Source organism: Trachurus japonicus, chromosome 23 (assembly GCF_045865225.1).
Source record: "Trachurus japonicus isolate A0001 chromosome 23, Traja_1.0".
In the NCBI taxonomy this organism is placed as follows: domain Eukaryota; kingdom Metazoa; phylum Chordata; class Actinopteri; order Carangiformes; family Carangidae; genus Trachurus; species Trachurus japonicus.
The window spans coordinates 5,163,472-5,307,347 of record NC_140929.1 but is presented as its reverse complement, the minus strand read 5'-3'; the positions used below and the strand labels follow the sequence as shown (position 1 = coordinate 5,307,347).

The 143,876-nt window shown below is 40.7% G+C and overlaps 7 protein-coding genes across 14 annotated transcripts in view; 3 read left to right on the top strand and 4 right to left on the bottom strand.

Moving 5' to 3' along the window:
• The window catches only part of sfmbt2 (Scm like with four mbt domains 2), a 64,359-nt gene extending 57,825 nt beyond the window's left edge, over positions 1-6,534 (top strand). For all 4 annotated transcript variants that reach the window (XM_085768886.1, XM_085768889.1, XM_085768887.1 and 1 more), the window contains 4 exons: positions 79-248; positions 3,379-3,675; positions 4,576-4,698; positions 6,003-6,534. In XM_085768886.1, the coding sequence (XP_085625012.1) occupies positions 79-248; positions 3,379-3,675; positions 4,576-4,698; positions 6,003-6,143 (731 nt within the window). In that variant the 3' untranslated portion in view covers positions 6,144-6,534. The remainder of the gene's footprint in view (positions 1-78; positions 249-3,378; positions 3,676-4,575; positions 4,699-6,002) is intronic.
• A 28,290-nt stretch (positions 6,535-34,824) lies between these two features.
• Positions 34,825-57,494, top strand: prkcq (protein kinase C, theta). Its single transcript, XM_085768868.1, has 18 exons — positions 34,825-34,886; positions 40,722-41,121; positions 45,446-45,645; positions 47,626-47,686; positions 49,669-49,849; positions 49,962-49,993; positions 50,080-50,165; positions 50,563-50,692; positions 51,744-51,853; positions 52,178-52,307; positions 52,389-52,558; positions 53,146-53,319; positions 53,414-53,505; positions 53,732-53,794; positions 53,900-54,038; positions 54,339-54,527; positions 54,643-54,771; positions 56,433-57,494. Exons 2-18 carry the CDS (start codon positions 41,004-41,006, stop codon positions 56,589-56,591), a joined length of 2,163 nt encoding a protein of 720 aa, XP_085624994.1. The 5' UTR covers positions 34,825-34,886; positions 40,722-41,003; the 3' UTR covers positions 56,592-57,494.
• A 3,651-nt stretch (positions 57,495-61,145) lies between these two features.
• On the bottom strand, positions 61,146-84,742 carry tbc1d30 (TBC1 domain family, member 30). Of its 4 annotated transcripts, XM_085769331.1 has the most exons (16): positions 83,988-84,742; positions 80,823-80,987; positions 74,100-74,161; positions 73,853-73,918; positions 73,021-73,146; positions 71,783-71,968; positions 70,901-70,970; positions 69,908-70,006; positions 69,639-69,807; positions 68,919-69,024; positions 68,715-68,821; positions 67,548-67,687; positions 66,482-66,547; positions 66,293-66,451; positions 65,306-65,395; positions 61,146-62,413 (listed from the first exon to the last, which is right to left on the bottom strand). In XM_085769331.1, the coding sequence occupies exons 1-16, from the start codon at positions 84,604-84,606 to the stop codon at positions 61,179-61,181; spliced, it is 3,465 nt and encodes a 1,154-aa protein (XP_085625457.1). In that variant the 5' UTR covers positions 84,607-84,742; the 3' UTR covers positions 61,146-61,178. The 4 variants fall into 4 exon arrangements, with proteins under 4 accessions (XP_085625457.1, XP_085625456.1, XP_085625458.1 ...); XM_085769330.1 differs by having other exon boundaries at positions 66,293-66,547; positions 83,988-84,741; XM_085769332.1 differs by lacking the exon at positions 65,306-65,395 and having other exon boundaries at positions 66,293-66,547; positions 83,988-84,739.
• Positions 84,743-87,570: 2,828 nt separating this feature from the next.
• On the top strand, positions 87,571-100,913 carry c23h12orf56 (chromosome 23 C12orf56 homolog). The gene is made up of 14 exons (XM_085769510.1): positions 87,571-87,846; positions 90,303-90,498; positions 90,723-90,738; positions 94,253-94,451; positions 95,099-95,254; positions 96,109-96,197; positions 96,762-96,906; positions 97,251-97,345; positions 98,038-98,127; positions 98,693-98,780; positions 98,893-98,967; positions 99,619-99,696; positions 99,798-99,979; positions 100,710-100,913. The coding sequence occupies exons 1-14, from the start codon at positions 87,595-87,597 to the stop codon at positions 100,819-100,821; spliced, it is 1,773 nt and encodes a 590-aa protein (XP_085625636.1). The 5' UTR covers positions 87,571-87,594; the 3' UTR covers positions 100,822-100,913.
• Positions 100,914-101,190: 277 nt separating this feature from the next.
• Positions 101,191-109,557, bottom strand: LOC146962392 (peroxisomal succinyl-coenzyme A thioesterase-like). The gene is made up of 11 exons (XM_085769152.1): positions 109,402-109,557; positions 105,190-105,398; positions 104,937-105,036; positions 104,658-104,842; positions 103,939-104,096; positions 103,530-103,652; positions 103,370-103,452; positions 103,191-103,284; positions 102,976-103,056; positions 102,000-102,141; positions 101,191-101,757 (listed from the first exon to the last, which is right to left on the bottom strand). Exons 2-11 carry the CDS (start codon positions 105,371-105,373, stop codon positions 101,633-101,635), a joined length of 1,275 nt encoding a protein of 424 aa, XP_085625278.1. The 5' UTR covers positions 105,374-105,398; positions 109,402-109,557; the 3' UTR covers positions 101,191-101,632.
• A 191-nt stretch (positions 109,558-109,748) lies between these two features.
• On the bottom strand, positions 109,749-115,503 carry LOC146962391 (peroxisomal succinyl-coenzyme A thioesterase-like). Of its 2 annotated transcripts, XM_085769150.1 has the most exons (12): positions 115,310-115,502; positions 114,276-114,447; positions 113,387-113,595; positions 113,137-113,236; positions 112,858-113,042; positions 112,267-112,430; positions 111,870-111,989; positions 111,707-111,789; positions 111,528-111,621; positions 111,332-111,412; positions 110,566-110,707; positions 109,749-110,319 (listed from the first exon to the last, which is right to left on the bottom strand). In XM_085769150.1, exons 2-12 carry the CDS (start codon positions 114,431-114,433, stop codon positions 110,195-110,197), a joined length of 1,461 nt encoding a protein of 486 aa, XP_085625276.1. In that variant the 5' UTR covers positions 114,434-114,447; positions 115,310-115,502; the 3' UTR covers positions 109,749-110,194. The 2 variants fall into 2 exon arrangements, with proteins under 2 accessions (XP_085625276.1, XP_085625277.1); XM_085769151.1 differs by lacking the exon at positions 114,276-114,447 and having other exon boundaries at positions 115,310-115,503.
• Positions 115,504-129,345: 13,842 nt separating this feature from the next.
• On the bottom strand, positions 129,346-139,244 carry LOC146962390 (arg8-vasotocin receptor-like). The gene is made up of 3 exons (XM_085769340.1): positions 138,883-139,244; positions 137,017-137,668; positions 129,346-129,746 (listed from the first exon to the last, which is right to left on the bottom strand). Exons 1-3 carry the CDS (start codon positions 139,198-139,200, stop codon positions 129,457-129,459), a joined length of 1,260 nt encoding a protein of 419 aa, XP_085625466.1. The 5' UTR covers positions 139,201-139,244; the 3' UTR covers positions 129,346-129,456.
• Positions 139,245-143,876: the final 4,632 nt, after the last annotated feature.

Below are 143,876 nucleotides of genomic sequence, written 5' to 3'. Positions count from 1 at the left end.
CCTCCTCCTTTTACTGCAGCATAAATCAGAGCTGCTGTTTGTAACATCTGGCCTGTGTGTGTGTGTGTGTGCGTGCAGCGTACTACTATGGGAAGAAGAGGAAGCTGTCCAAGCCGATGGGCGGGGAGGAGGCGGCCGAGGGCGAGCTGGCCAAGCCGACGCGCCGCAGGAAGAAGAGGAAAGCCATCTTTGTGCAGAAGAAGAGACGCTCGTCGGCCGTGGACTTCACTCCGGCCGGTTCACCGCAGGTCAGAGAGAGAGTCAGAGCCACTCTCATTCAGTTTCAGTTTCATCTCGTAGTTTAAACACTTGTTGTGAGATGTTGTTGTTGTGCAAAGAAAAAGTTGAATTCATGTTCATTTTGGATCGATCTGTTGATGTTTGTCTTGATAAATCGTCTTTTTAAAATGTCAGTAAAGGTAAACGGTTCCACAGTTTTCCACAACCTGAAGTGACGACTTCCTTCTTTCCTTCCTTGCTTCCTTCCCGTCGTCCTTACTCCTTCTTCCTTCCTCATTTGATCCAATTGACCTGATCTGTTCCCTCCCTCCATCTTTCTTTCCTTCCTTCTTTCCACAATCCTTTTCCCCTCCCTTCGTTCCTTCCTTTCCTTCCTTCCTTCCTTCCTTCCTTCCTTCCTTCCTTCCTTCCTTCCTTCCTTCCTTCCTTCCTTCCTTCCTTCGTCCTTACTTCTTCCTTCCTTTTTGACCCAATCTGTTCCCTTCCTCCATCCTTCCTTCCTTTTTCCCTTCCTTCCTTCCTTCCTTCTTCTTCCTTCCTTGAATGAATCTGTTCCCTCCCTCCATCTTTCTTTCCTTCCTTCTTTCCACAATCCTTTTCCCCTCCCTTCGTTCCTTCCTTTCCTTCCTTCCTTCCTTCCTTCCTTCCTTCCTTCTTCTTCCTTCCTTGAATGAATCTGTTCCCTCCCTCCATCTTTCTTTCCTTCCTTCTTTCCACAATCCTTTTCCCCTCCCTTCGTTCCTTCCTTTCCTTCCTTCCTTCCTTCCTTCCTTCCTTCCTTCCTTCCTTCCTTCCTTCCTTCCTTCCTTCCTTCCTTCCTTCCTTCTTCTTCCTTTCTTGAATGAATCTGTTCCCTCCCTCCACCTTTCCTTCCTTCCTTCTTTCCACAATCCTTTTCCCCTCCCTCCCTTCCTTCCTTCCTTCCTTTCCTTCGTCCTTACTTCTTCCTTACTTTTTGACCCAATTGACCCAATCTGTTCCCTTCCTCCATCCTTCCTTCCTTTTTCCCTTCCTTCCTTCCTTCTTCTTCCTTCCTTGAATGAATCTGTTCCCTCCCTCCATCTTTCTTTCCTTCCTTCTTTCCACAATCCTTTTCCCCTCCCTTCGTTCCTTCCTTCCTTCCTTCCTTCCTTCTTCTTCCTTCCTTGAATGAATCTGTTACCGTCCTCCATCTTTCTTTCCATCCTTCTTTCCACAATCCTTTTCCCCTCCCTCCCTTCCTTCCTTCCTTCCTTTCCTTCGTCCTTACTTCTTCCTTCCTTTTTGACCCAATCTGTTCCCTTCCTCCATCCTTCCTTCCTTTTTCCCTTCCTTCCTTCCTTCCTTCTTCTTCCTTCCTTGAATGAATCTGTTCCCTCCCTCCATCTTTCTTTCCTTCCTTCTTTCCACAATCCTTTTTCCCTCCCTCCCTCCCTTCCTTCCTTCCTTCCTTCCTTTCCTTCGTCCTTACTTCTTCCTTCCTTTTTGACCCAATTGACCCAATCTGTTCCCTCCCTCCATCTATCATTCCTTCCTTTTCCCCTTCCTTCTTTCCTCCCATCTTTCCCTTTGTCCTTCCTTCCTTCCTTCCTTTCGTCCTTCCTTCTTTGACTCAGGAGGAAAACAGGAGGGTTAATTAAAACCCAAAGATTCAGTTTATTATGACGAAACAGAAATTTCTGGCAAACATCTCATCAATAAAACGACTAATCGGTTTCACCTCCATAAAACACACAGCATTTTATAAACTTTGAATGATCCCAAAAATCAGTCTGACCAATGAAAACTCCACATTTAGGAGGCAAAACTAATCTATTCATCTTTTTAGCTCAGATTGAGGTTGATAAAAAATATTAATTTGTTAAACAAATGCGAAGCTTCTACAATTCGGTTTCTAATAACAAGAGTTACTAATCTCATAATGTTATACTTTTCTGTTTAAATGGCCTCAGTGTTTTGTTTATTAGCAGATGAGCTCCTTTATTTGACTTTCTGTAGAGAAACTCATCCGGTGTTTTAAACTTTAAAATCTGGAGATGAGAAATTTGAGACTTTATATCTTTGTCCAGCTCAGACGTCGCTGTTAAACATCTAATAGAAAAGACTCAGACAATACGTTGTTTATGCAGCTGATTACTTTATAAATAATAAATCGAACAGTTATTTGTTTGAAAAACTGACAAACTGTTTGTTTTGAAGAAGCTGCGTCTCACTTCCTGTTTGTGAATGAGCAGAGCAGCTGTGATGTGACTGAGGGGGATTAGTGACATGTTATTACCATAATCCTGAAATATGTGCCGCTCTTATTCTGAAAGTGTTGCATAACGGTGCAGCGACAGAAATGATGCCACATGACATCATCGTCGTGCAACACGGCAGCGATGTCGCGTCACATTTGGATTATCTGGGTCATAAAAGGGAAACAGACACAAAACACAAAGAGTTTGAACGTCACTAAATGTGCTGTTGAATAAATAGTTAAAGGGACAGTTCAACATTTTGGCAAATTGGCCCATTGCCATAATCGCTATAGTCATAGCAGTAGGTTTCTTACCTTTGATTGTCGGTGCAAGCTGTTTTTAGAACGGCGGAGCAGAGCCGTGAGCTGCTCAGAGCTACGCTACGGAGGCTCATGGGATTTCTTGGTTTCCCTCATCAAACTCATCAAATACACAATCCAACAACTCCAAAACGCTCTGGTGGACAAGTTGTGACGTGCACATTCACCACGCTATGAGATGATAACAGAACGTTGTTACCAGACAGAGTTGTTTTAGAGGCAAATTCAGAGACTGCTTGATGAAAAACTGTCCCTGAAGGCAACGTGCATCAGCGGTTTTGCATGAATTTCCCTCTAAAACAACTCTGTCTGGTCGCAACTTGTCCACCAGAGCGTTTTGGAGTTGTTGGATTGTGTATTTGATGAGTTTGATGAGGGAAACCAAGAAATCCCATGAGCCTCCGTAGCGTAGCTCTGAGCAGCTAGCGGCTCTGCTCCGCCGTTCTAAAAATAGCTTGCACCGACAATTAAAGGTAACAAACCTACTGCTATGACTATAGGGATTATGGCAATGGGCCAATTTGCCAAAATGTTGAACTATCCCTTTAAGAAGGAGTGAGTCGTGTCTCTAACCTGGACTCTGTCATGTCGTCCCTCAGGACAGCGACGACGACGAGGACGACGTTGCGCTGCAGTCGGGCAGTGAGTGCAACAGCTCGGAGCCTCGCGACGACCACACCGACGCCTCCTCGGTGGAGGTGACCAGCAGCAGCAGCCGCCACCACCGGCCGCGCCGCGCCGCCACGCTGCGCAGGGCCGTCAGCATGGGGGGCAACGCCACCACGGGGCCCGGCGGCCAGGAGGCCCCCGAGGGCCGGCGACGGTCGACACGCTCGCTGTCGGCCTACAACCAGAGCAACAGCAAGTACCAGCCGCCGAAAGGACAGGACGTACAGGTGAGACGGCGGGGATCGAACCTGTGACTGATCACTGTCCTAAATTAGCTTTTAAAGGGATAGTAGCATTTTTTTTAAAGTGGGGTTGTATGATCTACAAATAGCCCCTAAATACTTTAATTGCAGTAGAAGACTCTCTGCACTCCTCCCGTTAGCAACGCCAGCCCATAATAGCCCTGCCCAGAGATTTACAACATACATTGTTGTGAATGGACCCAAAGAAACGGCCTATTTTCGCAGCCTAAAAGAGGTTTTACATGAAAAAAAATACACAGGTCCATTATTCGCTATGATATAATTTTTTCCAGCCCTTCAAAGTGCAGGAAAAACACAGTTTTTATTTGGACCTAACCAACTCACGTATCCCTCCGCCCAGGGTTAGCGCCCGCCGATCAGCAGTTGGTTAGGTCTACATAAAAGCTGAGTTTTTCCTGCACTTATTTTTTTTCACGTAAAACCTCTTTTAGGCTGCGAAAATAGGCCGTTTCTTTGGGTCTGTTCACAACGCTGTATGTTGTAAATCTCTGGGCAGGGCTATTATGGGCTGGCGTTGCTAACGGGAGGAGTGCAGAGCGTCTTCTACTGCAATTAAAGTACTTAGGGGCTATTTGTAGATCATACAACCCCACTTTTAAAAAATGATACTGTCTCTTTAATATGTAATTTTGTGTGTTTTACGCTGTTTTATTGCTGTTTTTAATCGTATTTCACTCTGACTTCGCTCTATTTTATGATTTTTTTTAAGTGTAAAGTGTCTTTTAGCATTTGTAAGCGCTTACAAATAAAATGTATTATTATTATTAGTAGTAGTAGTAGTAGTAGTATCTGGGTCTGTGCAACATATTCAGTGTGTGTGTGTGTGTGTGTGTGTGTGTGTGTGTGTGTGTGTGTGTGTGTGAGGTGGAGGAGGAGGAGGGGCAGCTGGTTCTGGACAGAAACCCTCTGGAGTGGACGGTGGACGAAGTCGTTCAGTTCATCAACTCCACTGACTGCGCGTCGCTGGCCAACATCTTCCAGGAGCAGGTACACACATACACACACACACACACACACATTGACCTACTCCTACTGTACTGAATCAATATTTGTCTTGTGTTACAGCTCAGATGTGTTTGATCAGATATTTATTCACCTCGTGACCTGATAATGTTGCTGCAGCATGAGGATAAAACTCCTCTTTATTTGATTTATTAAATCATTATTTCCTGCTTTATTGCCTTTATTATTTAAAATGACACTAGGTAGTTAAACTGGTAAAAAAAAAAAAAAAAAACTTTCCTATTATAAGTTCACAACACTTTCATTTTGCATTTGTCCATTTTTCTAAATCAACGTCCATCCGTAGTTACAGTCTTGTTATATTTTCCACACAGTCCTTTGTTTACATTAGTCCAGGGAAAGGGGGGAGGGGCTTCAGCCAGTTCATTATAATCATATTATGGGCTATTAACTGAAGAGCCTTGATTATATATCCTGTTTTTTTTTTCCATAACCTCTTTAAAGGCACATTTCCTACTCCAACATATTTGTTTTCTTGTTGTTTAAACTTATTCAGAGGCTGATTTTTCTCGTCACTTTTTATCACCTAGTGTTGTTTTAACCGCAATAGAAGTTGTGTAGGTGCATTAAAAAGCACATTTTTCTCTTCTACATGTGTGAGTTTGGTTTTAAACCTTCAGTTTAGTTGTCGTTTTATCCATTTGATCCATTTTCTTGTTGAGTTGTATGTTTTTAAAGGGATAGTTCAACATTTTGGCAAACTCGCCTACTGATATAATCCCTATAGTCATAGCAGTAGGTTCGTTACCTTTAATTGTCGTTGCAAGCTATTTTTAGAATGGCGGAGCAGAGCCGCAAGCTCATCAAACTCATCAAATACACAATCCAACAACTCCAAAACGCTCTGGTGGACAAGTTGTGACCTGCACATTCACCACGCTATGAAATAATAACAGAACGTTATGAGACAGAGTTGTTTTAGATTTTTGATGAAAAACTGTCCCTGAAGGCAACGCGCATCAGCGGTTTTGCATGAATTTCCCTCTAAAACAACTCTTGTGTGGTAACATTGTGTTATTATCTCATAGCGTGGTGAATGTGCAGGTCACAACTTGTCCACCAGAGCGTTTTGGAGTTGTTGGATTGTGTATTTGATGAGTCGCCGTTCTAAAAATAGCTTGCACCGACAATTAAAGGTAACTAACCTACTGCAATGACTATAGGGATTATGGCAATGGGCCAATTTGCCAAAATATTGAACTATCGCTTTAAGTAAAACACATGATAGCCCAGTTTAAGTTGCGTTCACTGTCCCTCTCTCCCTGTAGGACATCGACGGCCAGGCGCTGCTGCTGCTCACTCTGCCCACGGTCCAGGAGTGCATGGACCTGAAGCTCGGCCCGGCCATCAAACTGTGTCACCAGATCGAACGGGTCAAAGTCGCCTTCTACAGACAGTACGCCAACTGAGAGAAAGATGCGTTCATGGACGACGTGGAAAAAACAAAACGTATTGATGGGATTGAGAGAAAAAAAACTGTTGTGGAGTTTCTACGTTTTTTTCCAACTTTGCAAAAAGAAGGAATATGGGTTTTTGTTTTTGTGGGGGAACATGAATTTATCTGGAGGATTTTCGCCCCCAAAAGGAGCTGAAGGATTATTTTTCTTGGGGGAGAAAACGCGACGATGAACTTCTTCGAGCCAAACACAAGGGAGCAGCTCTGTGTGATTGAATTTCCTGATCTGTGAAAGAAGACGTCGTTTTTAAGAAGCTGCAGAAGACTTTTTACATTTATTTCTTACTTTTCATTCCCATTTTATTTGTAATAGAGGAGCATTATAGCATTTAAGCTAAGAAAAATTATTATGAATTATTATTATGAAGACTTTCCCCCCTTTTTATGTGTGTGTGTGACACAATTGGTTCTAAGAAAAAAGAAAAATTATATTTGAAAAGTATTTAACAAACCCAAGAAGTAATATATTTGGAATATTTATTGTCCTTCTTATTTCTAAGGATTCGGATTCAGAGAAAAGAATCAACGTTCATGTTTTGTTTTTGTTTTTGTTTTTTTCACAAACACAAACCACAGTGTGTTTGTTTGGATTCACACTTCAGCTTCAGGTCGTTAGAGGAACGTTTTTTTTCTCACGTCGTGGAGTTCGAAGAAAAACAACGCCGTCCAAAATACTCCTGAACCCTGTCACCCTTCATCTTCTACTTCTCCTCACTGTTACAATCACATGAAAAACAACAATCATGGAAGCTATTTTGTGTCCATCTATGCAAAGGTGTCGCAGATATTTTTGATAAGTAAGAAAAATAAAATTTCTATTGATTTTTAACTTTTTTTTGCATCTTTTTTCTTCTCACTTAGGATGAACTCACAATATTGATGAACTGATGATGAGTTTGTGTTAATTACATCATTAGAAAAACATTTGTGCAAAAATAAAAAGCAAAAGATTGAAGATAATATCACAATTCAAGTTTATCTCAATGTTATCCAAGTGTAATTCACATTTTATCATATATATTATTAGTTTTGATTGATTTTTTTCAGGTTTTAACGGATAATTTAATAAATTTACATTATATTAACATACTGAACAACATTAATGAACAGAAATTAGAGATACTGCTTCATATATGTGCCTATAAAATACTACAAAGCCACAGTTAAGGGAGGGAGGGTGAAGGGTTAACAGTGCTGCATGGTGAGTTATAGGAAGTCGAGCCTGTCTGTGGTTAACAGAACAAATGCAGAGCGAAGCACAGTCACACACTCACACACACCAACACACACTTTTCCTGCTGCTCTGGTGAAACAATCAGACACCAGCTCCTTCGTTTCAGACCTCACACACACTGAATTATTAGCAGGTTCAGAACAGAGCGTTAATGTTGTAAAGTTTAAAAAAAGAAAGAAAAAAAAAACAAGTCACATACAGTAACTATGATTTAAAGTTACAGCACATGAATTAATAATGGAAATGGAAATGTAACGGGTAAATTGTGGATATTTGGTAGTTCAGCCTGTATGTGAAAGGAGTGTCAATATTAATAATGGTTGAAAACATTTTGTTTAATCCAACTGTAGAAAAATGTTCCCGACTCATGAAGAAATAATGAACAATATCTACTTTTATATAGGCTAGGCTAATTTAAGATTAATTAAAATAAAAACATACACTTGGCTGAGTCCAAAGTGCAGAATCTAAATCACAGGAGCTGCATTTTCTTTTGAAGAAGGTAAAATATGTCTCAGTGATTTGAAATAAAGAGACATAGGCTACTTATCATAATTAATCGCATGGGAACAAGCTGCTGTTACAGTAATATAAATTACCTTTTCTGAACTTGTGGTTTAAAAAAAGAAAAAACCTTGGCAAACACTAATATATTCCACAAAAGCCTGATACCAGCAATTATCTGGAATTAATCTAGTGTAGGCCTATTTACACAGAGCAGACGCCCTGTTAAATCAACACAATAATGGAACAAGACTGAGCACTAACCGGTAGAAATAATAGAAACAATAAAGGTAAAGCAGCTGCACAGGTGTGGAGAATAATAAGTCATAGTTTGAAAGTGGCATGCAGGTCAGTCTTTTACTAAACCAGTCAGCCAACGACATTAACTTGGATAAAGGTCGATTGTAAATCCTGTATTATCACATCATAATGTGGTCATTTAAAAGCTTTATTTTGTTTATTTAAGCTTTATTTAACCAGGAAAGTCCCACTGAGATTAGGAATTAATAAGGAAATACAACAGAAGGGGAGATTTAAAAGCAATAAAAGCCACAAATTATCTTTCAAAATGCCTCATAGTCAGAAGCTAAAGGTGACGACAGATCTGCTTTGTAATTAGAGTAATTCAAGAAGCTACAAAGAGATCATCATCCAGGTCAAGAGGCGTAAAGGTGAACCGGTGACGGAGACTACGGGTGCCTCAGTGGGTCATTTCTGCCCAATAAATAGGCTACTGTAGGTCACAGTAGTGGTGAGTCAGAGCATGGCAGCCAGTCATTATTGTGTGGAGCATCTGAGGACACTGAGCTTTACATAATTCACATTGTAGGTATATTTAACAACACATTAACAAGGGATGGAAAACCGAGGCGGCAACAAGTCTCAGTAAAGAGGAACACAACTTGTGTTAACAGTGTTAACAGTGTGAACACGCGGCTGAAAAAAGTCAGTGTGTGACTCATCAATGAAAATAGCCAGATATTTATAAAATGAGCCACCTCCGTTTCACTTCCCTCCAGCACTGCAGCAGGGATATTTCTTAGTCTGAGTCACCGACACAACTCTGGTTTATCTGCATTAAGAACGAGCAGCTAGGTTCAGCTGAAGTCAAGTAAAAGGCTTTTTAAAGGAGTTTAAAAGGTCAAAACAAGAGATTAATGTGAGATAAATATAGATGATTCACACAGAAATAGGAAGCAACTCACTGCTGAAGATATAAAAACAATTTAGCATTAAAGCTAACAGGTCCTGTCAGTTAGACACACAGCTAATGCTAATGCTAATGCTTAGGCTACGTGAAGTTTGCAGGGTGGATACTTTTTTTTTCTTTTTTTTTGCGGGGTGGATACTTCCATTAAACAAAACCACAAAAGTGATTCTTCATGTTGTGTGTCCACTTTGTTCTGCTGCCTCCTAGTGGATAAAAAGTTCAACTGAAGCTGCTAAAAGTTCGTAGCCTAAGCTAAAAACACATTTTATTAGCTTAATGAATTAAGAACAGAAAGAAATACCCCCTTTTTTAAATAAATAGCTTATGTTTAAAAAACAGAAAAGTTTTGAGTAAAAAATAGGCTAAATAAATGAAAATAAAAAACGCATTTTTTTCGTCTTTACCTTCCTGTCAAGTATCTGATTTATCTTGGAAACCTATGGTGTTGATGTCTATGTTGGGAAAACACTGTCTAATTATAGGGACAAAATAAAATGTGAATATTTAAAGGGCAACTTCGGTTTTTTTCAACCTGGGCCCTGTTTTCATATGTTTTTCTGTAGATGTGAGTGATGGATAATATTTTTTTTGAGGTGGCTCCAGTATTGAGCCGGGCAGGCAGCCTGCAGCCCAGCTGATGCTCTTGCATGGGGCAAGTGGCTCCCGTCAAAGTTCGCCGTAAACGAGCATTTTTTTTCAAACTGACAGGCTCAGATAGTTACAATGAATGTCCGACAACATACTAGAAGGAAGAAATTAACGTATTCAGGGTTTTTTCTGGCCAAAATTTGGGTTGAGGCGGCCGCAGGGATACGTATCTCTCCCTCCGGTCAAACGCCCCGTCCTGATCCACATCCACTGCAAGGTAAAGGTGCCGCCAGCTGTAATAGTGTAACATCCGCGTTTTTACAGCTGATTTTAGGATGAAACTCTGAACATAAATAATAAATTACCATGGAGATCTATCCGGGTTAAACAGCCACCTTTGTAGCTGCAGCTCTCCGTCTCCGTCTCCTTCTCTCTCTCTTCACGCTCTGTGCCGGTGGGGTGTGTTTACACTCAGCACCAGGTTTGAACGGAGCGGAGTCTATGAGCCCCAATGAGCCCCGCCCCCGCAGGTACACAAGCAAGCCGCGCATCAACGGCATCTTGCGGTCTGGCCCGGAGCTGAAATCAAACACACCCCTCCTGCTGCGGTCGAGTTGAACCAGTTGAAAACAGCGCCGCTGAGCTTCCATACCGTAGCCTACATTGAGTTTCAATCAAGATTCCAGCGCAGCGGCAGACAATTTCAGCGAGGCCGTGCCGACCACAGGGTCTGGTATGTTGTCGGACACTCATTGTAACTATCTGAGCCTGTCAATTTGAAAAAAATGCCTGTTTATACCGCGAACTTTGACGGGAGCCACTTGCCCCATGTAAGAGCGTTAGCTGGGCTGCAGGCTGCCTGCCGGGCTCAATACTGCAGCCACCTCAATAAAAGTGTTATCCATCACTCATATATACAGAAAAACATAGGAAAACAGGGCCCAGGTTGAAAAAAACCGAAGTTGCCCTTTAAGGAAATTATCTTTAAAAACATAGGCTACATTTCAATGTTAAGGTCTCTCACTGTGATGATATGAGCATTTATGTAGGCTACCGTATCGTATTGTATCGTTATCTGTTGTTTTAAAACCAAACTTGACTTTTGAAAAAAAGAAAAAAAGTTGGTGGCCTAACCACTGTACGATTTATAAGGTTTGATTATAAATGGTATTTTTAGTAACAAACTCAGGTCAAAAGTGACGTTAAAATCAAAATGTGCTGTGGTGGTGGTGGTGGAATAAAAGTGATGAAGATTTCATTCTGTTTCATGTAGCCTAGCAACATAACTGAAGGTAACAACGGTGTGTTGGTTGTGATTGTGAACGCACCATGATTCATTGATAACGTTTTGCTGTTTGACATCTAATCAGCCAATGGAAATTTAGAAAAGGAGCAACTCAACTCCCATTGTCGTGTGACAGCAGCTGGATTTGTTTAATATCACACACACAGAGTTTCCCCCAATTCTGACGCTTTGTAGTGAGTCACTCAGATGCTGCTACCTTAGTTACACTGTTGCCCGGCAACCTCATATCAATTGCCCGACTCTCCTTCTCCTGTTGTTGTAGGTTGAACACAAACTCAACTGATGAGGAGGGAAGTCCTGAACCAGAGCAGAGAGTCAGCGTTTCAAACTATCTATCTATCTATCTATCTATCTATCTATCTATCTATCTATCTATCTATCTATCTATCTATCTATCTATCTATCTATCTATCTATCTATCTATCTATCTATCTATCTATCTATCCATCTAGATTAGAAGTTGAAGTTGAAGTTGAACCAAGTTTTGATTACATGGATTGTTTGCTTTTTATCACCTCAAAGATAAAATTAAAAAAAAAAAAATCACTTTAAAATAAAGATGAAGACAAAGTTCAAAAGAAAAACCTATTAAAGGAGAATTCCGGTCATTTTCTAAGTAACGCTCTACAGCTCTAGGTCCCCGAGTACGACCATAGGAAAAAATCCCAAGAAAAATATGTGCAGCCCGGACCTAGCTCTCCTCCTGCTAGCTACACCGCTACACTGCAGTTAAACAGCAAAGTAATGGGGGCAGAACTTTAAAACCGTGACTTTGGCCTCTATATAGGCCTAATGCTCAAAATATCTCTACACATGCTTTGCAACATCCACCAGTTCCTCACACAACACTGTGTGAATAAACTCCGTTAATATGAGAGAGCAGTGCTACATGTGTGTTTTTATCACGCTTCCTGGGTAGACTTTACTAGTCGACTGTCGAGCTCAGGGCTGTTTCCATATCAACAAAGACAAAAACGCGAGGAAAAACATGGATTTAGGAGTAAAAAAAAAAGATTTTGGATGGGAAAAAACAGTTATATTGCTTTTTTTTTTACTATCCAAAATCTTTTTTTTCCCCTCCTAAAGCTGTGGAGCGTTACTTAGACTTTAACTCAATGTCCAACACTTTCAGCCACATCTCATGGTCTTCATCAGCTTCATTATATAATATTTCAATCATCAACAGTTCAAGTTGAAGAACATATACTGTACAGTAAAATGTGGATGTAAAAGTCTAGTTTAGCTGAAATTAAATGAAATCGATTGATCTTTCGAGTCCAAATCTTTAAATGTCGATCAAACGATTATCAATCAATCAGTCATCAGATCAGATGTTTTCCTGTCTATGTGGTATTCTGTTGATCTAACGTGATATTGTTGCAACCCCCCGCTGTGAAACCACAGCGCTGCACCAGAACCAGCTGCAATCGGAGGATGTGTTGACCTTTTTTCTTTAAATCTTGTGGTCGTCATGACGAAGTATTTATTTCTCTTCTCGGCTGGAAAACGATGAGTATCAGTGCTGCTGCCTCCTCCACACTGAGTGAGTGTTACAGGCCTGCGCCTCCTCTCTGTGGGCTGAACTCACACCACTGATTCCACTGGTGAAACTGCAGCTCACCACAGATAAAACTTTATTTATGGTGCCTTCATGTGCTATGGTAATTATGGTAAATACCAAAAGACGATGTGAAAAGTGCACATGAACACCCTCTCATGTGGTATTTTCCACTGGGCAACTCGTATTTGAATTTTTTTATGCCTGAGCTGCCGAGACGAGAATAACCTTTGACCTTTTCAACATGGCGGCGGCGAGCAACGCAAGATTCGTTAATGGTACTGTAAGCAAGGCAACCCTTTAGAAAACAGTTAGCAGCTATTCACTTTATGTATGCGTGCATGTAGCTACAGTAAAAAAAAAACACTTTTAAAAAGCTAGCCAAATAGCCAATGCTAAATCTCCATGAATATTAAAGGGACAACGAGGAGTTTCTATTTGGTTATAAAAAAGTCTCACGTTAATGTGGATGAATCTACGTTACCCACACTTGTTAATGGGCCCATTTTCGATCAATATATCGTTTTGTCTCTATCGTTATTTTGTTATTATTAGTGGTGGCGGAGATGCTGGGCGAGCCGACCAGCGTTTCTTTACTTTCGGTTTCGTGGCGAGTCATGAGAATAACGCCGCCGAATCGCCGTTTATGGTCGGAACTCCGACAGTATGTGATCGTCTTCGAACCTCTGACTTTAATTCTTGATGAATGAAAACAGTCTGTCTTGCGCCGGTCAAAGAAATGTACGGTGCGCGCGGAGGCTCATAAATGTAGTGTGAAAACACTTCGCTTTTCCAAAACTCCTCGTTGTCCCTTTAATATTTACCGTTTGAGTTTTGATAATTCATCTTCTTGCTGAAAGAGATGAACTAGGCAATCCAAGATTGTTTTACCCCATAGATACGTATATATACGTAGATGCCACACGTGTAGGGGAGAGTGGGGTAATTTGTGCCATGGGGCAAGTAGTTCCACCCCTGTTATCTAGAAAACTATAGAAGAAGTTGGTCATGTGACCACATATTTTTGAAGGGGCATCCATTTCACTCATCCTATCAAGAAGGGAGACACATGGCTTGAGAGGAAAGCACATTTATGTTCAAAAAACAAGTTTTTGCCCTCCAAAGTAAAATTTCTATGATCAAGGTTTTTTGATTGCCATGTTTGAACAATTATAGATAACTTTGAAAACAGTTCACACATGTTTTAGTGCTTTATTAAGCTACACCATGAGTCTATACAGTTAGCATGATGCCAGCTCAAAACAGCTGGGGAATCCTTTTTTTTCAAAATGCTGGGCTTGGGGTCATTTGTGCCAAAGGGCCTGGGTTAAGTTGTGCCAGCGGCAGTGCTGTCTGTGTATAGGAGAAACATGGCAGTGGGCACGGATTTGCTTGAAACTTAACATGTGTGATGAGGGACCGCCCCTGAACACACCTGCCCAGTCTGGTTGTGCTCGTAGCCTGGTGGATGAACAAAACATTGCGTTTCTTTGCGCCACAGCCCCCAGCGTGCCTCAGGCCTCCACGACTACATGGGGACAAGCGAAGGCCCGATCATCGCCGCTTCTGGCTTTAATTTTGTATTGAATGTCTTGCTTTTATATAGCATTAACATTTGTGAGATTAAAATTATCTGTTTTACTTCAATTATCAATGGCACAATTTACCCCAGTGAATTCTCTCCAATGGCACAACTTACCCCGCACCGGGGGCAAGTTGTGCCAGATTTTTTTTTTTTTTTCTAAAGCTATATTTCTGAAACAGTTGATTTAAGATTCAAAGTGATTGTTCCCAGGGATGCACAACATCCTAAACTATATGTACATATATTAGTTGGGGGCATCATTATAATCCCCTTGCTTTAAAGGCAATTTAAGTAAAAATTGGCACTACTTACCCCGCTCTCCCCTATACAGTATATCTATGGTTTTACCCAACTAACAAGTCTGAATCTGTGTGTCCACCATCTTTATTTTCTCTGTACAACAACAAAAGAGTCCCAGATGTCATAAAATGCCTCTTTGGTCCTGTGTCTATCATTTTTTGCAATTTAGTTTTGGGTCCCATCATTTAAGAGTGTTTTATTGATGAATGAATTGCATTTTAGTCAATTTTAGCGCAATTTGAGTTCCATGTGTCACATTTTACTCCTGTGTGACATTTAAAAGCGATTTAAGTCATGAACACAACGCACTGGTAAATACCAGGTCACAAGTGGAAAATCCCATCTGTACCATAGCACATGAAGGCACCATTAAACACCAAGACTTTACAGTACAGTGAGTTTTTTTCCCTCCTTCCCTCCGTCCGTCTGTGAGTCTCTGGTCTGACGGTATCTTCTCTGTTTCTGACCCTTCGCTCCATCAGCAGAGGGTCGTTGACCTGCAGCTGAAGAGCTGAAGAGCTTCAAGGCCTCGGCTGTGGGTGAGTCGGGTGAGAGAGGAGAGGAAGGAGGTGGGAGGAGGAGGAGGAGGAGGAGTGAGGGGGAGGTAGAGAGCGAGAGAGCGGAGGTCTGGTGGTTGGAAAAGAAGAAGAAGAAGGAGGACACAGTAAATGTTTTTCGAGTGGAGCATCGGCAGCTCTGTTGATGCTGAACGACTACTAACGTGTCCACACATGAGTAACTTCATTCATTAAAAATAAACCTTGAGTTCATGTGACTAATATACTTAAATATGTTTAAATAGTTCATCACTTCCTGTTTCATGTTTGTACATTTAAAGCTTTTGGTTTCTCATTGAATCCCATATAAACGGGCCAGTGGGTGTTAAGGGGTTTTAGCCTCATTTGACACCATTTTAACCTATTTTAAGACATTTTAACCTATTTTAAGACATTTTAGACCTACATGTCAATTAACGTCATTCTTATCCTGTATATTATTTGGCACCACTTAAGTCCCAGATGTAATTTAACACATTTTTTTAGTCCCATGTGTCATTTAACAAAGTTTTAGTTACCCTGGTGATTTTGTGTCATTTTAGTCCCATGTCTCATTTCTAGCACCATTTTAGTTTTGAGTATCATCTGACAATTTTATTTCTCATGTCATTTACTACAATTTTACTTCCACATCTCATTTACCGTCAAAACATCTACAATCATTTTCCTTTAGTGCCGATTTTAGTCCATATTTTGTCATTTAACAGTGTTTTATCAATAATAAAAATTATTCAATGATTGATGGTTTGATTTAACAGCGTTTTACTCTAATTTAACACAATTTTAGTTCCATGTTACATTATTCTGCATCATTTTTATCCCTTAAAGAATACCATTTTAAGAAGTTTTAGTCTTATTTATCACCTTTTTAGTCCCAGATGTCATAAAATGCCGCTTTGATCCTGTGTCTCTGTTAGCACAGTTTCAGTTGTGCGTGTGATTTTCTGGTCATTTTAGTCCCACCTATCGTTTTTAGCACTTTAGTTTTGGGTCCCATCATTTAACAGTATTTTATTGATGAATGAATTGCATTTTAGTCAATTTTAGCGCAATTCGAGTTCCACGTGTCACATTGTACTCCTGTGTGACATTTAAAAGGGATTTAAGTCTCCATGTTATTTAGCCATTTTCGTCCTGCATGTCTGTTACATTATTAGCTTAGTCACAGAAGTGACACGAACAGTAAAAACTGCTTCATCATAAGATGTGAAATGCAACGGAAACATGTTGTTGTGACAGCGAACTGACCGACGCTGCAGAGCTCAGGTCTTTACTGACGTGATGTGTTTAATTTCTGCTCCTCTTTATGTTGTTTTAACAGCAACCTTAACTCAACAACACCACCAGTCTGATGAAAAGGACCTGAGTGGCTAATATGTAAAAGTCGCCATGGCGATGGTAGGTACAAGGTCGGACGTCGTCAACGTTTCTGCAGCAACAGGAAGAGAATAAAGTGAGAGAATAAAGTCAGTTTCTTCTGCTTGTCTTCTTCAGGTTAGTGAGTTATGATGCATGTGATGTTCTTTCATGTTTCTTCAGTTCATATTCTCTCATGATGTCATCATCCTTTATCACCTGCTTTATGCAATAATCAATACACTGGAAGAGGCCAAGAGTGTGGAAAACACATGCAGCCCGCCAAAATAAAGCTCCGGGGCATATTGCATTTATTTAATTAGTGAGAGATGAAACGTTCAAACACATTAACAGCAATTAAGCGACGTGTTTTTATCAGCTCTTCTCTGACTCCGACTTTGTCCATTAAAGCTGCTGAAATGTGTTGAAAGCCTGTTTAAGGTTATTAAACTGTGGATCAGGAAACGTTTTAACCTCGGCTCTAAATCACGGCTCATTAACGAACATTATCACCTCAAGGTGTGTGTGTTAAACTGACCTCACACACTCTTTAAAAACAGGAGAGGATTTGTGATCTGTGGCCTTTGAGACGTCACTTTCTTTTCTCTTTTCTGGATTAATCAATAAGAGAAAATACTCATCAGTAGGAGCTTTAACCTTTAGAACAGTCTCTGTTTTGTCTTCAACAGTTCATTATTAAAAAGCTGCTAGGAACTCATCAGAGCAGCAGGTAAAACTCGTTTCCTCTTTATTTCAAACAGGTTTTTAGTTTCATGACAACGATGCAAAACAGGAATGTGTAAACACACAATGGACTCACAATAATCTGAACCCACAACACAACACAACACACCACAACACAACACAACAGGGCCCGGTTCTTATTGTTTGAGTCAAAACATGGAGGAAATAAAAGCACAAACTCTCACATCACATTTTATCATCATTTTATTTCTCTCCTTCTCTCTCTATGTATATATAATATTTTCTTTACAATTTTATTATGAACTAATCATTCAAATCCTCTGTTTGTCCCTCTTCTCTGTCTTTGTTCATATTTTGTCCTGTACTCCTCTCCAATATGGTTTTTTTTTTTACTCTGCATTCCTTATTGTGATTCTGGTTTTGATTGATGTGATTGATTTACTGCCATTTGTGCAAAGAACAAGAATGAAATATTTGGTAACACTTTATAATGAGTACACGCTATTAAGCATTAGTTAAGCATTAATAAATACTGAATTCTTCATTTATAACACATGAATACTCATTAGTATGTAGTTTAAACACAGTTAAAAATGTTTTACTCATCATTGATAAGCACTAACTTCATTTATAAACTACATAATAATGAGTATTCATGTGTTATAAATGAAGAATTCAGTATTTATTCATGCTTAACTAATGCTTAGTAATAGCGTGTACTCATTATAAAGTGTTACCAAAGATTTTCAAACAAGTACAAATGCAAAACTATAATAACAACTAAACATGAAATAAAGAAAAATGTAGTAAAAAATAATCTGTGCACACGTCATAAACAGAGCTGTGTAAGTGGAAACAGTGTTGTGTTCATGCTCAAGCATAAAGATCATTACATGAAACCTTATTACATCATATAATATAATAATATGAAGGATTGAAATGAAATAAATTAACAAACTTTGATGGATCTGGTTTCATTGCTCCATCAGTAGTGAAACAGTTCGACAGGTGTGTGTGTGTGTGTGTGTGTGTGTGTGTGTGTGTGTGTGTGTGAGCGGCTGCGGCTGCTGTGATTGTGTAACTGACAGAAACCCTCAGAAATTGTGTGTCCAGGATTTTGTGTCGTATCTTTTAATTGATCAAAACTCAAAGATTGAACCGTTTTCTACAACGACTTCCAGTGTCTTAATACCGTTATCAGACACACACACACACACACACACACACACACACATACACACACACACAGACCATCTGGATTACAGTCGGTGGAGAGACTCAGAGTCGCCGAAAAAATAAAACAACTTCCATTTTCCTCCTGAGCTTCCAAACTTTAAAGTGAGTTAGTGCAGAAGAAGCTGAGCAGCTGGACGGAGCCACTTCCTCCAGACAAATTATTTTTGAGAAAAACTTGCGAATAAAGAAAAAAAATCAGGGTCTGACAGACTTTGAGCCTGTCGAGATGAGGAAGTGCAGCGTCGACGGAGGTTTTATTTAGACGATGGATTCTGAGGAAAGCTTCAAACATCTCCTCTCTGCTCGTCGCGTCATTTAAAGAGTGGTTATCTGCAGCAGCTGTCCAGATGTTCAAACTGATCACAAACCTATAGATCATTATCACAGCTTTATTACTTTTTTCTCTGTTTCACATCATCAGAAACTTGTGTCTTTGAGTTTCAATCGAAACCAAGAAACATTTCAGATGTCACTTCAGATGTCATCTTTTATTTTCACTTGAGAATTCATCATTTTTATTGATACGAACTGATCAGGAGGTTAATCAATGAACAACACTTATTAGTTGCACGTTTTAACCAGAACTATGATTCAGATTCCTGCAGGAAGCTAAAAAAAAAAAGAAAAAGGAAAGAGCAAAACTGCAATACAACGATTTCCACTGTTTAAATTCAGTATTTTTTTTTTTTTAGAAAGGCAGAACTCGGCTGTGAAATAGAGTCTGCATATTATACAATGTGTTTACTGTGTGTTTATGTGATTACATTTATAAACTGTCTCTGTTTGCAGGAAGCTGCTGCAGCTTCTGAATGTTTTGATTTGCTGTGGGTCCCGTACTGTCAGTTGACTATGTTTTATTTGTTCCTAATGCACCTCAAAGTCGATAACAGAGACAAATAAGGGAGACCGGGGATGGATTGTAACACTTTTTGTCTCAGCTCCCATAACTTGCAGAGTGTTCATGGTAGCTATGGGCTCCAAACGTTGACACAGAGTCCCTTTGTTTGTCCTCTACAAATAGCAACGCCTTAAACTTTTCAAACTATATCACAGAATTCACTATTTGATGTCAAATGCAAGGAGTGCAGGAAGTCAGAAGCAGCTCATATAATAATAGTCCATGTACAATACCAGGAAAGACGGTTGACACTTAATGACACTTAATAAAACAACAAAGATGAAAGGTGTTACAACCTTCCCCACCCCTGTAAACCATTGTTTCACCTGTACCAGCATGGTGATTGATGAAATGACTCATATTTTACCTAAGAACCAGCTCTTTCATCTTCTACAAGTTACGTAATTCAAACTTCAACTGTGTCGATACTGGTCAAAATTTAGGCTTGGTCTATAATATTACTTTCTGACCTAAAAAAACAGTTTTTGGCTGTAAAACCAACACACTTATTCACACAGCCATGCAAATGCACATGCAATATGTCAGTGAGGGAGTGGATACTTGATATTGATCACATAACTCTAATGTTAAAGTGATGCTGTTACAACCATCGAAGGCCTAATGACGGCTCTGTTTCAAACTGTGGGTCAGGTCAAAGCTCAGTGTAACAGAACACGCTTGTTTTAAAAGTTGTATGTTTTAAAAGATACTGGTAATTAAAGAAATTTATGTTAAAGGGATAATTCAACATTTTGGCAAATTGGCCCATTGCCATAATCCCTATAGTCGTAGCAGTAGGTTCGTTACCTTTAATTGTCGGTGCAAGCTATTTTTAGAACGGCAGAGCAGAGCCGTGAGCTGCTCAGAGTTACGCTATATGGAGGATAATGGGATTTCTTGATTTCCCTCATCAAATTCATCAAATACACAATCCAACAACTCCACAACGCTCTGGTGGACAAGTTGTGACCTGCACATTCACCACGCTATGAGATAATAACAGAACGTCGAGACAGAGTTGTTTTAGAGGGACTGCTTGCTGAAAAACTGCCCTGACGGGAACGCGCATCAGCGGTTTTTGCATGAATTTACGAACCTACTCCTAAAACTATACTCTATACTCCTAAAACTATAGGGATTATGGCAATGGGCCAATTTGCCAAAATGTTGAACTATCCCTTTAATGTGTTTTTCAATAACATTAACTTTACTCCATCGGAATTTGACACAACTGTTTCTCTATATCAACACAAACCCAGACAACACAAAACACACCAGTATACAGGTGTCTAAAGTATCAGATGATCCATTAATCAGCATCTCATTAATTAATTAATCGATTGATCCAATCAGAGGAGGAGAGGAGGCTGTGATCAATCGTGGCTGCGTTCAATCAAAGAAGTGAGACAAACTATACAGTAAGTAAAACAAAAATATCGAGGACAAAACAAGAGGAAACACAAAAAGAGTGTGTGAAAGGACACAGGTGTGTGAAGGTAATTTCAGTGTGTGTGGATGTGGGGGGAGGAGAGGTGTATGGTTAACCATAGATAGACTGACTGTCTCTCTTTCTCTCTCTCTCTCTCACACACAAACCATCACTTGCATTGCACTGCAGACATGAAATCTAGGTCATGGTAACACACGCGCACACACACACACACACACACACACAGTGTTTAAAGGCTCGACGGAGAGAGAGAACAATCAGATGTGATGAAGACGAGGCTGGATGTCCTCACCACTGACTCTTCACTAAAAATCCTCCATCTCTACAAACACTGTTAGATTTTTATCACAGTTTCACTTCTTTTTCTTTTCTTCCGTTCTCTTTTCTTTTTTTCTTTTGATGAGGTGTTGCATTTTTCTCTCTCTGTGCCTCTGTTGTAGCCAGTTTTCTCTCTCGACCTGCCTCGTCTGCGCCGCTCCGACACCAGAAAAGAAAATGTGTGAACTAGTTGCACAAAGCTGCTGCTTCACAAATGTGAGAATAGATGATGGGGAGAGAAAGAGAAGAGAAGAGAAAGAAAGAGAGGGTTTGTTTTTGTCCCTGGCAGAGAAAAAGACAATTGTTTGGTCAAGTATGCTGTTATTATTATTACTGAGAACAAATCAGAACCAGTTTTTAATTTCCTATGTCGCCACCTTACCAGAGATAGTCACTAACAAACTCCCACAGCTAATCCAAATATGGGCAATGGGGGAGGGGCATTCAAAGTGACCACACCCTTAATTAAGCAGAACATTAAGTTTAATAAAGATATATACACAAGAGAGTCATGCAAATTAGCAGAAAAGACTGAAATTGTTTCTGTACCACGCTGTAAACATGTTAATTTCTGTTATTTTTTAACATGGGAGTCAATGGGGACTGACTCGATAATGCAGCCACCCTCTAGTGGTCGGTGGAGGAACTACAGTTTTCAGATGCTCAAATGGAAATTAGTTTAAATAAAATGTAAAATTTGATCATTTTTCCTTCCAGATCAGGAAGATTCCTCTTAATTTCTGCGGAAAATGTTTGAAAAATGTTCAATTTTCAATCACAAATCACAAATGTGTCCCTCAGAAATAGCTTTTTTAAGGAAAAAAACTGTACTAATTTTATTTTTTTTCTACATAAGCTACTTTACAGGGGAAAACTGTCGAATATAAAAAAAGGAAATCAGAAAAGAAATGTAATTAAAGGTGCTATAAGTTATATTTTAAAAAAGGTTGATGTTATGCTACCTTCACTGTCACAGGCAGAAATGATCTTATTAATCCATACTAACTCAAAATGGATGATGAATGCTTTATGAATGAAAAATGAAGTATTTAATGACTCTTAACTGGAGCCTAATAGTGTGTTGTTATTATATAATGTCACTGAAATATGATCATTCGTCAGATTGAATAAACATTTCTTAGTGAAAATGAAGTTAAATATGTTTAAATAAGATGAAGATAGGCGCCAGTGTGAATGATGTTGTGTTCAGTAACACTCTGGTATTTTAAGCTTTGTCCTGACTTTCCCGCCAGTGAAGGTCAATTGATGTTTGTTTTTTTCTTTCTCCAAACAAACAAACAGCACTGTAACAATCTATACGAGAGAGCGACAGAAAATCATCAGTTCCTGCACAAACTCTAAAAATCCAGCAGCTGCAGTTGGAAAAATAAAAACAACACTTAAAAAGAAAAATCAAAGCATCCTCATCCGGAGCAAACTTCTCCACATTCCTGCCCTCTGGGAATAATCTGTCTTTATTTCTAATGAATTGCACTGAGACATGGATGTACACCCCTCCTCCCCCCTTTCCCCCCCTCCCTCCTTCCCTCCTCCAACATCAACAGATCGCAATCTGAATCCATCCAGCAAGGCATGTCTCATAAATTATGCGGCTCCCTGAGCTTTTGATAAGCTAATAGACGTCTGAGTGGAGGCAAATTGATGCTGCGCTCGTGAGATTCAGACACCGGGACACGACTCGCTATTGATTAATGTTTAGAGCAGGGGTGGTGGTAGAATAGAGGGGGGCCAGGGGGGGCAACGGTGGCCCCCCCTGCCCCTGGCCCCCTGAACACAACACATCACACCTCTGCTTATACACGACAGAGCAGTTTCCTCTCTCCATTGTTCATTATTCATTAGTCATCTGGACTGGCCTGTGGGATTCGCTCCCATCTGCTACGGCTCCATTTCCATATGCCTCGCTCGACCAGCCGAGGCATACAGTACATCTGATATGTGGAGAGAAAGAGAGAAAGAGAGAGAAGGAGTATAAATCCATCTCCTTCTTTTTTTTTTTTTGCTCCCTTCATCTCTCTTTCAAAAGGTAATGCATTCATTGATGTTATCATTGGGGGAATGGATGAAATGATAAAAATGGAAATAAATGGCTGCTTTGAAAAGATCGAGGGAGAGTGTGTGTGTGTTTGAGTGCTGTGGGTGGGCGAGCGAGTGAGCAGCGAGGGAGGGAGGGAATATTTAAAAAAAAAGAAAAAGAAGAAGAAGAAAATAGAGAGAGAAAGAGAAATGTATAATTAGGAGTTGGCCGAGCAGACGGCCTACATGGGAATTCACAGTGAATAATTTCACACAGGAAATGGCAAAAAAAAAGAGAGATATTCACAGACTCTTTATCACTAACACCTCTATCTCAGTTATAACAATATAATAAATAAATAAATAAACAAACAAAAAAACCTAAATCTGAAAGCAATAAACTGACTTTTGCTTGAAAATACTGTATTAACCCTTTAACGCCCTTTAACTGCAGCCAGCCCAGCCCAGGACCCAGTGGGCGTTAAAGGGTTAATAATATGTTCAAGCAGAAAATAGAAATCCAGTTGAGTGAGTTTCAGTGTTTCCTGCAGCGTCGACTTGTGTTTGATCTGATCTGTGATAGAAAGTGAATTAAATTGTCTTTAATGTGTAAGAAGACAAAGAAGTAGAAGGTGAATCCCCCTCCCTTTGTCAAATGAAATGAAAGTAAAAAAAAGCCACATGACAACCTGACAGCTTCCTCAGCGTGGCGTTTTTTCTTTCTTTTAAAAAACATTTCAGATATAAAAAGAGAAGAAACGTTTCTTTTTATTATTATTAAATGTTGATTCAGACCAGTGAACTCCACAGGAACTCTGAGAGGTTTTTTAATAAATAAGGATTATAACTTTGTTTCCTGGGTTGTGGATCAACTCCGTAACATCTGCTCAAAACAGAAAAAAAAAAGATGATGCATTCACTTGCACCTTGAACGTTTCCATTTCTCCTAGTAAAGTGGCCATGCATAAATATAAAGGTGGACACTGTCAATTATGTACAATTTCAAACCTTAATAATGTATAAACACATTAAACATGGTTATTTCTGCTGTAAACTTTAACATTTTAACATTGCAGTCTATGACAGAGTGTTGCAGACTCACTCTAGTGGCCGGTGCAGGTACTGCAGCTTCCAGCACTTCAATGTTTCTGCTTGTTTGGAAGCTGGTGGTCTCCTAAATGTGGTGCTTTCATGTGCTTTTAAGTCTCAATGTGGAAACAAAAATTGAATATTTGTTGTATTTCATTGCACCAGCACATTAACAGACTGTTTTCTACGGCCCTTCAGCTTAAAGGGGTAGTTCAACATTTTGGCAAATTTGCCTATTGCCATATTTCCTGTAGTTATAGCGGTAGGTTCATTACCTTTAATTATCAGTGCATGTTGTTTTGAGATCAGCGGGGCAGAGACGTGAGCTGCTCAGTGAACACAATGGAGGTGACTGGTACAGGTCCCCTGTTCAAACTCATCAAATACACAATCCAACAACTCCAAAACGCTCTCGTGGACAAGTTGTGAGGGGCTAAATGTCTTTTCAATTGCCTCAAGATGCATTTGGCCTGGACAACTGAGAATCTGCACAGACAACCTACCCTTATGACTATAAGGGTAGGTTGGCAATAGGTGAATTTGCCAAAATGATGAACTATCCCTTTAAGAAAAGACACAAAACATGCTACAAATTCGGAAAACAGCTTCATTAAATCTGACGACACATGAGCTGCAAAAACTCACAACACAAAAAAAAACTTTATTAAAGCCCCTGTACAGACTTTTCATTTAGTGTTGATTTTGGCGGCCCCTGTGGACGAAAGCGGCGGAATGAAGACTGCATTTCCCACTGTCATGAAGATGTTTGTCTGGCCAGCGTGTGTAGATTTATTTTGGAAATGTCGGAAAGAAGACGGGACTTGAATTTTCTTTTCTTTTTTAGCAGCGTAATGTATCTATTTGCATCGTTTCATCAGTGGTCCGACCCGACCATGCCTTCCAGAGGTCTAGAATTAGACTACTTAGAAACAGCGTATCTTCACACTGATGGGCTCATTTGCTGTTGTAGGTAAAGACACATCAGCAGAAACCAAAGACTTTTGCATATCCAGTTAAAAGCTCCGTACAGGGGCTTTAAAAAACAGTGTAAAACTGAGACGTTATTAAAAATATTGAGGCCTCAACCTGAAAGAAAAGAAAGGGATCTGATATGATTGACATTTACAGCAGCTGAAGGTTTCTTATTCATCTTCCAGGGCGTGATTGATCAGTGCGACACAAACAGCATGTGATCAATCAAACCGCCTCGTATCCATCATCATATCAGACGTCGGCGGTGACACTGACCAGCAGACTGACTGACAGCAGCTTTTTAATCAGAGGCGGCCATATTGATCCAAGACACTGAAGGTGGAGAGTCGAGGAAAGGAAGAGAAAAATCTCTCATTATTTTGACATTTGCACCTGAATAAAACCAGAACGGTAACACTTTATTTGACACCTATCTCTATAATGCATTATAACCATACTTATAATGAGTTATAATGCAGTTATAGCACTGTATAAACACTCATAAATGATCATAATGCTTTATAACAATAATCATAACACACTATAAAGCATTTTATCATGACTTATAAGGTCAGGTATTATAATACCTTATAATTGTTAGTAACATCGATATAGTATAGTATAGTATAGTTATAATGTGCAACAATTGGCTTATAAACATGTATAACTATCATTATAAACACTCGTAAATTATCATATGTCTTTATAACAATAAGCATAACACATTATAGAGCATTATAAATCTATAATACTTAACCTTATAAGCCATTATAAAATGCTCTATAATGTGTTATGCTTATTGTTATAAAGCCTTATGATAATGATAATTTATGAGTGTTTATATTGATAGTTATACACATTTATAAGCTTTATTATAACACCTTATAACTACATTTATAATGCATTATCGATGTGGGCATCGTCAGCCAGTTACTAACAATTATAACGTATTATAATACCTGACCTTATAAGTCATGATAAAATGCTTTATAGTGCATTATGAGTATTGTTATAAAGCTCATAAAGATCATTTATGAGTTTTTATAACTACAGTTATACAGTGCAATAACTGCATTATAACTCATTATAAGTACGATTATAATGCGTTATAGAGATAGGCGTCAAATAAAGTGTTACCACCAGAACTACAGGTTGGTTAGTCTAGAATAGAATAGATTACCCATCAACCACTTCACTCCTCAATCTCATGTTGCTGTGTCACAGAAGACGACACCATAGAGGGGTTTAACGCTGCTTTAACGGGTGTGTTGTGTTAGTTGTCTGTCAGTAATGTGAGACCAGGCCTGTGTTGATGCTGAGTGGAGGAGTCTCTCTATTGAACGCAGCTCTTCTTCCTCCTCCTCCTCCTCCTCCTCCTCCTCTTCTTCTTCGTCTTTGCTGTGTCAGTGAAATGTAAAACCTGCTCAGGCCGAGTCACAGACGCCACATTAGCATGAATAACAAATAAGAGCGAAGCCTCGTATCGGGGCTGGCTGATCCTGGACTTTTTTTTTAAATCCAATATCAGATTTCTGAGCGCCGGCCGGTGTCATCAACAAAGTTTCTCATTCTGTAAAAAAAAACCTGCAGAGACGAACGAGTTGTTTTCCTCCTCTAGTTTCACACTGACGTCGTCCTGCAGTTTCAATAAAAAGGCTGAAACCGTAAGACAGAAGTTTACTGATCCCACACAGGGAAATAAAAGTGTCACAGCAGCAAAAAAGGGAATAGAAATACATAGTCATCTTTAAAAAAAAAAAATCAATTCACCATTTAGTCTTTAAAACGTTTAAAGAGCCTGTAAAAAGTTCTGTTAAATGACTTGTTCCTCTAATAACCAAAGAAAAGCAGCAAATATTCAGAAATGAGTCTTTCTCACTGTGCTCTGATAATAAAAGACAATAAAAACTGAGTGTCTGTATCTCTATGGTGCATTAGTTCAAATTTAGATTTAAGCAGAAAAACCATGAATGGATTTTTATGAAACTAGAAGTAGAAGTTTGTAGTGTATCGGCTGATAGTTCATGTTAATGATCCTTTAATAAAAAGTTTCTTATCCAGAGTTTTATTCTAGAACAATTCTCAACCTGTTTATTCACATTCATTATTGTCATAGTGTTTCTCAGAGAAGTAGAGCTGTAATCAATAAGCATTTTCTCTTTAATGCTACTACTTCATTTACTGTGTTTAGTTTTCTTCAGTGTCTTCTGTCTGTTTGTTCTGAAATGATTTGGACCAAACTCAGTTAACAGATGCTTCATGGACCTTTGTGTCCATTTTTTACTTAAGATGTGATTTATTTCGTAGAAGTCTGGTTTATGTAGTTTAGTTTGACACTGGTTTCACTGGGTGTTTGTGTTCTGGTTTGGCAGCTGCAGCAGCTCCACTGTTTAGGTGTTGATGCACCAATATTGCTAATAATCAATATGATAATATACGATTTTATATAAGAGATGTACTGTACATATACAAACATGCTATATACAAAGTCAGAAAACAACTTTATTAAATTTGACGACACATGAGCTGCAAAAACTCACAACATAACGGTAAGTAAGAAGTAGCTTACTGGGACCAAAAAAACCAATAACTTTATTTAAAAACTGTGGAAAACAGGGAAGTTGTTAAAATATTGAGGCCTCAACCTGTAAAAATACCAACAACCATACTTTATTCACACTTTGACATTCATATTGATAATAATCAATATGATAATATATAAGGTATATGTATGATGTATTCTGCACTTTGCATTTGATACTTCATGATAAGACTTGTGTATAATATTGAACACTTGTATGTTCCTTATAATGAATCATTTACGCCTCAAACACTTAATTCTGTGTCATATTTGTGAGTTTTCTTGTTCTTTGTGTTGCTCACTCCTCCTGCAGTGTATTGTAGTGTATTGTGTTGTATTGTACTATGTTGTATTGTATTGTATTGTGAGCGCTCTGCCCAGATGTTTAATGTAAGAAAAAGAAAGAAAAAAGGCAGTTCACTAATCGTGCTTGTCTTTTTTTTTTTGTGGTCGTAAAACGGGACCAATTTTGCGTCTCTCTCTCATCTTTGCACCTGCATTACATTTTTTTTCCCGCTTCGGCTGATTTTACTTTACCTACCTTTGAAAAAAAAAAAAAAAAGTAAAAAAAATGTTGTGGTTATTTCTCTCTCGCTCTCGAACAGCTGACTCATTTCCTTCCTCCATTCAGTCTCATCAACTGCTGCAGCCATGTCACACTTTAGTTATGCATCAGCTCGCTGCACTGCAAGTCTGCCTGCCTAGGTGTGTGTGTGCTTGCTTTTTTTGTGCATGTGTGTGTGTGTGTGTTGTATTCAGGTAGAAGGTGAGAGTGTGTGTGTTTTTTTTAGTTCCTTTCTAGTTTAATTTGTAGTTTTTTTTTCCATTGTAAAAACACTCGGCTTACTGTATAAAAAAAAAAGCTGTGTGCTGGCATGTAATGTGAATGTGTGAGTGTAAAAAAAATGGCTGGGAGGAGGAGGAGGAGGAGGAGGAGGAAGGAGAAGGTGGTGGAGGGAGGGAGGGAGGGAGGAAGGGGGGGTCTGGATTGTTGCAGCAGCTGGTTGGCTGCTGGGCTGGTTTCCATGGCAACGTGTGTGTAAAAAGAGTACAGGCTCCGTCCCTCAGTCCCGTATCGATGCTCGACGGTACAAAAGAATAACGTTTTACAATTACATGTCCTCCGCTCCGTCTGTGTGTGTGTGTGTCTGACTCAAACTGAACTGAAAAAAACAAACAAAACTAATTAAAAATATGAATTTTTCTGAAATAGACACATGTAGAAACACTCATAAACCACTATGTGAGAATAAGAAGGTTTTTTTGCACCTGATCTCTTCATGCAAATTCATATTCTTTACAGAGAGAGGAGCTGATCAGAGGAGGAGGAGGAGGAGGAGGAGGAGGAGGAGGAGGAGGGGAAAAAGCCTTTGCTGGATTTTCCTGCTGCTCACATTCAGCTTCATGCAGGAGGATTAATTTAGTGCAAAATGCACAAGGAAACCCACCGAAAGGAGTCGTGTGGTTCTGCACACACACACACAAACACACACACACACACAAAAAAAAGACCTAAACTATTTTTGTGAGCTCACACCTACAGCATCAACTCTCAGTGGAAATGACACAGAGTCACCGTCAAACCTGCAGCAGCTGGTGGTTATCACGTTATCAGAGCAGGTCGATGATGGAAATCACAGACTTGGTTCGTGGTAACTGAGCTGCTGCTTCATGCAAACTAAAAAAAATAAAAATAAAAATAAAAAAAATACAGAAGTTGTGTTGAAACTGTAGCTAAGAACTCGACTTTTACAAAAATACTACAGTAAATGTCAAGAAATAGGAAGAAAAATACATTTTAAGCTTCATTAAATCTGGGGTTTGATTGTTTTTATCCATAATGATACTCTTGAAAAGGTTTAAACATCCCATATTTTAAATTTATCAAGTGTTTCTTTCATAAAAAGAATAATCTTTGGTTTTAAAGCACCAAAAATCTCTAGTGTGAGCTCTTGTAACAACAGGTTGGTGTCAGCCAATCAGAAGAGAGGAGGAGGCTCTGAGCCTCTCTTCTGATTGGCTGACTGTTTTCTGAGTGATCCAATTAAAATAGAATAGATTTCAGAATAAAACACTCAGAGAAACCAAATCCTTCAAGTTGTTGGATGGATGTTTGTGTCCTAGGTGGTGGTGAGGAGGCGGGGCTTAGTGTGACTGCTGTGTTGTGACATCACAAAGTGACAGGAAGTCCTGACGGCTGGTTTTAAGGCTCAGTTTCTGAATACAGGCTGTGTGCATTTCTCTGTGGACTGAGGCTTTGATACTTTCACAGTATTAATATAGAACCTAGAGCTGCTTTATAATCACACTACACATGGACATCTACCTTTATACCGTATGGAGCTTTAACACAAACATCTACCTTTATACTGTATGGAGCTTTAACACAAACATCTACCTTTATACTGTATGGAGCTTTAACACAAACATCTACCTTTATACTGTATGGAGCTTTAATACAAACATCTACCTTTATACTGTATGGAGCTTTAATACAAACATCTGTCTTAGCAGCTGGTCTGTGTCGATCAAAATGACAAGTGTATGAGGCAAGAATGGGTTTGCAACAAGCGAGGACAAGAGGAAACCAACTGATTACTGAGAAATGAGGTCTGAATTTTTGAGAAAAACAACACCAGAGAGACACAGACGAGAGACGGCTTAAATTATTTTAGGGAAGTTGTTCACTTCATGTTCGGGAAAAAACCATCTTCCATTTAAATGTCAGCCATGTCCGTAACTATTTTACATCTGCAATAAATAGAGTTCGTAGGAAATCTGATGCAGCCGGTACAAAGACTGGTCTGTTTCTTTACACTGAGACCTCACTCTGTACACTACATTCACGTCAACGTTATTCAGATGTAACATCTACATATGGTTTAAACCACAAATAAAACAACATTATTTAATATTATTTTAAGTCTGAAAAGTTCCTCAGTTCAGAAATTCAAATCTGTTTCGGGCGACAACCCAAGAATAATATTCGGCTGTTGAAGGAACTTCTGTTCTGCACAGAGAAACATAGTTTAGTTCAGTTACAGAAGAGGAGAGAGGACTGAGTGACTGTAGGACAAGACATTATAATGGACATTAAAGGGGCAGAAAAATACAGTAGAAGGCAGTAAAGGACAGAACACAACAACTTTATTGTAAAGTAGATGACAGTAGAAGACAGTAGATGGCAGTAGATAATAGAAAATGACACCGGAGGACAGATAAAGACAGTAGATGACAGTAAACAATAGTAGAAGACAGTAGAGGACAGTAGAGGACAGTAGAGGACAGGAGATAAGAACAGTAGAGGACATAAAATGACAGTAGAGGACAGTAGATGACAGGAGATGAAAGCAGGGCCGTTGCTAGGAATTCTGGGCCCCCTTAAAGAATACTAAAGTGGGCCCCTCCCCCTAACTTTTCCTTTTTTTCCCCCTTAGACTACGTATGTATTATCATTTTTTATTTAGCCTTCTTTGTTTTGATGCTAATGCAGCATTACACTGCAAAAACTCAAGTATCTTAGCAAGAATATTGGTCTTACTTCTAGTCAAAACAAATCTCATTCTACTTAAAATAAGACACATCATATTAAAAGTAGCTTGTTTTTAGACACTTTTTACTTCTTTCAAGCAGATTTTCACTTGGAATAAGTAGAAAAAATCTGATAGTGGAGCAAGTTTTTCTTCCTTATTACAAGCACAAAAAAACTTACTTTCACTGGCAGATTTTTCTATTTATTGTGAATTTAAGTGAAAAATGATCTAAAAACAAGTTCATTTTTAGGTATTGAGTCTTATTTTAAGTGGAAAGAGATTAGTTTTGACTAGAAATGAGACATTTGGACAAGAAATAAGACAAATATTCTTGGAAAGATGTTTTTACAGTTTTTACAGTGTACTATGAGTATTAGTCAGGGTCTTACGCAGAATAAATCAGTCATACAAAGATTAGACTACTGGGGTTTTTTATGGGCCCCACTGGGCGCTGGGCCCCTAGAATTATCATCACCTTTCTCCCCTATACAACGGCCCTGGATAAAAGTAGAGGACAGTAGAGGTCTAGAGGACAATTACAGTTTCTCTGAATTGCTAAAACACTCCCGCCGTGTGAATCAGTTGCTCAGTTTTCTGAACTTATTCCCTGAATCAAACCTTCTGACAAAACCATCAACAACCTTCACCTATAAAACACTGTTTGCAGATCTCAGTCGTTCCTTTTGCAAAACTCTGAACACAACTGTCACACAATAAAAGCCAGTCGTCACTGTGATGCATAATGCATAAAATAGAACATCATCCGTACCTGTCAAACACAACGACTCAAAATTGATCAAACTTGTTTCTCATGATGTGAAAACCAATACTTACATACTGTACATACTAAAACTTGCTACAGAGTACTGTATCTTCAGACTGTCCTACACAAAACTTGTTTCACAGATTTTTGATTTATCAAAAATTGAGCCGACAGTTCATCAACATGTTTGAGTGTAAACGCTACTGTAAACAAATACCTGCAAATTCTTGCTGAATACATTTTCAACGTTCATGAAAAAAATGGACAATCAGTTATTCACTTATGGAGCAAATCAATCCTTTTTACAGTAAAAGAAATTACCAACATCTCCATGCTGTGTAGATTCAATATGTGTAACTATTTTCAGATTTTTGTCTTGATAACTGAATTTTTTTTTTTACAGTGGTTTTCAAATCTGCCTGCACAACATACTCAGTTTGCGAAGCTTCACATGAACTATACCATGAGCCAGTTAGCTAAGTGAGATAGAAGATGGACTTAAGCCTCAACTGGTGCAAAATGAACATTATAATGTCAACTGTCTTGTCTGCCTATTCTCCTGTTTGTTGCTCAGTCAGAATTGCCTAAATTGGCCAAAAATAACCACTTAGTTCAAGATCTGACAACATTGTTCGGTCTTGAGCACATGCAGGTAAAACTATTTTGAGGCGATGGTTTGGTTTTCCAAAAAGAATCAAAAGGTTTTATGAATGTAGTTTGAGAAAAGGACGGGGAAAGGGTTTGAAAAATGTGTTTTTAACAATTGTGGAAAACAGCAGAGGACAGTTGAGCTCTACTGTATTAGCAGGACTGACTCTCTGTTTCTCACTAATTCACACTGAGTTCGTCATCGTTCGTCTCTGTGTGAGCGCTAATTAGTAATTGTGTGTTTTCTTTTGTCTGTCATTGTGTGTTTGTGTGTGTGTGTGAGAGAGAGAGAGAGAGAGAGAGAGAGAGAGAGAGAGAGAGAGAGAGAGAGAGAGAGGTTTGCTGTGAGTTTACACAGTAAAATCAATGTCATTTAAAAAGGAGGAATGAATGTGTCTGCTGCTCTGCTGCTCTGTGATTGGCTGCTGAGGCGGGCAGCTCTTCCTGGATGTGGATGGATGGATGGATGGATGGATGGATGGATGGATGGATGGATGGATGGATGAGAAAACTATATGTTGTGTTTTTGTAAAGCCACTTATTTTCCTTCAGGTGTCATTAACTTGTCCTCATTGATTTTTCTACATCTTCATCCTCCTCCTCCTCCTCCTCCTCCTCTAAGTTCCTTGTCCTCCTTTCAACCCGAAGGCAACAACACATTACAGGAACACTGGCGCCTCCTGGTGGAGAAAACACAAACTGTCCTCTTCTCTGACTCCTCTGTGTTTTATCAAATCAAATTATCTCCTTAAAATTGTGCTCTTTCTTTTTTTTTTATATATATATATATAAAACCATCCCATCCTGTTTTATATGAATCACTTTCAGATGTCATGGCGGCTTAAACACAAATTAACTTCCTCTTGACAGTTAAATGATCTCATATTGTGTCTTCTAAGCAGCATTTTATTCCAAAATCTTATTATTTGACACATTATTTTAAATATGAATCCTATTTTCTTCATATTTTTTGCTTAAATGACGACACTAAGATAAGTTTCTGGAAAAAACATCATAGTGAACCTGATATTTTTTACTTGTTTTATGAGAAACGAGTGTTGAAAAGTGAACAGATTTTGCAATATTTTGATTAATTGGCATCTAAAATAACAGAGTTTACATGATTGCAGCAGAATATGATGAAACATATTCTGCTGCAATCGTGTAAACCCCGTTATTTTAGTTACAGTTAGTTTAGGTTTATTTTAGTTATTTATAAGTCAACAGTTATAAATGAAGTTTTTCCTGTCACTGTTACTGCTGACTGAGCTGTTTCTTAGGTTTCATTGTGTCTTTTGTTCATTGAACAACTGAGTTTGGTTTTTTTTAATCATTTTGGGAGGAAATAATGTGAAAACGTCAGTTCCTGATTTCATGAGTAAGATCATTATGTGTGATTCAGCAGTGAACTTCAGCTGTGTCGACTTTCCGCTCATCATTGTCGAGACCAAAAGCAGAACTGATCAGGTTTAAGCTCTTTCACATGATGTGATGAATATTAGTTTTTTATTTATTTATTATTTGTAGCTGATTTCCATTAATCAGGATATCCTACTTCACGTGTCAGAATAACAATAATAGCCTATAACAAATCATAATTTCCATTTTATTGGTATTTAACTGATAATAAATGTCACTAATTATGTAATCAATGGTTTTCTTACAGATATATTACAAAATTCACATAATAGTATGTTATTATCAATACAAACTCGTGCTTTTAAGTGAATAACTATTTTTTTACTGATAAATTATGACTTAAAAAAAACAGTGTTACAAAATCTCTCTCTGCTGCCTTCAGGTAGCTCAGCTGCAAAAAGGAAACAGGAAAAAGAAAACAAAGCAGTTCCATTAGTACAGAAATCGGTGGCGCTTTCTTCGTTTCAAAAAGAAGTTTCAGTTTGCGTGTGCGTAGGTTTAGAGCGGTGCTGCATTTAAGGGCCGCTCGGACTTCCCAGAGCTGTATTTAAAACGTTAGAAACACGTAGTCTAATAAGAAGAAATAAAAACTCACCAACTTATTTTTTTTTTTACACTTTTATTATCTTTATCTCAACTCAGAGGAGAGGATTCATGTTTTTTTTGTTACTCAGTGGTAAACTGGATTGTTTTTTGTTGCATCCTTTGGTTAAAGTTAAGATTCCCGACAGTCAGTGAATGCATCATATCGTGGTTTAACTGCAGCAGTGTCGGTGTATGTATGTTCAGATGGAGAGCAGCCTCGGTCCGTGAACACTTCACTCCCCCGGACTCTGTCGGTTTCCACAGGTTAGTTCAAGTGTCTTTGTTTCTACAGTTTTAAAGAGTTTAACTACAGTTTTATTTATTCTTTTATTTCTGCTTTAACTACCTTTGTCATATTTCTACTAACAAACATTTCACACGTGATCAAAGTCAAATGTTGACATAAGTAGCCTATCTGAAGCTGTGGCATTAGCTCACTTTATTTTCTGTTGTGAAACTTGCTTGTTTGTTATAGTAGAGTTATAAACCTATTTAGATTTTACACTTAAAGGTCAAATGTCCTATATTAAAAAAAAAAAAATTAAACTTCTCATAATGCACGAGTTTTATGGTCCATTTTATATAATACTACTACTCTGTTTGAGGCATCTTATATAAACAGGTGTTGTGTAAACAGTAGATAACTTCTGAAATACAACAAAGCAGAAGTATAAGGTGTCCTAAAGTGGAAATACATGGAACATACAGTAAGTTTTACAAATACATACTTGAGAGCATTATGTAAAACAATGTAATGAATTAAAATCCAGTAATACAAATGAATATATTATGTTGTGATGTTATATAGCTAATTAAGATGTTGTTTATGTTATAAATATGAAATGCAAGTATAAAGTTAAGTATAAAATGCAAATTTAAGGTTATAACAGGTGATAAAGAAAGTGTTTTTCTAACTATTAGTATGTAGTTTCGGGGGTTAATCCATACAATAGTAACTCATTGTAATCTGATCATATGTTTTGCTTTGTCTGCAAAATAATTACTGTAAAGAGTAAAATGTGCAACATCTCAATGTGTAAAGTAGTAAATTATAAAAATAATAATAATGTAAACTAAAACTACTGAAGGAAATCAAACACAGTTTTGCAGGAAACCATCAGAAACATTTTGCATCTTTCTGCTTCAAAGACTTTCAGTTCTTCTGTAACAGCGACAGAACTTCACGTCTCATTAGATTACATCCTTCGTTCACCAACTGGCTTTTACTACGAGATGTTTCATTGATGCAAAGTTGTGTATATATACTATATGTGTGTGTGTGTGTGTGTGTGTGTATGTGTGTGTTTGAAAGAGTGAGTGAGTGAGTGACCACTTCAGGTACACTCCGAGAGCCCGAAACGGCAGCTCTCTCTCTGGTCAAAGGCTCCTGTCACACACATGGACGTCCTGTCAATAGCAACAAAGAGCTCGTCCTCCTTCTCTATGGCTACTTCAAACAGCCTTGCCACACACACACACACACACACACACCTAGTACACACCTACACACACAAACACACACACTATTACACAGCACTTTGATGATGTTTCGCTTCCTTTTTGCCCTCTGTCATGAAAGCTTTGTGAAAGGTCTCTGGCGTTGGCACACTGACACTTGACCTTCCTCCCGTGTGTTTGTGTCGCTGACATTTGAGCATCGATGGGAGGCCGAGCCGATAAAAGAGAAAAACACACAACACACACAACACGCCGCAGATATCCCATCAGCCCCTCTGGTCCCACTGGTGTTATAAAAGTAAAATTGAAATAAACACACACACACACACAAAGCCTTTTGTTGACATGTGTGGAAATAGCAGCAGCAGCAGCTTATTCAAAGCTCTTGTTTGGGTTGAAAATGGCAAATCAAAAGTTTTTTTTTTTTTTTTACAACAACAGCTTTGAACAAGGAGTCCAGTGTTGCTCCCAATCCCAATCCACTTATGTTCCCATACATGGAGAAGAAAGAGGCCATAGATGGATTAGGACGTAACCGCAGTGAACTTTACATCACATCGTCATCATCAGTGTTTAGTGGAGTCGCCTCAAAACTAATCAGAAAAACAACGTGAATAAAACATTAATCGTTTGCCAAGTTCACCAACCGCCAGACGTGGGTAAATAAAATCAACAACATTTTTAAAAAAAAGAGGCAGCGGTAGCCACATAGCATCATATTTATAGTCGTGCCAGATAATTAATAGTCTATTTAATTAAAACTGGGTTAGTTTAATGGAGCAACTTTCCACTGATTGACGACACGTTTGTAGTTTTTGAAGGATTGAAATAGATTTTTGGTAACACTTTACTTGACGCCTATCTCTATAACGCATACTTATAATGAGTTATAATGCAGTTATAGCACTGTATAACTAGTTATAAACACTCATAAATGATTATAACGCTTTATAACAATAATTATAACACACTATAAAGCATTTTATCATGACTTATAAGGTCAGGTATTATAATACGTTATAACTGTAAGTAACTCGCTGACAATGCCCACATTGATATTGCATTATAAATATAGTTATAATGTGCTATAATTGGCTTATAAGCATGTATAACTATCATTATAAACACTCATAAGGCTTTATAACAATAAGCATGACACATTATAGAGCATTTTATAATGGCCTATAAGGTCAAGTATTATAATAGAGTTATAATGCTCTATAATTGTTATAACCCCTTATGATAATTCAACTCATAAGTATGGTTATAATGCGTTATAGAGATAGGCGTCAAATAAAGTGTTACCGATTTTTTTTTTTTCTTTAAGTCTTTATCACAAGACGATGTATGGAAATATGAGTGGTCCTGCAAATGAGCGCTAAGCTGCGTTCACTAACAAATGTGAGGGGAGAGTTTTGATCCACGACGAGGAACATTGTGACGCTCGTCGTCTCACATGGACGATATAAACTCTAAATAGATTTTTATGTCCAGTCCATATGGTGTCAAGTGAAACCATTAAAATCCAAGTCAAGTGACGATCTATGTTCATTTTGCAACAGAATTTTTTGAATTCTCCAACACTAAAACAAAGTTAGAGTCAGTTTCAGCTTCATTCAATGTCTCTAATCATCTTTTATGCAGATATAACCAACATTGTTTTAATTAACTGGAGGCTGATTCAAAGGAAGTGCAGTCTGCTGTTATTAAATGACATTATCATTCATTTAACCTGCTGTAAATCTACATTACAGCTGTGTTAATAAAGGGTCATCTACGTTATGAATGTTTAATGAAGCTGATAAAGCTGTTGGCAGAGTAAACGCTGCAGTAAAATACGTATATCTTTTATAAAAAGTGTGTAAATTTGTCTCGTGTGCAGCGTTTTAGATGGATAGATAGATGTGGTGGGTTTTTTTTTTGCGACAGCCCCACCTGTGAAGCTTCACAGTCAAACACAAGCAGGAAGTGTGGTTACATCGTCGTAACTTTAAGTACCGGAAGTTTTACTCCCCCTCCAAAAAATAAAGAAAGAAAGGTTCAAACTGCAACAGCTCTGCACATGACAAGTGTTTGAATCTGTGTATGTGGGCGGAGAGAGTGTGTGTGTGTGTGTGTGTGTGTGTGTGTGGGCGTTGAGTATTTTGAAGATCAATATGAGTCTTTATGTGGACAAATGCACGCTGCTGAGATCTGATTCAGTTGAACTGTAGCTATAGGACGTTGATATTTCTTAGAAAAACTGCAAACGTGTGAAGTTTTTATTTTGATTTGTTCGTTTTAGGAGTCGAGTCGTCGTTGTGACCAACTTAAAGGTTCATTTCAACAGGTTTCAACAGCTGTGTCCCACTTTGTCACCACAATCTAGGCCATTATTATCAGTAAAGAAAAAAATAAGTTCATTATTCCGTCCAGAAATTCAGATATATAACTGGGTGTAGCCTTTTCAAATGCGAATATGAATATTTGCCTTTGTCGACTGTGATACTGACGTGATATTTTGCATTTTGGGTGCAATTAACACCCTCTGGTCTGTGGGCGGTGTTGCTTCCAAATGCATGCTGGGCCCCACTCGTGGGCCAGTGGGTGTTAAAGTGGTTAAAGAAAAGGAAACGTATAATAGTTTGTTGATATTTTTACAACTAGAATATTCATTAGCTGTGATGCATTTCCTCTAAAATCATGAGTTCATGTAGAAATGACGTGCTGTAATCGGTCAAAGCAACATTCAGTTTGTGGTTTTATCTCATTGCTGTAGTAGTTTTCTACACAGGAACTCAAAGTGAGTTCATTATAGAGGCTTTTCACCTGTTTCTACTGAGGTTTATGTATTTTATTGACATTTTCCAGCAGTTTCCTGCAGAGCTGCACCGAGGACATTTTGAATTTTAAACCTCCTATACAGATTTGTCACAAGTGTTTGAACCATTGAAGGATCATTGCAAAAACGTGTGTAAAAATAGAGATATCAGACTTTCAGATACAAGTTTTTCCGAATAGGTACCATAAATTAAAAAAATGCAAATTTCAGATTAAAACACAAGTTAAATTTAGCATCAAACATTAGTAAAGTGCTGTATTGACAGTGACTTGAGAGAAGTTAAAAGTTGTAAACCAGCGGCTTCCACCTTTTAAATTGGCCCAATGAGTTTGATGAGGGAAACCAAGAAATCCCATGAGCCTCCGTAGCGTAGCTCTGAGCAGCTCACGGCTCTGCTCCGCCGTTCTAAAAATAGCTTGCACCGACAATTAAAGGTAATGAACCTACTGCTATGACTATAGGGATTATGGCAATGGGCCAATTTGCCAAAATGTTGAAATATCCCTTTAACAACTCCAACATAGCCTTTGTTGGTGCTTAGCCTTCACAACAAGACAGAGGTATGGAGCACTTCTTATAAATATATCTTCATATTTAAGACATAACAGACTCGTCAAAGGTCAAAAATATCTAAAAGGAGCTTCTATAATTTAACAAGAAAATGTGTTTTACTTGCACAAAACATACAATAATAACGTCTTATCAGCGGTAGATTTGTATCACCTTTAACTGACTGCAGGACCACAGGTCTGAAAGCTGTGGTGTAAACACCAGATGATTAGTATTTACCGATAAACACAGAGCTGCTGCAGCGAGAGTGAATCAAACCAAAACTGAAAAGTCAAACAAAAAACAAAACACAGCGACAGAGTTCATCCTCTGAGACCTGATCAATACGTCGTCCACAGATTTAAATCCTCACATCGTATCGGCTTCGTTTAACCTTTTAATTTCATTTGCTCACTGGTGTGTTTCTGTGTGTGTGTGTGTGTGTGTGTGTGTGTGTGTGTGTGTGGTCACATGACACCACTGACTCAGGGTCAGCGCAGGAGTTACAGTAAAAAAAAAAAAAGGGAGGTGACTCGACTCGGTGCCAGAGTCCGACGATGACGAGTCGTCGTCATGGTCGACTCGCATATTCCTGATCTGAGTTTAGTATTTCAGCTCTATTAATAGTCTCAACCCTGACACACACACACACACACACACACACACACACACACACACACACACACACACACACACTCCAGGAGGCCTCAAATATCACATCGACCGTCGTCACCGAGTCTCTGCAGCAGAAGCAGTGAGCTACTGTACAGTGACTGTGGATGAGTCTCACAAAAGACAAAAGACTTTTTTAGTTTTTAGTTTGGGGTTTTTTAGTTTGGAGGAGCAGCCGACGGCGACGACAGCTGGTGTTTACACGGCCTGAAGGTACGGGAGGTTTTATTTTAGCTGCACTGAGGAGGAAGAGGAGGAGGAGGAGGAGGAGGAAGAGGAGGAGGAGGAGGCAGCAAACAAACACAAGTCAACACTCTGAGATTTGGATTTGTGATTTGTTTTCTCATCGACTTTAGCGTTCTAGAGGCCGGTCTGTGGGAACCAGCTGGAGCAAAGAGAGAAAGAGAGAGAAAGAAAGAAAGAAAGAAAGAAAGAAAGAAAGAAAGAAAGAAAGAAAGAAAGAAAGAAAGAGAGGAAGAGAGCAGCTTCAAAGTTTTTTAGGAGGAGGAAACTGCTCATGTGGTTGCCATGTCATGGGTACTGACTGACTGAGTCTCTCTCTCTTTCTCTGTGTGTCTTTCTTTCTCTTCCTCTCACAGGTTGTGTAAAAGCGTCAAGGGCGGAAAACAAAACCTCCTCCTCCTCCTCTTCCTCCTCCTCCTCCTCTGCCCCGTCTCTCTCCAGGCAGTCGGTGACGAGCTGCAGTGGAGGAACGAGGTGGTCGAGCCGCCTCCAAAAAGCTGAGTCAGTTTGAAAAAAAAATCTGAAGCTGCTTTGAGAAGAAACGACTTCAACACCGGGAGTTTCCTCTAGTTCTTCGTCTTCGTCCTTTTCTTCTGTCTTTGTGGATATCTGAGTATCTGAGTGGAGGTTTCGCAGCCATGTCGCCTTTCCTGCGGATCGGCTTCTCCCAGTTCGAGATCGATCCCGGTCTGGCCTATCACGAGGAAGTGCTGAACCCGTACTGCGCCGTCTACATGAAGGAGGCCATCGACACAGGTGAGGAGAGACACCAGATCAAATCAATACTTTATATTTCATTCAGAATTAATCGTTTTAAGTTTGTTGTGAGAGTTTCCCAGAGTTCATAGAGTTCACAAAGATCCTCAGTTTCTATGTTGCTGGAGAAAATGCAGTTGAGTCTGACATAATTAATCAATGAATAAATCGTGGGAATTATTGGTGATTATTAATTGATGCAATCACAGAGTGAGTGTTTCATCACTGCTGCTGATGTCACCGGGGTTAGACCTTGTATCTCTGCTCTCATTGGCTGTTCACTGGCCCGACATGCAGCTGCTATGTGGTGTCGTCCTCTGGGTCTATTGATTATTGATTGATTAGATGCATGTTTACTGTAAAAACTATATTCCTTCCTGGGTTCAGACGTGTTGCGATTTAAAAACAGGAGCAGACAGAACCAGTCGATCGTCTCCAGAGGAAATTGATCTGCAGCTGCTTTAATAATCAATCATTTGTTAATATTATATTATATTAATATCTCATATGATGGGAAACTGAATGCCTTTGTGTTTTGGACTCAATAAGCTATTTGAAGTTGTTACTGTGGCAACAGTGAAGTGAAACTGTGATTGGTGATTTTTTTTTTTTTTCCATTTTCCAGCCAAAACAAGAAAAATAACAAGTTCAGCTTTCACTTCAAATGTGTTTAAAACTTTTTTTTTTTTTTTTACCAAGAATAATAGTTTATAATAGTTAAAGGGATAGTTCACCCAAAATTCAAATTGCTGCATGTTGTCCATATGTCCATATACTGTATTTGGACGAAGAAAAGTGTGCTCTGTTCGCAACCGTCATATGGACATGCAGAGCCCCGCTTTTTGAATTTTGGGTGAACTATCCCTTTAACAAATCATATACTGTAAATAAATTCATTTTTAATGCCTTTAACAGATAATAACTCTACATTTTACTGCTGGGTTGTTACAGCTGTGAACAAACTACAGTAGCCTATGTTCACTGGAGTCTCAGGGAAAAAAAGTAAAAAAAAATAAAATAAAAAATAAAAAGTTCCTCTGCCACCCAGGAAGTGATGCGTTCAGGGTTGGTAAAGCTACAACTGTGGGCGTCTGGAATAAATATAGAAATGGCGATGTAGTAACTTTATTTTTAGCCTCTGTTTGACCTCGGGTTGCACACTGTAGCTGTTAATGTTTTCTTAGAGAGTCAGTCATTTTCATTTCCACATCTGGACTGACTGATGGAAACTGGTCCAAATGTCCTTTTTTTTAATATATATATATATAGATATTATTTTTAAACAACACGCCTCCATGTCCTCAAACGTCTTCATTGTGTTGTCGCTGCTTCTCGTCCAATGCCACAACTTCCCAGTGTGATAACACGACCAGCAGCCGGTCGGTACTGTATCTCAGCTCTGCATCTGGTTATTCTAACAGAGTGGTGGTGGTGCAGGATGGAGCTGAAAAAAAAACAAAAAAACATGTGTCACTGAGGGGAAAGAGGAGGCTTCGCTCTGATGTGTCTTTTCCTCTTCTGTAAAAACCACAGAGCTCAGAGGAGGAAGACGTTTTTACTCTGGAGAGACAATGTCATTTAGTTTCATTTGGTTTCAACTCAGCTACATGTAAAGGTTGTTTCACATCTCAGTGAGGCTTGTATGTATTTAAATATGAACAGTATAGATAAAGAGATAGACAAATGTCCCTGTGAGGCCGTTACTTTGGTTGGTGGACACATTGTTCACAGGCTCTGTGCTGCTGAGTTTGGGAAAATTAAGAGCTGATGATGAGAAACTCACGGGTTGGATGAAAAAACATAAACTCAGCTCCCGTCAGGCGTTTTGGCTCCGTGCGGCTGTTTTTCATCTTCAGATAAAAGTGAAGGAAAGAGGGCAACGAGCAGCTCGAAGTGGTTAAACAGCTGTAGTTTGTTAATTACTTGTGGACTATTTTCAGCGGCGGAGGAGCCCATCGACTTCGACTGAAGCGCGTATAGTTTCAGTTTTAAAGAGAAAACCCCAGCTGATTGAAGTTACTATGCCTTGGGAATACCTAAAACACCTGAGGACTGTTACTGTAATTAGTTGGGGACTATTTTCAGTGGCGGATCGCTACACATTTGGTGCCTCGCTGAGCGTTTCTGGCAAAGTCAAGATGCTGTGTGTGTGTGCGTGGGATGGAGTCAAAATAAACTACAGTGTGTTTTTGTTGTTGTGTGTTCAAGTGCGATGAAGGACATAAATAACAAAAAAAACAAACTGAGGAATGAGGTCCATCAGGTTTTAATGTGGTGCATTCAGCGTCTGTTGTGTAGTCGGTGAATGAAGCTGTTGTGTAGTGTAACAGCATCATAAGCTTTTTGCTTTTGCTGCTTTGCTGTGTAATTGCTCACACGCAAGGCACCAACATTTCCTTAAGTGACTCTGGACGAGTTTTAAAACGGAGCAGAGAGGATTTAGATAAAAGAAAAGCTACAATAACAACGTGTCGACTCGACGAGAGACTTGAGAGCAGTGAGAACACCCTGGTGTTAAATGCCAAAGAAGAAAGATTCAAAGAATAACACAGGAACTGACATCAAAACATGTCGCCTCTCACTCTGCAAGGAAATAAAACGCACACACACACACACACACACACACACTCTCACATAAAGTGCGATGCAGGCAGCCCGTGTAGACATATTTTCCTCTCTGGGCGCTGTAAGCAGCACAGATGGCAGCTGGTGGACAAACAGACAGACAGGCAGGCGATGAGCCGTTGATGGAGAAGGCCGCAGATCTACTCTGGGAGTAAAAAAAGCAGCATGTGGCGCTTATGTAAGTGGATATAAAATAAAAATAAATAAAATCAGCAGATGTCAATTACGAAGGCCGGCCCAGGATGGTCTTTTTTACTTCCCGACCACGTGATGCATGGGATTGTAAATCTCTCAACGCTGTGGGATGAGCGTGGTAAAGGTCTGCAGGTCACACGGTCAAATATGATCTAAAATAAATAAATATATGACACGTTTTAACTGAAGAGAAGTCAAAGCTTCAGCTTTAGAGGCTGTTAAAGAGCATCTGTGGATCTATACGTCCGTGACAGCGACACCCTGTACGGCCCCGGATTAATTCCTGGTGTCGGTTTCCCATCGCTGGCAGGAAATCGTTTCCATAATCCAGAGGTTATTCAGCGAAATCTGCGTGTTAAATGCTTTAAAAGGACACGACCGGTGATATTCTATACGTCCGACCGTCCGTCCCTGTCAGGAAATGCTTTTTAAAGACCAAAACCAACAGTTTGTTTGTCTCTTAATACATTTCCTGTCCCATTTGTTCATACAGATGATGTCAACCTTTAAAAATAGTTCACAAATGATATTAACGTCATTATGTACAGTATATATATATATATATGTAAAAAAGGCTCATTTATTACTAAAAAAAACAGCTGAAACACTAAGGGAATTGTTGTGGACTATTTTCACCGGCGGACTGATACACACTTGGTGCTCTAGTGACAGCAGAACGTGTGTCGGACTTAAAGGGATAGTTCAACCAAAATTCAAATTTCACTCATTATCTACTCACCCTCATGTCGACTAAGGGGGAGAAGTTTCAGAGTTATCGGTTGCAAATGGATACCAACTGTCTTCGTAACAAAAAGACACACCAAAACACATCCAAATACCTCCATGCTGCGCGTATGTAATGTCCGTCTTGTATTGAAGCCCCAAAATGCGAAATTGTCCCGAAAAAAATTAAATAAGTCTATATTTCAAGCTTGTTTTGTAGCGGCAGCTTCTCGAAGCTCCTCTTCCCGGTTCGTCAAATTTGGACGAACCGGTAAGAGGAGCTTCATGCATACGAGCAGCATGGAGGTATTTGGATGTTTTTTGGTGTGTCTTTTTGTTACGAAGACAGTTGGTATCCATTTGCAACCGTTATATGGACATGCACTGCTACGCCGAGACCCCCTGTAACTCAGAGAAGCCACGGAGGACTCTGAAACTTCTCCCAGCCCTTAGTCGACATGAGGGTGAGTAGATAATGAGTGAAATTTTTCGGTGAACTATCCCTTTAACGTCATTATATACTGTATATATAAAAAAGGCTAATTTATTACTAAAAAAAACAGCTGAAACACTAAGGGAATTGTTGTGGACTATTTTCACGACTGATACACACTTGGTGCTTTAGTGACAGCAGAATGTGTGTCGGACTTAAAATAAGTCCAACAGAGTTTCTACAATAATAAAACTCTCTGACTCTCCTGCTGCAGCTTTAGTTTCTTCACGTTTCCTGTCTGTTGCCGCCGTGACGTTTTTTGTATCTTTGTTGTCTGTTCTGTTGCAGAGAAGGGGCTGGTGTTCAAGCAGAAGAAGCCCACCATGTACCCGCCGTGGAGCACCACGTTCGACGCCCACATCCACCGCGGCCGCATCATGCACGTGATGGTGAAGGACCGGACGGCCGAGCTCAAGTCCGAGGCCACGGTGGCTCTGGACACGCTGGCCACGCGCTGCAAGAAGGAGAACGGGAAGCTGGAGATCTGGGTTAGTGCGGCCAGTGAGTTGAGTCTGGGTTAAAGGGATAGTTCAACATTTTTGGCAAATTGGCCCATTGCCATAATCCCTATAGTCGTAGCAGTAGGTTTGTTACCTTTAATTGTCGGTGCAAGCTGTTTTTAGAACGGCGGAGCAGAGCCGTGAGCTGCTCAGAGCTACGCTACGGAGGCTCATGGGATTTCTTGGTTTCCCTCATCAAACTCATCAAATACACAATCCAACAACTCCAAAGCTTTGAGCAGCTCACGACTCTGCTCCGCAGTTCTAAAAATAGCTTGCACCGACAAATAAAGGTAACAAACCTACTGCTAAAACTATAGGGATTATGTTAATGGGCCAATTTGCCAAAATGTTGGACTATCCCTTTAAGAAAAAAATGTATGAAAGAGATAAATCCTCCTTTAAAAAAATAAAATAAAATAAAAACACAGTCTCTGTTGACAGCTGTGTGTCCCAGTCTTGTGTAGATCAGTAAAAGCCAAGAATGAGCTGATTAGAAATTGGTGGTCAAAGGTCAAAGGTCAAAGGTCACTGTGACACCACAAGAATTCCTGCTAATTGCGATTTAATCAAATCAAATTGGAATATGAGCAAGTGCAACATCTAAACTGGAGGAGCTGCAGCTCTGATGGAGGGAAACTGAGAAGCAACAGTGTTCAACAAGTGTTGTGTTGCCATAGAGGCAAAATTATCTCCTCAAGACATAAAAGAGACGTATTTGTTTGGTACAAAAAAAATAACAAAAAATGAATTTTAAAATAACATAAGCCAATATCTGCCCATATAATCGTAATACAGTGCAGCCGTAGATAAAAACACACCTAATACCTGAAATCTTTCAAAGTCTTAACAACTTATATTATGAGTGTAAAGAGGCACTGATGTGAATCTGAACTGTTTGACTGGTTGTAGTTATGTCGTTATAATTCAAGTACAAAGCGTCTTTGTCACCTGAGCTGTTTCTCTTCGGCGCTTTGAAATGTCATAGCAGGAGAAACTCTGGTGTCATTAAACCACCTTGATGATGCCTGAGGTGTAAGACATGAGTCAGCATCTTCAAACTACAACAGCTCCTCTGTTCTGAGTCTTTGATGCCACATGTAGCTTTTGTTTTAGATTTTTTTTTAAAGGTTGTAACCTGAAACACTTAATGGTGCTGTAATTACAGATTTAAAATGACATTTTTGGCATTATTTGGTCAATGTGCTCGACAAAACAGTCAATTGTTTCTTTGCTAATTAAGCTAGCATAAATTAAATTAAAGTAAACTTAACTTTATGAAACTTTGGATGAGGTTTTGTTCCCTGTGCTCTACAGAACAGACAATTGGACTATAACCACCAGCTAATTTGCATACCAGTAATTTGACAAACAGTAAATTGAATACAACTTTATGAATTTTGACATTAGCAACACTGATTTTGGTAGGACAGCGTTTGGGGAATGACGATACTAATTTCGGCCACAAATCAGCAAGATCGGTGGAAAAACATGGCCGCAATAAAACAAAATTATCTTTGCAAAAGTCTTAGCAAACATTGTCCATAACTCATTAACCCTTTATATTATGGAGTCATGGTTCCTGCTATATCAATGAAAAGCTCTTACAGCCAGCTACTTTAGCTTCTCTTTTTTTTTTATCCCAGAAAGAACCAGAACGTCCAAGTTTGTTAGTTTTGAATTGATTAAAAAGGAAAAACACATCACTTCTTGTAGAGACACGTCATGCCATTTGTCACTTTAACCAGAACTAACAAAGAAAGAAAGAAAATCAAACGGATGAATCAAGTCAAACTCATTCTGGAGCTGAGTTGCTGCAGATGTGTCAATCTGATGTCGTCATCGGTTCATGCATCATCGCTCTGACAACACACTTCTCCTTCTCTTTAATTATCAACGATGAGTTTCTTATGAATTCCTGACGTTCAGTTTGTTTCAGTTTTTCTTTTTTCTGTCTCTTCATTGCAGCTGGAGCTGAAGCCTCAGGGTCGCCTGCTGATGGAGGCCAGATACTACCTGGAGAAAAGTGGTGAGATATAGAAACTAAAACACACTGCGACACACTGAAGCTGAAACTACGACCAAGCGAAACAAGAAAGTGGAAAATTTATATAGAGACATTTCTCTATAAGTTAAGAGGTTGAAAGTTGAATCTAAATAAAGAAAGAGACGTTTCTTGCATCTTCCCAGAAGTCTCCGGTCAACCACAGAGTCTTCTTAAAAAAGCAGATTGATGCTGCTTCCAGAAACAACGAGACGCATCATTTCCTGTGCACCACGCAACATTTAACATCTAACATAAGACGCAATATGAATACAAATGCCTTTATACCAAGTCAAAACAGAGCAGGAATAGACCTTAAGAGTGCGTAGGCTGTACGTTTCCACATTTTATTCTTTTTCACGCTTTAATCTAACAGTTTTGAGGAAATATTCTGAATTTCATGAGTTAAAATGCTGCAAAAAATTAGCAATGTAAAGCCTGCCTACCTGTTTTCTCAAATGACGACCAAACCGTTTGACCTGTTGACCTTGGGTTTTGTGTTGGATCCTTTTCGGCGGGTGCTTTCCTGACATTTACTGTCGCCACGGAGCTAAAGAGAAGCGGCCGCCTCACTTTCCTATATTTAGACGCTGCTAGTAGGAAATCACAGCTCAGAATAACAGGTGGCACAGAGACCGGTGCAGCGTGACGGTGTGATCTGTGAAACTGCTCCACGCTCCGCTGCACAGGAGCTCACACACTTTTCCTTTTAACAACAATGCAGCTTATTGTCTATTTCCCACCTTTCTCTGACTGACATAAGAAAACTGATATCAGTCTGTGTGTGTGTGCGTGTGTGTTGTGTGCTGAGCTGGAGGGGAAGTTCTGTGCTGGAGTTATTTCTTGGCAGCAAACAGTCGCAGAGAAACATTCCTGGACTGACAACTGCAGTGCGATCATTAACGACAATAAAACTGTATTTGACCTCAGGCAGCTGTAGATGCTGCACCAGTATCACTAGGAAAAGATTGTTTAACTGTTGCTCATCAATAGTTTTAACATTAAACTACTGATCACACTCCAACATCTTTATGCTAAGCTAAGCTACGCTGCATGTGTCCAAGATTGTATGAAAGTTTAACTTTCAAAACTTTAATGTCACGTTTTCCTCTGTGAGCGCCTTCCTTATTTGGATTGAAGTTATTTTACCGTATCAACGTCACTTTGAACTATGACTTTTCAATTGTTGCTTAGCTCAGTTCTGTGAATGACTGATTTAAGGGAACTCTGAATTTCACAACCAAATACTAAGAATGGGCAGAAAGGAAACTCAAGCACAGGCTACAGAGGTACAGAGATTGCAGAAATGAAAGTTATGTATGAACTTTTTCTCTTGACCGGCGTCTCCGTGTTGTGAAGATCCTGAACGGCTTTTCACAGATAGAGAGAGAACTTGAACTTGAACCAGTGTATTATATTTTTTTAAAAAAAGGTTAATGAAAGCAGCAGCATGTCGTAGTGTAGGAGGTTTAGATGAACCAAGAGGGAATCAAATATTTAGCTTCACCGATAGAAAACAACAGGATTTAATGCAGCTGTAAATAAAAGCCAAATTAAAATTCATAGCTTCATCTTCTCACACTTGAAACGCTGCTGCTTCATACTTTAAGTCTTCGTATGAAACACTGGCGCCAACAAATTACTGGATGAATTCTGCGTTGGCTTTTTGCGTCATGACATTATGAGAATTTAAAGGTTTGGGGTTGAACTAAAAAGGGTTCGGGTTAGGGCAAAGTAAAACTCTGGACCATAAAGTGAGAAACTGTGAGAATACAGACCAACTCTTATTACATGTGAAACTGAAACACGCTGAAGGTTTGAAACCCTCTCGGCCCAGAAAAGGTGAGAAACCTAGGTGTGAAAACTTCTTGTCAGTAAGTAATCTCTCTCTGTCCACAGAGAGTTGAGCAACAGATTCTGTCAATTGCAGCAGCCCTTTTATAAATAAAGGTTTATTTTCTTTTCAGATGCCGCCGGTCAGCCCGAGGGAGACCCCGAGTCGGAGCGGGAGCGCGACGGCCTGTTCGCCCTCCACCAGCGCCGCGGGGCCATCAAACAGGCCAAGGTTCACGTCGTCAAGTGTCACGAGTTCAGCGCCACGTTCTTCCCTCAGCCGACCTTCTGCTCCGTCTGCAAAGAGTTCGTCTGGTCCGTGAGACACGTTTAGTTCCTCAGAAAACCATCAAATTAGTCATTTTCTTCATCAAACATGCAGTATGAGTCATCAGCAGCATACTCACCTGTTGTTTCTCCACTGCAGGGGGCTCAACAAGCAGGGCTACCAGTGCAGACGTAAGTGTCGCCATGTATTTTCCACTTCTGCGTTTTGTTTAAAAGCTTTTGGTGTCTGAGCTTCTTCTCGTCTTTGTGTCTTTCAGAGTGCAACGCAGCCATCCACAAAAAATGCATCGACAAAGTCATCGCCAAGTGCACGGGCTCGGCCATCAACAGCAAAGAAACGATGGTAAGTCAAGAAATAAGTTCCACATAATACATGTAAATGCCTCTCTGCGACAACATCCTCTTCGTGCCGAGCAGCCGGAGATAAACTCGGCGGTTGCTGACACAGTGTGCGTAAAAACATTTGTAAACTTGTGGTTATAATGCTTAGTAATGGAGCTGTCAGAGGGATCGTTTACACGTCTCGTCTCGTTTGCCTCTTTCATCTTCGCGCTCTTGTTTCACTTCCTCCCCATGACGAGTTAATAAATCCTTAGAGGCGACAAGAGAAGAGAAGAAAACCTCACGTTGCCTAATGCCTCCCACTGTCTGGATACAGGAAGTATTTCTGCTGATGGTTTTATTTCTTTCCAGCTCAGGTGTGTAACGAACGACCTGTTGGCTCACTTTGTTTTTTCCAGATCCACAAGGAGCGCTTCAAGATCGACATGCCGCACAGGTTCAAGGTCTATAACTACAAAAGCCCCACCTTCTGCGAACACTGCGGGACTCTGCTGTGGGGGCTCGCCAAGCAGGGGCTCAAATGTGAGGGTGAGAGGCGGGAGTTTTATGATTTCTGTGTCGTGTCCAGATGTTTAACATACTGTAAGGTCACACAACCTCTGTTTGTGTTGTGTTTGTGCAAGAGACATCATGAGGGACAAGCTTGTAGCTGTTGGATTTTTCTACACTGCAGAATATCTGACTGAGGTAGTCCTAAAAATCCTAGATTCAAGAGGTTTTATTGTATGTTAAGAAAGTAAAAAAAATAAAATAATAAACATACGAAGAAATGTAAATGATAAAAGGTTATAAATAAACTCTGACTGGCTGTGACTGAGCTGTGTTGTTCATAGTGATAATAAACACAGTGTCAAGTCGATTAAAGGAAATTCTATTTATACAACCACAAATACAAAACAGCACACAACAACTTCAGCCTCAATGCTGATTGAAAGCAACACATGAGGGACCACACCTCTAGAAGACCCATGGGGGGAAAGAGGCCAGGAAAGTTTTCTCAATCAATAAAAAAAAACCCAAACTAAATCATTTATCTGCAAAACGCCACATTTGGAAATCCAGTTTCCAGCTGCCCTACAGTTGTGCACAAAATGTTTTGTCCAACAGCTGCTGAATTTCAACATTTCCGATCAGAAATGTTCAACGAATTCTTTGCATGGGTTGGACGATTGGAGAGAAACAAACTGCAGCTGCCGCAGCAGCAGCAGCAGGTGGAAAATATAGTGTTCCATGTGAATTGAATCACGAGCCAACACACTGGTGCAGTCAGGCGTTGTGCTGTTATGTTGTTGCTGATCACACTCAATGTGTGAAGAAGACATGCAGCAACAATAAGAGGAAACAACAAAAAATAAAGAGGGGTTTAGAGATAGAAGCTCTTTATCTACTTTCTCTAATCCCTTGTGTTTACATCCTCTTTTCAAGAAATCGTTGCATCGTAATATCTGCAGGTAGAATCAGCTTTCCCTCGAGCAAAAACACAGTGTGTGATAAATGTACTGTAGTTTGTTAAACAGCATTGTCTTCTGTTACAAGTGGCTTCAGTGGGATTACATGGTAAACTGTGTCTTCTGTGCAGAATGTAGCATGAACGTTCATCACAAATGCCAGAAGAAAGTAGCCAACCTCTGTGGGGTCAACCAGAAACTGATGGCTGAAGCTCTGGCAATCATCGAGAGCAAACAGCAGGTCAGACGCAGACATTACTCAGACATTTTAAAATGTTTAAGCTGTGCACATTTCAGAAAATTGACCTTAATCATTTTTCCCCTATTTCATGTTGACTTGATTTGCCATTTTCTATGCAAATTAAACCTATAATCTAAGCATGAATGGTTTAAGGAGTGCTGTTAAATCTGTTAATTTTCCAGTTGTGGATTGTAATGGAGAGTTTTATTGTCTCAAAATGAACTTTTTGAGCAGTAAAAAATGAAAGTCCCTGTTAAAGCCTGGAGATACTCCATGAAATTAAATATTAAATGCTGAATCATTGATCCTACCTTTGACCTTCAGGCCAGAGGCACCAGAGACAGTGAAATCATTGGTCGAGAAGGTCCGGTAGGAGTTGGTCAGCCTGGAGTGGTCCGAGCTCCGTCAGGGTTAATAATGGGTTTACCGGCCACAGCAACACCTGCAAGTAAAGGTAAGCCATCTTTTTCCACGCCCAACATGGTCTGTTTTTGTTTTGTTGTTATTGTCTTTCCTGACTCACCTGTTGTTGCAGACCAGCAGGGAGTTTCATGGGAGGGGCCGGCGGACGGCAGCGGGTCGGTCGGCGAGGCGTTGACAGAAGATGAGCCTCTGTACGCCGTCCCACGGAAAGATCCCCAACCCAAGTTCAACATCGATGACTTCGTCCTGCACAAGATGCTGGGGAAGGGCAGCTTCGGGAAGGTACTGGAGAAGTGTGTGAAGTTCACAACAACAACATAATGCAAATGGTATTATTAGATTTTCTGCGTCATTTGTTGACACTTGAGAGGAAAGAATAAATTGCACATTAATGAATGAGTTGGATTATAGTAGTACATTTCGTTAGCAACTTCAGGGAAACACCTTTTCCATTGGTTTCCATTTATCAAAAGGGGTATTCTAGCCATTCTCATTAACATGCAGCTTTCAAAAGCACATTGTAAGACTGTGGTCAGACTTGTTTGTGCAGGCTGTTTCCACAGAAAACCACAGTTTTGTGGCTTTGACACACTTATCAGCACAAGAAGGGGGGCAGTCGGTGGGTTGGAAAAAGGAAGACAATAAAAAAAAAAGAAAAGAACAGAGCACAGATATCTGATCATGCAAATTTCAGACAACATACAGAGGGAAAAATTCAAAGTCAGACTGCAAGACTTGATTTGCCCCCCAAAATAGAACATTTTCCATCTCTCTACCAAGTTTGGTACAGATCAGTTCAGCACTTTTTAAGTAATCCTGCTGAGAAACAGGCATAGCAGAAGGTTTTCAAGATGTTCTCGTGTGTCCAGGTGTTTCTATCCGAGCTGAAGAAGAGCGGCAAGTTTTTTGCGGTAAAGGCTCTAAAAAAAGACGTGGTCCTGATGGACGATGACGTGGAGTGCACCATGGTGGAGAGGAGGGTCCTGTCCTTAGCCTGGGAAAATCCTTTCCTCACGCACCTCTACTGCACCTTCCAGACCAAGGTAACAACCATTCACCTTCACATCAAGATGTTCAGAAAACGTTCAATCCAAACCCACCCGCAGCTCTGACGTCTCTGCAACTTTCTGCGTCCAGGAGAACTTGTTCTTTGTGATGGAGTATCTGAATGGCGGGGATCTCATGTTCCACATCCAGAGCTGCCACAAATTTGACGTACACAGAGCCACGTATGTATCCAGTCCAAAGCCGCGAGATCCAATATCGACACACATTACTGTTAAACTGTTGTACTTTTGGTGATCCTTCAAGTCTTATACCCCCAACTCGCAAGGTGTGGTATGTCCCTTCATGCAAGAACGTCTTTAAATTGTTGTTTGACGGGTAGTGTGCAATGGTAGTGAGACACACACGATAAAGGTAACTAACATATTCCATAATTTCCTCTGTCTACAGCTTCTATGCAGCCGAGATCATTTGTGGACTACAGTTCCTGCACTCTAAAGGAATCATCTACAGGTACAATTTGGTGCAATTCTACACAACTCAGACGTTGACCAAACCGAGAGCTTGTGTCCTGATCCCTTTTCCGTGTCTTTACTTGGTCCTTCTGATCCTCTGCAGAGATCTGAAGCTGGATAATGTGTTGTTGGACTCGGAGGGACATATAAAGATAGCAGACTTTGGCATGTGTAAGGAGAACATGCAGGAGGACTTGAGGACCTCCACCTTCTGCGGGACGCCGGACTACATCGCCCCTGAGGTGACCACATTCTCACTTGTGCAAGGGTATAGATTAACGGATAAGTCAAATCCCGAGGGCCGACAAATCCTGCTGCACTGAGCATGTCCATCAACACACCAACCTGTTTTGTTGTTGGAGTTGCATGAAGAAATATCCTTTTCGGAGTCTTTTGATTCCCTTAAGCCTTGTTGGTTTAACTTGTGTTATATCCTTCCCTTTCGTTCTAGTAACACCCATGAATTTCTGACTGTTTTCATGAGAGGTGAATTTGTACAACCAGTTTGTCTTAACTGTGTGCTTTTTTGTGTTCGTGATCAGATCTTGCTGGGTCAGAGGTACAACAGCTCGGTGGACTGGTGGTCGTTCGGAGTGCTGCTGTATGAGATGCTGATTGGCCAGTCTCCGTTCCATGGCCGAGACGAGGAGGAGCTGTTTCAGTCCATACGAACGGACAACCCCGTCTACCCTCGCTGGCTCACCAAAGACTCCAAGGACATTTTAGTCAAGGTCTGCAACTCTAACTCCCTTTTAACACCAGGGCAGAAAACCTTTTAAGAAAATGACTGATCTCCTTGTATTGTATGTTGTCTCTAACCTGGTCTATGATCTATCTGTGCTGCAGCTGTTTGTTCGAGAGCCTGAGGAGCGACTTGGAGTGAAAGGAAACATTAGGGAACACAGTTTCTTCGGCAGCACAGACTGGACTTCCCTGGAGCAACGGCAAGTGGCGCCACCCTTCAGGCCAACCTTAGTAAGTACAGCCAGATCTGTGTACAATGCATTCTTCCCGAATCCCATCCCTCTACCCAGTGTGGCGCAATGCCTTTTGCATTTATAATGCTCAAAACCAATCAAACCAACCAACTAGGAGGGCATCCAGTTGAGTCAAACAACATACACCAGATATCAGACATTCATTCTCATCTGTTTCAGTTCATTTTTCAAAGTCCTTTTTACTAATCCTAGGGCTGGGCGATATGGCAAAAAACGTTATCACGATATGTTTTTCCATATTGATCGATTCTCGATATCGTCTCGATATGTATTTTTTGCTGCCGCTGCCAGTTCAAGCAGCATCCTGACTGAATCCTGAAGAAACCAGAGAATGTGTTCAGTTTGGGAGGATGACATGAGTTCACTTTAATGTTCATTAAGGGTGGAACAGTTCAATAATCCACAGTTTGATTTGATTTACATTGTTGTTGCTGTTGTTTTCTGTTGTCTTTTTTCTACCATACATCAGCTCTAAAATGTGTCAATCATGAGGCTTTAGTCTTTCTAGTTATTTGAACAGGTTGTAGACAAATATTTAGCTATTTAGCTGCTCTGACACCAGGCTTTATGCCGAGCCCACTCTGATGAATCCAGGTGTGTCTGACTCTGACCTCAGTAGTCACAACAACTGTCAGACACACCTGGATTCATCAGTTTGTCCAATAATGTAAGACAGGAAGGAAAGGAGCCTGTTTGAGCTCAGGAAGTAGTGGAGCTGTGCATAAAGCCTATTTATTGATCTGACTCGGTAACCACGAGCGCAGTTCACGTCAACTCAGGTGATCTGCAGGTTGTTGTTTCACTTCACCGCTCCGACGCGACGCTCCGTGTGTGTGTGCGCGCGGCGCTGACAGAGAGAGAGGGAGGGAGAGAGGCTGTCGGCGCATACTGTGAGTGGATTTGACTCCGCGCGCACTGTCCGCGGACTTTTGCGGTTTCATAGGCAAGCATACAGTATCACATTTGAAACAGATTGAGTCCGCGCGGTCATAAAAATTGAGCTTTGCACGGAAGGGACCGGCGGACGCCCGCTTTGGGTCCTCGTCTGCCTCGAGTGCGCGCGGACATCCGCGGAGTCAAATACGCCGGAGTATGTGGGGGCCTGAGCCTAGCGCATGTTCTTCACACTGTACATGAACAAACAGACATGTTACCGCAGAATAAACGTCACAAGCAGCTCCGTGTTTCCTCCACTTTCTGACCGTGGTAGGCTATCATCAGGTCGCTCTGACTCCACACTGACAGGCTTCTTTAGCCGGGACAGACGAACTGATGCTCCACACGTTCACAATCGCTTCAGTTGCCATCGGCTCCACCTCCACTCATTTCCTCCCTCTTTTACAACTTTCACTTTATCACAGCTTGGGATCAATAAAGTATATCTATCTATCTATCCATCTTATCCTTCCTCCCTTTAGCTGCAGCAGCTCAAACAAGCTCTGCATGCTCAGGACAGGAGGCGGAGTATCAGACGGAAGTGTGGCCGGCTGCTGTCGCGCATATTTACTTTCATGTGATATCGAGGAATAGGGCCATAGCTTATTATCGAAATCGTTCAAAGATTTATCGCGATCCCGTATCGAGATCGTTATATCGCCCAGCCCTAACTAATCCTGAGTTTTTCCTCTTCCTTCTAAGTCATCGCCCAGTGACTGCAGCAACTTCGACAAAGAGTTCATCAACGAGAAGCCTCGGCTGTCGTGTGCCGACCGGACGCTCATCAACAGCGTCGACCAGACGATGTTCCGAAACTTCTCCTTCGTTAACCCCGGGATGGCTCGGATCACAGCGCGCTGACCACATGACCAACAACCTACTACCTAACGGACACGCCGCTTGGTCACAACCAGCACTTCACCGTTACTGTCAAGTCAAACTGAAGAGACTGTAGACACTGAATGTCCCACAAATCAACTGTATCCCTGAACATGGTGATAATGACGACGATAACCACTAAGGTGTCAAGGCTGGATGACACATTCAGACAAAACTTGTTGCACATCTTTTCTGTCTCTCTCCACTGGAAAATTTCAAATAAAAATATCCACAACAACCAAAAAAAACCTAAACAACTGTGCTAAGACAATATAAGAGGAAAATAATATAAGACAGGTTTGTTATGATAGTCACAATTCATCAAATCTGTGCCGGCATAAATCATAACTCACCGACTCGTTTTAGGTCAAAAGCGTGTAAGTAATTACCAATAGATCTCCCCGTGAAAGTATCTGACTCCCTTAACTTGCTTCTGTGTTTATCAGGGTGTGTTTATCAATAGAAAATGTGCTTGTAATTAATTATGGTGCCTCATAATAGTTTATGAAGTTAATGTCTTTGAATAAAACAAACTGAGAGACTTAGCTACACCAAATTAAATCTATTGTCCCGTTACTGTTATTGTTCTATTTCTTGTCCTATTCCATAGTATAACGAGTCTTTTACCTCCATTTTGGGTACAGATGTTACAACCTTTTGTTGTGTAAATAACTGTAATGTAATCATGTTGATATACTGTACTGTACTGTTGTCAGAAAAGGTCCGTTATTGTGTAGCACTGGTGAATTACAGGGTTTTTTTTGTTTGTTTTCTTATTGTACCTCAGGTGTTTTTATTGATGCTGTTATTTTGGATAGATCCCTGCATACTGTAGATTTTATTGTTCTGAATCCTGTACAATAAAATGTGTGTTGTTTTTTTTTAGATCCCTGTCTGTTTAGTTTCTGACGACATCAACATCTTGGTTATGTATAGCATGAGTCATCAGATATGTGGAGGTGGGAAGTACTGACACAAACAAAGAACTAAGTCTTTCCACTTGACATTTGTCTTCAATTTATTTTCCAAAGTTAATTAAATTTAGTGAGAAGTGGAGAAAACGGTTATCTTACTTAAAAATATGTTCACAATATTCAGTCCTGTATGTGTTGTGTAGGCTACAAGTACAGACCATTTCCTGCAGGGTTTGATATCAAAGACATGAATAATAATACAAAAGAGTCACACAGGAAACTAGACAACAAACCCACTTATCTTTCTACCAAGTATTTCTTTATTTGCAGTGGCAGTGCCCTCAGTTGACATCAAATATCTTCCTAGTAATCAAAGATAATTTGGTGTATAGTGCGTACTATATAATTTCCCTTTAACATGTCCCCATCCACACACACGCTATGATTACATTTTCAGATACCCTGTGGTTTGTTGTGTAACAGGATGACGAACAGTATGATAGAGTGTGTGGTGAAATAACAAAATGAAGACAAAAGGACATTTCCCACGAGCTACAGTAGTGCAAAAAAAAACTACAGATAGAGCAGCTGTAGCCTAACAGATGATAAAAATATGAATCGACTCAGCTGTACATAAACAAACATTTGGCTACTGCAGTTAAAAATGACAGCAACATCCTACTTTCATGAGGGTGTAAAAGAGTAGAGCGATTATAATGTGTCCAACTCCAGGTTTACTGGATGGCTTGATGGACATTCAATAACAGGAGAAATGCAAACTGCTAGGTGGATAATTATTGATTAGGCGAGGTTGTTATAATATTTCCTTGACCTTTAAAGCAGCTTTTTGAATATCTAATTACTTTAATGCACAGATTTGTGTCAGACATCACTTATGAAAGGCAGGCTGCAGGCAGATATGACTCATATTCATATTTTTGACAGACTGTGACTTTCCGTGGTTTTCCATGGTATCAGATTTCTGTTGCAAATAACAGCCAGTAAAAAAGAAGCCAAAAAAAGGACCAAAAAAAAAAAAAGATAGTCTATTAACCTGCTTGGGAAATGTCACATTTTAACATCTGTCTTCAATATCAGAGTTAGTCAGTGCCACTTAACTGTACATTCATGAGTATACTGCAAAGAAGACATTCTCCAGGCTAATTTGGCATACTTAAATGGCGCCAATTTGGCAAAAAAATATATAGGCAATAAAGAAAAAAGGTGCAGCGCTTGTCACTTTAGCATTTAAGCTAGCTCCAACGTAAAAAAAAAACAAAACAAAAAACAACAACAACTAACGAGACTTACCAACATTTTGAAGATATTTCCACGTCCCTAAAAGACTCTTCTGGACAACAGAGAGGAGAATAATCTGCCTGCAGAATAGTTTAAAAGATTTCAGCTGGTTTTTACAAAGTGCAGTGTTTATTCTTTTTAAAACAAAATGGCTAACGGAAGTTACCTGTAGCTTCCGTGTGCTCACATTTTTATCTTCCCCATTTATTTTCCCCTCAACCTGAAACTTGGATGGAGTTTTATCTCACAAATTTATTTATTTTTATATATTAAAAGGATAGAAGAGCACTTTTAAATCTTGTAAACATGTTTCCAACCAAAAATGGGTAATAGAAATGACTTATGATAGGGTATTTATTGTTTATCGTCCCATTTTATGTCGCAGTAAGATAGGTACAAAAAGTTGTGAATGTATAAATGTAAAGATAGAGACCATCATTGAGTCACTTGGATTCAGGATTTTCTTCTAGGACAAAGCTTTGTTTCCTGGAGACACAAACTTCAGCAAATTGGGAAAAAAAGAGTTAAAAATTAATTGTTTTCTTTATGGTAGGAGTGAGCTATAGCCTTAAGGTTGGTGCCAATTCAATATTAATACCTAGATTGACACACGTTTATCATTGAAAGCAGCTAAATTTACCATACAGTAGCAAAATATGTCATGGGTTATGATATAGGCTTATTTTAATTACTACCAAATCATTTTTTAAATACCGGTATGTGGCATTTCATTTTATAACTCTCAGTTAATTACACTATACTACAATTGATTTTGAAAACAAGATCTCATATCAATAGTGTTGATACTGTAGGGATAACTCCACCAACCCTTGTTTGAAACACTTTGGGAAAATGGTAATAAATTATCTTCTTTATGCAGCCCACTAATTATAATTCATTCTTTATCGTGTCCTTTTGCAATCTGAAGCCTGCACCATTTTTCAAACTATGACTTGCACTTTTCCCTTTCCTTTCCTGTAAAAGCGATGACTCAGAGACGCCTAAACTGAGGCTGAATGTTATGTATCTGCTAAAAAAAAAAAAAAAAAACCTTGCTTTCTAAAACATAACTTTAATTTGCACTTTGCAGGATGTTGTGCTGCAGCGGTGACATTTCTTCCCACTGAGCGACTGTTGTTGTTGTTGTTTCTCCAGGCCACGACTGACATGATTGACCAATAGGATTTTTCCATCGTCTATAATTTATTTAATTGTATTTGCCTGACTGAACTGCAGCTGAAGCCCATAGTGGGGAGCTGCAGCTTTGTGGTAAACCTCCAAGTAAGCATGCTTTCAGTGTGGTTGGCCTGTTTATACTGGCAATTGACATAAAAATAAAGTCTGTGCAAAGTGCTGTGCAGGGTTTATTCTATGTGAACACAGCTACTAATATGATTTGGTATAGTCGTTTTCCTGCCTCTGCCTTATAAAGCATCACATTACATTTCCTGTATGTAAACACCACATCAGACTGAGAACCATTTCTTTATATTTAGATTCATTTACACTGTTCACCTTCCAATGCACACAATAAAACCCAGCCAAGCCGCCCTCAGTCACACTTACATCATTATTGATTGAAACATTCCCCGTGTTTAACAGTCAAGACACAAACAGAGTGAGTGAGTGAGTACACAGAAAATGTTTTAAGTGCCTCAGGACATCACAAGTTTTATGAGTGGGCTGGTTTTTTGAGCACACATACACACACTGACACTTTAGTTTTCATAATTCTTCATTTTACATCATGTCTTAGGTATATTTGTTTCTTGTGTGGTTTATTTTTATTTAATTACTTGGCATAGAAACAACTGGATGGCTATCGTGTAAGAGAAGGTCCTTCATCGTGTTGATACATAATGTGGTCTACTGTATGTGAGTCCAGAGGGAAACATCTGTCTGTCCAGGGAGGAATAAAATCAAATCACAATGAAAACACTTTGTAGCATAGTTTTACCTTAACAAATGACATCTCCTCTTTCTTTTCTTTTTAAATTAGTGTCACTTATGGTGAAGAAGAACCTGCATAGGACACTGTAAAGGGCCGTGTTTGTTCACAACTCTCTCAGTTTTACACAACCGATGCAGCTGAAAACACTAAACAAACCATGAAGAAATAAGAGTCGACTAAAGTTCCTCTGCTCTGTCATGGCTTTGTGGATTTCAGGTGTGTGCCAGGTGAACTTTACATTTCTACAATTTCCCCTCTTCATTATAGAAGAAACGGGTTATTTTTCTTGATATGCAGGAGGCAACATGGTGTAACTCGAAGATGATTATTAATATTTCTTATACTTTTTTCCCCACATCATGTAACTAACTTCTGTGTGTTTTTTTAAAGCATGAGTTCAGGTGTTCATCGACTCCCCGTGGCGCCGGCTGCGCTGCTGCGGTTGAGGTTGCGGCTGAGCTGGGGGAAGTGGACGGTGGGCGTTCTGGACGTGGGACCGTAGAGGCCGAGGTTTCTGGCGGCGACCGACTTCCTGGGCTGCTTCACGCTCGGGAACGGGGAGAAGATCTGCTGCTGCTGCTGCTGCTTGGGAGTGGAGGAGGAGGAGGAGGAGGAGGAGGAGAAGGATGATAATGACGACGGGGTGGACGGTGAAGACGGGATGTGAGATCTAGAGGAGGAGGACGAGGCGAGGGCGGAGAGGGACGGCGTGGACGGGCAGTAGGTTTTGTAAAAGGTGGAGGAGGGAGGAGCAGAGAGAGCAGAAGATAAACCGTTGGCTGAGGACGAGGACGGGAGGCGAGGCGTGGAGTTTGGCGTCGGGGTCGGAGTGGAGGGAGGTGTCGGAGAGGAGGAGGAGGAGCAGGACGGACCGAGGGAAGCTGACGTCGTCGTGGGGACCGGAGAGGAGGGGGACGGGGACGATGGACTCGGAGCGGAGGAAGAAGAGTTGGCGATGGAGGAGGGACACTGTCTGTCGCTTCGGCCTGAACACGAGGAGTTTGACTCTTTGTGTCTGTTTGAGGACGACGACGACGAGGGAGGAGGAGGGAGGAGAGGAACCTCGGGGGAGGCGGAGTTAGACTCTGGGAGTGTGGGTTGCTGTGCGTTCGGGTTCGATTCCTCCTCTAGATCCAGAGAGTCCAGCTGCACCACCACCGCTGCCACCTCCGCTTCTTGACTCATCTCATCTGCAGCCGGCGGAGCGTCGCCGCTTACAGACTCTGCGACGGACGGATGAGAGGATGGAGGAACGGAGGAGTCGCTCTCCTCTTTCTGCTCCTCCTCCTTCTCCTCACCATCCAGTCTCACTGAACTTCCTTCTCCCTCCTTCTCCTCCTCCTCCTCTTCTTCCCGGTCCTCTGAATCTCCGAACCCCAGCTGTGCTCGAGCTCTGGCGATGTTCCTGCGATGCGCCCGGACGTGAGCGCGCCACGGCGACCCGGCGCCTCCGCCTCCGCCTCCTCCTCCTCCTCCTCCCGCCGTCGCCGGGGAGCCGGGGACGGTGGCGGTGGCGGAGGAGGAGGAGGAGCCTCGGGGGCTGCCGGCACCGCGCGGTTTGCGGCCCAGCAGGAGGTGGTTGATGACGGTGCTGGAGGAGTTGAGCTGGGACGCCAGGACACGGGTGGCTGGACACTTGTCTGCACGGAAGACGAGAGGACAAAGACATAACAGGTTTAATATACAGGTGCTGGGTCCAGGTGATAAGAGGCTGGAAAAGTGAGTAGGTATAGGATCATAAGTGTGTGTGAAATGGTGTTTAAACCTTTACAGGGATAGTTCAAGATTTGGCAAATTGGTCCATTGCCATAATCCCTATAGTCATAGCAGTAGGTTACCTTTAATTGTTGGTGCAAGCTATTTTTAGAACGGCGGAGCAGAGCCGTGAGCTGCTCAGAGCTACGCTATACGGAGGCTAATGGGATTTCTTGGTTTCCCTCATCTAACTCATCAAATACACAATCCAACAACTCCACAACGCTCTGGTGGACAAGTTGTGACCTGCACATTCACCACGCTATGAGATAATAACAGAACGTTACCAGACAGAGCTGTTTTAGAGGTAAATACATGCAAAACTGCTGATGCGCGTTGCCTTCAGGGACAGTTTTTCAGCAAGAAGTCTCTGTATTGTGTTGAACTATCCCCTTAAGCTTTAATTAAAATTAGACATCCTATAATAAAGATTTATTTCAAATTGAGGTCACAGAAACTCAGTACAACTCACCTAATATACATTATAACCAATTAGATATCTGGTTTTCAATTAAAAAAAAAAAACATTTAAAAAGTTAATCCTTTCACTGTTCTTTGAATAATTCATTTATAATGAGTTGACTGTCCTCCAAAGTGAATTGTCTTGACAACAGATCAATTACTAATGTTTAATATTTGGTTGATGTCATTCATTAACATGTTGTTAATTTATCTAATTCATCATTTGTTCCAACAGTAACTTCATGTCAGAAATGATCTTCATCCTTTTGATCCTGCAGCTGTAAGCCTCGCCACTAGAGGGCGCCCTCTGTGTTTGGTTTTTAACCTCTGAAGCTTTTTATCCTTCAAGCCTCTTACTGATCAAGACGGAGTTTGGATTACTGGTTGAATGAGTACATGGTGATTTTTTATTTTTTTCTATAAAAATGTAATATTATGTAACATGAACAGGATTCTGGCTTCTTCCCAGTGTCAGGGAACCGTGTTAATGTAAAGAGGACTTTATAAAAGCTGATTGCAGAGTGTTTATATGGTGAAAAGAGTGTGTGTGTGTGTGTGTGCAGCTCTCACTGTAATACTGTTACACAAGCTTCAGAAATCATATGTTAGTATGTGACGGGAGGAGCTGCAATAGTTTGTTAATGAAAGGTTAGTGACAGCTATAAGAGGAGACACATGTCACTGAAGATGTTCTCCAGTGTTTGGTTATCTATAAATCATCTATAAATCATTATAATTTAGATAAAGTCAAGCTGTAGGTGGTTTTGGGATGTCTACAGTAACTAACGGCTTCATCTGATGGACTAATAGTGTTGTGACAGGTGTCTCCAAGTGGATATTTAGAATAAAAACGATTCATCAAGTTTAAATTATCCGTTTAAAACCTGCAAACAGAACAAACCATCACCAGTTATTGCAGCTACAGCATCCCCACCACCACATATTTCTTCCCTTTTAAAGAAAACACAGCAAATTAAAGCAGAGTTTAACATAAATGCTCTCAAAATGCAAATCAGCTGCCAACAGAAAGCGAGCGTATCTTCCAAATTTCATATTCTTTTAAGGTGGACTTGCTTTACATTTAAATCTGTCCTGTTGGATCAACACTGCAGCCACGTTTACTATTTTTAGAAAACCGAACCACGCATGTTTGCAGCCTGCAGCATTTTGAGAGCATCATATGTTTTGAAGCCAGAGAACAACCATAACCTGATTTGGTTCCTGTAAACTGAAGCGCACTGTGTTTACAACCTGGAGAAGATTCAATATTTTAGAGCCAGAGGTTCCTGCAGCAGATTTCCAATGTTGGTTTTACCTCCACAGAATCTCAGAGAATTTTTTCTCACTGTGTTTCACTACAGTATCAAATAAAGCTGTTTAAATCAGTGTTATTTCATTTTCTTTATTTACCCACAGGAATTGGAAATCTGCTTTGGGAACTAATGGCAGATAAACAGTTGTTATGCCTCCTTAAAGGGATACGCCAACATTTTTTTTTTTTCCGTGTCTTGCCTCACTCCCGAGTCCATGACCAGCAGATAGACACCATCCTTTCGACTGTGCGTGCAGTAACAAGGGAGATAGAGCCGTATCGCCCGTAATTAGCTTAGCTCAAACACTGGAAGTGTTTAGGTAGTGTTAGCCTGCCTCCACCTAAAGTCATCAGAGAAACTCTTCAGCAACTCTAAATGGAAACCGGCGGGCCGATCTTCATCTCAGAGCTGACAAAACTCTCCGGTAAGGCATCTTGAGCGGTCAAATGCCGGTAACGGGACGAGATCGGTCAAAACGGAGGGTTCAAGCAAAGACGGTTTATTTTGGTTCAAGCTAGCTACATCGAGGGTAGGTTAGCTTCCTATTTCAAAGTAAAAGCACAAATTCTATCGTCATGGTTTTCTGTATGTAAAGGGCAACGGGTGTTTTATTTTGTGAAAGTAACCGGAAGTGCGTTGGTCACAACGGCTAGCTTGAGTAGCGCCGAATTCGTCCGAACAAAATTGTAAACAGCTGGTATTTAGAAAAATTAACGACACACTGCTGATCTAAACGGCTACTTTCTCACCTAAAATGTTTTAAATGTCGATAAAGTGATAATTTACAGAGTTTAGAGCTGAAATGAAATCAGCTTCTGAGGCAGGCTAACACTACCCATACACTTCCAGTGTTTGAGCTAAGCTAATTACGGGCGATACGGCTCTATCTCCCTTGTTACTGCAAAACAATGTTGGCGTATGACTTTAAATCATCTTATGACTCTTCAGAAACCACTGAATCAGCCCCAGAACACCCAGTATCAGATGGTTTGACACCAGTACCCCCAGTCTGCCGCTGCGTGGGACTGTCGCTGGGTTTGTTGGGACGCTCCTGAAGGACTCCAGGACTCGTGGCCATTTCAGGTCCAACTCCTACAAATCACATCATCATCATCGTCATCATCAAACCGCTTCCTGTTGTGTGTGTTTCCACTGCTCCGCCCCAACTGGTAGGACTTAACACCTTAGAGCCAGACTGTAACACTGTTTATCTAATGATATAGTTTTAATTAAAGAAACGTTGGTGTTTAAATAAAGTCATCTCTGTTGCCATGGTGTCTTTAACTCTCAAGGTGGTTTTGATTAAATGGACTTATAATAACACATCTCTTAATTCAAGTGGGTATATTGTTTGAAATAAAAAGTTTATACATCTTTAATTCCCCAAAAAATAAAATAAAATAGCTACATTGCTACCTTCAAATTTTATTTCTCCTCAGGAATTATATTTATATCTATTATGTTGCCTTTTCTTTTATTAGGGTTCACTATTAATTTGGGATATTAACAGTTGCACTTTGTTTTTTTAACGACAATAAACTATTGAACTGAAAGAAACTGGATAACCGGATATCCATCTAGAAATATCTGAAAAGTACTGTGGTCAAAATATCCAAAATATCCAAGTACCAGAGTAATCTACTTAAAGGTGTCATTTAAGCTGCGTGTCATTCCCCCTCTCTCTGCCTCCCCCTTTCCTTTTCTACTATCAAATAAAGCCAAGAAAAGCCCAAAAATATACTTTAAAAAAAAAACGGTGATTTGACTCCATCCTGTTTGAGTGCAGCTAGAAAAATAAAAGTAAAATGTGAAAAATGACCAAAAGCATTGAGAAAAGGCTTTAAACAAAGTGGGAACTGGTTAATCTGCATCAAAACAATAACATTACGTCAAATAATGTTTGCAAGGAATATAAAGATGTTATTTTACAACTATGAACTTTGAAAACTGTCTTCAAGTTTCTAATGAAATCAAGTCTCCTCCACCCACCTGTGCGGATGTAGAGCTGCATGGCCTGCTGCTGCTGCCTCCTCTTGATGCGGGCGTATTGCTTCTTCAGGGCGTAGATGTCCGTGCTCATTCTCTCCATCATCATGCTGTTGATGGCGGCCTGATGCTCCGCCCTCGCACCTCTGACTCCTCCTCCTCCTCCTCCTCCTCCTCCTCCTCCCGCTCCACTTGCCCCTCCGGCCCCCACCGCCCCCGGGCTCAGCTCCGCAATGTTGCCCTGATCCGCTCGCTGGTCTGGAGAAAAAACAACAACAAAAACAACGTTACACAGTTGTTGGTTTTTTGGATTAGTTAGTTTCACGATTGTGTTGTTCATTTGGAGATTTTGAGAAACTTCACAGATTAAGGTCGAAGGCAGAAAAGATTCCAGGGAAACACATGAATCACAGATAATCTGACAGGCTCCTTTTTTTTTTAGCTCCTTCAAAGCTCCTTTACTCACCCACTGTTGCTTTAATCAAAGATCAGCCAGAACTTAAGTAGCAGAAAAACGCCTCTTGATGTTATCGAAAGCGGCAAAATGTGATTGTGTCTATGTCGGATTAAGTTTAACACTAAATGTTTCTTAAATATTGTTAAAAAGACTTTGAAGATTTCACCAAGCTGAGTCACTGCTTCCTGTTTTCTCTTTGTTTTCTGTTTGGCTTCACTCATCAGTGCCTCTACTCCAAGTTGTTTTTCCATCAGCAGCGACTCACTCTTCCTGCTTTTAGAGCTGCAGCGACCGAAACATCCACTCCTGCAGCGCACAATGTGTTTGTTTACTGTAATTAAGCTGCTCCCTCACCGTGACGCCGCTGATGATTTATTGATGCACACCACCAGTTTCCCTCTTTTTAAACCAGGTCAAGTCTGTTGTGCTGGGACTTCACTCCTGAGGTTAAACGGAGCTCGCCGGTCGTTCTTTTGAACTCTCTCTCTCTCTCTCTCTCTGGAGTGTCAGATCTGAGCCAGTGTTTTTAGGTTAAATCCCCTCGGGCTGTTTGCGCTTTTTTTTTTTTTTTTAATGTCTATGTTAGTCAGAGTCGCTGAAGGAGGAGGAAGTGAAGGATTTGTCTGGAGGAAACAGATCAGAGACGGTTTTTGTACTTGGAGTCAAATCGGGGGCAGAACATGAGGATTTGGGGCAACATCCAGCCGCGGTCCGTCCTCTCTGCCCGCCCTGGTAACCAACCTTCCCCCTGGTTACCGTTTAAATCCTCTGTGTGTGTGTGTGTGTATGTGTTGCACCGACCTTTCAGATGTTTCTGGTATCTCTGCAGCTCGGGGGCCAGCAGGCCGCCCAGGGGCCCCAGACAGCCCAGCGCCGTCACCACAGAGTCCTCGTCGTCCATGTCGGCGTCGTCGTCACTCTCCCATCCGCCCAGACCGCCACTGTAACGAGTCCAAGTTATAAACGTGTGATTATTATGAGTTAAAACAAACAATCCAGATGAGAATGAAGCAGTTTTTTGATTTGATTCACAGATGTACTATTGAAAATGTAACAAATTGAAGCAAAAAAAAAAAACTGTCTATGAAGTGTGTATGTATATTATAAACGACGCACACTGGAGATGGGATCCATGTATGGTACTCATGCAATTGTGTCTATTAGCTCTCTGTTAGTTTAAACTGTTTTGTTTTTTCTCACTACGGTTTTTTGAAAACTCAATAAAAAACAATTTGAAATAAATGATTCACAGATGTTAAATAAGTTACAACGCTGTTGTGCATCTATCACTCTATAGTAAAGTAACTATAGTAAATCATATTGTTAATACAGTGTTCAACATCCTGCATTAACAATACGATTTACTATATATAACTATAGGATTTAAATACGATAAGATTTCTCCTGCGTTTAAATTTGTCTTTGAAACATTTAAATTCATTATTTGAGTTAAGATGTCTTTCCCTTAAAGAGAAACTATGCAAGATTTTCACTTTAATTTAACTTTGAAGTAGTTGTGATGGTTAAAAATTGTAGTGGGAGCTCCATAGAGAAAAAAAGGGACCAGACTTGAAAAGTTCCCCTTTAATTCTAATTATTAATTAATATTATCATATTGTTGATACTGTATATTGCCACATTTTATTAGCAGCTACATGTTCATTGATCAAATTAATTTATCAGACACGAAGCTGCTGCTGGTGTTTGTTTTTGTTTCATTGTTTCAGATCAGGTCCAGAGACATGTAACCTGAATATTTTACTATGCTAAATTAAAGTCATGTATTGTCTTGATTTACACTGTTTTTGTGTCTCCAAATGTTCTGTGGAGAATGATTTTGTGCAATAACTGGAGTACAGCTGCATGCACTATATGAAAATACAACGTATCATGTTATTTCAGTGTTGAACATGAAACTGCATAAAAAAATAAAACACTGCTCCATAGAGACAGACTGGAGAAACAAACCTTCCATTGGATTTGACTGAGGTAGGGAACGGAGTGATGTTGTAGGTGTATTTCTCTCTCAGCTCGGCCAGTTGAGGGAAAGGAAACACGGCCATGGAGTAAACCTCCTGACGCACAACAGAATAAATGTTAATAAAACAACATTTTTATATTATGAATCTACCATCTTCACGTGAACTGTGAGCCGTCCGGTTCGTCTTGTACCTGCATGAGCTCTGCGGGCTCTAAGAGGTTGCGCTCCAGCATCTCCTGCGTGAGACATCCCATGATGCTGTAGAACTCATCGGCCGTCTGACAGTACTCGATCCTCCTGGAGAGAGACAGAGAGAGAGAGGGAGGGAGGAGGGGCAGAGGTCACATGAAGCAGCAGGGGAGCGAGGAGGATGTACAGTAGACTGGGATGGTTTAATCGTGGCTAGAGCACTGGAAAAGAGAGTAACGACACCACCATTGACTCCCGTGGTAAGGGTTTTGCGCCCCGACTGGCAGGATGTGGGTATTGCAAAAGCGCCCAGAAAACCCATTCACTTCAATGTATGTGTGCTGCCCACTTGCTTGTAAATTGATGAAAACGGCCGTGTTTTTGTTTTTAGGTGTCTTGGTCATATCGAATTATACTTATAATGTGTTTATTACAAAATGTAGATTGAAACATTAATGTAGACAACTGTTTGTTTTTTACTCGCCTATGTGTTAATGTTTATCTGTAAAGGGTCCTCAATGATGCTATTAACGTGGGTGATCTATAAATGTCCTTAAATTATTGAAAATACCACACTTGCTCATTCACCAACAATGCAGAGATGTCAGTTCTTGGGCGCTTTTGCAAAACCCATATTCCGCCATCAGGAGGCGCTTCCATTGGACCAATGCGTGTCGTTACTCTCTTTTCCAGTGCTTTAATCATAGCTAATGTCGGCTTACTCTCCCAGTCTCTCCCAGATGGCGAGGGCGACTCGGAACAGAACCTCCGAGCCCTCGAAGAAAACCGAGTCCCAGATCTTGAGGACGGTGGAGGCCGGCAGGCAGGTGGCGAACATGGTGAGGAACCACTGCATAGTGAAGACGTTGGTCAGAGGAGGCTCGTAACTGCCTGGAAAGAGGAGGAGACACAATTATTGTTATTATTGGAGGTGAGCAATCACTGAATAAACACACACACATCTGGATTTTATTACAGATGTGTAACTTACCTCCAGCTTCTCTGTTGGCTGCTTTCTGGAGGTGGTGGAGGTGCTGGGACAGTCTGGGCAGCTTGAGACGCAGCAGGTCTCTGAAGACGGCCATGTCCACTGAGACAGGGAGACAGGGCAGAGGCAAAAGGCACCGGAGATATTACATCATATAAACATCATACAACTTGGATAAGTTTGGTTTAGTTTAGTTTATTAGTTTAATAAGGGACAGTGTGCAATTACATTAATAATTTGCAGGAAAAAAAATGAAGAGATGGTTGCACCAGATTTAGCTTGCAGCTAATTTCCATCTGTAGTCCCTACACATAACATAAAAATGATAAAAAAATACACAGAATACACAGACCCCAAGCTACTATACAAAGTTGAGACATAGAAAGACACAATTAGACAATAGACAACACTTAGACAATACAGAACCATGTATGAGGATGATAAACACTGTAAATCTGTAAACGCCTGGTTTCCTTCATCAACCTCAAAGCTCCTGAACCCTGAACTAAAACTATTATTCTCATTATGAATCTGCTAATTATTTGATTGATTCATTGATTCCTATAAACAAAAAAAATGCTTGAAGATTAAATTTTTTTTATGCAATCAGTGCCCAAAAAAATCAAAAATATTCTATTTACTTTGATAGAATAAGAAAATCTGCAAACTTTAATCCTTTAGAGAATGAAATCAGCACATTTTCTTGGCATTTTTTAATGATCAAACTGTTTCAGATTAATTTTCTGACTGATCAGAGGAAATGCTCACCCTGTTCAGTGTATAGAAAAACTATCTACAATGTGAAGAATACATGTTTTTTTGAACATGGACGACAAATTCTGTCCTTGTACAGAAGAACAACCTCCAGTTTATTTCTGGGCTGAAGATGTTACAGCATGAAAAGTGTTTTTTTTTCTGTTGTTCTATTTCTAAATCACATCAGCTTGTGTATGTGTCACTGTGTGTGTGTGTGTGTGTGTGTGTGTGTGTGTTTACCTGACAGAGCTCGTAGGTTGTTGGCAAAGTAACTCTCTGGCAGCACTTTGTCGATCAGATAGATCATCACCTGAAAACAGAAGAGCAGGAGGAAGAAGCTCTGAGACGTTTAATCATTAATTATCATCCACCGGGAACAGAGCAGCAAAGAAACTCAGGAAGCTCAATCAGTTTCTTTTCTTTTTTTTTTTCATTTCATTTCTCCTTTATTTATTCAGGGAAGGTCAATTGAGAGCGAGCTCTCTTTTTCAATGACACCCTGATTACAAAAACACAATTATACAATATACAAATTCATCAAGGTCATGATCCACAATTACATACAGGTTGTAAAACATTTGATAATACGTTTTTAAAACTATCTAAGGAAATAAGATGATCCAGTTTCAGACAGTTTTGTAGGTTATTCCACTTTTGGGGGGCATAAAACTGAAAGGCAGTCTTCCCTAATTCTGTCCTGATACTGGGAATTTGTAAAACCAAGGTGTCCTGTGAATGAGTGTGCAAGTTACAAATTCTAAGTGAGATTAAGCTGGTAAGATAAACAGGTAAAATCTCAAGTAAAGCTTTGTAAATAAAAACCATGCAATGTTGTTCCCTCCTTACACTTAAGGATGGCCAGCCAACCTTATTATAAAGAACACGGTGATGGGTTCGGAACACATCTCCAGTAATAAAACCAAGAGAGGAGTGATAAAGTGCATCCAGGGGTTTCAATGTAGAGAGAGCAGCATGCATGTAAATGACAGCACCGTAATCAAGTGCAGATAAGAAAATGGCCTGAACATTTAACCTGTAATACATGTATTTATATTTTCCTCATCTTAACTGAATTACTGTCAGTTTATTCTAATCATTATCATCATTACTGTGTGTTTGTACCTTCAGAGCGTCGCTCTCGCTGCCCTCTGTGACCTCCAGTATGAGAGCAGCCAGGACGTTGAAGCCTTGGCAGTAGCCCACGGCTTTGTTCCAGCGGGCGTAGGCCAGCAGCACCCTCTTCAGCACCACCCGGTCCTGCTCCCCCTCCTGGCCGCAGTAGGAGCTGCAGCCGGTCCGGTGCAGGTCCTGGACAGGAACAGGAAGTCAAGTCAGGAGGAGCATGCCATGCACACAGTTATGGATTTATTTGATTACAAGTCAGTGCACTACACTAGGTGGATGAATGGAGACGAGAAGAAGACAAACAGGGACGCAGCAGCTGCCTGGACTTTGGACTTCTAGTCTGAGTCACTGAGATGAATAAAAAAAAGAGCTGCAGTGTTTCCATGATGCAGACATCTCACTCTCTGACGCACTGTCACAAATAAACATCCTCGACTTTTAACACACACCCACACCGTATATCTTTGACCAAACAACATCTTTATATAGTTTTTTCTCTCCATTTAAATAATATTTTGTACATAACAGTACATATCTTTGTTTTTTATTATATATTTTGTACATAGTAAGGCCTTTACTATCCTTTACTTTACTGTTAACATTTCCATGTTAACCACATTCTGTGTTATAAACTGTTTTCTTGTCTGTACAGTAACAACATCTATTCCACGTCTGTCCGTCCTGGGTGAGGGATCCCTCCTCTGTTGCTCACCCTGAGGTTTCTCAGATTTTTCCCTGTTAAAAGGGTTTTCTATGGAGTTTTTCCTCAGTCGATGTGAGGGTCTAAGGGCAGAGGATGTTGTTATGATGCCATGTAAAGCCCTTTGAGACAAACTGTTTGTAAAAACGGGCTATACAAATAAAATTGCCTTGCCATGCCTTTATATATTTGTATTACTTACTTCTTTACGTATCCTGTACTCTGCTACTGTCACAAGTGAATTTTCCACACGTGGGATCAATAAAACGTCTAATGTCTTATTCTTTAAAGGTATCACAGCTCTCTAGTAAAATTAAAATAATAAAATGTTCCTGGTGACCCTGAACAGTCTCTACACAGCTCTTTACACGGTTTCTGTCTGCGTCAGTTTTAATAGATGCTGCAGAAAAATGCTGAGGCGTCCACTCTGTGACTGAACTGCTGACTCAGGACACACACACACACACACACACAACAACAACACAAACAGCCCTGCTCATACTGTCTGTGTGCTCTACAATCCAGTCTGTGTTACCTTGACGATCTGAATGCCGAGGGAGTCGTCGTCGGGGTTGCTGCGCTCGTTGAAGGCGAACCGCAGCGTCTTGTCCCAGTCGATGGAGATGCTGTGGAGGTACTGGTCGGCCAGCGTTAACCAAACCTACACAAAATACAACAACAACAGACACACAATTAACCATGTTCTGCGACAAAAAGACAACTATATAAATATCTCCAATACTTTCACCGTCCCCAGTGAGTTATGAACAAATATTTAAAGTGCGTTTCCTCTTCCTGCCGTCTTTCCTTAACACAATGACTCATTTTGTTTTGCAAGTTCATGCGAGAGAGAGAGAGACGAGATTTCATTGTTCATTCTCCTCGGCTAAGATGAAAGTAATCGCCTCCATTAGATTTCCTTCGCTCGCTCGTCCCAAGAGATAAAGCTGAGATGTGTGATGAATGGAGCTTTGTAGACAAAGTGCTTCGGCATATTGTTCTTTCAGACTCTCTCAGGACCGTGAGACGCTGCTCGCAGGTTGACGGTAACAAAGGAAACAGACTTTTTTCTTGTAATAGCACAACTGGGTCGTCTATGTCTTTCGCTAAATAGCCTCTGGGTTCAAAACAAACACAAATAGATGAGAGAAAATGCATAAGCTCTTGTTTATCTTGTTCTTTATACATGGAGGATATTTCAGGTCCAAACAGAAGGGAACGCCCGATGAGTGCACACCAGGAAGGCTGCTGAATTTTGCATCTCAAAATAATCTGATACTTTATATTTTCATTCACTGAACACGGCAAAGTGGCAAACTGCAAGAACACGTTTCAACAAAGCCATATGACAGAGTTACATTACATACCCTCTTCCTCCACTCCTTTGGGATGCCGGTTGGAAGCCGAGCCACCGCTTTGAGGGCGTCGTACCACTGCAGGGAGGAAGACACCCACTGTCTTGTTTACGTTTTTAATTAACAAGCACACCGAGGCCATAAGTGTGTACCAATACAATATTCATACATCTTATCTCACTGAGAGAAAAATCACTTACAAAGCATTTACAAAACTGAGTAAATGTGATGAATCTCTGCTTGTTACAGTATAACTCACTTGCTGGAATCCATTCTTCCCCAGCGATGGTTCAATAGTGAACTTCAACCTCGTGTCAACTCCTGGAAACAGACAGAGACATTTGGTTTACACCGGTCCTGACCAACCTAAGGACAACACAATTACTGTATAGGAGGTGTCAGACTTAAACATGGGGAAATATACAGTACATGCACAAAACAGTACATAGACTACTAGACAAAGGGTTGGGAAAATGCACATTTTCCTATTCTTTAATCTAAATCTAAGCAATGAAAGACCACTGGAAATGTAGAGAGTAAAAGTTAAGGTCACAAAAGCTGAAAAAATCATATACAATTCATAGAAAACAGTGTCTTTTCAGGGATAATGAGCTGATAACATCCATCTTTCCTGCATCAATGGAGGTAAATGAAGCCCTGGAAGATGATGCAACCACTTCCTTCAGGTTGATGATGACTCTGTCTGTACAAACTGTGTCACTGCCCCTCTAATGCATTATTAATCCAACACAATACTGCAGGAAGTAGGACTCTATGTTGTTATCAGACTGGTGAGAAGAGGACTTTTTGATCCCACAAAATAATGAGCCAGAACCAGATGATGGAGACCAACACCATCTCCAGACCTAAACCTCAAGGAGCTGGTTTTTTTTTTTTTTGTATAAAATGTGAAAACAAGAGCAACACATTTGTATGAGATTCTGCAGCAGAGTTGTGATGAACCATCTGTTTAACTTCGCTCACATCTCTCTTTTAACAACCCGCAAAAACTGTGTTTGGACGCTATTACACAAGTTGGTCGGTTTTCACAATAAAAGCCCGAAATTAAAAATCCAAACCGGAAGCTATGTGTGTCTGTTTGGTTTTGACCTGTGCACTAAATAGATATGTTTATAACCGTATAAAGCATAGAGATATAAAGCCGTGGTTTTGATATAAACAGTGATATCTGACGAGTCGCTGTCCACTTCCTGGTGGTGCTGAACTCTCGTTTCAATCCTCGCTGCATGCTCTTGGAAATCTCGTCAAAATCTCTTTTCACGTAGCCAACACACACGAACTTCTTCACAGAATATTTAGACCACTGGACTAAAAACCACCGCGCTTTCCAGACGGAAATGAAGTTCTGATCTGAAGTTAAGAAGAGCCAAGGTCCTGACATGTTTCGGCTTCAGGCCAAACAGCTCCGACTGTCTGCGGCCATTTCTCCTCCTCCTCCTCCTCCTCCTCCCCTCGGGCTGAGCCTCCGGGGCATCGGTCGCTGCCTCCGCGGGGTAGTAAAGTATGACGAGTAGCCTATATTTCTCTTTCAATATTAAGCATGAGAAAGCTCCAGATAAAAGACAAAGTAGGTGTTTAACCTGCATGGCCCGCCTCTGTCTTTGCGTCCTGCGCCATTGTGGATGAGCGCTGCTGCTGCTGCTTTATTCCGCCGGTTTTTTTTGTTCCTGCCCCGGAGCTTTGGGAGAGGATTACCGCGGAAAACCCTCCTACTTCCCGGTCTCAGATTATAGCCTGGTCCCACGCCGCCGACTGACACAAAACGTGTGTTTAACTAAGAGGTCCAGAGGTCATCATGGGCTATTATAATGAGATGTAGCTCTACAGGTTAGCTGTTTCTCTATGAGGTGATAAGAACTGTAGCCTAAAGCAGCTGGACACTGAGGAGAGGAAGGAAGGAAGGAATAAAGAAGGAGGGAAGAACAATAGAGGTGAAGAGGGAGAAAGGAAGGGAAATAAAAGAGTAATCTGCATCACAAAGACCTATATTTATTATTATGATAATCTTAATGTGGGATTTTCCCCCTAAGGTCTGGGTTTGAAGAACTTGGCTGCAGCTCGTTTTATGTTGTGAATAATTTAAAGTTGCTGAACTATCGAGAGTGAATAAATAACATTTGTAAAGACCATTTACACTGAATGTAGGCTATGCACATCAACTGTATGGTGACTGTTGGAGCTCATATTATCATATCAAAACTCACAAACTATTTTATTTTTTGGATGTGTGGACAATAGCTACGCCGGTTGCACATGGAGCTGTGTCGGTGTTGTTGCTTTTGTGTATGAATTTTGTCAACTCAAGAAATCAATAAAGGGTGAAATACAAATAAAAAGAGAGTGAATAAATAACTCAGCATTCAGATGGATGTTTTACAAGTTGATGCCGTCCAAAAAATCAAACAACGGCCTCTTTGAAGTTTGTTTTTCCTGGTTTTCCTGAATACTTAGTCTACAGTTTAGTAGCAGTACTTTGTGTTTATGCACTTTTCTTGAGCCCTAAACATCGGACCACCTGAGTAAGGTTGAGGAATTTGTATCTAAAGAACAAATGTGTTACATTAGGACCCATTCATTTCAGCAGCAGGCCACTGAACTGTCCTGTACTGGGAGCTCAAATCTGGGATTTACTGTAACATCCAGCAAATGTTTCATCTACAGAGACACATCTGGAATATTCTGCTGAATACACATCAGAGCATCAATCCAGGAAGTAATGAGCGACATCTCCAGCTGTTTTGGTCAGCGTGACACACGGTCAGATGTATTAAAACCACATCTGGAGCATGTGGCCTCCTGCATGATTAGATTTTTGGGACGATTGTTTTTGAAAATGTTTGTAATATAGCAGAATAAAGTAGTTTATCAAGTGATGATCAAAACTGCTTATGCTGTCAGTTATCTATCTATCAGCTCATAATTACACACAAAGCTGTATATGTGACAAATAAAGTACCTTTAAAAGGTCATGCATTTTTAATGTGTCATGACTTGGTATGATTTTAGATGTATTGTACATTTTATAGTGTTGTTATGTAATTCTGATGTCTTTCTTCTTAGCTTCTTTTTTCTACTAATAGCCTAACTATAGGGACGGGAGTTGGAAACTAGCATTAGCTATAATCTCTGTATGCAGAACATCAGTCACATTGACTTGTTTGTAACGAGTGGAGGTGTTACTATCATCTTTATATTAACTCTTGTTAACATTTCCATGTTTCCCACATTCTGTGTCATAAACTATAAACTGTTTTCTTGTCTGTAACAACATCTATTGCACGTCTACCCATCCTGGGTGAGGGATCCCTCCTCTGTTGCTCACCCTGAGGTTTCTCCTGGTTTTCCCTGTTAAAAGGGTTTTCCATGGAGTTTTTCCTCAGTGGATGTGAGGGTCTAAGGGCAGAGGATGTTGTTATGATGCTATGTAAAGCCCTTTGAGAAAACTGTTTGTAAAAAAATGGGCTATACAAATAAAATTGCCTTGCCTTGCCTATGTTAACCTGCATTGTCCCTATCAAATAAACTGAATTAAATTAAATTATAGTGTTGAGGCTTACATCAAAACGGTGCCTCGTGGTTTCATATCAGCCACAATTACAAGAGATTTATAGCCCTAATCATCTAATTTGCCTACATGCAGTAAGCAGTAAGTGTATTTTTTTTTTTTTTTTTTAGCTCTAAATGAAAAGACAATGTGAGGATGAAGAGAGATTTTCTATGAGCTGCTGCAGGATATGTAAAAAACAAATCAGGCTAATGACCCACGCTACTGTAGCCTACCACAGTGTTAAAAAAACAAACAAACATACAAAAAATGATCGATTATCTCTAAGCCTATGTGCTGCAGTGCTGCTGGGTCACCTGGCTCTAAGGTGCAGAGCAGCCGCGGCGCGCTCCTGGATATCCCGTTGCGTTTCTTCAGGACGTTGCTGATGATGTTTCCGACCCCTCCCGAGCCCTGCTGCTGCTGCCGCTGCCTCACGCCGGCCCTCGGCCTCCTGCCCCCGGCGCCGGGGAGCCGCTCCTGCCTCATCGGGATCGGGGAATCGAACTGTTGATCAATCCGATCAATCACTTCACCTCATCGCTTTCGCTTTCACTCGTCGTGAGCAGCTCGGTTCGGTTCGGTCTTCCCGGTATAGCAGCAGCAGCACTAAGCGTAAAACGGAGAAAACCATCCACGTCTGCTGCTGCTTCCTCCTCTTCCACCTTCACACACGCTCCGAATATAATCGATTAAAGTGATTGGTTTAAATCTTCTTCCGGTGATGGTTTGTGCAAAGCAGCGAAAGGCCGTGTTCCCGCGGATGTCTGAATGAAACACGGGACAGAAACCGACTGAGAGCAGCCGACTGAGAGGAGCAGGAAGCGGCTGCTGCTGATGATGATGATAATGATGATGCTCGACACCTCCTCATCCTCCTCATCCTCCTCCTCCGGCTCAGCGTCACCGGGAGGAGGTGCAAGCAAGGATGGAGGGATGCGGTAGGATGGAGAGACACGTGGGGAGGAGATAGAGAGGGATGAGGTAATGGTGGAGGAGAGGAGAGGAGAGCAGGAGGAGGAGGGAGGATGGATGGATTTTTTGTTTCCTTAACCTACTTAGAGGTTGTTCTGCTATAACACGACATGAGAAGGTGGAAAAATCAAAGAGACTGAGGCATCAACACGTTTTAAAACATGAGATGAACAGGCACTAAACATCTACAGCCAATCAAATGAGACCAGACTCCTTTTAAACAGCAGCAAAATAACAATAATGTGTTGTAATTAGCAGTTATTTCATTAATTATCTGACCAAAAAGCCCAGAACCAAATTTTACTATACAATAATATGAAATATCAGAGAAAAGCAGCAAATCTTTAGCTTCATTGATTAATCATTTATCTACTGTAAATTAATTCTTGTTGATGATTAGCCAGTCTGGCTAATCATCTCATCTGAACTCTTTTCATGTAAAAGTCAATGATCTCTTATCAGTCTCCCTGTTTATTTAAAGACAAAGCAGAAGAGGAGGGGGAGAAGAAGGATGGAAGAGGCGACAATAAACCAATTAACCATAATTTTTCTAATCGATCTAATCAATTTATCAATGACCGTCTCATTCCTGTGCTTTGTTTTGTTAGATGGACACAGTTCACAACTGTTGTATATTAAGATTATAATGATATGTGACAAAGCTCAGCAGCAGATTTTCATATTTTAAACAGTAGAGCCAGAGTAATTAATGACAAAACGATGAACTGATGATCAAAATAACTGATAATCGACCAGGATCGAACAAAAGCTTGCACTCTGAACTTCCTGGATTACGTGCTCTGCTCATTGTAATGATAGAAATGAGGCAATAAATGACATTTTTAACTCAATGTGAGCGACTTCAAGTGGAGTCACAGTCAAACGACTCAGTTTCAAAACAAATGCATCAAAGGTCAAAGCAGCATCTTTCTCTTTCTCTCCTTCTCATCCATTTTTAGACTCATATCTGAACTGAATCCTCCATCTTGGAATTCAAACTGAAAACACACTTCCTCATACCTGTGAGCTGCACCATCCTCCACACACACACACACACACACTGACACACACTCCTAAAACTATAGCAAACACACAACCTGCATAGTCACGATAAACCAAACACTCTGACAGGAAGGTGGAGAAAAAAATGAGTATGACGTCTGCAAACTCTTGAATCGATGCTGCGTCACGGTGTGATTCAGTCTCACAGGTGCAGTCAGAGCTTCCTGAGTGGAAAACACAAGCAGGCCTAATGACGCCTGGGATCAATACCTGCAAACTGAAGATAATACCTAATGATGATCATGAAAAAAGAAAAAGAAAAAGAAAAAGCCTTGATAATGCTTCATAATAATAATAATAATCTCCTGTTCATTTATTTTAGCTGATTAGGTCATTAACTGTATGACGATGTGAAAATAGTGACGTCATTCAACAAGAGGAAGTAATAAAATGCTGATATTGGAAGCTGCTTGGCTGAATTGATCATAATCAATGATTGATGGTTGTAATTGCTGGAGATTGAATATGTTTCCTGGATGCTAAAAATCACAGTGCAGGATGAGGAGCTGCGTGAATGTGAAATAACTCACTATAGTGGAAATAACAGCACAATCTGATCATAAACAACAAAACACCCAGTATCATTGTACACCGTACCTCCATGTGAAGCACCAGGCTGCATGTTGAAAGAAAAACACTGTTGAAAATAAAAGCTTAACAACACAACACAGAGCATCCAACTGTATGAAGAGGCTCAGTCAGTAATGTCGATATTGTGGATTTAAGTCGTCTGTTATTCTTCCAAATCCCAGTTTGGATTTAGAGTCTATATTATTTAAAGATGTGGTTTATAATCCGTAATCTCTTCCCTAGAAAAAAAAAACTAAACTTTAACTTGATGTTATTAACATTTTTTTTCCTTATGTAACTCTAACTCAACATTCAGCTGAATTGTTTTAGGGGCAGCTTTGAAGTGGAGGAGGATATGAAAATGAGCATTCAGTTTTAACTTCAGACCCGTAAGTCACAGAGCGACATGTAAATTCAGCACATTCATTTTCATACTACAGGAGATATGACAAGCAGCACGTGAAATGCATCCGCTCTGTTTAGCATGTTGCTCTTTTAGTTGCAGCTCATTTCTACAGTACATGTGTTGACTCTATTGACCCACTTCTCTTTGTTTGGGTTTAAGTAGAAGCTTTTAGTATTAAACCATAATTGGATTTCAGCTGGAGCAAAATCTGATTTGTGATGCTATTTTGCATCTAAATTCTGAATAAGTCTGGAGGAAAAAATGTATCACTAATATACAGTATTTCTCCCTCATAAATAATTAGATTTAAGCCTTTTAGATCCATAGAAATCACTTATTTACAATATCTGCGGTGAAGTCATGTCACTATTAGATTACACCGATGATGAAGTGTATGTCCTTACGTCGTTTCTGCGACACGGCTTGCAGACACGCCGTGATGATGTCGTAGTTCTTCTGCAGTTTGTGACAAAGTCGGTCTCGTCTCCTCAGCTGGCGAATCAGCTTGGCCGACTGCAGACCTGTGCGATACTTCACCTCCTGGATGATCGCCTGCAGCTCCTCGGGGGCTGGGAGGAAAAAAACAACAGAAACAAGTTACATTTAAATCAGGATTTCCATAGTATCGATATACATTTTAAAACTGAATTTCTGTTTAATTTCTGTCATTTCCTAAAAGTTCAAACTCGCTGTTTTTGTCACAGTGGAGGGAAATTTTACTTCCAGCCTGAAACATTAACTATTATCCTCCTGCAGGCCGGGTTTTTATGGTTTCAAAACATAGTTAACTTTTCTTATGTGTAGCATCAGCTTCAGAAATACATATGCAAACTTGTCTTAAATGTTCTATATTGTAAATACAGCCACTCAAAACACTGTGAGGGGCCGTGTGAAATCTGCACGTCACTGAAACATCAGAGTATCACCGTCATTTATCTGTTTTCCAGGCTGCAGGCGATGAGAAAATGAAAACCAGAGCAGCGCCCCACATTAACACACACACACACACACACACACACACACACACACACACACACACACACACACACACACACACACCTCTCCCATTCAGACTAAACCTGACACACAGTAGAAAATAAAAGCAGTATGACCTCGAACACCAGAAACCTAATACTAAAGCTGCATCATCATCATCATCATCAGGTCGATTAAGAATGAATATCAGGTTTATTAATGGGCTTCATGCACAGCCACTACTTCCTGAACTTAAGCCAGCTCCTTTGTTTCCTGTCTTACATTATTGGACAAAATGATTAATCCAGGTGTGTCTGACCTCACAACAATGGATTAATCAGTTTGTCCAATAATGTAAGACAGGAAATAAAGGAGCTGGCTTAAGTTCAGGAAGTAGTGGAGCTCTGCATAAAGTCCATTGCCTCTGGTCTCCAAGAAATCAATGCAAATAAACATAATCTATAACTTTTATTACATTTATTAGTCATTTATATCCAGTATGAAGTCAAATATTTCTCTTTGTAGCTCAGAAAAAGTCTCTATTTGTGTTTTCTTTTCACATATTATCCACGTTTGCATCAATGTTGCATAGAAACACACAGTAAATCTGAGGTGTGACGATCGTCCACCTGCTCTGCCTTGGGTCGTGTCCTGCAGGTGGTGAGAGGAGGTCACCAGGTGAGTGATCTCTGGGTGCAGTGAGTTCCCCCATGGGGCAGCGTCAGACCTGATCACAGCTGTGTCAGACTGATATTTTTGGGTCGACCTATTTTCTCTAAATTACTTTCCTTCAGTTGCCAACTCATGCCGTCTCCCAGCTTAGCTGTGAAATGTGAAATGATGTCTTTTCATGGGTTTTTGTGTTTATTTTTGACATTTAAAAAAAGACCAAACCACTAATAAATTGATAAAAACAAATGAAAGATTCATTTATAATGAGAATATCACCAGTTACTGGTTTGATAATTTCAATAACAATCATCTTTTTACTTCCACTTTTACAAAAAGAAATCCCTTTAAATTCATATCAACTCACCTGTACAAGGAGGTTGAAGGGCATTTTAGGAAGTTAGTTGAGAACTCACTGCCACTGACCAATCAAAGCAAACCAAACTGGACGATTAAGGCGTACCTACACACATTAGAGACAGTAGTCACATGTTCTTAGAGGCGTTATCACAGCCCTTCCTCTTCCTGAGCGTCGGCCCTCGGCATTGTTTAACTTGACCAAGCCTCACATGTGTGTGTGTGTGTGTGTGTGGAGGGCAAACAGTGAACTGGGCTGTGTTGACTGTAGGACTTCACTTAAACAGAGGAAACAATGGCAGCGTGGAGCTCACACCGACATGCCTTTAAGAGTCCCGAGGCAACAGGAGAAAACGAGCTGTCGACAAACCAATTATCCACCGTGTCTGTCTGAGTATCCGCATACTGAGGCTGTAGCACCTTTTGATATCTGATGACTGACTGTCCTGACATGACACTCACAACAAACCTGAAGGGCAGGGAGGCGAGACGTTCACAGAGGTAAAAATCAGTCCTCTGTAACTGAATAACTTATGTAACAGTAAATTAAATTCCTCCACAAGAGTAGTCAGGGTTATTTGATTATACCGTCTAAGAATGCAACCGTGCATGGCCTGACCTTGATAAGCAAATCAGGTATCAGCCAGACAACATTACCAGAGAACATTAAATACAGGTTTCGGTATTTGATTAGTGGGGATGCAGATAGCTAGAAAAAACACTGCAGCTTTAGTACAAATTGCCCCTCTGGCCACTTGATGGCCTTGTTTACCCAGTATGCACCTGTCTGCAGGGCAAATACAAACCACAAAACTAGCTATCCATTCATCTGATATGTGTATTTTTTAATATATCTAGCATATGCAAAATGTTAATCAATCTTATGATCACAAGTTTGATCATGTTTTCATTCATTTTATGGGCAGAACCAGTAGATGTGGCTCCTGTGTGACATGTAAATGATAAGTGGCATAAGTGGCTTACTTCTTAATCACAGCAGTTCTGATTTTTTTTAAGTGTTTAGAATCACTATGGGATATAAGAAAGGACTCAGTTAATGGTCAATAATATTTATTTTGAACATCAACTCACTCCCCAAACCCATCCGTATGCAATGCATACACCTCACAACATTCAAAACCATGCACAAAACTCATCTTTTTAAAGTAGCCTTTTTAATGTATAGGTTAGGTTTGTGTGTTTTCTACTGTGTTAGAGTTTTATTTCATTCTGACTGAGCTCTATTATATCGTTTTTATAAGTATAGGTGTCTTTGAGCATGTGTAAAAGCGCTCACAAATGTTTTAAAATTGTATTTTTAAAGACTCTAGAAAGAGGTGAAAAGGGGGATATGAAAAAGGTCCTTCTTGTGCAATGAGAACTTAAATATCCAGGTATAAGACTCAACATAAGGCTCTCCTCCTGTATGGAAGTGCAAAAACTAGCACTTACTACCTACAGTAAGTTGACACATGAAGCTTGTGCAAAAGGAAAAATGTGAAAACAAGAGCTGCAAAAAAGTTTTGACTATAGCAAATGCAGACTATCCACACAGTGACATCCCTCACCTTTCTGGGCCAAGTAGTTCATCTGATGCCTCCTCGTGTGTTTCTCCTGGAGCTCCTGGAGGAAGCTGGACCCGGAGGTGCTGCGGCCAAGAAAAGCATCCGAGCCGGACGCCTCGGTGGAGCTGTCCCAGCTGTCCGCATTCCTCCTGCTGCCTCCGCTGTACGTCTCATACAGCTCCACCAGCAGACAGTCCACTATGGAGGTCCTGGGCACTTTAAATCCACCATCAACGTGGTATTCATCAGAGTCGCTGTTGTTGTTGTTGTCGCCGCCGAGAGTGTGTGGTGTTGTTGTTGCTCCATGCCCGCTGCTGCTGCTGGGCATCGGTAGCTCCTGCTGCTGCTGCTGCTGCTGCTGCTGCTGCTGCTCTCCCGGAGATGATGATGTGTCATTAGGTGCATTAGGTGACTCGGTCGGCGGGCGGCTCGTCCACTGGGCGAAGCCGGAGAAATCATCCTGCAGAGAGGCGGAGGAGTTGACGAAGACACCGCTCTCGTCCTCGTCGGAACAGGAGCACACGGACACAACGCCGCTGCCAACGCCAACACCAACACCTCCGTCGCATATGTCAACTTCCAAAAGTTCATTCCCGTTTTTTAATTCGGGCTCGGACGCCATTTCTTCAGTAGCGTCCAACTGAAACTCTGGGACAGTTTATCTACCTATGTTTGTGCTGTCATTTTACGACGCAACAACAATACAAAGAAAGCCGCGGTTGTAAAGTTTTCTCTGCGCGTCTCGGGAGTTCCTGGAGCGCTCCATTCCTCTCCAGAAAAAAGGTAGAAACTCGTCTGACAGCTTTTTAGTTTCCTTCTCCGGTTCCTGTACCCCCACCCCTACTCCGCCCCCCCCCTCTCCGGGATGGAACAATGGACCAGCCCACTCCGCTGCTGCTCAACTTCTCAACGGCTGCACAACTTTCTTCAGGTCGCCGCGCGCGACAGGTGCAGCAGGTGCCCTCGAGCTGCTGCGTTGGGCCAATCAGAGAGGGGCCGAAAATGAATGGACCAATCCGCGTTCACGTAGGCGGTAACTAGGCGACAGTGGTTACTAATGTAAAATTCGATACAGTTTAACATGAACGGCACTGAACGCAGCAGCATTTTACATTGTATGAAGCTTGTACTTATGGTGTACATTATATTTCTGTTTTTAAATTAGAAAAGTTTGGGTTTTTTTCTATGGATGTTTTTTTGTTGTTGTTTTTTTACATCCATAAAAGTCTTCCCTGTCTCCTTCATTCTGAAACCACAACACATCAAATTTGAACGTGATTAATGTTTTCTACTGCCACATAAAAATAAGCAAACATTGTTTGCTGCTTCTATGTTGAATTTACATATATTGGGAATGGGAATCAATTGAGTAGCCTATTAAACAACATTACTACTCTTGAAAACTATTTCTGTTACTCTATGCTGGGGTATTATTGTTGAGATGACAAATCACCATTTAAATAAATCCAGACCATAATGATAGCCTACTGTATGTGCTGCTCTATCTGCACAGTTATGACTCCACACAACAAAACAACATAAGTAATTGTTTTGTTCATTAATCTGAACTGTATATTAGACTAACAAAGGAACATTTGCTCTAATGAAATTATTTTTTTTCTCAGGAACAGCAGCATGGGATAAACAACATGGTCACGTGCTGTAATATTATTATACAGTATTTGATTTGAGCAACTCCTGCTACTCCTTTCCACTGCTTCATCTTCTTCTGCTTGGAAATGTTATGGAAGGGAGGAGATCTGTCTGAAAGTAAGAAAGTAAATATCCTTTTAAATTTTACAACTTTTAAAACAGTTATTTGTGATTCAGTTTTATATCTGTGAACCTAAAAGCAATGGTGAATCACACACATCAGTTGCGGTTTGCACTTTACACTCTCACACACAGTTTGGGACACTTTTCAGCCAGTGAAAATCGACTTGTATCACTCGGCTATTTTCGGAAAACACGTGTTCGGCTTTCGGCTGCTGTTGACGTCATTTCCGCTTTTCAAAATAACAGCGCGCAGACTACTAGAAGTTTTTTCAACACAAGTAACCGGCAAAAAGTAACTACACCACGTCAACGTTTGGAAGATACGAAGTGACAGGTGCCTGGTTTAGGGCTTTGATGATGTGGGTGTTGGTGTCGATACTTGTTTTGTTCATAAATGACGCACAGCAGTTTTATTGTTTGTTTGTTGTTAATAGTTAAGGCTAAGCTAACGTTAGCTACTCACAAGTCACTGCTTCCTTCATCTCTCAACGTCAGGTCTTCTCTCTATTTCACAATTTCTTTGGTAGAAATAAAATTATAAGAGTCAGGACTTTAGAAAAAGATCTAATCCTCCTCCTGCTCCACCTATGTGGAAAATAACCACAAAGAGAAATCATAATGACAAACAAAGCGACTCAATCTGATTACAATAAGTGTCATAAAGCAACTACAAATAGACACATGAGAGCAACATGACTAGAAAGATTCAACACCTACCACCAGGTGGCGTAAAACAACCACAAAGAGACAACCCCTCACTACAAAGAGCCACAAAACCCACAAAAACTTGTTACTAGTGCTTCTACAAACAAAGTGACATAAAACATCTAAAGAAAGGGGGTGGGGGGAATATTTTCCTGGTCTGGGATCAGTGAAGTAAGCCTATATCTTATAACAATTATAGAATAGAATATCCTTTATTGTCATTATCATACATGTACAACGAAATTTAAAATGCCAAACCAGACAGTGCAACCACCAAGGTAAATAAAAAAAAGAGCCTGTAAACCTAAACAACCCAAAATGACTTGCTGCTATTGTGCTTTTTATTTTTTTGTAAATGTTTTTATTGCCTTACTGTGTTTTATTGAGTGTATGTAAAGTGATGAGCCCTGTCAAAGACAAATGTCTGCTACCCTTTGGGGCAGACTCTATCTATCTATCTATCTATCTATCTATCTATCTATCTATCTATCTATCTATCTATCTATCTATCTATCTATCTATCTATCTATCTAAAGGAGCATCTAAAAAAATAGCTAGAATAAATAATGTTAATGTTATACAGTCTATAGTAAAGTATGAGCACAGGGGCATTTCTCTGCCCAGGATAATGTCTCATTATTTGTCCATGTTATGGACAAGTTATTATTATTGTTATAGACTGTATGGGTTATAACACAGGTCAGTTGGGGGTACTTGACAGCTGTCTTTGCCCTGTTGTCCCTTGGGAGGTTAATCAGGCTGTACGCCCCAGTGGAAGCTACAGTACAGCTACACTGATCCCAATTTATGAACGAGCCCTTTATTTCCCAGCCAATCAGCAGCGTCTCTCTTCACTGTCAACCAATCAGATGGCAGTATAATCTGATGAGGACAGTCAGCGGTAGTTCATCATCTCCTGCTCAGTCCGAGGGTGGGAGCAGGAGGGCTGGGGAGACTTTCCCCTCACTCACTCACCTGTCCGGTAGTTTATATCTCTCTATGAAGAGCAGGTATAACGGATGGACAACTCCAGACTGGAAGGTGACGTGAAATCCCCCCGGTAACAACTTGTCACCAACTGCTCCGCCCGTTAACTTAACGGTACCGGTAACCGTCACCGTCCGTCGTCATGGCAAGGACCAGCTCCGGGACTCTCCTCGCCCGCCGCAACATCAAGCTGGACACCTTCCTGAAGCGGAACACGGAGCAGTCGGTGTACGAGCGGATCCGAGCCTACGAGCCGTGCGTGGTGGTCTCCGACACCGTCAACAAGGTGTACATGCACGTGGTGCTGAGCGACGAGCTGGTCTACCTGACGGAGTACCCGCCGCGCACGCTCACCGCGGCCGTTAACTTCAGGCGCGTGCGTGACATCGAACTGGTAAAAATTCAAAATAACGGTCGTTTTTTGAAATGATGTGAATGAACCGTCAGTTAAACAAAACTTCATAGCTCGTTATTTTGACGGTCCATTAATCTATTGATCAGTGTTCAAGCTAATCTGTCAAACTGTACTGTTCCACCTTCTCAAGTATGACAGTTTACTCTTTTTTCTCATGTTTTCTATCAGTTCAAACTGAATTATTCATCTCAAATTTAAATAGTTGATTAGTTAAGTGGCAGAAAATAGTTGACAACGATTTAGGTATTGTTTAAATATGGTTTAAATCAGTTTTTTCCAAAGCAAAACGTCTACAAGAAAATGTGATTATGGGTTTTTAACAGCTGGGCATAGAAAAAATACTTGAATGTGTAGACTTAAAGGAATAATTACAACTATTTTCTGACAAAAATATTGTAAATAACAGCTACACCATATTGCTACATATGCCAATCATTCCCTCTATTCACTGAGGAGTTTTTTGTGTAAAATGTATAGGCTACACTGAATTTCTTAAAGACCTTTCTAGAGATCCTGAATTTACCATCATAGATTAAAAAAAAAAAAAAAAGCCATTAGTGTGGAGATTTCTAAACAAAATGTGATCAGTCGGTATGAAAGTTTGTGTCCATCCAATAATCAACTAACCTTCCACCCTTCGATTAATTGAATGAGTAGCCTAATATTTGGCAAACATTGTCAAATACAGTTAATCAATGCAGGCAGCAGATTCGTCTGGATTTGACAGTGAACACAAAATGTTTTTAGTCATTACTGATAAACCCCCCCCCCCCCCAGAAAAACAAACAAACAAACAAACAAACAGTTGATTAAATGATAATTAAAGTATTCTTTATTTACTCTAATCCTGACCAAAGTAAATTAAACTGAGTATGTTTCTATGTGTGCCCATTAACTAATAGGCTCCTGCTGTGTGATCCTGGTTAAACTCGTCAGATTACAGATCAGATATTTTGATTTACAGGTTTAACTCCACACCTTTTCACCTGGCTGAGGTCACCTGGTTAATATGAGGGCATCATTGGCTCTGGTTTAATAATGGTTCAACAAACAGGTTGCATCTAATGGTCCCTGTGGGCCTCAACCCAAATCAATTTTCCATTGATCGACTAATTAACAAATGTGAATATAACATTTTTATGTAATATAAATATATTACTAGTGTTAAAAGAGGAGAAACAGAAACAAACCTCCCACAGAGAGAGGCACTGGAGTGCGTATAAAAAACCTGTCTTGTCTAATAAAGATGTCTTAAGAAGCCATTATCCCTGGATTACACTCTGATCTACACTACTAATGCCTTAACATGGATTTAGGTGTTGTACTCCAACAAAATATACCACTACATAACATGCAGACAGTTATCCGGAAGACTATGGCAGCATTAGTGTCTAATTCTCACTTCATTATCTTGTTATGTCAGAGGTCAAAGTTCACCGTATAGTCCTCACAGTTAATTCCGTCTGCAGTAAACCGTCAGATTATAGAATCAGTCAAACTGTTTCCTCCCCCACTGTGGCTTCAGCAGGTGTTTTTACACTTTTTATATAGCCTTACCCAACTCACCCCAGTTATTTCAGCCAGAATTAACTAGTGTTTCTTCACTGGTTCCCTGGTCCTGCTGGGATTTAATCTGTTGTAGGGTGGATGAAATTGAACCTGAATTTGCTGGAAAACCCAATTAACAGCGACATAATCCTACATGGGAAGTTTGGGAACCATACTCATATGAACTACTTTATTAATCCCCAAAGGGAAATTCATTTGTCTGTCAGCTCACCTACCATTTGCAGAAGAATTAAAAAGCCTGATGGCTGTGGGTATAAAAGATCTTCTGCATCTCTCTGTCCTGCAACGAAGAGAGAAGAGCCGTCGTCCACCACCGTTACTTCTTTGGTTCATCAATGTGTTATGAAGTGAATGATCTGTTGTTCAGGATGGCCCCCACCATCCTCATTGTGTGCTGTATCTCTCAGCCTTCTTGCCTGCTTTTTTCTGATAACTGATAACCATTAAGGCAGCAGAACAAAAACAATCATCAGCTAAGTTCTTGTGATATCAGCTGCATATAATTATTGGTATTCCCTTCTGAGCCCCATTATAGTTTATATTTGTTTATCTAAGTTGCAGTGTGCTTATGAATGTCCAGACAAGTACCACTAAATTAATGTTAGACTGAAGGAAATGTAAAAATGTGACGATTTTCAGCAAGTTCTGAACTGTCTCTTCTGTGATTTCTAAGAGGATCTATGGAGGTTTGATTATGATAAAAACCGGAGGTAATGACATCCTCAAAAAAGTGTAATTTCCCGCTGAAGGAATCGATATGTGTTTCATGTGTGTGGGTTCAGATGTGACTGAGTTATTATCACCCAGAGAAGGACGACGGTTTTTGACTCGTCCTCCTCATATCACGTCTGTTTTCGTCCCTACAGATCAACGACCTCCCAGATTTCCTCAGCGGGAAGGACAGGGAGCGCTGCCAGCACATACGGATCACCTACATCACCGACAAGTCTGCTGCGAAGGGACGCGACTGGTTGAGGAGAGACAAGAGGACGGCACTTCCTCCTGTGGCCCCGGCCTCTCGCAGGGGCAGCTACTGCCCTCCAGTCACACACACCTTAGAAGGTAAAAAAGAGTGGTATGTTGGTGTGTTTTTTTTTTCTTTTAAATAGGTGTGTGTTGTGTACCTGCTTTTATGAAGGCAATGGGCTGTAAAAAGTCACTATCTAAGTCGGTTTTAATCCCTACTTCAGCTATCTTAATCAGTGATCTGATCTGTTTCCTTTATTTCTTTCTCCTGATACCTGCACCTGTAACTTTAACCGTCCTGTTGCTCTATCTCCTCACAGGATATCCTGCAGAGAGGTGAGCATTACACACACACACACACACACACGCCTGACTCTCCATAGATGTGAGGACACTCCTTTACTTTCTATTTTAAATATTAATTTAGGATAATGCTTCAGGATTCCTACGCAAGTATGGAAAATGGAAAATATTGTAAGGAAATATATTTATCTTAATACTTACCTGGGTTTGGTCTCATCTGAAGTTATTTGGGTTAATTATTTTGAATGTGCTATTGTACCTAGCTACAATCTCCTGGAAATGATTTGGTGGCATAATGGCATAGAAATTCCGAATAAAGAAAATCGTTAAATCATATAAATTGCAGAATTTATTTACGTCTGGAAATTAGGGTCTGAAAAATGTATCAAATTTTGAAATTTCAAATTTGTAGGAACCCTGATGTTCTTAATCCGAGTTCCTTGCTGTGAGCAAATCAGAAAAGAGGAGGCTCTTAGTCTCTCTTCTGATTGGCTGACTGGTTTCTTACTGATGAAGTAAAAATAGAGCAGTTTCAGTTAAACACTCAAGAGAAACCAAATCCTGCCTGGTTGGATGGTCTGTCTCGGTTGGAGGTGCTTTGTTTTTGTTTTGTTGTGACATCACAAAGTTACAGAAATCCCAACGGTTTGTTTTTGAGGCTCAGTTTCTGAATACAGACTGTGTGCATTTCTCTGTGGACTGAGGGTTTGACACTTTCACAGTATTAATATAGAACCTAGAGCTGCTTTATAATCACACTACACATGGACATCTACCATTTAAACAATATGGGACCTTTAATTACTGACCTAACTACCAATAGTTAGTCAGGAAGTTTCGGTTAAACCATGTCTGAAAACTCAGACAGTCTCCTCACACTCACTCAGGTCTTTGGTTTGTCACTTGATCCCCGTGTGGGGAAGCTGAGACAGACTGAGACTGTGTTGCTCTCACTTTTTAAAGGCAACACTACACCAGAAGTCTACAGTATCATTCATCAGTGTGCATCAGCAGGGTTTAAGAGAAAGTTTAGACACGTCTGCTGCATGTTGTTGGTGAACGGCTGCAGCTCCTCTCTGCTGATGTGTTTACCTCATTCGGGTACTTTGTGAATCACTGCTCGCAGCTTCAGTCAATAGAAAAGTCATTGAGGAGGGAAAGTTGAGGACGAGAGCTAACTGCCCGTGACTCCTCTCTCATGACTGTCTGCAAACAACTCATGGCCCGTTCCTGTAATGACCCTCTTCACTGTCTCAGGTAGCTCATGACTTATTTACTCAAGAGGGACGAGTTTCCCTTCGGTTCAACCTGCTGCTCATTAACATTGCTCACTGAGCCACTCGGCTGTAAAGTACCGCCATTAAACAAGCACAGCCATTATTCAGCTGATACAAGCTGAGATGGGAAACGGAGCAGACGCAACAGTTTAATCGATTTACTAAAGTGTATTATGGTGAAAAATGTTAGTTTAATGTCTGATTATGTAAAACACACAGATATTCAGCTTGCAATCTTGTAAAACTTCAATGTTTGGGTTAAAAAGGTCTTACAGTCAGTCCCTTGGCACGTGTCTCACTCACTAGTCATCACATTGGCAAAGTATATACGTATTTACATTCATTCATATTCTTTCATAATATTAATATTTCCCATGATCCAAGTTGTTTGCATCCAGTGTCGTCGTCCTCCTGCGATTATCCTGATTCATGGACTGTGAAGAGACTCACTGAACTCTGGATTGTTGCCTGGTTACAATAACGTGCTATAAAACTGATATGTGTGATGTAAACAACTGTCTCATGCTAATCTGTGTCGCTGCTCGAGTGTAGTTCACCCCCGGGAGGTCATTAAGCACACACGCACACACATACACACACATTTGTCTGTTTATACTCGTGAGGACCCTCGCTCACATGATGCTCTTCCCTGAGCCTCTAACCCTTAAACACCCAAACCCCGACACCGTCCTCAAACGCCTCACAAAATATGTTTGAAATAGATTTTAAAGTCTTAGTTTCTTAGTGGTTTTTTACTAAACTGTACTCAGCGAAAGGGAAATAACAAGATGGATTAATCCACCTCTGAAAATAGTAGAGATGCACCGATCCAGTTTTTTCCGATCCAATCCGATACCGATACCTGGGCTGAGCGTATCGGCCGATACCCGATACCGATCCGATTCTACTGTTGAATGAATGAACCATATACCTCGCCATGTGAGTGAAGGCATCAGGCTTGACATAAACATTTAGCCTTGTTAAAAAACAAAGGTAACAAATTAACACAGATATAAATGTACTTAATATTATTTATTAATAAATAACAAAGTGTACATTAGCAGCAAAAAGAAATAAATAACACTAGATCGCTGTAACTGTATTGCTGTGTATGATATTAAAGCAGAAGTAAGCGGAATATTTGTGTTAATATAAGTCTTAAATAGTTCTATCTTCCGACAGCAATCACTTCTATAGAGTGTTTGGTCTGAAACACGGGTCTGTCAGTCACTCTGCTCTGCTCTGAGCCGAGGAGAAAACTTTCCTTGTATCCTACAACCTTTATCCAATGAGGAGAGAGAACGGCATAAAGGGGCGGTCCTCTCTGTGTGTGCAGCCAAGGGATGCGCGTGAATGTGGTGACGTAGGGACGAGGGCGGGGACTGCTAACTCCATCGGCTGTTAGCCAAAACGACCGGATCGCTTACTTCTGCTTTAATAAAAAAGAAATGACTGGATCGGAATGCTGGATCGGCCTCATTCATCCGATATCCGATCCAGCTAATTAGTCAATATCGGAGCCGATATCCGATCCGGGTATCGGATCAGTGCATGTCTAGAAAATAGTCCCCACAGTCGGTTGTTTAGTCACCCAAGTCCCAGATGCTCCAGAATACACTGGTGGAAACCCTGAGCTGTAGATGACTGTTTGTTTATTGTGCAGCTGAGAAACTGAATTTCCTTCGGGATAAATAAAGTATCTATCTATCTATCTATCTATCTATCTATCTATCTATCTATCTATCTATCTATCTATCTATCTATCTATCTATCTATCTATCTATCTATCTATCTATCTATCAGAGTTTGGATACAGACTCAAGGATTCATTAATTACTGCCTGGTTTGTAATAGAATAGAATAGAAATATTTTATTTAATCCCCGAGGGGAAATTTAAAATGTCACAGAGCAGCAGCAAGACAATACAGACAACAACACAGATCACAACACTGAAGTGAAATACATAAAGACATAAAAACGCATAGTGTATTAAAACACAAAAAATAAATATAATAAAAGATGCGTATAAAAAGTTAAAAAGTGCTGGGTCTAGGATGCTTATGGTGAATGAATGAATCAGATTGAGGAGTTGTACAGCTGTATTGCAGTGGGTATAAACAGATAGAGCGCTATGATTGGTGAACACAAACGGTGTTCAAGATTTTCTAGATTTCTAGGCTACTGGTTTGTTTCTTTATTGACAGTAGAATAAAATAGAATATAAAATATCACATGACTGATTTTGTGTCTCTCGTCTCGCCTCCTTCAGGAGCCGCAGTGAGTGGAGGAAAGACGAGCTCCCCGTGTTAAAGCCGACCCGCTCTGCCTCCTGTCCCAACCCAGAGACTCTGGGGCTCCCGAGGGCCCCGCACCCTCCCACTACGCCCTCCCCCTACTCCCCCTCCAGCTCGCCCACCTCGCCTCGGTCGCCCTCAGAACAAAGCTTGAGGACCATTGATGGCGGTCAGGTACGGGCGGGTTTGAACGTGTTTCGCCTGTTTTTTTTAAAGGGATAATTCACCCAAAATTGAAATTTCACTCATTATCTAGTACTCACCCTCATGTCGACTAAGGGCTGGGAGAAGTTTCAGAGTCCTCCGTGGCTTCTCTGAGTTACAAGCTTGTTTGTAGCGGAAGCTCCTCTTCCCGGTTTGTCAAATTTGGACGAACCAGGGTCTGTCCTCTTCCCAGTTCGTCCAAATTTGACGAACCGGGAAGAGGAGCTTCGAGGAGCTTCCGCTACAAAACAAGCTTGAAATATAGACTTATTTAATTTTTTCCGCATTTCGGGGCTTCAATACAAGACGGACATTACATACGAGCAGCATGGAGGTATTTGGATGGTTTTTGGTGTGTCTTCTTGTTACGAAGACAGTTGGTATCCATTTGCAGCCGTTATATGGACATGCACTGCTATGCCGAGACCCCCTGTAACTCAGAGAAGCCACGGAGGACTCTGAAACTTCTCCCAGCCCTTAGTCCACATGAGGGTGAGCAGATAATGAGTGAAATTTCAATTTTGGGTGAACTATCCCTTTTAAGAACCACCCAAAAAACCACCGGAGGAACAGTCACAGTTACGTTAAGTTAAGTTTCTCCACCGATGTGAACCCAGGTTCCCAGGAGGCTCGGCTCGGTGCTGTCGCGCCTGCTGAGGAGAGACGGTGTGAACGGCGCCGAGGAGAGAGAGGCCGAGCTGCATCTCTACGCCGTGTCACAGACGTCCAGACTCTACCTGCATCTCCAGAGCTCGTGGAACAGCTTTATCATCGTGAGTGATCAGATGTGAAGACAATTCTACTACTATTAAAGGGATAGTTCAACATTTTTGGCAAATTGGCCCATTGCCATAATCCCTATAGTCATAGCAGTAGGTTCGTTACCTTTAATTGTCGGTGCAAGCTATTTTTAGAGCGACGGAGCAGAGCCGCGAGCTGTTCAGAGCTACGCTACGGAGGCTCATGGGATTTCTTGGTTTCCCTCATCAAACTTTTCGAGACTGCTTGCCGAAAAACTGCCCCCGACAGGAACGCGCATCAGTGGTTTTGCATGAATTTACCTCTAAAACAACTCTGTCTCGTAACATTTCATTATTATCTCATAGCGTGGTGAATGTGCAGGTCACAACTTGTCCACCAGAGCGTTTTGGAGTTTTTGGATTGTGTATTTGATGAGTTTGATGAGAGAAACCAAGAAATCCCATTAGCCAGCTCGCGGCTCTGCCCCGCCGTTCTAAAAGTAGCTTGCACCGACAATAAAAGGTAACGAACCTACTCCTAAAACTATAGGGATTATGGCAATGGGCCAATTTGCCAAAATGTTGAACTATCCCTTTAAGAATAATATCATGAAGTAATGATGGGTAAAGTTGTAAGAAATCAAATAAAAGAGATGAATGTAATATAAATAAAATATAGTATGAATGCACAACAAATAATAAAAAGTAATAGAAAGTGAATAGAAAGAGAAGTCCAGAATAACATAATGATGAAACATCCATACTGAAGTACACTGTGGGTATACGTCTGCACATTGTGTGATAACAACATTTCATTGTGTGTGTGTGTGTGTGTGTGTGTGTGTGTGTGTGTGTGTGTGTGTGTGTGTGTGTGTGTGTGTGTCCAGAGGTCCACTCTGCTGTTAGATCCTCTCTACAGGAGGAAGTGTAACATCTCGTCTGACTCGTCTCCGGGGAAACGTCGTCCTGTCATCAGGTGACACAAACTCCTCCATCACTGTCATGAGTGACCTGGAGCAGAGGCTCAGTGGTCACCGGGTGTTCACCACTTATTGATTATAGATCAGCTGTGTGTGTGTGTGTGTGTGTGTGTGTGTGGATGAAGCTGTTGTATCCTTTAGTGTCTTTTTTAATTGTTCTATTTACCTATGATACTTTAGATGTCTGGGTTCTTGGATATTTGTTACATTTTTCTATTTTTCCAATATTTTGCATTGTGAAGTTGTTATTCTTCTCAATTACTGTTACTTGTCTATCAAGTGATTGACCACAGCTGTGAGTATTTAAATGCATCACTTTGCACACTGAGGAAGACGTTGTCGAAACCAGTCTGTGTGTGTTAAGCGCCGACGCAGTTTGCAATAAAAAACAATGAGAAGGACACGAGTGCTGCTGGCCTTTCTTCTTTTTCTTTAAGTGCAACTTTTGGCCGTGCACCTCTTCAGTTTGTTCCTGAAAGTTTTTTGGAGAGTGCGTGTTTTTCTTTGTTTTGTCCTTTAGTGTCACAGCCATAACCGTGTGTGTGTGTGTGTGTGTGCAGCTGGGAGCGGACGGCCCACCTGTTCTCTCAGCTGAGCTCTGAGCTGCTGCAGGACGAGATCAGTGTGGAGAGTTTGTATCTGCTGCTGCAGGAGCTGAGGACGGCGGCTCACCGTAACGTCACACTGCGCAGACTCTTCTGGAGGGTGAGACACTAAACACTGGAAACACACACACACACACACACACACACACACACACTTTGATGTCTGACTTTTTCTCTCTTTTTTTTTGCCCTCAACCTAAATTACATCAGAGCACTCTGAATAAAGTTGGAGACTGTTGCAAAACAAGAGACAAATTAATTTCATTTTCTATTTTTCTTGTTTTTCACTTCAAACTTCTGTTTCTTCATACTTTTTATTGCATAATATTGTTGTATCTATGGTAACCAGGCCTGCTGACTGATTGCTGAGCACATTGCAAGACGTCACACACAGACACACTCAGTGTTGTCTCTTCACTTCTCTTTTCTCTCTTTGTGTTTCAGTCCAGTGAAGTTTGTGTTTTCCTGGTTGAGACTCTGGAGGAGTCTCTTCACGGCTGTCAGAGCCTCAGCGGAGTCTGCACAGCAGATCAACTACTGTAAGCTTCAGTGTGTGTATATATAAGTGGGAGTGTGTGTGTATGTGTGTGATGTTAAACCTTTAATACCATCAGTCAGGTTGGACTAAGCTGCTTTTTTTTTTTTTTTTTACACAACATACTTATAGTTAGAGTAACGTTAAGGACAACATTGGTGTTTGTGGACAGAGATCTACACTCAATGAGCAATGTATTAGGAACACACACACACACACCATCAACACTGGGCTCTACTTCCTGTCTCTTAAAGGGATACTTCACCCAAAATCAATAATTCACCAATCATCTATTCACTGTCATGCCAAGGAAGGGTTTGGAGTTCCAGGGCAATGGATTTTCATATAATGGCGGTGGATAGAGTTCACTTTTGAATGGTCCAAAACACATACTATGAAACATCCAGATACCTCCATACTGCTCGTCTGGACTGACCCAAGTGTCCTGAAGCCACAGCATGAAAAAGTTGTTTGGAAAAAATGTATTTGATCTCTGTTTTTAGCCTTGTTGTAGCAGTAGCTCCCAGTGGCTGCGCGAGATTTGCTGCGAGATGTTCTTCCGTGTTTACATCATACATCCAATGGTTTAACAACGACGAACGAACATCTGGCAGCAAATCTCTGTCTCTGTTTGACAGTTGGTAACTTGATGATGAGTTCAGGTTGAAGAATGTGACTCTGACTGTTTGTCCTCAGACTGAGCACCGTGATCGTCCAGACGCTCGCCGTCATGTTCAGAGAGACGGAGGTGGAAGCAGCCAGACTCAACCTGCTCTCTGCCAAGAAGTAAACACCACATCTGATTCTTTCTGGCTGTCTTTACACTGCAGGCCTTGATGCCCAATTCCGATTTATTGCCTATATCTGATTTATTTTGACTTGTCTATTTACATGTTCTATCAGAGAAGTGACCCATATCTGATAATCTGCATTTACACCTGCTGTGCTTGCATGAAACAACTCGCTGGAAATAAACTAGTGATTTTTTTTTAATACAGGAGATTGTCATGTTATGATTCCATAGTATTTTTAAACAAAGGTGAGTCTGGTGTTCAGAGTTTATATTCAACACGTCACTTACAAAGTGAAGTGCCTGCATGGAGCGGAGCTGCTGTGAGATGAGTCCCGTAGTGAGGACGGGACAGCCTCTTGGACACATTTGTGTACATTGTTTTTCCTCTCTTGATTTCTTATCGGCATTCATGTTACAGATCCGATCTGAGCCACTTGAGAGGAAAAAATTGGGCCACTTGAACCATGCAGTGTAAAGACTGTCTCTGTCTCTGTCTCTCTACAATAAAACAACAACTCTGGCAGAAACAGCTGTGACTCAGTGGTTTTGTCTCTGCAGAGGAGCGCTGGCCTCCAGGATGCTGCTCGCCTTGGTTTGTGATCCACGTCTGCAGACACAGAACAGAGGCTCTCAGGTCGACTCTGAGGTGAGCTGCTCTCTGCTGCTGCTGCTGCCGCGGTAACAGCACCGTCTGTCTGAACCTTAATTCATGAGAATGGATTTAATGAGAGACTCACAGATGTCTCCGTGTCCCACAGCTTCAGGCCTTACTGTCTGAGTACCTGGACGCTGCCTGCTCTCTGCTCTTTGAGCTGCTGCTGTGTGGACACGAGGTGAGTTAACACACGTGTGCCTCTGAAGTTTATTCATAACTGGTCAAATTCTCATTTTAAAACACAAATTTTATTCATCCCAAATGAAAAAAAATTAAAAACATTGAATCCAGTTTCCTCAAGAAAAGCCCTCATCACATTTCAGGGTTCCTACGCAAGTATGGAAAGTATGGAAAAGTATGGAATTTGATTTTATACATTTTCAGGTCTGGAAAAGTATGGAAAATGGAAATAATTGTATGGAAATATATTTATCTTAATACTTATCTGGTTTGGTCTTATCTGAAGTTATCTGGGTTAATTATTTTTGTATGCGCTATTGTACCTATAGCTACAATCTCCTGGAAATTATTTGGTTACATAATGGCATACACATTCAGAATAATGAAAATAAATGATTAATTGCATGATTTTTTTTTTATATAATGCACAACTATTTACTCAAATATCACAAATTATTTGAATTTTTTTCCTCAGAAGTCAGGAAATTAGGGTCTGGAATTGGAATTGGAATTGGAAATTTCAAATGTGTGGGAATCCTGACATTTGATTTAGAAACTGTCAGGAAACATGACACTCCTACAAAATAAAAGTATGTGGCTTAAATTTTTTCAGTTGTGAACTAAACAGTTTTCTGTGTGTGTGTTTCAGACCAGCAGGTGTTTCTCCTTCGACAACCTCCTGTCTGTTGGTTGGACTCTTCGTGTGCTGCAGCCTCATCCTCACCTGGTACAGAAGCCGTGACACCGCGGACTGTAACTCTGTCTGTGTCTCGTCTCGTCTCTCTGTCTGTCTGACCCCCACATCTGTCCTCTGTCCTCTGTCCACAGCTGCCCTTCATCGGTCACCAGGCCCAGCAGGCGGTGCTGGTTCTGTCGGAGCTGCAGGAGTCGGTGCTGAGCCCCGTCGGGGCCGTGCTGCTGTTCCAGCGCTGTCGCCTCCTGCTGGCCTGTCTGCAGTACAACAGCCAACTGGCTCAGCACCTGCGCTCCAACTTCGGAGAGGAGTTCAGGTTCGTTCTCAGTCAGTCAGTTAGATTCTTATTGTTCTTAAAGGGATCGTTCAACATTTTTGGCAAATTGGCCCATTGCCATAATCCCTATAGTCATAGCAGTAGGTTCGTTACCTTTATTTGTCGGTGCAAGCTATTTTTAGAACGGCGGAGCAGAGCCGCGAGCTGCTCAGAGCTACGCTACGGAGGCTAAAAGAATTTCTTGGTTTCCCTCATCAAACTCATTAATACACAATCCAAAAACTCCAAAACGCTCTGGTGGACAAGTTGTGACCTGCACATTCACCACGCTATGAGATAATAACACAACGTTACCAGAGTTACCAGACAGAGTTGTTTTAGAGGGAAATTCAGGCAAAACCGCTGATGCGTATTGCCTCCAGGGACAGTTTTTCAGCAAGCAGTCTCTGCATTTACCTCTAAAACAACTCTGTCTGGTAACGTTGTGTTATTATCTCATAGCGTGGTGAATGTGCAGGTCACAACTTGTCCACCAGAGCGTTGTGGAGTTGTTGGATTTTGTATTTGATGAGTTTGATGATGAAAACCAAGAAATCCCATGAGCCTCCGTAGCGTAGCTAAAAATAGCTTGCACCGACAATTAAAGGTAACAAACCTACCGTACTGCTATGACTATATAGGGATTATGGCAATGGGCCAATTTGCCAAAATGTTGAACTATCGCTTTAAAGGTTTATTCAGTGGTCTAACACACGTTTGCTCCCTGCAGGTACTTTGTCAAGCCGTCGTGTGCTGAGGAGAAGCTGCCGCCTCACTACCCCATCAGCTCCCCCACTCTCCGACTGGTAGACCATATGCTGGCTCTTACAGTGGACAGATGATCACACACTCTGTTATTTACGTTTCACCCAGACTTAAACACTTGGGGGGGAGAAATGTGCCTTTACCAAAGTCTGAGGGATTTTGTGCTTTGAAATGTGAGGCCTCAGTTTCTGTGTTAATTTACCAACTGCATCAGGGCTGGTCGTTTCTACCCAGATCACAGCTGTCAAATATCATCGGTCATCGCTCCAGAAATTAGACTCAGTGGACACTCACACAAGTTAATGCTGATTTACAGCAGTCAGGTCACCGTAGATAGATGTAAGTTGATGTTAAATTATTCGTGTGTGGTGTTTACATTTTAACCTGTAAAGTGCAGATTCCTCAGGTGTGTGCACTCTAAATAAACCACTGTTCAAGTCACCTCGGTTGCTTGAATATTTATGTCACAAACTGTGTTGCAGTCATGATACAGGAAAGTTACAAAACATTTTTAACCCAACTTTAACTTTGTACTTTTACATTTTTTTGGTATTTTATATTTTTGGCACCAATATCTTCTAAATATCTCAGGTAATTAATAATTCATTACTTGAGAAGGAGCTTTTAAAAACTCTGCAGCAACGCACTGCCGGCCACTCTACATGTCAACATAACACAATATCTTCAATATGTTCTCTACATTAAAATGAATTATGTAACATAAGTAGATTTGATTGATACACACAAGATGATTGGCAATAGACGCACAATGGTACAATTTGGATATAAAGACACTTGTTGAGTGCATTCAAGTCATCAAATGCACACTGTAATTACTGGCATATATAAGTACTGTTGAGGTAGTACGGTAAGTGCTCATGCAGTCTGTCACAGCTTCGCTCTGGGAGTTGAGCTCTTGTACATGTGCAGCTGCAGGAAGCTGAGGATTTTCCTCCAGGAGTCCTCCTGAGCATCTGAGTGAGGTTTGGTTTGTCCTCCCCACAGCATCAATACTACAGAAACACATTGTTAATCCCCCCACCACAGGAAATTGTCAACTTAACAAAAAAATTTAAAATAAAGCCCAAAAACAATGCTATAAAGTACATTTTCAATTCAGTGTAAAATAATCAAAAGAAGAAAAGTGTAGTCAATTAACTGGCCACATGGGGGCACTGTTGGCAACATGTTTCAGTCCTTCACCTTTTATTTACAGCCCTAAATCATTACAATTCTATGAAAGGGTAAAACTCACCTTTTTCCTTTGTGTGGTTTTCTATAAAGTTGGCCACTCTACAGTGAGGCGAGTAGGGCGGCTCGATCAGGTGTCCAGTGTCGGGGTACGCCAACCTGGTCAGGAGGTGATCCTTGCCTGCTTCACGCATCTGCCGAGCAATCTGAGGATGATCGATCAATCAATAAATGAAATAGTCTTTAAATTCCACTGATAGATCATAAGTTTTCAGATCAATGTGTTTAGAAGATAGCTGCTACTTTCCACATCTGGCAGTTACAGCATCTTCCTGCACATTAAAAGCACTTAAAGTCCCACTCCCGCGACCCTTTTCGGTCATTTGAAAACCAGCTCATTAGCAATGCGCCTCTGGAGGGTGGGCGGACACTGCGCTGCTCTGCACCCGCCCAGCCACCTCCTCGCACCCCACCCCCCACTTGCTGACAGCTGGACATTGTACAATTACAGATTCAGCGCGTTTAGCGTAAAACTCCACACTGGGATTCGATCCCAGACTGGAACATAGTCCTTGCTCACGGTGCAAGCTGTTCTACCAGGTGAGCTATACCTGTTATACCTTGACAGTTACCCCGAGCTGTCAAGCCTTTCACCTCTGAGCCAGATGCAGAATGGGGCGGGAGCTTGTAGCACTAGTGCCCTCCCCTGGAGCTGTGACACGTCAGCTCCAGTCTCCCTGAAACTGCCAGTTTGCGTCTGCCATTGGTTCACAGCAACTTGAAGGCAGAAAAACTCAGAAATGCAATTTTGCACTTCCTTTTCTGCTGATATGTGCTCTAACACAAGAAAAATGCCACAGGAACATGTGAAAAGCATGAAAAACACGATTTTCATGGGAGTGGGTCTTTAAATATTTGGACTACAAATCTCCATGAAGCCGAGAGCAGTTCTGTGGACTCGTTTGATCAGTTTTTCCAATAGTTAATGTCACAAATGTGAACTTGACTCTACAATATGACAAGTGTGTGTTTACACTCACATCTTCAGCTGACTCCACCGCAGGCCAGTTCTGATCATCACAACCGTTCACCAGCAGCAACGGACAGTTTATTTTCCCAACCTAGCGAAAGAAACGTCTTTAAAACACCTTCAAATAGAGCCCAGTGGTGTGTTTACAGTTCTTATAAAATCAGCTTTATTGTTTACAACCAATCTGCCAACAGTGTGTCAAAGTCTTGTGCAGCATGTACTCACGTTTAAGTTATTAGAGGGATCACTCATAACAGCCAGACCGACATCTCGCCATATTACATGGTTGTTCTCATCCACACGCCTCTTGTCAGCGTTCCTGCCATTACACATAACAGTTGGCATCAGACCCACTGTAAAGCTTTACGTACTGAGTCCATGTTATTGACAAACACAGCACCTACTTGCTCAACAGTTCAAAGACTCTACTGACGGGCTTCCCAAATGGGTACGTGTGGTTTCCACCGATGCAAACACAACAATGTGGCTGGAAAATGACACAATGACACAAAATCAATTGTACCCAACCAAACAGAAAACCCAAAAGATGCTTCTCATACTCACTTTGATAACAGTGCTTTCAGACACCAGCAGGTACAAGGACACCATCGAGCCCAAGGAAAGACCAAAGAGTCCAACTCTGTCCGGCATCACCAGAGGATGGTCCTTGATGATGTTAAAAGCCGCCTGTGCAGAAGTTTAATATTCAGATTCCAGATTCTTAAATGTCAATATATAATGCTTTTTGTCATGGATGGTAGTAAAGGACTATCAATTCCTATATTTATTATAAATAAATAATAAATCAACTAATTATATTGATTATCTTTTGGTTTTAAGAAGCTTAGGGTGTCAATTTATTGTTTTCTTAATGATTCAATAATCATGGAAAAAATAGTGAAGAGTCTCTGCCAACTAAAGGTCAATTTAACCTGTTGAAAGCAGCATGAGAACAAACATCAGCATCACAAACCTCAAAGTATTTCAACCCTGCTGAATGTCGCTCATTGGGGTCAAAATACTCCAGGGCCAGAGCGGCGTAACTCCGAGATGCTAGCAAGGCAGAGCGGTACTCCACCAGCCCCCCGCCCCCTCCCCACATGTCCAACAGACCGGGGAAGGGTCCTGAACCTGAGGGGACGAGATGCAGACTCTAATCGTCACAAAAATAAAGCAAGGTGTACCTGGAAGTACAGACATGGTTAAGCTACAGGTACAGTACGAACAGGGTGTTCCTAGAGGTACTACATGGTTTGCCTTGAGGTACAAACAAGATGTACCTAGACATATGAACATGGTGTACCTGGAAGTACGACCATGGTTTACCTAGAGTAGACATGGGCAAACTATTCCACAAAGGGCTGGTGTGGCTGCAGGTTTTCTTTCCAAACAAGCAGAAGCACACCCGACTTGACTCATTTAATGAACTGATCTCAGTCTTCAGACAATTGATTGGTTAAACTGTGTGCTTTTGGTTGGTTGGAACGAAAACCTGCAGCCACAAGGCCTTTCGGGAAATGAGTTGCCCATGCCTGACCTAGAAGCATGAACAAGGTGTACCTTATGGTATGAAGAGTTGTGTACCTGGAGGTACGAACATGGTTAACCTAGAGTTACAAACAAGTTGTACCTAGACGTATGACCATTGTGTACCAACAGTGTGTACTTGCTGGAGGTATGAACAAGGTGTACCTGGAGGTATGAACAGGGTTCCCCGCACTCCCTTCTCTCTGATCTCGATCCTCTTCACTCCTGGAGCCATGTACCATCTCTCTGTGGGCACCGAGGCCAGAGGAGCCTCGTCCCTGAAGCCCTCGTGTCCACTGTGGACTGAGATATTGACCAGCATGGGGGTGCAGACGTTCATCTTCCTTAACCTGACGAGCATAAGACAAGGACATGAGGGAGTCAGACTGGCCACCATCTCCATCTACAAGGTCTTTGATTTGGTGAAGATGCAGGTTCCACTACCTGAGGCCTTTGCGGCTGCCTGGGACAGGACGCATGCTGCTCAGTAAACCCATGGGTTCTTTTCCTGTGTACGTTCCTCCAAAACTCAAATCATCTGAAACTGCAAAAGCAAAAACTTAACCGTATGAACAACATCAAACAATCAAGCCAGGTGCGACACCTTCATGACTCCACTTCTCAACTTCTTCATTTTAAAGTCTTGTGGCCGTTATTGATTTCATATCATCTAAACATCTAAAGGACCAGAACGCACCAGAGACCGTTCCTCTGTGATCACTGACGTAGTGCCCGTAGGCCTCCCAGTAGTCCTGGTCCTCCGAGTGGTGGAGGGAGCGGATCGTCACTGGAGATCCTGGAGGTAGGTTCTCCACCAGCACCTTGAACGTCTCGTCCACCAGAGCCCGTGTAGGGTGGACAGACAGAAGTGGAGGGACCATTGTCTCAAATATGTTTGATGATCTTCTAATGGAAACACACAAATGATTAACAGTTAGTTAAATCAGTAACAGATGAGAGGGCTGTCCTGGACTTTCCCAGTATGTTACAAGTGGACACTGCTGCTGTGCAAAAGTTAAGAGGTTTTTTTTAGTTGGAGGAGCAGATTTTCCCATTCATCTGACTGAGAAATTGTACAGAATTTTTTTTTAATTGTATAATCATATATGAATAATAAAAGTAATTAATAGTATAACAATGATCATAAAAAGTTGTACGAAACTCATTGTTTTTTGTCGCACAAAGTATTAAGAAGTTGTTGGAGATCGAAAAAGTAAAAATAGAAATAAGTTAAGTAAATAAAAGAGGAGGAAAGATCTCAGTAACAAAAGTTCATAAGCATATTAATTGATTTTATTTTTTGAAAAATTAAAAAATCAATGAATTAAAGACAAATGAAAGTTTAGTGAGGATTTTCAGGCGTTTGCTTTTGTCATAGCCTACTGGTTTCAGCCATCAGAGAAAGTGGTGAATCAATAGCCTACCCCAGTAAATCTGACTAAAACCTCAATCTTTAAACTTTATATTGATTTCTCCAGGCACGAATAAAACAAATAGAAAGTCTGTTCTCAGGTTGTGTAACATTGCTGCTGGAAAAAAGAGTCCCATGGCAGGTGGAGCTCTGACCCCCATCACCACGCACTCAGCGGGATCCCGCAGAGTCAGAGGACGCTGGTACAACACCTACCTGTGGCTTAGGTAGCTACCTGTCAATTAGATTGTTATCAGGAAATCTCCACAAATGTAAATATTAATAAATTTATTTCAGCTTGTTCCCACTGTCCTGGACCTAGATTTATACATTAAATTTCACTTCAGTGATGATAGTTTTAATAAGGATATTCAACAGACATTCGCAAGCCACTCCAATATTTCATGTGCACCCGTATTGCGGGCTTTAGGCTACAGTAAACACACGGAGAAGACAGCTACAGGGTGTACCGACTTACTGTTTTTAAAATAAAAAGGTGGGATGTTTAAAGCAGAGATACTGTGTTTAAAGCTATTGAGTTAAAATGCTAATATTTACATATAGCCTAAAAATAAAAAAAATATGAACAGATGTAAAATGTAAATGTACAACAGCCTCAACATAACTCTGACAGTAAGTGAACATATATCAGTCTTACCGGGGTCGGTCCTTATATTAAGAGAAGCAGTTCTTTTCTGGAGGAGGGTCTGGCGAGCGAGACTAGAGAAACAGTGACTCGCCGTGGGCCGAGTTGCGCCACACAGACATACAGGCACTCACCGGTCAGGTTCCTGTAGGCGGGGACGCGCAGTGCGCGGTCACGAGGCTCTGCTTGTACCTACTACAAGTTGGGAAGACTCCAAAACACACAAAAAAAACGATCAGTGGTGAGGCTGGTAGTGAAAGCATCCTAATGATTAAGAGTAATAATACAAGAGCAAATTAATAAAGTTTAAATACTGTGGTCACTGGAAGAAGAACTCACTTCACACCTTGAATAGGAAAAAGTGGGAAAATTTGCAAAATGTTATCCTATTAGAAGTACAATAAATACATAAATAAATGAACAACTTGGAGAAATGTGCCTTATGAGGGATTTTGTCCTTTGAAATGTGATGCCTCAGTTTCTGTGTTAATTTACCCAGGCCTGGTCGTTTCTACCCAGATCACAGCTGTCAAATATCATCGGTCATCATTGCTCTAGAACTTAGACTCAGTGGACACTCACACAAGTTAATGCTGATTTACAGTACAGTCAGGTCAGGTCACCATGGATAAGATGTAATGTTAATTTATTTGTGTGTGTTGTTTACATTTTAAACTGTAAAGTGCAGATTCCGTGTGCACTCTAAATAAACCCTAACCCAACTTTGACTTAAACAAGATCAATATGTTGTTAAATATATTTGGGTTTTTTTTTTTTAAATAATCACAATAACACCAGTATCTTCTTCTAAATATATCAGGTAATTGATTAAAATAAGACAACAATGGCACTCAGTAATAACAATAACATATTTATTACCTGGGAGGGAGCTTTTAAAAACTAAGCAGCAACATGCTGCCGGCCACTCTACATGTCAACATCCAATATCTTCAATATGTTCTCTACATTAAAGTGAATGTAGCATAAGTGGATTTGATTGATACACACAAGATGATTGGCAATAGACACACAATGGCACAATTTGGAAATAAAGACACTTGTTGAGTGCATTCAAGTCATCTAATGCACACTGTCATTGCTATACTGTATTGAGGTAGTAAGTAAGTGCTCATGCAGTCTGTCACAGCTTCGCTCTGGGAGTTGAGCTCTTGTACATGTGCAGCTGCAGGAAGCTGAGGATTTTCCTCCAGGAGTCCTCCTGAGCATCTGAGTGAGGTTTGCTTTGTCCTCCCCAAGTATAAAGTATACACATGGGGGTACAGGTACCCCATGTTTATCTAGGTTTACCTAGAGCAGACATGGGCAAACTATTCCACAAAGGGCTGTGTGGCTGCAGGTTTTCTTTCCAAACAAGCAGCAGCACACAGACATGACTCATTTAATCAACTGATTTCTGTCTTCAGACAGTTGATTGGTCAAACTGTGTGCTTTTGGTTGGTTGGAACGAAAACCTGCAGCCACAAGGCCTTTTGGGAAATGCCCATGCCTGACCTAGAGGCATGAACAAGGTGTACCCTAAGGTATGAAGAGGGTGTACCTGGATGTAGAAACATGGTTTACCTAGAGTTACAAACAAGTTGTACCTAGACGTATGACCAAGGTGTACCTGGAGGTATGAACAAGGTTCCCCGCACTCCCTCCTCTCTGATCTCGATCCTCTTCACTCCTGGAGCCATGTACCATCTCTCTGTGAGCACCGAGGCCAGAGGAGCCTCGTCCCTGAAGCCCTCGTGTCCACTGTGGACTGAGATATCGACCAGCATGGGGGTGCGGACGTTCATCTTCCTTAACCTGAAGAGCACAGGACAAGGACACAGGGGAGTCAGACTGGCCACCATCTCCATCTACAAGGTCTTTGATTTGGTGAAGATGCAGGTTCTTCTACCTGAGGCCTTTGCGGCTGCCTGGGACAGGACGCATGCTGCTCAGTAAACCCATGGGTTCTTTTTCTGTGTACGTTCCTCCAAAACTCATATCATCTGAAACTGCAAAAGCAAAACAAGAAAACAGTAGAAACAACATCAAACAATCAAGCCAGGTGCGAAACCTCCAAGACTCCACTTCTCAACTTCTTCATTTATTGATTTCATCTACAGCACCAGAACGCACCAGAGACCGTTCCTCTGTGATCACTGACGTAGTGCCCATAGGCCTCCCAGTAGTCCTGGTCCTCCGATCGTCACTGGAGATCCTGGAGGTAGGTTCTCCACCAGCACCTTGAACGTCTCGTCCACCAGAGCCCAGGTGGGCTGGACAGACAGAAGTGGCGGGACCATTCTCTCAGACATGGTGGATGATCGTCTAATGGAGACACAGAAATTGATTAACAGTTAGTTAAATCAGTGACAGAGGAGAGGGCTGTCCTGGATTCCCAGTATGTTAGAAGTGGACACTGTTAAGAAGTTTGGCTCTTATTGATGAGTCAACACTATCAATGGAGTTTTGATTGAACCAGGAGTTACTGGAAGATATCTTTTTTTTTTTTATCCCTAACAGCAGAGACCTAAATGGAAAAAGGACAGAGAGTACAACGGACAATTTCCAGTGGTTTTCTTTAAAATAAAGAAATAAATGAACATATTTACAGTGGGTATTTGACATAAATATATTGATTCATATATCCAGTGGATGCTTATAAACAGTATAGAATTCCTTTCAGACAAGTGGCTAGATGGATAGATAGAAAAAAATAATTTGAGTAAGCACAAAGTAGTTATTAATAAGTTGTAAGAGACTGGAAACGGGAATACGTAAAAAGAGGAAGAAGAAAGATCTCAACAACAATAGTTGGGGGATCCTGCAGAGTCAGAGGACGCTGGTTCAGCACCTACCTGTGGCTCAGGTACCAGTCACCTGTGTGCAGGTCAACAGAGGCGCGAGGCACAAGTGGTCCCGGGTGGTTTGTCCCATCCTGAGGGATCCCTCCACGGAGCACACTGGTGCCGGGTCTGACCCAGGTTAAAGCCACAGAGCGGCGGGACAGCAACTTCAACATAACTCTGACAGAAAGTGAACTTGTGTCTCTTACCGGAGTCGAGAAGCAGAGACTACTATTGTGTGAACCTTCAACACACAGTCGTGTTTGTGAGAGGCGGGTCACACAACCTTCAGGCATCAAACTGTGTTGCAGTCATGTGATACAGAAAAGTAATGAAACCTTTTTTAACCCACAAAGAATTTTTTTTATTGTCTTTGGAAAAATCATTCATTTCTACAAGATGATTTTATATTATTAAACATTTTGTTATTTTTAGCAAAATAATCACAATAGCACCAATACCCTGTTCTAAACATCTCAGGTAATTATGTAAAATAAGAATGACGGCCAGTAATAACAATAAGGTATTTACTACCTGAGAAGGAGCTTTTAAAAACTAAGCAGCAACGCACTGCCTGCCACTCTACATGTCAACATCCAATATCTTCAATTTGTTCTCTACATTAAAATGAATGTAACATCCGTAGATCTGGTTGATACACACAAGATGATTGGCAATAGACGCACAATGGTACAATTTGGAAATAAAGACACTTGTTGAGTGCATTCAAGTCATCAAATGCACACTGTCATTACTGGCATATATAAGTACTGTTGAGGTAGTAAGTAAGTGCTCATGCAGTCTGTCACAGCCTCGCTCTGGGAGTTGAGCTCTTGTACATGTGCAGCTGCAGGAAGCTGAGGATTTTCCTCCAGGAGTCCTCTTGAGCATCTGAGTGAGGTTTGGTTTGTCCTCCCCACAGCATCACCACTGCAGAAACAGAAACACTTTGTTAATCCCCCTACAATAAATGGTCAACTTTACAAGAAAATGTAAAATGAAGACCAAAAAACAATGATGGAAAGTACATTTTCAATTCATTGTAAAATAACTAAAAGAAGAAAAGTGTAGTTAATTAACTGGCCACATGGGGGCACTGTTGGCAACATGTTTCAGTCCTTCACCTTTTATTTACAGCCCTAAATCATTACAAATCTATGAAAGCGTACAACTCACCTTTTTTCTTTGTGTGGTTTTCTATAAAGTTGGTCGCCCTAAAGTGAGGCGAGTAGGGCGGCTCGATCAGGTGTCCAGTGTCGGGGTACGCCAACCTGGTCAGGAGGTGATCCTTGCCTGCTTCACGCATCAGCCGAGCAATCTGAGGACGATCAATCAATAAATCAAATACAGTAGTCTTTAAATTCCACTGTTATATGTGGAAATAAATCAGATACAAATCGGATATCCGCCAATACGTCTGCAGTCTAAACAGACAGATCGGATCTTTCCTGGCAATGGCTTGTTGTACGTCATCAATGATAATATTCATTCCCGTGCCCGAACATTTCGCTGAACCTCTGTAGCCCGTGATTGACACGTGAGGCTGACCTGGACGACCGTGGCCAGCTGTGGCCAGCTGTCACAGGAATTGCAGTGTTTCATTTCCGTGGTGTCCGAGCGGTCTCGCAACTTTTTTTTTCCTCACTAGTTCTTGTTTTCATATACAGATATAAACTCTGAGCACCAGACTCACCTTTGTTTACAATTATTATGGAATTATGACGTGACCTAATACATTTCCCGTCTTTAAAAAAGTTCACTGGCTTATTTGCTCTTCAGCGGGTTGTTTCACGCAAGCAAAGCAGGTGTAAAAACAGATATCAGCTATGGGTTACAACATGTAATATAGACAGTCAAAAAAATTGTGTATAGGCAACAAATTGGAATTGGCCATCAAGGCCTATAATGTAAAGACAGCCTATAGGTGTGTGTTTACACTCACATCTTCAGATGACTCCACCGTAGGCCAGTTCTGATCATCACAACCGTTCACCAGCAGCAACGGACAGTTTATTTTCCCAACCTAGCAAAAGAAATGTCTTTAAACTACCTTCAAATAGAGCCCAGTGGTGTGTTTATAGTTCTTAAGCTGGCGTGGTGCATTTAGAGCCAATCTGCCAACACTGTGTTCTACTCACATTTAAGTTGTTAGCGGGATTAGTCATAACAGCCAGACCGATGTCTTTCCATATTACATGGTTGTTCTCATCCACACGCCTCTTGTCAGCGTTCCTGCCATTACACATCACAGTTGACATCAGTCCGACTGTAAAGCTTTACGTACTGAGTCCATGTCATTGACAAACACAACACCTACTTGCTCAGCTCTGTAAAGATTCCACTGAGGGGCCTCCCAAGTGGGTACGTGTGGTTTCCACTGATGCAAACACAACAATGTGGCTGGAAAAGGACACAATGACACAAAATCAGTCATACCCCACCAAAGAAAAAACTGAAAGATGCTTCTCATTGGTACTCACTTTGATAACAGTGCTCTCAGACGCCAGGTAGAAGGACACCAACGAGCCCAAGGAAAGACCAAAGAGTCCAACTCTGTCCGGCATCACCTGAGGATGGTCCTTGATGATGTTAAAAGCCGCCTGTGCAGAAGATTCAGATTTCAGATTCTTAAATGTCAAAATATAATGCTCTTTGTCATAAATACTGGTAAAAGGCTACCAAATCCTATATTTATTATAAATGAATGATAAATCAATTAATCATATCGATTATCTTCAGGTTTTAAGAAGCTAAAGGTGTCAATTTACTGTTTTCTCAGTGATCTGCCGTAGACAAAGTAAATATAGTGTTGGAGTTGTTGTTCATACAGAGTCGTGAACACAATTAACAACGTAGAGCAAATTAGACATCACAAACCTCAAAGTATTTTAACTGTAGATCTGCTGAATCTTGCTCTTTAGGGTCGAAATACTCCAGGGCCAGAGCGGCGTAACTCCGAGACGCTAGCAAGGCCGAGCGGTACTCGAGCAGCCCCCCGCCCCCTCCCCACATGTCCAACAGGCCGGGGAAGGGTCCTGGACCTGAGGGGACGAGATGCAGACTCTAATTGTTATTAATCACAAAAATACAGCAAGGTATACCTGGAACTACAAACATGGTTTACGTACGAACAGGGTGTTCCTAGAGGTAGCTACTAACAGGGTATACCCAGAGCAGAGGCATTTCAACAGGGGAGGCATCTAGGCAATTGCATAGGACCCCCTGAGCTGGAAGGGGGGCCACACAGATGGTTGACATTGGTCCATATCAATGATAACCTGATGTTGCCAATGGCTGTGTACACAGAACATTGTGCATAGTAGGATATGCAAAATTGAATAATCAATGGTTTGGGATCAGTTAATAATTGTGGCCTGTAGTTGGGAAAGGGGCCTCAAGGGGCATCTTGCCTGGGGCCTCCAGAGTGTCTAGAAACGCCCCTGACCCGGAGGTACCAACAGGCTGTACCTGGAGGTATGAACAGGGTTCCCCGCACTCCCTTTTCTTTGATCTCGATCCTCTTCACTCCCGGAGCCATGTACCATCTCTCTGTGAGCACCGAGGCCAGAGGAGCCTCGTCCCTGAAGCCCTCGTGTCCACTGTGGACTGAGATATCGACCAGCATGGGGGTACGGACGTTCATCTTCCTTAACCTGAAGAGCACAGGACAAGGACACAGGGGAGTCAGACTGGCCACCATCTCCATCTACAAGGTCTTTGATTTGGTGAAGATGCAGGTTCTTCTACCTGAGGCCTTTGCGGCTGCCTGGGACAGGACGCATGCTGCTCAGTAAACCCATGGGTTCTTTTCCTGTGTACGTTCCTCCAAAACTCAAATCATCTGAAACTGCAAAAGCAAGAAAACAGTAGAAACAACATCAAGCAAACAAACCATGTGCAAATTCTCCAAGACTTCACTTCTCAACGTATTCATTTGAAAGTCTTGTGGCCGTTATTGATTTCATTTAATCTAAACATCGACAGCACCAGAACGCACCAGAGACGATTCCTCTGTGATCACTGACGTAGTGCCCGTAGGCCTCCCAGTAGTCCTGGTCCTCCGAGTGGTGGAGGGAGCGGATCGTCACTGGAGATCCTGGAGGTAGGTTCTCCACCAGCACCTTGAACGTCTCGTCCACCAGAGCCCGGGTGGGGTGGACAGACAGAAGTGGAGGAACCATTCTCTCAGACATAGTTGATGATCGTCTAATGGAGACACACAAATGATTAACAGTTAGTTAAATCAGTAACAGAGGAGAGGGCTGTCTTGGATTTCCCAGTATGTTACAAGTGGACACTGCTGCTGTGCAAAAGATAGGACATTTGGCTCTTATTGATGAGTCAACACCATCAATGGAGGTCTAATTGGTCCTGATTGATGATATAAAAGAAGAACCAGGAGTTACTGACAGGATTTTTTTTTATATATCTGTAGAGACCTCAATGGAAAGAGGATTTTTTTTAATGCTAGTATCACTTTTGAGTTAAATAATAAGTTGTACCCTATATGTCCGGTGGTTTTCTTTAAAATAAAGATATCCATGAACATATCTGACAGTGGGTATTTGACATAAATATCTTCATATATCCAGATGATGCTTATACACTACAGTATATGATGATAATCCTTTCAGATACATGGCTAGGAGCAAGCCTGTTCCAAATTTCACTTAGTCATAGTCATAGGCCACATACACAATAATACGCTGTATGTAAGTTAAACAGCTGACGGTTTTGTGCACAATTTGTATATTAAATTAAGTCTGTAGCTCAGAAAGCATGCTGCAGTCGCTAGTTGAAGTTCAAAGAGGCTGAATCTTTTATAGTTTCAGGAGCAAATTTTCCCATTCAGAGTCAGAGGGCACTGGTACAGTAAGCCTACCTACCTGTGGCTCAGGTATCTGTCACCTCCTATCCTGAGGGCAGAAGCAGAAGCAGAAGCAGAAGAACAGGGCAGGCAACCAAGGCGATTGCCTAACCAGGGCCCAAAACTGGAAGGGGGCCCCCATAGACGACTGGCATTGGTCCTTATCAATGACAACATGATGTTGACAATGGCTGTGTACACAGGATACTGTGAATAGTATACACAATGCTGCCAATGCCAAAGTTAATTCCTCCCAATAATGCATATATTATGTTGTCAAATGCTAACATTGACACCGACATCAATTCTGCTGTCAGTAGATCAGCTTGTTCTGTCCAACCTGTTACTCATTTGTATTTGGAAGATGACAGTATTATTATCTCCTTTAATATTCTGGTATCAATGTTGCATTAAACAAAATGAATGAATGTTTTTATTTTCGTGTCATGCCACCACAGTGGCCCATCCCATATGGGATTACAAGACACATTTAATGACAAATTCCAAACAAAAAAAAGACTAGACAGTCCAGTCCTTCCTGTTGGTGTTACCTGCCACACAGGTGTGACATAAATAAACAATTCAAGAGTAGGCTACTCAACTATATATCACTCTTCGTCTCATTGCCCAAGCCTTTTCAAGAAATAAAGAAAATGCAAATATATTCAACTGAAAAATATGTTTATAAATAACTATAACTATAAATAACTTCTCAGCATTGTCTAACCACACCAATTCGTTATTTGGATCTACACTTACTGAACAATCTTTGTCTTATAGAGTCATAGAAAGGACAGTAGAACACAAAATGAATTTCATTCTCCACCTCTTGGATCTGCCTGTCTCAGTATGAAGACCAAAATGTTAACATGAAGCAATGATGAAGTTATTGCAAAGTTGAATCATCAGTGGTTTGGGGCCTACAGTAGCCTACAGGGTGCCCCCTCCCAGATTTATTGTCTAAACCGGGTTAAATCCACAGAGCGGCGCAACAACAGCTTCAACATACAGTAAGTAACTCTGACAGTAGTGAACTTGTAGCCTATCTCTTACCGGGGTCGATCCTCAGAGACTACGGCAGATCGCCGTGGGCCGAGTTGCGTTCAGGGCCCACATTGAATAATACGTGTTTTGACCTCTGCCCACCTATACGTGGGCCTATGTCTGTCTGTAGACTTTTAACACACAGTCAGACCGAGCCGTGTTAGTGAGAGACGGACCAGCGGAACTCCAGACTGGTCGGAGAAGAAGTGACACCACAAGAGACCGAGAGACCCGCCGGCCCGTTTCCTGTAGGCGGAGTTGTCCAATGCGCGGTCACGAGGGTCTGCTCGTACACCCCAGTCAGTGGGTGAGGGTGGTAGTAAAAGTACAGTAATAAACTATAGCCTAAGAGTAAACTTAAAAAGCAGCTAGGTACTGTCAAACCCACCTTACACACTGAACAAAAAAAAGTTAGAGAATTTGCAAACTTTTTATCCAAAGTATAATAAATAAATAGGCTAAATGAATAACTTGGAACCAAATACACTTAAAGTAGCCAACAGTTGTCAATGCATTTGTTAATGCATCACTTTAAAGTTGTAGCTGCTTAAGGTGAGACCCATTTTAAATACTTTAAATTCAGATTTTTCTGTGGAAATGTTCATTATATTTTCTAGCCAATTGTTAATCTGTATCTTGAAATAACAAGTAGGCTAACAAAACGTAACGAAAATGGAATTAGTGGAATAAAAACTGCAGGTTCTATGCAGTGAAATAGACATGGAAGTACAAGTAAAGTAAAGTAATACTTCATCGTGCACAGTATTTGAGTTATCTCACATTCCATAATTCCCAGTCGATAGCTGTAAATCAGAACCACAACGTAAAAAATACACTTTTACAAGTAAAACTATGTGTCATTTAGAATACATATCCATATATAGCCTATAAATCACTTAGGAATTAAAAGAAAATAGGTGAATTTAGATGCATTTTATGTAAATACATTTTGTCAATGTTGTTGCCATTAACACGTTAACATTTTATGTGAGTTTTCAGACTATTTTAAAAGATTTTTTAGTTCAGTTACAGCACTGATTTATGTTTAATCAGTAAGTTATGTCACATGGCCTCAGTCCAGGAGCTACGAGCAGAAATACCAGCAGCTGGTTGTAGAAGAATCAGAAAGGAGGATTTCCCACATCCCCCCGCTGCATGGTGCTACATGACGCAGCCTGATAACTGTGCTTTGTTAATCTGACAGGTGATGACAGCCTCAGTCTGTCAGAGTTCAGGAGTCAAAGTGACACCGAACGTTTCATACAGCCACGGTGCGAATATTTTTTTCTTTCTTTCTAAGGCAACGACAGAGATCTTTTACACAAACATATATGAAAAACTCTTTCACTCATTGTATGTGTTATATTTTTTATAAAATAACACATTAAAAATTAAAAATTCATAATTACTATTATTGGACTCACTTATACATGTAAAATATGAGCACTAGAGTAGAAGTAGGGGAGACCGGGGATGGTTGTAACATTTTTTGTCTCAGCTCATGTAACTTGCATAGTGTTCATGGTAGGGCTCTCAAATTTTGACACAGAAGAATACCCTCATTTGTCCACTACAAGTAGCAGTGCCTTGAACTTCTTAAACTATATCACAGAATTCCCTATTTGATGTCAAATGCAAGGAGTGTCAGTGCCACTGTTACCACCTAACACAACCTAGGGTGAAGTGTAACAGTGAGGTTAAAAACTAAAAACTGAGACCAGACAAAAAAATATGGATCTATGTAAGTTTATCGTGCATGTTCCAACACTAAAGCATCTTCCTGTGGTTCCGTATGAACGACATCACTGACGGCTAAATAAGCAGTGACAGTGGTGTGGATCCTAACATTAGAAAGCTGTATTAAAGAACATATTCTGATAATACCAATGAAGGGTGTGTATGAATCGAAACCTTCAGCAGGAGGTCAGAAGCAGCTAATAATCCGGGTAAAATTCCAGGAAAGATGGTGACACTTAATAAAACAACAGAGATAAAAGGTGTTAAACAACCATCCCCACCCCTGACAGTCATTGTTTGACCAGCTACCAGCATGGTGGTTTGATATAAACATTGATGAAATGACTCACATTTTACCTAAGAACCTGCTCTTTCATCTTATACAAGTTACCTAATTCAAATGCCAACGGTATCGATACTGGTCAGAACTTGGATTTGGTCTAAAAGATTAGTTTCTGACCTAAAAAAAAATGTTTTTGGGCTATAAAACCTACACACTTCTTCATAGAGCCATTCAAATTCATATGCAATATCAGTGAGGGAGTGATAACACATGATATTGATCACATCACTCTAATGTTATCCCTTGTTGGTAAAAGTGATGCTGTCACGACAATCCCTTTGTTATAACCATCCCCGGTCTCCCCTATAATATAATACTCGGGTGAGATAAAAGTTCTTTTGCATGTGTTGTATGTTGTTATGAAAGTTTTTCTTCAAATGAAACTTCGGTGGACATTGAACCTATGACAAAGGTTCATGGACAAAGTCCTCAAAGAACTGTAGAGCAGGACATTCTTTGTTTTAAAGCATCCATGTTTGCTTACATCGAATATAGATTATTTTATGGAAAAAAAAGTTGTTTAAACCAAATTTTGTCATGAAGTAGCTATAATCTATTAAAAGACATAACACTTCAATCTTTGGCTCGAACCAGGAAATATTTAATAAGTATCTGAGTAATGCAATAAACTGATTTGACTGACTGTTTAAAGACACTGTGAGATGTAAATGCTGTTAACAAAATAACAACATAACACTTTTCCCAATAAAATACAGTATGATTAAGATTCAAGATGTTTATTGTCATATGCGCAGATGTTAAAAACCATGCAATGAAACTCTCACTTGCACCGCCTCCTTTCACATTACAAACAGATACAGTAGTAAGAAAGAGGTAAATAAATAGAAGAAACCAACAAAGACATATTTAAGCTAAAAAAAATATATTATTACATTGAACATCTGGTCCCAGATGTTTTACTAGAACAGAATGTGGTCATTTAAACCCTGTAGTTACACGATCTCCCCACTAGATGGTGCTGTCGTCCACACCGTTGTCTCATTTTTCACAGCACTGTGAGTGATTTAAATTAAAAACTTTCCCCCTGTGGTTTGCAGAGGCTGGAAACTAATAAACCACAAACCTCAGTGTCAATTGTTTTGACCCTTTTTAAGCTTTTAGTACAAATAAATCCAAATTAAAACTTTTTTTTGTGCCCCCAGTCATTAATATTGATGTTCTCCTTACATGTAGACAGTAGACGCTGTTCCCTTTGGTCTAATGGTACAATTTTATCCTCTGTTATTGTATTTTTTTATTGTTCTCGCCGGTATACCCAAAGTGTTTATTGCTTTTTTATTAGTTTTCTCTGCTCTTGCTTATAAAGAACCCTGTTATCCAACATTGTACTGCATTTTATTTGTGCTCTTTGCTCATGAATCCAGATTTTATTACTCTTATTTATCTTTTGAACCCCTGAGCCACGGGACCACATGATGAGATCTCTGCACTTCACTGCAAATTCAGCTGATTGCTCTGTGTATTTTATGTAACACTTCCATCTGATGGGGTTTTTATAAAAAGATGACTGCAAATAACCTTTAACACCAGCATCTATCTGTGGCCTTATCCTCTAGGCCTATATTTTCTTCCTATTATAGCATCAGAAACAGGCCAACTCCTATGAAAAACCCAGATTAATCGTTGCATAGGCCAAAATGCACCTGCACATTTCTACCTATAACTTGTCTGTTAACTCCTCTGAATGCTTGGGTGTCACATGGACTCCATCCCATAATGTGCAGATTTAATAGCGGGAACATGCTGTCTTAAACTTCTCGTATTTCAGACTTTTCCCTGAGGTGAAGAAGTGTAATGCATGAATAAATCTGGCAGGGAATAAAAAGAAAAAACTTGAATATGAAAAATGGAGTTTGAGACCATCTGTTTAACGTTCATGACTTTTTCAGAGTTTATATTAGAGGATGTTTATATTTATTTCACATCTACACCAGTGGTTTTGTACATTTTTAAACTGAATATGATTAAATTATTGATGATAAAGCAGATATTGTTATTTTATACCTAACCGTTGCATTAAAGGGACAACAAGGAGTTTATATTTGGTTATAAAAAAGTCTTACGTTAATGTGGATGAATCTACGTTACCCACACTTGTTAATGGGCCCATTTTCGATAAATATATCGTTTTGTCTCTATCGTTATTTTGTTATTATTAGTGGTGGCGGAAATGCTGGTTGAGCCGACCAGCGTTTCTTTACTTTCGGTTTTGTGGCGAGTCATGAGAATAACGCCGCCGAATCGCTGTTTATGGTCAGAACTACGACGGTATGTGATCGTCTTCGAACCTCTGACTTTAATTCTTGATGAATGAAAACATGAGTCTGTCTTGCGCCGGTCAAAGAATTTCACGGTGCGCACAGAGGCTCATAAATGTAGTGTGAAAACACTTCGCTTTTCCAAAACTCCTCGTTGTCCCTTTAAGGTTTCATCAGCATTAGCCTTTAGCCTTTTTGTCGCTCAGAGAAACCTCAATGTTTGCATGGTTTTAGCTAACTGTCACAATCCAATTCCCAACATTTCACATCCAAACTCTCTGTCCTGTAGTTCTCCACGTGCCCACCGGAGCTCCCTGGACTTTAACCAGCATTTTTGTGTTGCTGCTTCTTTAGTTTTGTTTGCTGCTAACTGCTTCTTTTCATAATTGCCATTTGCATTCACCTGGCTGCCTCTGAGATATTTTTAATTTAATTTTTTATTAAGGCTCCTCTGCTGCAGCATCCCTATTAATGGTTCCTCCCTTGAAAGCTTTTGAGACCGTGCTATTCATCATCTTTAATTATTCATTTTAACACTTTATCCATCTATCTATCAAACAAACAGACGAGACCGACTCCAAAGCATTTGATTTGCATGCACCATCTGCTATAACTGCAGACGACAGACCTGGGAATCACCTTTAAAAAGCCTGAACCTTGATGATGGAAACCCTAAATGAAGCCTGCATGCACATAACGGCCGTTTCAGCTCCCACACAGGATGCAGGCGACTCCGCTCACGTTGGTCTGATCAGATTATGTGGGCATCTTTCGACTGCACTGTTTGCCGTTACTGTCAGATAAGGTTCAGATGGCAGGCTGTTATAAATGAGACTCTGATTGCTATTTAATGCCTTATCTGGTCTGGATTTTTCCACCGGCTGATACATAAACTGATACATGCGCTTGACATTTGGTGTCATTAAAAATTGCATGTTTTTTCTGTCAGTGATTCCCCTTTAATGGTTTTCATGCAGCTGAATTACATCTACATGGACATTATTAATTATTGCATGAGAATATGAGAGTAATTACTACCAGACCTTGGAAAATGTAAAGTAAATCTACTTAATTACATGCAGCTTCAGTGATGTCAAACACATGAAAAACAATCATTTGAAATCTGATCTTTGTTCCTCAAACTAATCTTGTAGGCTGATACATACATTAATGTTTTTTTGGTTGCAGTCTTGTAAAGCCGAAGCAGGCTGCTGTGTAGATTCAAATCTACATCAACATGTATGTTTGTGTTTTTATTATCTCTGTATCCCGGGTTACAGTGTTTTTTGTGTCCCGTGTTAAGCTGTGTGCTATTTCAGAGGCGGCCTCGCCACCCGGGCAAAGGAAAACACTTTAATGGAAACACTCGAGTACCTTTTAATATCCTGGAATGTTTTCAAATGAAACTTGTGGAAATTAAAGAAACTTAGCAGAGGCACGGCAAGTGTCCGGTGACGGCATCTAACAGCTTTTTCAGTCAGTCGGACGCTATAAACCTCCCGCAAACAGCTGCGAACGAAGCACTGAAGTGAAATCTCCAATGTAAAGGTCCAGTGTTGGGCTCTGTGAGATATAAAAGGACTCTAGCTCCTGCCACTGGTTCTGATTATCCTCCCGCCCGTCACACTTTAAAAGACCCTCGTCATGTAAACTCACCTTGACACGCAAGAAGCCTCAAAAACACACATTCATCAGGATGTGTCCAGATGTGAGGGTCTTACCCGACGTCAGTCAAACAAGAGCCCATGCAGCCTGGACCAGCTTTAATTCTTTTTGGCATTTTCAATTTCTGCGGTATATACAGCTTTAAGTGCATATAGCTTTAAAGGAGCCCCTTCTCATGTATCTCACTTTATGTAACAGTACACGTCCCTGGGGCGCGTTTTCAGATGAGGATCTGACTTGTAATTATGACTGATGTGCACAAAATTGCTTTTTAAAGGGATGAGGATACAGGCAGGGTTTAGGGCGTAGATTGATGGCAGAGATTGAAATCACAGCAGCGTGTGTTACCACTTCCACTTCCATAGCTTTTCTATTTTGTTTATCTTGATAAAACTATATTCTTTATTATTTCGTAAAGGTCCTATACATGTATTTGATGTTTCCTCGTTTGTTTAATCTGAGTCTGGTATTGATGTGAAGGTATATTTGTGTTTTCCAGGAGTGTAGTTTTACATCTCCTCTCTCAGCTTCTCTCTGGAGAAGTAACAACAGGTTGGTGCCAGCCAATCAGAGGAGAGGAGGCTCTGAGCCTCTCTTCTGATTGGCTGACTGCTGTGTTGTGACATCACAAAGTGACAGGAAGTCCTGACGGCTGGTTTTAAGGCTCAGTTTCTGAATACAGGCTGTGTGCTTTTTTCTGTGGACTGAGGCTTTGATACTTTCACAGTATTAATATAGAACCTAGAGCTGCTTTATAATCACACTACACATGGACATCTACCTTTATACTGTATGGAGCTTTAACACAAACATCTACCTTTATACTGTATGGAGCTTTACGTAATACAAACATCTATCTTTGTACCGTATGGAGCTAAAACATCTACTACCTAAGCTGAGATATAGCTAAATATATCAAAAAATATAGTAAAAATATCAATATATCCATTGTTGGTGTAGTAAAGTGGTAAAATAAACATCAGAAAATTTAAATATTCACATTTTTACAGAAGTAAATGTATTCAACACCACTATGTTCCACTTTTCCTTTAAAAAAAAAAAAAGATGTTGTAAATATTTTAGATTCACATATTTGCGCTGGACACTGGGTAAATGTGTTTGTACCCGACCTGCTGTTTTGTCCCCAGGGCCTGAGGGGAAACCACTAAACTCCTCACGCGTAAACAGTGGAAGTGCTCGATTTGCACATACGTGACATTTGGAGGGTATTTGCCAGAAGGATTTTGTGCCTTCAGAATAAATTCTACCTGCAGTGTTTGGGGGGATAGCAACGTGTTTTCTGTTCCATCTGTTGTCGGAGGAAAAACAGATTTCAGTGTCTTTTGTTGGAAGGATAAAGAGCACGATCCAGGGAACAGGTGGTTGCCTTGTGGTTTGGGGATGGGGAGAAGTTTTAAAGGAATTTTTTAACACTTTTTTTTGCACAATTGGACCTAGAAATAGATAAAAGTTTAATTATAGAACTTTATTTTGGCAGTCTATAGCAGACAGACCAACATGAGTTTACCTAGTATTATTTTACTTAAGAACATCTGAAGGTCATTTATCTTTACTCTCCAACACTGTATTGACCATTAAAGTAGTATGTCTAAATGTGGAAGTTCCTGTTTCTGAATTAGAGGAAGAAGAAAACGAAGAAAAAGAAATGAGAGGAAGAATGAAAGGAGATGGACGGACCGAGTGAATGCAGATGAGGGGGGAAAAGGAGTCCGGGGGGTTGATGTATGGAGATAGAGACCACTTAAGCTCTTGGCACAGGATGGGGCACCGCCCAAGGTCATTCATGATGAAAGTCGCCTCAATGTAAAGACGCTGGCCTCGCTTTTGCCACATTCATCTGTGCTTCCTGTCTTTAACAATGCACTTCCCTTCTGCCCCGATTTCCTGCATCCAGCTCTGTGATAAAATTTCATCCCTGTGGACAAAGTGATTGATTCGACTGGGGACGCTGGATAAACCCTTTAGCTACTCATTCACAGCAGTCAGGGTTTAAATTGGTTTTCGGGTTTTAGATCATTTAATATAAAATCTATAGGCAACATTAATGGCTATATATCACTTTCTTTGGCCCTGGACAACTTTTATATTGAGTGTTTTGCATATAGCCTAGGTTGTCAAGCATCACCTGCCTTTATTTTTATCTAATTATTTCTAATGATTTCATTAAAACTACTGAATCACACCTCCACTCAGTGAAGCGAGTGTGGTGTTAATGATATTTAATATCGATCCAAAAATAAGATTCATTTCCCTGTGATGCAATTCCCTCAGATAGGCCGATAAATCATGATGCATTACCACAAATTAAGTTAATTAGCAGTGTTAGGTGGGTAGAATAAGCCTCATATGAACCAGCAGCTGCAACAACAGATAGATAGATAGATAGATAGATAGATAGATAGATAGATAGATAGATAGATAGATAGATAGATAGATAGATAGATAGATAGATAGATAGATAGATAGATAGATAGATAGATAGATAGATAGATAGTAGCCTAGGCTAAGTAAAGTAAAATGAATTTGCCTAGCCTAAAGTAAAGTGAAGTAGCCTAAGTAATACAATGAAATAAAACAAAACATAAATGAAAAAATATAATATGCCAAATATAATAAATAAACATAATATGGACCAAAATTTACGGACACAACCATAAAGCCATCAGGTGAGAGAGGTCCTGTAAAGTCTCATCAGTGCTGATGCAACCAGCATTCATCACTAGCTCATGTTTTTAGCCTGTATGTTTTTTACAGTTTACTTAAATGGCACCAGAAATGTGCCGAATTATAGATTAATACCGTAGTTCCTTTTTGCGTCGCAATTGGAGTTGACCAGACAACTGTCACATAATTACTATGATAATGAAGAAAAGTGAAAAACGCAATGATTTTCAGGCGAGTTCCGTAGCCTATCGCCTCCCCTCCTTCTTTTATTCTTTGATTTACAACTTTGGGGTGTTTTTTTTCCCACTGTGTTTGTGGAAGCCAGAGGATTTTGTCTAATATTCTGAACACATAGCATACCTTTCGATTTTAAAGTTTCACATTGTGGGATTGTGCTCATTTTGGCCGAGCTATGGAAACTTCTCCAGGAAGTCACCGACCCCAAACAACCAGGTAATAGTTGGGCCCCTAACACTGCTTTTTGTTTGTTTGTTGCTGTTGTTATTAAGAAAATACGTGAGTGAAATTCATTCAAGCTGACATGAAGATTATTAGTTAACGAACTACCAATCATTTATTAAGATAAGAGGAGTAAGAAGAAGAAAGAAGAAATGTTTATGCTAAACCAAGCTAGCTACAGGCTACACAGCAGTTTGTTGCTAAATGTTTGTGTGGCTATAAAACATTTTTATCAACATTTCTCATTATTTTTAACTTGTGTCAACATTTTTGTTGCATATTATTACAGTGGTTGAAGAGCATGAAGAACATTTAGTTGTGTCAGTATAGATAAAAGTTCTATTGTGAAAATTAAAGCGTTTCTACCATAGACTGTAAGGTTTCTACTCTAATTTGCAAGTAAAATATACATTTTAAAGCCCTATCGAAGAACAAAAGAATTAACAGAGAATTGTATATTTACTCCTGTGAGTGAATTTTGTGTATAATGTGAATACATTTGCTGATACAGAGTCAGTATTGGGCATGTTACTTTTACAAAGTAATTAGTTAGCCTACTCTTTACAACCAAGTTAGACATTATAAAAGTAATTAATTACCAGGAAAAGTAACTATTGCGTTACTTTTTAATAAAATGCTCAAATGTGTCAAATTACTTGGACTTGCCCCCCCTAACCCTTTATTGTCAGTAACAGTAATGGCATTTTGTTTACTGTGCCGTTAGTAATGCTGTTTACTTATAAGGCCATTATTCCCATTACAGTTGATGGGAATGAGGTAATTTGAATAATAGTGCTTTAAAGATTTATGTATTGTAAGTGACAAGATTTATAGAGTGTTTAAATAAATTGAAGTATCTTTAAATTGTCCTTGTCGTCAGTATTTGTGTTTAGAGAGGAACTTGTAACTCTAGAAGGCTTCACCTCCTGTGGCGGTTCATGTTCAGAGTAAAGGTCAAGGACAGCAGGGGTCTCTGGGTTGAATTATGTTGGTCATGATAAACATTTTTGTGTTTCTCTGCCCCCTCAGCTGTTTCACGTCAACGCCCTGAGTTACCCGAGTCAGCCTGGATTTCCCCCGAGGTCCACGTCCACCTCAATCTGCCGTGTGTCAATGTGAGTCCTGTGTTTTTCTGTTGCACTCACACCAAAGAAATCAGGCAAAACACATGTCCAGAGGTCCCCTGTGTTTTCCACATTACACATAAAACAAACGTTGACACCAGTGTATAATGAGTTAAATATTGAGCCAAAAAAAAGAAAAAAAAGAGCTTTAGGGCCCAGAAATTCTGGAGCAAATCAGGCCTCAAACACCTCTGAATATTGGGCTAAACCAGATGTAAAACATCAGTAAAAACTAGGCCAACCAGACCTAAACCGCCAGTAAATGTTGGACACAACTACTGTAGACCTAAAACATGAATGAGTATTATTTGTTGATGTGCTCTTACAGAGAGAGGGTCAAACAAGGTGATGGGGAACTTGCTGAACTTCAAATTTGTGGCTTGGAGGCACATTCAAACTAATCAAGTTAGTTCAGAAAGGAAATTGTAGCTGCTTTTTTTTTTCTTCCACTACCCCTCAGGTTCAGCATGAGGTTCAATCCAGCCTCCAGGTTTCAGTTTGCACGTAAAAAAAAAACTCAATCAAAAATCACATGATGAAATGTTGTTGCATAACGGTTTCCGCCGACAACCACAGTGGCTTTTTCAGCATCAGCAACATTGAAATTCCCTGTCCCCGTTCCCTCCGTTCCTGCATGTGCATCGCTTTGTGATTGCAGCTCTGACTGTTTTTCATTTCCCTCTCCAGTGCAGATCAATCAAGGCCAGATAGTCAAAACCCCGCGGCCTCTCGATCGGGGATGAGACAGAGTAATCATAGACCTGCAGAGCATCTCTGCATCCAGATGGAAAAACATGTTTCTTCTCTACAAGGACTTCTGTTTTCCAGAGTAAGTTAAAAAAAAAGGGGGAAATCCTGGGGAAGTGAAGGAGTCGTGGTGAAAGGTCATTAAAACGGTATTTTTATACTTGATGGTTTAAGAAATCTGATGATATAATCGACCAAAGTACGTGATGTTAACGAAGATTTCTGATGAGAATCTCTCACATTAAATTATTGAACATTCTGTGGCAGATATAAATGATTAGAAATAACAAATATAGTTGTTTTTTCCTGTTATTGGTCATTGATAATTTAAAAGTTTCCTCTGGGTTTTGGGTTAAATTAGTTGTTTTTTTTTAATTCTGTCACAGTGATTGATTTGAATGTTGTTATTGGGTCCAGTTTCTTTCCGTGTAGAGATGTAGAGTGTGGACATTATTTCTGGTGTTTTTCCCACTGGCCCAATGATCATGCTAATACAAGTAACTTCCTGTTACCTGTTGCATTTCTGTACAAACAGAGAACAGTCAGACATCATGAGGATACAAGGAATAAACATTTATCTTTCTTTACATGTGCAATATATATATATATATAATCCAACATATATAATCCAACAATATACAGATGACAGAATACATTACATTAATAAAATATCTTTACAACAACAAATAACGACACATCTGGGAGTGAAGCTGAGCAGTTACACACTCAATGCAAAGCAGTACAAGTGTGTGTGTGAGTGTGTAGCTGGACAAAGATGTATAATCACAGGACTAATATCTAAATTAAACCGCTGTGCAGCTTTAATTATCATTAACGTACATTAAATTCGTTATCTGCATCATTTTTCCATTTAACAGTCAAAGTGACTGATGACATTGAACACTGGAATAAACTCATATGAACTGAAACCCGACTTAAACGCGACTGTTAAGAAAAATGAATTAAGTTTCAAATTACAAACTCAAATCTTGAGGCCGTGCTCCTTTCAGAGGTGATTCATCAAAGAGACGGACAGGAAATTAATCCGACACGGTTCTGATAAGAGCACTATTGTTAAAACTGTTTGGTTTTTAAATGACCCAGATTTCTCAGGTTCCAGTTTTTTTGTTTTTTTTTGTCGTGTTTTAAAGTAAAATGAACACACTGCACCTTAAAAAAAAAACTCAATTTCATCTCAAAGCCCAACTTAAACATTGTACTGAAAGACACAGATGTATTAGCAGCAATAAGAGTAAAAGGACACAGTGTTTATATTTAACTAAAAACGTACAAGCTTCATTTTAACATTAGCAAAACCAGTGCTAAAGCATTCATCTACTGTAATGCATCAAGTTTTATTATCTTATTCGTGTCTTTTGTAAAATCTGAAACTGTGACTGTAAAATAAATGTAGTTTGTCTCTTAAGTGTGGAGCAGACATTGGGAATTGCCTAAAATAGAAATACTCAAGTGAAGTACAAGTACAGCATCATGAGTAAATACACTCAGTTACTTCCCACCACTGTTTCTTTGGTGGTAAATTGAACAAAACTGTGGATATGGACTAAAAACACACATTTGAACATGTTAACTCTACTTTGATTTTCTCTATCTTGCAGATACCCTACACTTAGTACAAATGATTATTTCAATGAAATGAAAAGTAGTGTTTAGCTGGTGATTTTCTACATTTATTTTACTGTCAACAGATTTCATGAAAAGTCCAAACCTCAATGTTTCTTTTCCCTCTGAGCCACAGAGGTCCATTGTTTCTACAGACCATTAAAAACACATCAGTGACTCACACTGTTGCAATGAGTGACGTTTTCCTTCATCACCATCAACACACACACACACACACACACAGACACACACTGTATTTTATTCCAACATTGTCGTCCTGCTGCACCAAATACACACTAGAGCACCAAATGTGGATTAATCCGCTGATGAAACAAGTCCCCAACAAATGCACCGTGTCCTCCAGCTGTTTTTGACACTTACTGAACCGTTTCAAAAGTGAAACTACATATATTTTAATAAAGTCTTACAGAGCCAATGAAAAGTTGAACACAACAGCAAAGAAACACCAAAACTATTCTTAAAATCTCTGAATGTTAAGCTTGTAAACTGGCCTCAAACATTAAAATTCATAACAAATCTCCAAGCAGATACACAGAACTGTCCATTAAGTGCTCGTCAACAGGCATGCTCACTGTAGTGAAGACACAACATCACATTTCGGTGCTTTCAGACCAGATGTAGAACAGTTTTCAGACTGCAAAGTGTTAATTTACTCCTGTTGCTCCACAGTCTGTTTTCCGTTTCTCTGAGTCAAGCTGAAATATGAATATCTACAGGAAACCACCTCTTAAAGACGTTTTGTGCCGACCCTCGACAAACAACCAGCAGTTTACTTAACGTGTCACACGATGAATCTCGGTTTGGACGGACGCTCGCGTTCGGCCACGATTGACATTCAATTACAGCAAAGGGCACAGACAAGAGCATCATGCTAACAGCTGGAGTTAAAGCAGAAGTAAGCGATCCGGTCATTTTGGCTAACTTCCTGTCAGCCGATGGAGTTAGCAGTCCCCGCCCTCGTCCCTACGTCAACACATTCACGCGCATCCCTTGGCTGCACACACAGAGAGGACCGCCCCTTTATGCCGTTCTCTCTCTCCTCATTGGATAAAGGTTGTAGGATACAAGGAAAGTTTTCTCCTCGGCTTACAGCAGAGCAGAGTGACTGACAGACCCGTGTTTCAGACCAAACACTCTATATAAGTGATTCCCGTCGGAAGATATAACTATTTAAGACTTATATTAACACATATATTCCGCTTACTTCTGCTTTAAAGCTCCAACCAACCTGGTTAGACGCTGTTTCTAACCTGAACAGAGCCGACATCAACAACACAAACAGCCACGTGGTAAACTTTCCCACTCTGGATCGGACCAACGAGAACAAACCCACCCTCAGATGAGATGGGATCACACCTTCCTTCCTCCGCTGCTACAACCCAGCAGGTAAAACCAGTTCATGTGTTCGGTGTCGCCTTCGCCAAGCAGACACACAACACACACAACACACTATGTGGACGGACTTTCTTCTGGTCAGGACGTGGACGGGACCTGTGGACAGTTTCTGGGGACGACGGGGTTCAGGTCCCTGAAGGGCTCGGAAAGCCGCGGCCCCTGCAGACGGGACAGCAGCGTGGTCCGGCGGAAGCTGCTGTCCGAGTCCCGGTGGGGGCCGAACTTGGTCTTGAGGCGGCGGCAGCACGGCAGGCTGCCGGCGAAGTCGGACAGGAGGTGTCCGCTGAAGATCATGTAGATCCAGGGGTTGCAGCAGCTGTTGAGGCTGGCGAGGAGCGCGGACAGCGTCACGGCCGTGTTCTCAGAGTCTGCAGGGGGAAACACAGGGAGGCGTCAGCTGCTCGTTTGTTATTTTCTTTCTTTTCACTGCAAAAAGTCAAAATCTTTCCAAGAATATTTGTCTCATTTCTAGTGCAAACTATTTCTAGTGCAAACTAAACTATTTTCACTCAAAATAAGATTCATCACCTAAAAATGAACTTGTTTTTTAGATCATTTTCATTTGTTTCAAACTAATTTTCACTTATAAGTGAATAAGTAGAAAAATCTGCCAGTGAAAGCAAGTTTTTTTGTGCTTGTAATCAGAAAGAAAAACTTGATCCACTGTCAGATTCTTCTACTTATTTCAAGTGAAAATCTGCTTTAAAGAAGTAAAAAGTGTCTAAAAACAAGCTACTTTTCAATGTGATGAGTCTTATTTTAAGTAGAATGAGATTTGTTTTGACTAGAAATGACATTTTGACTAGAAATAAGACAAATATTCTTGGTAAGATATTGAGTTTTTGCAGTGTTCTTTCTTTTTATTTATTCCAACCAAGGCAATCTCACAATTTGACAGTATCATCACAACATTTCTTCCATTGGTTGGAAGGGAGCAGGGAGAAGATACATCTTATATTGCCTGCCCCTCACTTAAAGGGACAACGAGGAGTTTTGGAAAAGCGAAGTGTTTTCACACAACATTTATGAGCCTCGGCGCGCACCGTGAAATTCTTTGACCGGCGCAAGACAGACTCATGTTTTCATTCATCAAGAATTAAAGTCAGAGGTTTGAAGACGATCACATACCATCGTAGTTCCGACCATTAACGGCGATTCGGCTGCGTTATTCTCATGACGAAAAGCCTGTGCATATTCTCATTTGTCCAGGTCAGTATTTCAAAGGAGGTTAATCGAAAGCAACTGGACTTAGTTATTTGTCTAGGAAGACTAGGGCTGTCCCAAACGATTATTTTTCTCCCGATGAATCTATCGACTATTTTTCCGATTAGTCGATTAGTCTAACGATTAATTTTTTGACTAATCTAACGATTATTTTTTGGTTGACGATTAGTCATTTACAAAAAAACACTTCTGGACACTTATCTTATTTAAATTGTTCAGATACTCTTTCTGGTGTGCATTCCTCTTCATAATCTTTTTTATTAGATTATGATTAAAGTTGTATTATCTGTCAGTCACTGAGCAAACTGTAGTCTTACCATAATGTAAACAAGACAAGTATAATGAAAACAAAAAACAGCATTATAAGAATCATTGGCTACATTTATCATAATTTCTGATATTTCTGCTATTTCCTTAAGCATTTTCTTGGCTTGGAAAACATTAGTACAAGTCTTCAATTCATTACTTTTACAGAGTTCCATAGTTTGACTCCAGCTACAGAGATACACATCTGTTTTCAAAGTTGTCCAAGCAAACGGGCGATTTAAAATGAAACTTCCTCCTTTCTTCTTCCTCCTTTAATCTGGTGCTGCAGCGTTTCACATGTTCATCGCCCCCCCTCCGGCTCCAGTTCTTCAAGCTTCTCGTGTAATCACAGGATTTACGACGTGTTGGATTTTATTCAGATTCAGACGACACACAACCTCAGGGGTTGGATCACACTGTGGCTGCCTGCGGGGAGGAAGTCGGCTTATCAAGCTTCCTCTGCCTCTAACGCCAAATATTACATGGAAAAATATTTGCAGTGCAAATTTTGGGCCCTGAAAAAATTGCTGTTGAACTGAGGAGCTGCAGTCGAAGGCTGATTTGACGCACCAAAAATACTCTGCACATCAGCCCTGATCGGTCGTGTTTCATTGACAACAATTAAGGTGAAGTCACAGAGCTGCACATGTTGATTTACATAAAAACAATGACTGGATGTTAAGATTTTAATTAGGCTTAATATAATGGAATCCTTTTATCTTGTACTAATCAGGAATATCAAGCTATTTATCAGTTTTTAATTCCCTACCACAAACTTTCCAATTCACCACCAGGCTTGCATCTACCAATTAGCATTAGCAGGCGGTACATACACTATATACACATATAGCCTAGTATAGCTGGTTTACGCACTACAATCTACATTTAGATTGGTTTAAATGGGGCTAAAGTACATTTGAGAAATACAAAAAGAGAATTAAAACATCTGTGCAAGATGTTGTATGAGAGTTGTAGCAGATCCCACGTGCTTTGAGAATAAAAACAGAAAAGCTGCTGCTCCATAGTTTAGTATGTAAAGATAAATGACTCGCCCCACAGGGAGCCAGGATAAAGGTCTTACTGTATAACACCGGGAACTCTCAGATGTATTTCCATGTTTAAATCTTGAACACACATCATAAAGAACCAAGAGCTGCTGCAGCATCAAACAGTACACGCTGCAATCTGTGGCTCCTTATATGGAAAAACTAATTGTATATATTTTTTATCAAACGGTTCTTCAATCAGAAGACACAATCATCGCTTGGAGATTAGTTCATGTGCAGTTGTTGAACAAGTGAACTCAGTGTATACACTGAGTTGTCCCAGGTGTCGAGCTCACGAGGTCAGTTAACAGGCAAATCCCAGAGTCGTGTCAAACTATGATTAATGAAGGGATCCAAGGTTTTGGAGAGGTGTGTGTGTGTGTGTGTGTGTGTGTGTTTCTGAGTGTGTGTTTGGATTTCAGCAAGACGAAACACAGGTGGAAAAAATCAGAAAATGCAGTTATTGTTTCTCTCTGGTTCATTAATGTATCAGCAGCAGCAGCAGCAGCAGCTCAGAGTAGATGTTGTTACCCAACTGGTCCAGTCTTGTGTTAAACCATAAGTCTGGCTCACAATTGATCCAAAGATAAATGCAGGTATTAGACTAGAAATGATGTGGAGCACTATTCCCTCTAAGGTGTTTTACTGTGCAGTTGCACACTGCTTTTCCCCACCTCTTTGCCCAGAAGACAAAAAAAGTTGCACACTCAAATATCCCCGACTAGTTTACTGTTTATTTCTCCCTAATGTGCGCTTCGAATTGTGAAATTTATGACCTTAACCGTGGTCTGTAGTGCAACTACGATTTAAAGCAGAAGTAAGTGATATATTTGTGTTAATATAAGTCTTAAATAGTTATATCTTCCGACAGCAATCACTTCTATAGAGTGTTTGGTCTGAAACACGGGTCTGTCAGTCACTCTGCTCTGCTCTGAGCCGAAGAGAAAACATTTATCGTATCCTACAGTTTTTATCCAATGAGGAGAGAGAACGGCATGCAGGGCTGTGTGTGCAGCCAAGGAACGCCGTGAATGTGGTGACGTAGCGACGAGGACTGTTATGGTGCGTTCAAGGAAACTCGTATTTTTCCGACCGTGAAGTGGTACCAGTTCAATCTGGTACGAGTTCACCGGTCGGAAGTTACGAGTGGCCGTTATAGTGACTTTCACCGGTAAAACAGGTCGGAAAAACACGAGTGGGTTGCCTGAAACGCTACAAAGTCGTAAATTGTGACTTGAAGCTGTAATTTACGATTTCAAAAGCCTGCCTGGAACGCAGCATTAGCGAAAACGACCGGACCACTTACTTCTGCTTTAAGTTTTTGCTTGAGAATTATTATTACTGTTCATATCAAGAATGCTTCTGTGTTAAGAGTTGATGACACCAACTTGACATTAGTTTTTTTTTTCATATTGTTCATATGGCAATAAATGCAAATGCAATCTATTTTGCCAAAACAATATTGTATTTTGTTATCATTAACTGTAACTGACCTAGATATGGAGTAGCCCAGCCTAGTCTAGGTTGTCAAAATAATCTGTTATTATTAATAATAGTTAATAGCCAATTGTATTGATATTTGGAGTTGGAGAGGTGAGGCCATAGCACCAGCAGGTGGACGTACTGTGTACGCTTGAGCTTTCGCTCACTGTCACTCAAGCATGTCATCAGGGGAGTTGAATTTCTGCTCAGGAGTTTTGAAAATTACATGTAGAGGGAACATTGATGTGGAGGTTTAGAAAACATTTTCTTTTTGCAAAATTGTAGAAATGTCTGGATGGATAGAAAATGAAAAACATTTTCCTGCTCTGGGAACATGTTTCATTTAAATTATATCAATTATAAATAATATCTCCTCACAAAATATTGCAATACTGTGCTGTATCTTTTCTTTTCCTTCCACCGGACTTGATGAAATCGATGTGAAGTGACCGTAACTGCACCAGAACATAATTGAGCTCCAACTCCTCTCTGTCTCATCCTGTGAGTCATCCCCATGTACAAAGGCTCTGATTGGCTCAGATGGTTCTCCAGCTGTGGAAACATCTGTCACTGAGCAGAAGAAGACGATGTGTGTGGGTGGGTGGTGATTTAGCAGCACATTCTCACTCTTCACATACGTATACCTTTGGGGTGGATCCAGTAACGGCACCTTTCAACGAGCAGATACAAGACTGATCAACAGGGCAGTGGAGTCATCAGGAGGCGGTTGCGTCAGTTTTTAGGGCTACGAAAGCACTTAGGGTTCAATTCGGCCCCGACTCAAGAACAATTATTTGGTCTTGTCCCAAATTTGGCGCAGACTAAAGGCTGTAGTTACGCAAGGGAGACGTTTTCCTTCAAGGCTTTCAGCCAGAAGAGCGTTGTGTCTACAGTACCATCTGCCAGAAAGGCTTCCCAACAGAACTGTAAAGTCCACATCAGAGCAGCTTGTCGGTGGCGGTGGATGAGTGGATGTTTCATTGAGGGCAGTGGTCTTTTTCACAACCAATTTTTCACATCAGTTTTGTTAATTACAGGATGTTTTTGAAACCAATGGCAAATTGGCCCATTGCCATAATCCCTATAGTTTTAGGAGTAGGTTCCTTACTCAGAGCCGCGAGCTTCTCAGAGCTACACTACGGAGGCTCATGGGACTTCTTGGTTTCCCTCATCAAACTCATCAAATACACAATCCAGCAACTCCTAAACGCTCTGGTGGACAAGTTGTAACCTGCACATTCACCACGCTATGAGATAATAACACAACGTTACCAGACAGAGTTGGTCACAACTTGTCCACCAGAGCGTTTTGGAGTTGTTGGATTGTGTATTTGATGAGTTTGATGAGGGAAACCAAGAAATCCCATGAGCCTCCGTAGCGTAGCTCTGAGCAGCTCGCGGCTCTGCTCCGCCGTTCTAGCTTGCACCGACAATTAACGAACCAACCTACTGCTAAAACTATAGGGATTATGGGAATGGGCCAATTTGCCAAAATGTTGAGCTATCCCTTTAAATTCAGGATGTTTTTGAAACCAATGACCAGTAAAAATGAATGATTCTCCTTTTTATTTGGGAACCTAATTCAGATCGCCCAACTCCACTTTGAGAACCAATTGAAGTTCTGGTTTAAGCGACAGAACTATTTGGTTTGGTCACCTTTATCCTGGAAAACCTTTATTTTACAGATCTAAATTAGCATTTCAGATCCAACCCAGGATGTTGTTTACATTGTGTATTCTGTATTGGTTTTCATTAACTTGCACTGTCCTTTCAAGTCAACTTCTTCTAAGTCAACTTTCATTGCAGCAGAGAACAATGGAAGTCTATCAGACCACGCTGCTGCACCTGTTAAAGGGTCCATAAATCTGTGAGTGATGATTTTGGACTGAGGCTGTCTTGGCTTTAGATGTCTGGATTTTTATCCTTACCACCAAAACAAAACCTTTTTCAACTCTGTGTCCAAAGTTCAGCACCTCAAGGCTTAAAACTTCTCAATTTAAACGCTCTCTTTTTTTTTTTTCTTTACCTGTCATGGTTGTGTTGGTCAAGGCTCAGAAATCCCCTGCACACACCATTACTTTCCAATTTTTTTTCCTGATTGAATCTGCTGCTTTTTTGGCATTTGGACAGTTTAATGTCAAACAAGGACAGGAACTCGGTGTCCATCTGAAAGTTTATTCCTCTCAGGTTCAGAAAAACCCTGTGAAAGCAGCACACAGCCTATCACGGATCAGCAAAACTCTCTGAAATTAAATTCTCCAGGTGGGTGAGCAGCTGCTTCAGTCTGACCAAGGCAGGTTTTTTAACAGGCTGGAGAGTGTAAAAAAAAATGTTTATCCTCACCTCTATCATATGGAAATCACACACTCTGACTGCACATGTCTGGATTTAAATAAAATACTGAATATCTTATTTATTCGGAGGACAATTTGAAGTGTTTCCACTTCCCAGGCTGACCTTGAAAAACCTGAATATATTTACACACGGCGGAAATTGTTCCTGAGATTAACAAGTTGCACAAATATTTGGCCTTTAAATAAATTCAAACATGAGGCAAGTGTTGTGACTCATTCAAATATTGTCGACATACAGCACCTCTACTTCACCATACAGTAAACACCTGCTGTTTGAGCTGTAGCTTCTGCTGTGATTAATATTTAGATTTTCTTACATAAAAGGTGGCTGAAATGGAAAAGCTGGGCACAGAATTTCATCTGTTTTTACTTCCCCAATGATAAATCGGCAAAGACTCATGATAGTTGGAGAAGGAAACAGCAGAGATTAAAAAAGATCGTAATATAAACTTTACATAACAATCATGAGACTTAAAAAATAACTTAAAGGATTTTATTTTGAAAAAATCTGGCCTTTTTGAGACTTTACAGGACCTGCAGACGACATTGAATGTCACCTTGAGCATGTTGGTGTTGATGTCAGCATCAAACACCAAATCATGGCCATAGCTTTGACAGAAAAGCCTGAGGGTCACTGAACACTGGAGGGTTTTTATCCTCTGAGGACCATGAACGTCTGGAAAAACTCATGGAGATTTATTAGATAAAATAAAAACACAACCCTCAACACCTGGGAAACGTTTTTAGACTCTCTTTGCTGTTATATGAGCTATTAGATGATTCTTGGTCCAGAATTACCTCAAATCAAACTTTGAACCAATGACCATAACTGGTGGTTTATGTATGTTGTTCATATATGTTTCGTGTAAGATGTCAAGGTGTTTCATTGTCCTAGTCCTGCCTCTTGTACTTTTTATCGTCATTGTTTTTTATGTCAAACATCAATCTGCCAATGGGACTGGGGATGGAAATTAGCCACTGTGCTATAATCCCCCATATTTACATGTCAATGTCCATCAATATGAACTGTTCCCATTTTTAAAAACATAAATAAATCTGAATCTGCTTCAATAAGCTTTGTAATCAAGGATGCAACACAAATCTTCCCCCACAGGGAAACTAATGTTTCCAGTGAGGAGGTTGGTGTTGGTGGTGGAGGCACCAGAACCACTGTGGACCTGTTGCATTGACTCTTTCTGGAAGGTGTACAGTAAATAGAAACTCACCGTCCCAGGAGAAGGTCTCGTCCCACACCGACCACATCTGCACGGTGAAGAACGGCGCCCAGCACACCACGTAGGCCACCACGATCACGAAAGTCATCTTCACCGTGCGTAACTTGGCGCGGGAGATGGTGCTGACGCTGCTCACCGAGCTCCTGCCCAGGATGCCGTTCTTGGTGGCCTCGGCCACGGCGCCCACGCTCTTCTTCCTCCGCGTCTTGTACTTGAGGTTCATCCAGATCGTGCGGCAGATGAATCCGTAGCACAGCACGAGCACGACCACCGGCACGAGGAAGATCCCGGCCGTGAACCAGGTGATGTAGGCGCGCGCCCCCCACGGCTCTATGAAGTGGCCCCAGCAGTCGTAGACGGCCGAGCCGGGGTGCACCTCGCTCAGGGAGAAGATGAAGTACTGCGGGGTGCTGAGGACCAGGCTGCAGGCCCACGTGGAGCCGATCATGACGTAGGCGCGCTGCGTGGGCTGCTGGATGGTCTGCAGCGGGTGGCAGATGGCGATGTAGCGGTCCAGCGTCATCATCACCATCATGTAGGTGGAGGCGAACATGCCCAGGACCTGCAGGTGCTTCACGATGCGGCACAGGAAGTCCGGACCGTAGAAGCGGAAGGTGATCTCCCAGCACAGCTGCGGCAGCACCTGGAAGAAAGAAAGAAAAAAAAAACTTCACGACCTTTGAAAAACAGAATTGCTGAACACATGTGGGAGCAACATTAGGACCAATGATCAAAGAAGCCCGGTTGCCAGACAAATTCAATCTCTTCAAACATACTGTGGCATCTCTCAGATACACAGGCATCGAATATGTCCAACTTCCACGAAAGGGGGGGTGACATAAACAACCTTCTCCTCAAACGGGAACTTTTTTGGATCTACACTCTTACAGGGATAGTTCACCCAAAATTCAAATTGCACTCATTATCTACTCCCCTCATGTGGACTAAGGGCTGGGAGAAGTTTCAGAGTCCTCCGTGGCTTCTCTGAGTTACAGGGGGTCTCGGTGTAGCAGTGCATGTCCATATAACGGTTGCAAATGGATACCAACTGTCTTCGTAACAAAAAGACACACCAGAAAACATCCAAATACCTCCATGCTGCTCGTATGTAATGTCCGTCTTGTATTGAAGCCCCGAAATGCGAAAAGTCTATAAAAATTAAATAAGTCTATATTTCAAGCTTGTTTGTAGCGGAAGCTCCTCTTCCCAGTTCGTCCAAATTTGACGAACCGGGAAGAGGATCTTCGTGAAGCTTCCGCTACAAAACAAGCTTGAAATATAGACTTATTTAATTTTTTTTGGGACAATTTCGCATTTCGGGGCTTCAATACAAGACGGACATTACATACGAGCAGCATGGAGGTATTTGGATGTGTTTTGGTGTGTCTTTTTGTTACGAAGACAGTTGGTATCCATTTGCAACCGTTATATGGACATGCACTGCTACGCCGAGACCCCCTGTAACTCAGAGAAGCCACGGAGGACTCTGAAACTTCTCCCAGCCCTTAGTCCACATGAGGGTGAGTAGATAATAGATAATGAAATTTCACTTTTGGGTGAACTATCCCTTTAACACAGTCTCTCCTAAAGGTCTCAACGAAGAGATGAACATCAGACCTTTCTTATGAGCTCTTGTATTTTTTCTTTTTTCTTTTCTGGGTTCACTGTTTCTTCTGCTTCTATCATGACTTGTTGCAATAAATTGATAGGCTGAGTTCTGCAGAGTTGCGAGTCCTACCCTTGTTTTTTCTATTTTGCCTATTTTTTTTTGTACTCTGCACCTGCCCCTCGCTGGTGTGATGATGTGCGTGTCTGTCGTGTCTGTCTACTCTGGTTTGGTTTGTTCTTTCTCAGTACCTGGAAGAAAGCCACCACCAGGTCCGCGAGGCTCAGGTGCTTCATGAACAGGTGCATGCGCGACGGTTTCCGCCGGTTCTTGTGCATGGCCAGCAGCACGCTCACGTTGCCCACCACGGCGGCGATGAACGCGAGGCTCAGGACGGTGATCTCGATCTTGGCCACTTCTTCGTTGCGTCCAAACGGGTCGTCGGTGGCGTTTCTCTTCCCGCTGATGTTCCCAGCTGCTCTGGTCTCCAGCTGCTGCAGCGTCAAGTTGAACCCCTCGGTGCAGTTTCTGGCCGTGATGTTGCAGGAGCTCTCCGAGGGGAAGAGCATGGTGACCGCGGCTCCACCGAGCGCACCGAGCTGGCTGCCCGTCTGCCCGTCTGCCCGTGCGTAACCGTGGCTGAAGTCAAATTCCCCCAATTACTCCAGCGTTACGCGGACTGAACCGGTCAGAAGTTTAAAAAAAGAAAAGAAAAGAAAAGAAAGAAAGAAAGGAAGAAAAAGAAAGAAACCAAAAGATCGTCCAGTTGATTTTGATTTTTCCACCGTGACGCACAGTGACTCCTGGTTTTGGATCCGAGCTGCTGCGCTGCTGCAGATCCAGCCTCTTTTAAAGGCTCCTGCCCCTGTGACCAGACCAGACACCAGCACCCCCCCCCTCCTCTCCCCCAACACACACACACACACACCCTTCCCCACTCTCACACACACATTTCCTCTTCCCTCCCTCCCCTCTTTAACAGCAAAACAAACTAGTGCAGGCTGCTGAACGTGTGGCCAGAGAGAGAGAGAGAGAGAGAAAAAAAAGTGTAAACAACCCAGCAAATTAAATTGTTCAATTTTGTTTCATTATGGGCAAACTGGAGGGCGATTTTACCCAGAATTGAAATGAAAATGAAAATCGTTAAAGGCCAAAATTGAGGAGAATTAACAATTAACATTTCAACCTCAACACAGTTTCCAAGGTGATGTGTTCTGATGTGTTGTTTGGTCCAAACAACTGTCAAAACCCTAAAAAACAGACCAGAGAGAAGACCAGGATATTCTTATCTTTTTTTGTGTTTTTGCTTGAAAAACCCTGATAACGAATGCATTCTCTATTAAATTAATTTTCTGCCCATTAATTGATTTGCTAATCATTTCAGATCAGCTGGCGTTATCTCTTGGGTTCATTTACTTTGAAAATCTTCTATCACAACAGTAGAAGTTTATACGAACCAACATAAAAATTAATTTTATAATATTCCACCCCAATAAGCAGCAGCTAATGATGAAAAAACTGATCTGAACAACAAATATTGATTCTTTCTGTGTAATTTTAACCAATTTTGCATTATTTAAAGTGGCCAAATTGGCCGTTAGCAGCTCCTGTTTGTGGTGAACTTATGGATTCACAGAAAACTTGTGAAGATTCTCAGGAAAGTTCTGAGTTGTCCTTTTTTCTCTGTAACTTCTAACCAGATAAACATTATGTTTATTCATGATGGACGAACCCCAGTAAAGTTTGGTGCAGGTCCAGTTAAAGAGACGAATCCAGGACTGTTTTTATTAGCCTACCTGTTCTTTCCAAAACATTGCAATATGTCACTCTCTGACAGTTGCATCGGTTTCTCAGGGGGAAAAAAATCTGACACAATAACAGTGTAGATCTATGAGTTTGAACAAATTGGTGCAGATTCAGATAAATAAAATGCTGAATCTGCATCACACACACAGAGAGAGAGAGTTGTGCTTTATTATTAATGTAAGGTAACGGTGTCTGTGGCATCTGCAGCGTTTTAGGATAACATTCACTTCCTGTTCAGAGTCTGTATGAGTCATAGGTCGCACACTGCTGCAGGAGCCAAAGCAGAAAAGAGCATTTTTTATGAAAGAGGAGCTGAAGACACATTACCCACAACCCCCCTCTTCCCTCACTGCCATCTGTTTGATCTGCTGTTTTCCTCATAAGAAGCTCATTAGTTTAAATGTCAGGAAAACTTTCGCTGAAAATGTCCATGGGCAAGTTTCGTCCAAGAAAACGTCCAAAAATAAAAAATGTTAACTTACAGACCTTCACGTTTAAAAGGCTGGAACCAGGAAACTCAAACACATTTCTAATCAGGATTATTTCTCCATCAGTTTATCGATGAATCAACTCATAATATCAATTTCCTTGGAATTAGCATCTAATTACCACCACAACCCCCTCCCTGCACGTGAATGTAGATGTAACCCTCCATTCATTCTGACCATGACACTATAATGTCTGTGTGTGTAAGAGGAGGGGGAGGGGCTTAAGTGTAGCCTGTGCAGCATAATGTGTTTATGTGGCGATAACCTGATAACCTCAGACACAGCGCTTGTTTTCTCAGCGTCGGATAAGAAAACAAACTGAGACACAAGTGGAAAACTCCCGCGGGAAGATACACACAAAAGTTTTCAAAGTCGCAGCTTCTTCTCAGAAACTTCCCACAAAGGTTTCACAATACAATACAATACAACAACACAAACAACAACACCAACACCTCTGTCTCCTCTTCCCATTCTTCACACTGTCTTATCTTCTTTCCTTCGCCTCAGCAAATTCCTTAAAGTCCAAACAAACTTCACAACAAATCTGTGTCTTAATTATAGATGATTAATGCATACTTCTGTTGTTTGTGTTTGCGTAAATTGGATCCAACTTAAAGGGTTAGTTCACCCAAAATTGAAATTGCACTCATTATCTTCTCACCCTCATGTCGCTAAGGGCTGGGAGAAGTTTCAGAGTCCTCCGTGGCTTCTCTGAGTTACAGGGGGTCTCGGCGTAGCAGTGCATGTCCATATAACGGTTGCAAATGGATACCAACTGTCTTTGTAACAAAAACACACACCAAAAAACATCCAAATACCTCCATGCTGCTCGTATGTAATGTCCTTTTTTGTCCTTTTTTTTCAAGCTTGTTTATAGCGGAAGCTTCTCGAAGCTCCTCTTCCCGGTTCGTCATATTTGGACGAACCAGGGTCTGTCCTCTTCCCAGTTCAAGCTTGAAAAGTGGACTTATTTCATTTTTTCCGGGACAATTTCGCATTTCGGGGCTTCAATACAAGACGGACATTACATACGAGCAGCATGGAGGTATTTGGATGTTTTTTGGTGTGTCTTTTTGTTACGAAGACAGTTGGTATCCATTTGCAACTGTTATGGACATGCACTGCTACGCCGAGACCCCCTGTAACTCAGAGAAGCCATGGATAACTCTGAAACTTCTCCCAGCCCTTAGTCGACATGAGGGTGAGTAGATAATGAGTGAAATTTCAATCTTGGGTGAACTATCGCTTTAAAGAGTTTAGTGTGAACAGAATCACAAAAAGTTTCTGTTAACGTCCACAGAGACTGTAGCTCCATTCAAACTGGCCTCATGTCCCTATAGAGGAGGTGGAGGTGGAGCGACGTTATTACCTGCACTGCTCAGTGGTTTTGATTCAGTCTGGAGCACGTATGGAGGTAATATTCAACCTGCACTCCAGGAATAACTGCAGTCACAGTTGTTTTTTCCTGTGAACTCACTGGTCCTGCTGTAATTTGAATCCTGTCCAGAGCAATTTCCATCTGTTTTGAAGTCATTTTTTCAGCGTAAACCTTCGAGGAATGTTAAAAAAAAAAGCTACAAACTCAAAACTCAAACTATATGTGAAACTGATGAAAACTTTAAAAATATAGTAATTCTCAGGCAAGTTCTGTTCTGTTAAGACGTTTATTAGAGATGTCCGTCAGAGGTAACAATGTCCTAAGGAAGCATAAGTCGCTCCAAACCAATCGATATGTGTTTTATATTTGAGTTATGACGGTGAGAAGGAATTATTTTTGATTCAAATTCACCCCACGCAGCATCTTTGACTCCACTTCAACTCTCCAGCCGTCCCTGTGGAGTCTATTGTTCTGTCTGTCTGTATCTATGTCCAGCTGAATATCAATGTCTGTTAAATTACTGGCGAGCACAATGAATATTTAATTTTCTAACCATCCATATTGGGGTTCTTTCTTTTCTTTTTTTAAGTAAGAAAATAGTTTTAGGGAAATAATTTGAATGACTGTCAGACAAACATCCATAAGCCAAATGAGAAACCATAAAAAACTTTCCTGAGAAGCATTTAGATTTTAAGTTGAATTCATTATCAGTGTAATACATCTAATTGCATTTAGCAGACAGAAACTGCCCGCATACTTTATTTTGCTGAATCATATTGAAAACCCACAGTGCAACTCATAGTTTTACAACAGTTAATGTGCAACTTCTTGAATTATTTTTATTTCTAAAGTTTGCTTATTGCTTTTCCCCCATTAGAATTAAACCTTGTAGTTGTGTCTTCTTTTCATTTCCTGTACACTGACGATGAAAACAGGACACTAGAACAATTGCAATACTTTAATCATTTGTTCATAAAAACTTCCTGCACCTATTTCCTAATGCTAAGTGAGAACAAAAACATTTGTTGCCGCCTCACGAGACCTTGTATTCTCTTCCACCTCTTTGTTCCAGGTTCATCCTCAGACACCGGAGTCAAGCACGCTGTAATTTCCAGCACTCGATGCCATACAAGGCCACAACTTAGTATCTTAATGTTCAATCTATATGCAAGGAGCGTGAGTGGAGAGAGGGATTTGGAAGTCACAGAGGCTGATTCTGTTTTTCATGTCAAGTTGTTGTGCAGAGGCAGAGCCAGCTGCTGATGTAGACCATTACATAATGTTGTGGTTTAACAATGGTGGGTAATGGTCAGGGCTGTCAGGAGCTATAGATTTATTACAGTGTGATTATGAAACCTGTCAGACTCGCATAATAATGATACATAACCCAGGACCGGTGTAGAGACTGATAAGAGCTGAGATGGAAAAACACATGTTATCTGCAGGTATTTAATCACAGAAACTCTTTGATTTACTCTTTTCTAAAGGGTTAAGTCACTAAAAATGAGAGGAATACATATATCTTACTCTAAGTTTGGTCTATGTCCTTGCATAAACCCGACACAATACAAGA

Coding starts and splice junctions, on each gene's coding strand:
- prkcq (XM_085768868.1), top strand. CDS start 41,004: ATGTCGCCTTTCCTGCGGATCGGCTTCTCCCAGTTCGAGATCGATCCC. Junction 49,850..49,961: donor GTCTGCAAAGAGTTCGTCTG/GTCCGTGAGACA, acceptor TCTCCACTGCAG/GGGGCTCAACAAGCAGGGCT. Junction 52,559..53,145: donor GGAAGGGCAGCTTCGGGAAG/GTACTGGAGAAG, acceptor TCGTGTGTCCAG/GTGTTTCTATCCGAGCTGAA.
- c23h12orf56 (XM_085769510.1), top strand. CDS start 87,595: ATGGCAAGGACCAGCTCCGGGACTCTCCTCGCCCGCCGCAACATCAAG. Junction 96,198..96,761: donor AAACGTCGTCCTGTCATCAG/GTGACACAAACT, acceptor GTGTGTGTGCAG/CTGGGAGCGGACGGCCCACC. Junction 97,346..98,037: donor TGCACAGCAGATCAACTACT/GTAAGCTTCAGT, acceptor GTTTGTCCTCAG/ACTGAGCACCGTGATCGTCC.
- LOC146962392 (XM_085769152.1), bottom strand. CDS start 105,373: ATGGTCCCTCCACTTCTGTCTGTCCACCCTACACGGGCTCTGGTGGAC. Junction 104,097..104,657: donor AACCCTGTTCATACCTCCAG/GTACACCTTGTT, acceptor TCGTCCCCTCAG/GTTCAGGACCCTTCCCCGGT. Junction 103,453..103,529: donor CTGAAAGCACTGTTATCAAA/GTGAGTATGAGA, acceptor GTCATTTTCCAG/CCACATTGTTGTGTTTGCAT.
- LOC146962391 (XM_085769150.1), bottom strand. CDS start 114,433: ATGTTGTCATTGATAAGGACCAATGCCAGTCGTCTATGGGGGCCCCCT. Junction 111,622..111,706: donor ATCTTTACAGAGCTGAGCAA/GTAGGTGTTGTG, acceptor GTGTAATGGCAG/GAACGCTGACAAGAGGCGTG. Junction 110,708..111,331: donor CGGTGGAGTCATCTGAAGAT/GTGAGTGTAAAC, acceptor GATCGTCCTCAG/ATTGCTCGGCTGATGCGTGA.
- tbc1d30 (XM_085769330.1), bottom strand. CDS start 84,606: ATGGCGTCCGAGCCCGAATTAAAAAACGGGAATGAACTTTTGGAAGTT. Junction 74,162..80,822: donor AGCCGTGTCGCAGAAACGAC/GTAAGGACATAC, acceptor GTCTGTTTCCAG/GAGTTGACACGAGGTTGAAG. Junction 69,808..69,907: donor AGCCAACAGAGAAGCTGGAG/GTAAGTTACACA, acceptor TCCTCTTTCCAG/GCAGTTACGAGCCTCCTCTG.
- LOC146962390 (XM_085769340.1), bottom strand. CDS start 139,200: ATGCTCTTCCCCTCGGAGAGCTCCTGCAACATCACGGCCAGAAACTGC. Junction 137,669..138,882: donor TGGTGGTGGCTTTCTTCCAG/GTACTGAGAAAG, acceptor TCTTTCTTCCAG/GTGCTGCCGCAGCTGTGCTG. Junction 129,747..137,016: donor CGAGACCTTCTCCTGGGACG/GTGAGTTTCTAT, acceptor TTCCCCCTGCAG/ACTCTGAGAACACGGCCGTG.